This window comes from Ixodes scapularis, unplaced genomic scaffold, assembly GCF_016920785.2.
Source record: "Ixodes scapularis isolate PalLabHiFi unplaced genomic scaffold, ASM1692078v2 PGA_scaffold5__190_contigs__length_132052651, whole genome shotgun sequence".
Classification (NCBI taxonomy): Eukaryota; Metazoa; Arthropoda; class Arachnida; order Ixodida; family Ixodidae; genus Ixodes; species Ixodes scapularis.
In genome coordinates this window covers 63,536,319-63,662,944 of record NW_024609880.1, presented here as the reverse complement: position 1 = coordinate 63,662,944, position 126,626 = coordinate 63,536,319, and the positions used below count along the sequence as shown (strand labels likewise).

At 47.5% G+C, this 126,626-nt stretch overlaps 1 protein-coding gene and 1 long non-coding RNA gene across 2 annotated transcripts; one reads left to right on the top strand and one right to left on the bottom strand.

Moving 5' to 3' along the window:
• Positions 1-23,285: 23,285 nt before the first annotated feature.
• Positions 23,286-68,321, top strand: LOC120840909. The gene is made up of 5 exons (XM_040211682.3): positions 23,286-23,369; positions 33,042-33,370; positions 62,533-62,928; positions 65,957-66,323; positions 67,410-68,321. Exons 2-5 carry the CDS (start codon positions 33,048-33,050, stop codon positions 67,626-67,628), a joined length of 1,305 nt encoding a protein of 434 aa, XP_040067616.1. The 5' UTR covers positions 23,286-23,369; positions 33,042-33,047; the 3' UTR covers positions 67,629-68,321.
• A 35,598-nt stretch (positions 68,322-103,919) lies between these two features.
• Positions 103,920-104,460, bottom strand: LOC120840904. Its single transcript, XR_006078425.1, has 3 exons — positions 104,300-104,460; positions 104,133-104,207; positions 103,920-104,014 (listed from the first exon to the last, which is right to left on the bottom strand). It is a non-coding gene; the product is annotated as an uncharacterized LOC120840904 (long non-coding RNA).
• Between the last annotated feature and the right edge of the window lie 22,166 nt (positions 104,461-126,626).

The window sequence follows — 126,626 nt, the reverse complement described above, 5'->3', positions numbered from 1 at the left end:
AGTCGGGCCCCCCACACACGCTCAGACTGTCCTGCTCGGCAGTCTCTGTGCAATTATTGCAAGAAGAAGGGCCACTTCGCGGACGTCTGTTGCGCTCGGAAACGAAAGCAGAGCAAGGTGGCGTTCCTTACCGCTCCACGCAATCCTCGAGACTGAGAAGGCCAAGGCCAAGTACGTTGAGGTCAATGTCGACAACTACACGGCGATATTCAAGGTAGATTCCGGCGCGGAGGCGTCTGCTGTTTCGGAAGCCTTCCCGAACTTACCTCATCATCTGGACAAGGTCGACGACCTGCTGACAGCACCAGGAGACCAGTCGCTAAAAGTCATTGGGTACTTCATGGCTACCCTCCTGTGGCGAGGCAAGACCGGTCATCAGCGTCTGTACGTGATCAAGTCCCTCTCTATGCCCCTGCTCGGGTTCCCAGCCATCCAGGCTCTGGGTGTGGTAAAGTTCTTGGACGACATGAAAGTGCCGGCACCGCAGGGACTTTTCAGAGGTCTCGGCACGCTCAAGGAGGAGTACAAGATTCGGCTACGCCCGGATGCGGTTCCGTTTTCACTTAGTGTTCCATGCCGCATACCGATACCCCTGCGCGAGGTGGTGCAAACAGAACTGGCCAAACTGGAGCAAGACGGAGCCATTCGGCGTGTCACCAACCCCACACCTCGGGACGCTGGACTGTTCATGGTTCCAAAGTCGTCGGGAGGTTACCGTGTCTGTATCGACTTTACAAAATTAAATCAAGTTGTCCCGAGAGAACGTCATGTGCTCCCCACCGTCGATCAAGTCCTGGGACTTCTGGGCGATGCGGCAGTCTTCTCGAAGCTCAAAGTTACCTCAAGCTTCCATCAGGTCAAGCTTTCCAAGGACTCTCAAGAGCTTACGATGTTCATTACGCCGTATGGGCGTTATTGCTTTTGCCGACTCCCATTTGGCATCACGTCGGCCCCTGAGTTTTTCCAGCGACAGGTGGCGTGGATCTTGGAAGTCCTAGACGGATTGGTCAACATGGTCGACGACATCCTAGTCTTCGGCAGAACGAAAAAGGAACATGACCAACGCCTGCGGCAGGTGCTGTTGTGTCTCTCCGAGGCCGGCGTCACCCCTAGCTTCCGTCGACGGTTCGGCCTCAGGTGGACCTGTCTACTCGCGTCATCGTGATGTGCCTCGTCCAGCATCACCACCACGTGTTCGTGGTGATGGTACGGGCCGACACTACTCAACCCATTCTGGAAGACAAGTGGTCGCTCCCAAGAGACTCAATCTGTAAAACTTTGTTTTTTTTCACAGCCAAGGTGTCCGATACTCTCCTTGAACATTCTAAAGGGGGGATTTTGCGGGCGGTGCTAGTGCCAAGTTTGGACACTTTCGGTAATCGGGTTGCAAACACTGTGCCCACGTCTTGTGTAAAAAGCCATTGCCTCGTGTGATAAAGGTGCCTTTTGGTTCCTAGCTCTGGACGCTCAGTTGGTTGCTTGCCGTCGCTGGTGGGCTGTGCAGTTTCACCGCCGGCCACAGCCCGGCACGGCAGTGTCACAAAGGAATCAACCTCATTTTTAATGCCAAAGACTTGGAGAACATATAATAAACCAACTTTTGTGAACTGAAAGTGGCTGTCATGACAAGTAGTTGGAATGCCTCAGACTGCTCATGTCGGCACAAGAATTTGTTGCAAACTGTAGCGCGTACCTCTGTCCGATATAGTAGTCGCAATATTTGTGTACTGAAAATAGAGTTTGTGCACTGTGCATGCTAAATTTCATACACTTTTCCATTGTTTACAAACCCACGCCCCAGCGTGTAATCTTCACAGCCTAGCATGCGCGTGGTCGTCAGTTGTGAAACCGTCCAAAGCACGCGCCATACACACAAACACTAAAGATGGTATGGGAGCGTGTGACACCTAAAGAGGGCATGATCCTCTTCTGCATTATGCGCGAAAGTTCCAACAACGACCATGTGCTGTGGCTACCAACGCCGCTTCCGGCGGCCCACCTGGGAGCAAAATTGGTTTACGGTAGTGTCGTTACTGATTTCAGCGCTATTGATGGTGAAATTTTGGTTGCACGTCAAGGTCCCCACATGTTCTTCCTCTGGGGTGACAGACATCTTCCTTTGGTTTAATCTGTAAACCCTCTAATCTTCATTTGCTGGGGCATATTGACGGAGAATTTTAGTAATTCGCACAATTTACAATGCAACAGCTTGTTTTCAACATCTTGAATTTTTGCCTGTGGCACACGCAATGGCATCTCAGTTAAAGCCCCTTCATGTTTTAAAAGTAGCGCAAAGTGCGTCGATGCACGAGGCACGTGCAACATGCAGCCCTTGGGAAGATCATGGCGACACAGCGCAGCACTGAGCTAGATTTCAGACGCCATGTCCTTCCCAGAAGTGGCACACGGTACGTGTCTCGAGAATTTCCACAACAATGAATGGCGCCACTTTTCCCAGGATAGAGGGGCTTTAATCTCAGTCTGCCTGTTGCCCCACCAAACAGTTCTGCTAGGAGTCGACTGTGGCCCCACCATTACGTCTATTTTTCTTTATTAACCACTACATTTCCACCCTTTTTAGAGGATATGTGTGTATTAAAATAAAACATCCAAAAGTATTGAAATTAATTTAATCAGTCCTAGTTAAAAATTAAGAATAATCAAATGCTCGCTACTCTGTCGTGTAGTGTGCAACCAATCTAAAATTAAAACCTGGCAAGTTTGGACAACATTTTATTGCGTTGAGTACTTCTGACAGGAATCCTAACGTCCTTGATTTCTTTCATCATGACCATCTACCTTTGCTTTGAAACATTTATTTAACGACCAAAGAAGTGGCCACCATATCTGCCCTGCTGTTTGGGCATAAAAAGAGGAAAAGCTTTTAATCTTCTCGGGAGCTTCCAGGGCGAATGAGACAAGTGGCAGCGATCAGGGACTCCTGGGGCTTCAGTAGTCTGGAGTCACCTGGTTGATCTCGGCGAGTATGGTTTCCTTGAGTGCCGTAGGGAGGTTCTGAAGTTGCCCGACTGTGACGTTGTTGGGGGCCAGGTGCACTGCGAGTGGAGGGTGAACGGGCAATCCATCCCAAGAGCTTGGTGACAGGGTGAACACAAGTGTAGCATCCAGAGTCATGTTGCGCTGGTTGCGGAAAAAAGACGTCCGAGGCCCGTTCAGCTAGCTCCTCGGGAGAGACACCTTTGCGAAGGGCAACAGTGGCAGCAAATTGCCTAGGTTTGTGGTCCCCGAGGAGAGAACGGAGGAGCCTTCAAACTTTCGAAAGATGGCTATTGCCGGAGATGGATCTGCACAGGGAAGTCCAGCAGTTGGAAGCGAGTTCCGAAGTGTAGCACGAGATAGTCTTTTGGAGTTTATGTGAAGGTTTGAGGAGTCGTCGTGGTCTGCGAGAACGGCGGTAACAGGCCAACAGGTGAATGCGGCGGTCCAGTAAGTAAATGCTCGTCAAAGCGGCATCGTCCGGTACGGTTAGCCGCTTTGTGGCAGACTTGTGGGCGGACTGGATAGCTTGTATAATGTCGGAAAAGCCAGCAAGTTCCATGACAGAAGAAAGAGCTGCTCGGAAGTTGTCCCACTTAGTGAAGAATGTGTCGCAGCAGGCGCGACAGTGAGATAGGGTTGCGGATAGGAAGTCGTAGCGTAAAATAATGGGGAGGTGATCACCGCCGAGGCGGTCGCCGGCGACATGCCATCTCCAGCGTCGAGGGTAACGAGCACAGGTAAAGTCGGGGCAGGTGTCCTGCTGTTGGGAGGATTGTTTGATACGTGTGGGGGTGTCTGGGATGTTGAGGAACGAAAGTTTCAGCCCTGTGAGGTCTGCAAGAAGCCGCGTGCCGTGGGGAAGGTCAATGTCGTAGCCCCATGCGTGTGTTTGGCATTAAGATCACCGCAAACGGGAACGTCGTCTTTTGGATAAAGACGGGCGAAGTGCTTAAAAAAAGGGATGTTTAGCGGCTGCCTTGTCCAGCGGTTTAGCGATGTGTCTGGAGCCACATAGACAGAGAAGAGAAAAACGGGCCGTTGAGGAATTGGCGGCAACCCGTAACGCTGGTCATTGCAGAGCACCTCTGTGAGGTGTCGAGAAGAGTGAAGCACACTGATCGATGAACGTACAGGGCGGAACGAATCCAAGGCAAGGGGGCACTAGTCTCAATGTTCGGAGCAAGTCCATCGTACTGTGGCAAAGAAGGGAGGGGGCCGTTGATTTCTTGTAGAGCAAACGCAGCGGCCATGTCGGATGACGAGTGAAGATAAAATTTTTCGATGAAGTCTGCCTTCTTCTGTTTAAGCGAGCAACAGTTCCACTGAACAATCCTGGGGGCGCTAACCATGTTTGCGTGGTGATAGTGGGGGGCCGCCGAACGGAATGATGCCCTGCATCGCGAGGCGCCCGATTACTGCACGGGTGCAGGTATCCACGAGAGTAAACAGCGAGTTTTGCATCGTCGGAATTCGCTGCGTGGCTGCCAGCATTTGTTTTGTGAAAAGGGTGATTTGTTGTTGCAAGCCAGTAAAGTCTGACCCTGACGGAAGTAGGGCAGGCGTCTCACTAGTGCTGTTGACAGCTCTCGCTGATTCTGCGAAGGTGGTCCGAGGCGGTTCTGATGTTGGGACTTGTGTGAGGTCGGCGGTGATGTTGTGTGCCGGCGTTAGGAGTTTTGTGGCGAGCACCGGGCGGGAGTCAGTCTTCTGCTTCGCAGACCTCGGTGCTGCGATGAGGGCTTTGGGCGCAGATAACAGCACAGCTTGCTGAGCAGGAGCTAGTTTCAGGCGTCACTGGTGGTGACGCCGGCTTCTCTTTGGATGTTGATGAAGGCAACTGACGACGCTGTGTTGTGCCGTTGGCTTGGGTGCTGTTGGGGCACTGGGCAACGCGAGGCTGGTGCCGTCGAATGTAATGAGTGCCGACCCAGAGTTTGTGAGAGGACCGGCCTGGAGGATAGCAGATTTCCGGCAATGAAGGTTTTTTAGGACGCAGAATCCAGGTCGCCAGACTTTTTTTATGAATCCGCGAACCTGGCCACGGCGAATGGCCTCGTAGCCTTGCACGGAGACCTGCAGAGTGCCGATCGGGATGTATGTTACATTGAGGAATGCATCGCACACTTGAGACAAAGCAGCATCAACTGCAAGTTGATTACTGCAGTCGAGGTACCTCACTTGGTAGGGGGCTGCAATGGTGTAGGAGACCTGAGGTCTATCTGTGCAGCAACTGCAGAGTCAATGGCAAGAAAGACCCCGTCCATGATGCGGCATGGTTTGGCCGGCCGTAGAATGACAGTGTGGGAGAACTCACTGCAGAACGATGCTGCTGGAGGCGCCGCGGGCGGGGCCGCCTTACGTCGGCGAGAGACAGGATGCCATCCGTCCTCCAGGGGGAACGAGTCAGGGTTCGAGTCACGTTGGATGCACCGGGGTGAGGTGGTAAGCTTAGTCGCAGCGGCGCCGAAGAAAAAAATGCCACGAGCACGCTTCGTTTCATTGGCGGCAGTGCGGATGTGGCAACTGTTGTTGAGGGGCGACAACTTGCTTTCGGGATCATCGTCGCCGAGGATGGAGAATGGATTCTGAGTAAAGACCGCAGGTTGAATTCACGCGGCAACAAGTGGTGCATCAAGAAGCGACGTGACGGCAGGAGTGGTTGCACCGGCTGTGGGTGGTGCATTGAGCGGTAAGCTTCAGACAGCGGGAGAAGCCAGCGTGGCCTCGGTGGGTTGTGAGTCCATTTCGTTGGGTAGAGGAAAGTCCCGAGGGCCGTAGTCGGTGCTAATGGTCGTCATGGGTCATGAGGGCGTGTGGGCACAAAAAGTTGCCGGAGCTGAAGTGAGCTAGATAGAGAGATATGGCCTCTTTTTTCTCCACGACCATCTACGAAGCCACAAGACTGCAGCTCTAGCTTCGACTGAGCAGTGGCTCTCTCGTGAAATTGCACAGCAAAGCACAGACCTTCCAGATAGAGTCCAGGCTCTTGCTCATACTGTTTGGGAAAGTACCCCTCAAGATTCGAAAACACTTCATTTGTCCAATCACTCGTTCCACGTGGATCCGGACCTTCGCAATCGCCCTAGTTTTCGCTTCGTCCTCCAGGGAGAGCTGTAGCCTTCCCCCAAGGAAAGGTGGAATGTTCAGGTTAGCCCCTGCAGCTTCGACCTCTTCAGTGATCAAAAAGCCTCTGTCCGCCATGACAGAGTCTCCGGGCTCAAGAAGGTTGCATAGCCCGGAACATGCGGTCAGGGCTTTGTCAGAGACGCGGCCAGGGGCAAGGTCGCTCACGAACGACACGAACCCATTGGGGGTGATGCCCAGCAGTCCCTTGGCAGTGTTGTGGCACTTGTAGCTTGAGTAGGTATCACTCTGCACCCTGAAGTCGCTAGGTGTCTCGATGAAGATTTCCGTGCAATCCAGAATGACTCTCGTCGATGGATACGCCTCGATGAAGCACTCCGGCATGTGCTTGTTCACAACCTGTCGCGACGGCCAGTAGTTGAGTTGAGCAAGGTAGTCCGCTAGGTAACCAATCCAGAATGTCCACACCCGGCTGACTGTGCTGATGTGGATACGAAACCGGTATGCAAGGTCCTGCTCCAAAAGTCCCACCCTCAGGCGGGACAACACGAGCAGCAGCTGATCATCCATGGATAGATAAGGTGACCTTCTCTGCGGACCTTGACTTTCCTTGTGAGCTTCATAACCTGCCTGAACAAACTTGTAAAAGGCGAGAAATCTCTCCAGGGAGTCGAATCCCGTGTAGAAGGCCAGTTTCTTTGGGTCCTGTTGCACGGCTGTGAGCGTGAAGTTCTGAAAGGGGATTGTAGCATCGATGACCTCCTCTGCTTTGTCATACATCTCCTCAAGATGGGCTACTTTCTTCCGCAGAGCTTCATTTTCTTTCTGTAGACGGTCGTTGTCCTTGCGCAGTTTCTCGTTTGCAGAAGCGAGCTCCTCTAGCTGCCTGATGCGATCACGCAGGGCTTGATCGATACATCCTGTGATGCTGTACTGGTGGTCTGCCAGATGGGGAGATAGCAAAATAAATATCACATCATTTTTGCAGTCAAATATCAAAACAAAAAACTAGGCTTTCTCCTTGTAATTGCCTTGGCTCTGCCAAATAGCATATCATGTGCCATACAAAAAAAGCATCACATGTTAAAGGGGCCAAGAAACGATATGCATTTGGATGTTCTGCACCTCATACAAGCATACTGACGTCTGTAGCACAAATATAATCTATATAATAATCTATATACCACAAACCAGAGGCTCCCCTGCCAAGGTTATATTCTGAGGAATAGAAGGCTAATTTACAGTCAGAAATCACAATGTTGAGAAAGCCTAGGGTTCACACCAGGGTGACGACACTTGAATACAGACGGCTTATGAACTGGACCCAAGCACTGAGTGAGCACCTGACTATTTGGTTACAATCAATGCCATGGTAACTATTGGGGCTTGGGCTTGTGTCTAATCACTGCGCCAACAGTAGCAGCTAACCCCTAACAGTAATCATGTGATTATTTTACCTGGCTGTGAGGAAGAGCAGAATATTGCTTGTTCTCAAGCTTTATTGTGCGACAGCAGCATTTAGCAGAAGTAACTGAGTCGGTTTATGACCTCTTTAATGCTGCTCTGTTCCACACGAAGGAGCTATAATGGGAATGCTGGCTATTCGCCTTGAGATCCGATCGTCAGGGGTGCTGCGGGGAAATGCGGAACTAAGCTTTGTTCTACACTTACTTGGAGCACGGAGAATGCTGCGGACGCTAACTCGAAGCCCTGAGAGGCTCCGGTGCAGCGTTCGTGCGCATGCATTGGAGTCAACTGCGAATTCTAAGAGCATGCATAGCCTTGCCCGTGCTCCATAACAAAAGTGGGGATGGTTTTTTTGTGGACGCCAGAGAATCGCCGCTTGTCTTGTAGGAAACAATGGATAAACAAAAGCATGTGTCCCCACTTTTCAATCTGGATCTTGAGGCAAATAACATGCAAGCAGGGCTGTGGCAGCATCTCCTTTGTACCTGGCAGACAATGAAGTGAGGGTGTGACCGCAATCTGAAAGAACAACTCCGCGGGTACCTTGCATGTGCGGTATCTTAGAGTGCACCGTGCCATATGGTGCTGCGAGTATGGAACGGCCACAACTTGCGTGCTATAGCCAGCGGTGACTGAGTTAGTACAGTTTGTAAAGTTCGACGTACTGCATGTAAGTGTTCCATGCACCTATCGGGACTGCTGCACAGTTGACAGGGATGCCAAATAAACAGACGAGCAACACTGATGCTCAATGTTAGGAGCTTACCGCTAGCTATTACATCATCAGTGTCAGGGGCACCAGCGGAGGCCAAGGGGCTGCCGGGTTGTGCTGGCTCCTGGCTAGCAGGCAGGGTCACGGTCTGTGCCAGGTCAAGGTCCGACAGAAAGTAGGCCGGCAGCGGCTGCAGCGCATGGCGCTTCCTTGCGCAGATCATGTTTGGGACCTTTGGGCAGGCCGCAACATCTGCAGGCAAGGATAAGGCAATTGTTCACGCAATTATTTTATAAGCATTACATACCGGCTGGAATTCTGTCTAGCACAGGGCACAGCTTACACTGTACGGAGCACATAACATGTCAAACAACCAAGAGCTCAGCTGGATCAATAGCGGTCACTGTTTCTACCCTTTGGTAGCTGGTCTGGAATGTTGTAGCCAAATAGCGATTGTTGCAGTTCTTTCTGAGACGAAGTGCATTCAACAGCCACCGGCGTATAAAAGAAGGGAACAAAGTTTATATCCTTATTCAACATAGTTTGGCACACAACAAAAGGTTTGTCCCAAGCGAGCCAATCAGAGTACACTTCTCTAGTAAAGAGCTGTCACATACATTTGACTTCAACACTTCAATCAGTTCACAGGGGTTATAGAGTCTGCCACCTGCCATGTTACTGTGAAATCGACTATATTCGGTGCCATCTTAGGCTGTCCATACTTGCCTAAAGGGCCCTTTATTAAACATAATTATATTTCCGCATTCATATGTGTTTCCATTTGTGACACGAACGATATGCACAGCTGCAACTTCTTACAAAGCAGTTGGCTCAAGCATATTACGACCGCAAACTCCTGACAAGGCATGTCCAACTCTATCTGCTTGAATGGTCACTAGGAAGCTGCCTAGTCAAGCAAACACGGTGGACAGTAATTATAGAGTCCTTGCACCTGACGTCAGTTTTCGCTCAAAATATTTCTAGAATTCATGTTGGTACATTTTCTCCTATGTTTTTCTATGTGCTAAGAGAGTGTTTTCCAGCTCGCTGAAGTCCTCTTGCATTGTGACCGACTGTGTCAGATAGAGCAGTCGGAAATATAAAGAAGCATCGTCTGGTACCGTTCAAACACACTGCTGTTATTTAGAGTCGAGATGAGCTGGCACTTCAATGTACGACAGGAAACATGCAGAGCCTTCACTACTTTCCACAACGAGAGAGCTGGATTAAAAGCTGTCATTTGGGGCCATCAGAGATGAAGGCAGCAGAGCGACATCCCCTGGTGCCTTGAGCAGCAAGCTAGCTAAGCCAAGCCAAATCCTTGAAAAAGGCAGTCAGTAGGTTTATATGCCACCTATTCCCACTGCAAATTTAATGACGGACGAGAATGTTATACTTTTTCAGTTTCAGTGATATCCTTGATGCTACTTAACCGCACGTCGCAAGACCTCTTTTCGATTGCAGTCCATTTGCGTCGTCTAGCCGTTGAGAGATCTCATGTATTCAGACAAAACATTGTTATTATGTCTGCAGCTCTACAAAATCTGACATTACGATTGCTTGAAGCTCCGTCTTTTTCTATGAGAGCGATGATTGCTTCCGTAGGTCACGTATTTCGCCATGCTCACTGGGTAGCACCGCTGTCCACAAATCACCAGACGCCACCAGCAGTGACGTAGCTCACGTGAGAAACGACCCATGTATACAGTGATCACAAGCAAGAATATAAGCAGGGAAAAACAACTATTGCAGAAAGAAACAAAAATAGGCAAATAACATACACTTCGGAAATGTCCTGGTTGGAAAAAACCGGGGAGCTTTGTCCTCGTACTTCTTTCTCCCAGTTTCGTTAAAATGAGCGCCGCATATTCTGCTGTCAGAGGTTGGCGTCCACAGAGAGAACCGTCCAGTGGTACCTGCATGCAAAAGAAGCAGTTAGCACCATATTAAGATTCACCCATTCAACTTTGGAGCAAGTGCAACTCAATCTCAGTGGTAAGAATGGATGCAGCAGCCGTGGCGTCTGAACAGGGGCGTCAGTAAACTATCCGGGCAAGGGGGTAGAATTCAGTTCTCCTCCTCCCCCATCGTCACCCCACCGCCTTCTAAACACTTCCAGTACCATTGTGCAGCGGGCACTAAGAACAAGCACATAGTTTATGCCTAACAAACCTGGAGTGGATGCACGCTGAAAATGATAGAAGCACTGTGAGAGTATCTTTGCTTTAGCTGTAGGGTAGTGAGATGAAGCGACATTCCTGCGATGCAATCAAATATTGGTATGTCGGTGCAGGTGGAAGTGGCCAAGAGAGTGAAAAGGGCACATGCAACATCTGGGATTCTTTGAGATTGTCTTTTTTGTTTCAGTCGTATGTTGCACTTATAGGTCAAAAATAATGAATGCTATTTTTATTTTTAAAAAAAATGTGTTTCGCAGGTATGTTGTACATATGGGTAAAATGACTTGGGCCACGTCGGACAGTACACACACTGTACCTTCCTGATCATTGTCAGGAAAGTGTAGATAACAAGTAAAAAAATATGGTAAATACCTTTCCTGTTGATTCGCTGTACCCAAATGTTGCGTAGATGGCTGTTCTTCGGAAAGCGATTCCAGGACACATGCTTGGCAGTGAGAGTGGTGTGGGCACAGCCCGGTACACAGCAGGTTGTACCGCCCGTCATGTGGCTTCTGAGGGTGACCTAAGAAGATACTACATTCAGCTGACATCTCGAATAGTGAAATAAATAAGTGAAGTGACCATCAGTTTCAAAGTTGCAGTTGCTGACATAACTCGCTTGCTAAGGGCCCGCTCAACTCACAACCGCTGTTAAGAGCGATTGTGAAGCTATGCGATGTACTACATACGCATACCAGCCGCGACGATGAATCACCGGCGCTCGCGGACGGTCAGCGAACGCGAGAAAAGTGACGCCGCGCGGACGGTTGTTGACGAGCGCTGCCGAGGCACGCCGACCGCTGGTACAGCTTCGCAAGCGTCCGAAGGGCAAAAAGATCGCAACGACAAAGCACCGTCCCGAATGTTGAGCACGCAAGCAGTACTCGATATCCCACGCTCACATTTCACAGGGCGAGCGCATCACGAAGCGAAGGCATGTCGGCCTTCGCTTCGTGATGACTACTTTATTTCTCTGCTTACAGCGGTGACATTTGTAGTGATGTTCGAAACTGCTCTCTCGCGACCGCACACGAGTTAAATGAACGGCCTAGGAGCGGGATAGAGCGTAACGGCAACAGTCAGTACTCACCCCGGGAGCGGCGAACGAAGCGGCGTGGTGTCCGTCGACGGCCGCGTCGAAAACGATGGAATATGCACAAAAACACGTAATATACAGAAGAAATACAAAGCGCTGAACGAAATAGATACACTTATGAACAAGAAAAATACACTGGAGTAGATAAAAAAGAGGATTATTAAGTATAAACAACGAAGATGAAAAGTATGTCTAGAGCGAGGTGATGCGATTCCAACGGAGAGCAGCCAGACGACGGGGGCCGACAGAACACCGATCCCAAGATTCCTCGCGCGCGCGCCGGGGCGCTTGGGAGGACTGCAAATGGTCTATTTCTCTTTTCGTGTGGCGCCATCTATGTGGAGCACCGCGAACTCTCACTCCGGGTGGGCGACCGGTATTGACCGGCTAAACTGACGGAGATGGTTTCTCGTGGATTTTCAATGGCGGACTGTCACGATCTCGGTTTATTTTTCGCACTCTCCCGTAGAGTTCCATGCAAATCCGAATCCATTTTTTTTTTCTTCTCACCGCAGCGCCATCTGTCGCAAATCCGCGGTACCCGCAAGCAGACGAGTACACAATCCGGTCACGGCGCTGCGGTGGACTTCTATGGGCCGTTTCCCCACCTGTCTATCTTACACCCTGTTCGGGACCGATTTCTCCCAACCGCTTTGCTTTGACGAAACGCAAAGCGGCAACCAATCACAACACGACGCTGACGTGACGTCAGTGACTTTCGAAACAAGATGGCACCTGCCGCTGGTGAGGCGTCCAAGGCGCTGTAGTCCTAGCGCTGTAGTCTCAGCTTTCGACAAATCTTCGGAGAAACTTGATGTTCACGTCCGTCACTTGAATCCGCCGCGAAAAGAATTGACTCGGTAATTTTAGCGGACTTCGCACCGGTGATTTGGTTCGGGTAAGAGTTTGTTGATTATTCCGGGTGCCACAGCCCAAGCTCGCTGCCTTGTTAATCCCTGCCTGTAGAACGTCGGAGCCCGCCCCTGATCGACCGAATTATCAGCTTTTCTACCAACTAGGATAGTCGCGTGAACTATTGAAAGCTTTCGCCACCGTGCATGACCACCACGAAGGCCGACAGAGACGCCGTAAGCTTGATTGCGTAGCCAACGCACTACCGCGGAGGGGGCAGGGTACCGCTAGCTCGACCTGTAACGTTTACTACTAATAAAATAAATAAAGGGAAGCTACTCAAGGAATAAAGTGTACGTACCAGACAATGCAGAGGTAATCCATACGACGTTTATTTGAGCTTAATGTCAAACAAACAGTAGACTCGATCGACGAGCGAATGACGAGAGGAAAGTCCGCCACCAACGAAGCCACGACCGGCTAGCACCGAACACATTCCCCCGCACCACGGTCCGCCCCACCGCTCACAACTTTGAAAATGATAAGAGCGAACAACAACGAGGGGGAAAAACTAGCCCTCTATCCCGAAAACAAGGTCAGCTATTCATGCGGGAAGGGTCCACTTCGAAGAAAAGGTCGGGGGCATCCTGTTCTGAGTGAGCAAGGGGCGCCTATATAGCTGGGCTTTGCTTGTGGGCGAAGTCGAGGGAATCACAGGCGAGTTTGGCGGGTCCATGCTTCTTTTTTCGCTCCTTGAACCCGTGATGCGCGCGAACATCCCGAAGAAAAATATTCCGAGTGCCAAAATAGCAAAACTTTGGCTTTGGATCTTGAATTAAAGTGGATTTTGGATTGTAAAACAGGGTTGCCAAACGCAAGTCTCAAAAGATCACGCGTGATCGCCGAGAAACCGCCAACCGCCTCTCGGTGTGTCTGAACGGGGTCGCTCGCGAACCGCATTCGCGACCGCTTCGCGAACGCGGATCCCCTTCCAGTGTGAATGCGCCATTACGGTCGCCGCTATTCGCCAAATTTAGTCACGGGACGAGCAAAGCATCCAGGGCGTGCGGGAAAGCCGGCGCTTCGGTCACCCGCCGAGGCTGAATGCGCAGCTCTGCTGCCGTAGGTAGCTATATACAGGAACTTTAGCGTATTGTATTGTATTGTATTGTATTTATCTGGCGATTCCCTTTGAATCGGGCGTCTACTAAATAGACACGCCAAAAAATTAATAAAAAAGTAAAAAAAAGGTTAGAAAGCGGTGTGTATCCACTAGTTTCAACAATGTACTGCCCACCAGGCCTCGAGTCTCCGCTTCGAGCACTGCACATACGTGTTCTCCTCGGTAAACCCGAGGGCTTGCTCGATGCGAGCGCTGACGTCTGCTGCTGGTGCGAGTGCCGGACACTCAAGTACCAAGTGGTGTATAGTTTCTTCCACTTCCCCACAAGCACTGCATAGGGTGTCGGTCACGTTGCTGTCATATTTTCGTCGATAGAGGCGGGTACGCAAGACGCCCCCTCGGGCCTCAGCGAGGAGCCTGCTGCCCAGCGTATTACCACACCAGAGGACTGGAGCAATAGTGGTCTTGAAAGACGCGCAAAGGTGCATGCTTGAGTGTTCTTGCATGTCTGCTCTCCACCGGTTCACCTCGACGGTCTTAATTTTCTCTCTCACCTTGGCAACCCACTCTTTCTTTGTCGGAGGCTCGTCGGACATTGAGAAAGCCCCGTATTTCGTGTCCAGTCGGATGGTACGGCGTCTCCATGTTGTGTGCACGCCTCTTAGGTGAATGTACACGAAAATCCGCCGTGCCCAGCGATCTCCATTCATGTGTCGCAATCGGGCGTAGTATTCCAACTTGCTGCTGGCCTCCCGTGCCTCAAAGGAGGACCAGCCAAGGTCTCCTTGGACCAGTTCGTTTGCGACTCTTCCATGGCATCCGAGTGCCTGACGTCCGATGTCCCTTTGGCGCCGCTCAAGGTATCCTCGGATCTCGCTGGGGGCACATGTAACGGCATTGGCGAAAGTCAAGCCTGGCACAGCGACAGCTTTCCAAAGTTCACGGGTTAATACATACCGATCGCAGCACCAAAGGCTCTTTCGACGTAGCACATTTCTCTTCCTCAGCGCTGACGCCTTGAGAATTTCATGGTGCTCTGCTAGGTAGTCTTCTGCACTGGTCATGGGTCACTCCAAGATATCTGTAGCGGCTATACTAACAGGAAGCGCAGTGTTCTGGATGGTGAGAGATTCAAGGCCCTCGCCCTGCCCGGAGAAAAGCACCACGACCGACTTGTTGGTATTGAATTGCAGTCGAAGCCGAGCCGCTTCCGCTTCGCAGGCGATCAGCAGTTTCTTCATATCTGAGACGTTGTCGGCCATCAGTACTAGATCATCCGCAAAAGCGAGCCCGGAGAGCCGCCATTCAACCATGTCTCCGTGTTGCATGTGTCGCAAAGTAAAGCCAATACCTGTGAGTTCTAGCTCCCTCTCCATGCCGGATGTATAGAGCATGCATGTACAGAACGGGGGATAACGGACAACCCTGACGTCGTCCCCTACGCACCGGAGCGTCACCAGAAAAGGCTCCGTTGAACGTTGCCATAACTTGATTTCCATCATAAAGCCGCTCTATTAGCTCCACCCAAGGTTCCGGCATGTCGAGCTGCTGGAGCCGCTTGATCAGCAAAGAATGGGGAACACTGTCGTAAGCTTTAGCAACGTCCAAAAAGCAACAGATAAGGTTCCGCTTTTCCAACCGAGCGATCTCAATGCATTGGGTCAGGGTGAACAAGTTGTCATCCAGTCGACGATCTCTGCGGAATCCATTTTGTAGCTCAGTGAGAGCAGACTTGTATACGTTACTGAAAAATAGTAAAGGATTACATTTACAATTACCCAAGGCTAAATTGTAATGTATTACAATTACAATTACTCTGCCATAAAAGTAAGTGACCGTTACCCCAAAAAGTAATCCATTACTTTCGTGGCGTTACTTTTAACAATATTGTCTTCAGTTAGAGAACAAAGGGGAGCCGGTTATTCAAGTTCTTATTGTTGCAACCTGTTCCATTTAATGACCCCGAGTATTTTGAGCAACAGCTGACTCTCGAAAGTCTCGTCAGACATTTTGCGTTATTTCTAACTCAGTATGTAAACTGCTACGCTGAACACCTTTTGAACTGAGGCACTGGCAGGGAGTGCAATATTGTTCCTCACGAATGTTTTGTGCTCTGCATTGGGCTTCTGCAACGAAGCAATGGAAGTGCTATTTACCTCGAAGATAGAGCAAACCTTCCTCGTTGTAGCCAGCCCCGTATATTCGAAAGTTTAAGTAGATCGCTTCGATACTTCTGCTGCCCTTGATAACGATATGATGAGTGCGCAAAGACGGTGGCGGAGTATCGGGTATCGTTATCGGAGCCATCGGACCGATCTACTAAAATTGTCCATTGTCGAAATCGTGAAGCAGTAGAAGTCATCATACACCTAGCCGAAACTAGGATAAGGATTGATTTATGCCCATCTTATTGTACGGGCCCGGATTGCCAGACAATAGCAAAACATAGTTGTAACAGTAAGGTGATAATTGAATAATAAATAAGTTTGGCTCGATATTCTTCTTCCTTGGTTCTGAGCATGTCGAGCCTCGGTTGAGACGTTGTTGAATAAAAAAACGTTTCCAGTATATACACGTAAGTAATCGAAAAAAAGTACACTCATAACAACAATTAATCAGAACGTCGATTAAAACAAGAAAATATAAACGTACGTTTGCCGTGCGTACCTTTTTTGATGCCGTTCAAAAACGCACGGAGCACGAACCGACTGCAGTTTACTCCGGTGTTCTCCAGATGGACGTCCGTTGATGCCACATCTAGGCAGCGAAGGGCAGAGTACTGTGAACCGCGCTCACGAGTTTCCCTCTCTCCTCAAGCCCAGAATATCAAGTCTACGTGAGACATCAATATGTTTAATTTGTGAAAATATCTGCATCAGATAAGATGCGTCCTGCTGTGATAAAAACAGGAAGAAGAACGCTTACTCAAAAGAAGGGTGACTGATGCAGATAACCTGGCTGGAATTCACAAATAAAGTGGGCCAACGCTAGAAGTTGGACTACAAAAAAGTAAGTAGCTTTTAAAACAGGGTAAACTAAGGTGAAAAAAAACAAAAAAACAGAAAAAAAATGCATCCTCTTTTCTAAGAGATGATAAGTGTGCAGCAACGAACGAGGATCCTTGTGACAATAACACCTTCACATATTATCACATCTCTTTTAGCAGATTTTAGAGTAGACGGAGCGTTATCTCGTTTTGTGGCATTATGAAAATGGCCGTAGTCACTATAACCGAGAAGGACGTTGTTAGTTATTGTCTGTGCACTTAACTCCAAGGGACTAAAAAAACGGATAAAACTTGCGCCCCCCCCCCTTTTTTTTTTTTGTAGATATGCTTATTTGGATTTCTTGACATCGTTTTTAGGGTCTAAAAAAATTTATTCAGGGGCTTGGTGTTGCAAAAAAAAAAAGGCTTTGCGGAACTGAAGAGTGTCAAGCCTCCCTTTGCGTAAGTCTATTCGCGTGACAGTGTCACTGCGCCTCGACTTTACAAAAAAAAAAAAAATTCTTTAGAAAGGGGAGGGGGGGGGGGGGTTCGTCCTGTAAAAAAAATGTAACGGATTACAAGGAATCTGTTACTTAAACAATGTAAGGGAATTACTTTAAGATTACTCGAGAAAATATGTAATTATTCCGTTACTAAATTACCCATAAATGTAAGGGATTATAAGTAATTTCGTTACTTGTAACGGATTACGTACAAGTCTGAGTGAGAGCACTAGCACACTCGGCCCATGGTTGCAAACACCCTGTAGGCTACAGCTGTTACAGTGAGTGGGCGGTAGTCACGCAGATGTTGTTTGTTGCCACCTTTCTTAGGAATGAATGTGACTCGGCCACGCTTCCAGTCCCTTGGGATGGGTTCATCGCCGCAAACTATACGGCTAAACAGGTGCGCCATTTGGGTGCGGGAATCGGGTCTCAAATTCTTCAGCACCTTAGCCGAGATTCCGTCTAAGCCCTGAGAAGTGTTGCCATTCAACCGCGCGAGTGCACGGTCTACATGCACTCGCCCCACTTGTGATACAAATTCATCATTAGATGCTGACAATGGAACGTCCTCTATGATTCGGCTTTGAGTTTTCCAGTTTTCTGAGGAAATTTCTACATCCGCAACTCCGAACAGAGTGTAGAGCTGTGTCTCAAGAAGTTGTCCGATATTCTGAACTGGATACCCACTGTCGTAATCTAGCAGTTCTGGAGTACTGTCTTTGCCAGCCAAAGATCCCAAATATCTCCAGAACTTTTCGACGGCCTTTTTTCCTGCATCTTTGATGTCCGCCATGGACATCAAAGATGTCCATGGCGCTGATGGACACGCAGCGCCATAGGGTGAGCGGTCGTGGAAACTGACAAGCGCAGCTGCCAATGGGACAAGGAGGTTAGAAGTACTAGGAGGGGGCACGTTGCAGTATTGGTGAAGCCTAGTCATAAAATGTTTAAACGATTTTGTGCCCAGCGTGACCGCAGATCTCTCTGGCGATTGGTGCGCGTGACATGTCACGTGCGAGATGGATGGTTGATTGTAGAAGAACTCCTTGCAGGCTTGCGCGCGCTCCGTCCGGTAGGTTTTATCAGATCGAAGGCTAGGCTGTGGTGTATTCTAGAGGTGCAGGGGTGGCCAGGCTGACCCGGCCGAAGAGCCGCATACAAAACCACGAAAGTTTCCAGAGCCGCGGGAAGGGGGGGGGGGCAAACTTTTGTTTAGAGCAATAAACGAAACTCGAACTACTTTCGAACGATACGAGTCAAAAAAATGAAAGCCGTTTAAAACTCCCTGTAACGCCGAATTAGAGCGCAGCCCTTGAGAAGTAGGGAAGGGAACTGAGGTTCACGTGTTATCGGGGGGAGGGGTGGTCACGTGACATTGGAGGGGTCACACGACCCCCTCGCCAAGGTCACGTGGGGGTCACGTGACCTCGGTGAGTCACATGACCTCAAGAGAACATTTTTCGCTAGATTTAGCGGGGAAATTTTTCCGCTAGATTTCTCGGGGAAATTTTTCCGCTAAATATAGCGGGGAAATTTTTTCGCTAGATTTAGCGGGGAAATGTTTCCGCTAGATTTAGCGGGGAAATTTTGCCACTGGATTTAGCGGGGAAATTTTTCCGCAAGATTTAGCGGCGAAATTTTTCGGCTAGATTTGGCGGGGAAATTATTCCGCTAGATTTAGTGGGGAAATGTTTCCGCTAGATTTAGCGGGGAAATTTTGCCACTGGATTTAGCAGGGAAATTTTTTCGCTAGATTTAGCGGGGAAATTATTTTACTAGATTTAGCGGGGAAAATTTTCCGCTAGATTTAGCAGAGAAATCATTCCGCTAGATTTAGCGGGGAAATTTTTTCGCTAGATTTAGTGGGGAAATTATTCCGCTAGATTTAGCGGGGAAAATTAGCGGGGAAATTTAGCGGGGAAAAATCTTCGGCAAGACAAACGCAAACACATCGAGGGGCTTTAGGTACCGGCCATCCCGGTCACGAGACAACAACCGAGACCTTCAAAGCCCTCTGGAGCTTGCCGAAGTATTGGGCTTCACTGTTACTAGAGATGGGCACCAAACCGTTGAGGTTAGGCCAGGCGCACCAGCGGACAGGCCTGCCTCGAACGAGACTACGGCCTCAAGTGGCCCACACAGGCCGTCTGTCGAGGCAACAAAGAGACGGTTAGAGGACTGGTGGAAAAAGATCTGCCTTAGGGGGCAATAACACGCAAATGCCCCCAGGCTTGGGCATGAATATTGTTCGAGCCCGCCCGATCTAAAGGGAACAGCCGCCATCATCATCATCATCATCATCATCATCATCATCATCATCGGTAGGCATCGGTAAAGCCCGTCTATTCTTAAAATAAGTGGCGCCATTCATTGTTGCAAAAATGCTCGAGACACGTGCCGCGCGCCACTTCTGGGATTGATTGAACACGTTTATTGGCCATAAACTAAGGGATGAGGAATAAGGGCGGTGTCGGTGGTGACGGCGACCTGGACATCCTTGGCACTATGCTACATACTATATACACTACATGTGAACATCGAGTTTCGCCTCAAAGATAAAGTCCAAGAGACTCTTCAGGATGTTCACGTTGTCTGGTGGTCTTGGAGGTGGGCGCACCCATTCCTCCAGCGATGTGATGTTTGTGGGCTTGTGCTTTGTCCTCAAGTCCTTGTAGTATGGACAGTTCCATAGAAGGTGGACAGTGTCCGCCTTTGCTGTTCCGTTGCATTTTACGCATGTGCCTGATCGTCCTTTACCCCACCGGGCAATCCGGGCCGGAGTGGGATTGGCGTTGGCTAGTATGCGAGTGAGGATTACTCGTCCTCTTCGTCCTAAGCCCCCTGGAAGGGGATCCGGGTCTGGGGGCAGGCTTTCCCACAGGCGATGCTTGTATTGCTCTTTGATGCGAAGCTTTTCTTCACCGGGGTCGTAGTTGTTTTCGTCCGCGGACTCCTGTGCTTGATTACAAGCGATGGAGTAGCCGTGGTCCAGCTGGTGTGAGGGCATAGCGGATTGCTCGCGGAGGGAGATAACGGCGACGCGAGCAAGCTGATGTGCCTTTTCGTTGCCTTGGATTACGGCGTGACCCGGAACCCAGCTAATAATCGTCTTCGTCCCCTCCAAGAGGAGACGAGCAGCAATTTTCTTTATTTTCCTCACCCTTCGGCACGGGCTGTTGGCTTTTTTACATTCTGTGACTGCTTCCTTAGAATCGGAAAAGATGTGTAGTTCTTTTGGTCTGGTAGTGGAGTTCGCCAGGACAGATTCTAGGGCCACTTGAATGGCCGCTAGTTCCCCTCCTCGAACTGTCATGCTAGTTGGAAGCTGCGTGCTCGCATCGACCTGGATCTCCGGAAAGCAGGCTACTGCCGCCCCGGGGCCGTCGTTGCCGAGAGCAAAATCTGTGTATGCAGCGAGTATGGTACTTGGATTTGTCCAGGATCCGACCATTTTGTTGTGGGCTTTTACAAGTCTCTCTTGCTTCTGTGTGTCGCCCTTCCTGAGCTTCCCCAGGGGTTTGTGTTCCACGATGTCCAGCAAATCCTCCCAGGGGGGAAGCTGTTCCGGGAGTGCTGGCCAATCCTCTTGTTTACTGCCGAGTCGGCAGAGAATCTCTCTGCCTTGTCTAGAGTGTTTCAGTCGGTCCCAGTGGGCCCGACTTCGCGCATGCACCGTGTCGTAGAGTGAGTTGAGTTGAGCCTTCTCCTTGAGTCTTGGAAGTGCCGTGTAAGCCGGTAGACCGGTGATTACGCGCATCGCTTGGTGGTTTAGCGTTTCCAGTCTTTTCCATTGTGCTTTGGTGAGCCTGCAGTGAGTCGCGCCGTAGCAGACGCGTGACACCACGAGCGCCTTGACCATCCGCCTGGCCACTTCTTCTGTTGCTCCTCCTTGTGCCGAGCAGATGCGGCGAATAACGTTCAGGGCCGAGTTGCATTGCTTGATAGTTTGTCGAAGCCAGAGGTCTGCTCCACCGGTCTCATCTATTAGGAGCCCTAGGATCTTGACTGATGGCGCTGCGACGATCCTCTTCCCTGCCAGCACAAGGTTGAAGGCGTCTGAAATCTTGGCTTCGCGTAACCGTTTCGGGGCAAGAACGACGAAACTGGTCTTCTCTGGTGACGCTTGTAGCCCGACGCGACGAAGATGATTCTCTATCGTGTCAAGGCCGGCTTGCAGCGTGTCTTGTTGTTGGGATAGGCTCGATTCTCTCGTCCAGATTGATATATCATCTGCATATATCGTAAACCCAAGCTGTGGCACCTTGTCAAGTTCGTGTGGGAGTGCTGCCATGACTATGTTGAATAGCATAGGCGATAATACAGATCCTTGAGGTACCCCTACCCGGTTCGCCCTTGGTTCGCTGTGACTAGAGCCGCACTGAACCGAGTACGTTCTTCCCGCAAGGAAAGCCCGGATAAAGTTGAGCGGTCTCCCACCGAAACCGAGTTGTTGTGCCTCGCGAATGACTGCGGCGTGGGGAACCGAATCAAACGCCTTCTTGACGTCCACCGTAACAATGGCACGCACGGCTTGGCGTGTGGCTGTTGTGATGACTCCCGCCGATATGAGCGTTAGGCTCTCCTGCGTGCTTAGGCCGGGCCGGAACCCAGTCTGCACGGAGTGGAAAGCCCCGGTCGTCTCAAGGAGCCATTCGATACGCCGCAGAACCATTCTCTCCATGACCTTACACGTGCACGACGTGAGGGAGATGGGTCTATAGTTTGCAAGGTCACCTTTGTCTTTCCCTGGTTTAGGAATGGGAATCACTGCAGAGTGTTTCCAATCTTGCGGTAGTTGTCCCGTCTCCCAGATCTGAATGATCTGGCGCAGAAGCTCTTGTCCGATGTGGTCAGGTAAATTCCGTAGCATGTTCGTGGTGACTTGGTCGGGCCCTGGTGCGGTGTTGGCTTTCCCAGAGTGCAGGGCGCTCTCCAGCTCTCCCCTTGTGAATGGTCTGTCCAGATTTGAGTCTGGTGCAAGCACTTCTTGCGCGTAGGAGTCATAGTCAGAGGAGTCGGCCGCCGGTTGCGGAAAGAACAAGTCCCCCGCCATGACCGTCAGCTCCTCTTCCGTCTTTCCCATCTTGAGTGCAAGGGTGCCGGTAGCAGCCTTTGTCCTCTTTTTTCCAAGCATGGAGCGGCTGGTGGCCCAGAGTCGAGCCACTGACGTCTTCTCGGAAAGCGTCGAGCTGTAATCTAACCACCGCTGAAGCCCAAGCTTCTGGGCGTAGACTTTAGCCTCAACCGTCGCTCGCGTAATGTTGCGTCTTTTGATTGGAGTGCGTGGTCCCTTTCTGTAAGTCTGCACCGCTCGCAGGCGGTGAGCCCAGAGCTGCAGCAGGCCCAAATCGGGTGTAGGCGCGTCTTCATCCACTTTGGTCTTAATTGTGGCTTTTTCAATTGCGCACCGAAGTCTTAGATCTAGGGGGGCGGCCTCCATAGTCTGGGAGAATATGGCGTCTGAAATTTAGCCCAGTGCTGCGCTGTGCCGCCATGATCTTCCCAAGGGCTGCACGTGTCTCGTGCACCGACGCACCTTGCGCAACTTTTAAAACATGAAGGGGCTTTACGGGAGGCGGACTGAAGTGAGTGAAGGAGGGGAGGAAGGGGGGGGGGTACGCCCTTCCGGAGGAGTTCGACAACTGAGGTAATCTAGTAACGTTGACCCAGCCTACGTGTGGAATAAATGGGACCTATGAAACCTGCACACGAACACTTCACTTTTTCTAAGTCGAGCTGGTCGAGCCAGTTCAGGAGCGCGAGCTTGTGCACGTGCTCTCGTCTTACCACACGCTTTGCACGAGAAAGCCTGCGTATTTCGAATACAATCTCCGAAGAAAAGGAAGACGTTAGTTGTTTTTGTCTACACCATGATCTACCTCCGTCCTCACAGCAGCGACCTCGGCGGACCCGGGCCTTTGGGCCGTTCCCATGGGACGAGTCAGGAAGGAGACACTTCCGTAAGTACAGTGCGCAGTCGTGTAACATTTTGTGTCTTATGATCGACCCTCTGCTCGAACAGAAAGCTTCAGTTTTGACGTAAAACTGCGTCTTTCTCCGCGCGTGGAAGGGGGTGCAAAGTTGGAAGGTCGATATGACGGAAGTTCGGTCACGGAAGTGACGTGTGCGCCGCCTGCTGCCAAGTGACGTACGCGCTTCCTTTCTTTATCTGCTAGTTTTAACGCGACGCGCTCCTGACTGTTTGAAACGGCGACAGATACCGCTCCGGCAGCCGTGATTCCACAATCTTCGCTTATCGCTCTGGACAGCAGCCAAGTTCGCGTGCTCTGCGGTACGGGCAGTTTTTTGTTGGAGCCGACGCAGCTGTTGCTATAGCAACCCTCGACCTCGGTTGGACTCGACGTAAGTGTGTGAATCGCCTTTTACCACTCTCTCATTTCTTGGGCCACCTAAAGCTACTGGATAATGGGAAAGTAGCGCCAAACTCTCCGTACAGTCGCTGTTTTGGCATATCACATGAGCAATTTCTCTTTGACCTCTCTGTTCTCGGTGAGCCAATCTATATTCTCTGGTGGAGGTTAGCTTTATAGAAACGTTTCTTGTGTACCGTTATCTTGATATCCACATACCGGCGAAAAAAGCGTACATTCTCGTACCGTCACCACATGCGGTGTCGGTGCTTGGAGGCAGTTAAAAATAATTGTCTGGTTTTGCACTACGTAAGAAGAACAATATCATTTTAAGAGATCCGTGGAGATGGCCATGATTGAGAAGTTCATTGCATACGCCGTGCCAAAAAAGTTCATATTGGCGAGGAACACCTTCAGTACGATGATTCTCCATGGCGATTTTGGTGCGGCTGGTTTAGAACGACCCTCTCGAAGCTTTTGAAGATATAAAGGGGCCGAAATGGCGACTTCCATGGCAACGGACACCGATGGTGTGTGTCACGTCGTACACTGTACAATGTCAATAAATATTTCCTCATTAGCCAGTCACTTTGCGATGTTTGGTGTCTCCATGTGTTTGTGTCCGGCTAGCAAGCAGAGAAGGCAATGGCGCTACTTCTCCACGATTCAGTGACTTTAGTGTCACCCACTCGTAGTTCTACAGAAATATATGCAGCATAGAACAGCTATGCACCGGCAATTTTTTTTAAGCCCTTTTTTGTGCGCGTTACGTTGTGTAAAACTTGGGACTTGAGCTACGTGTGCTGCTTAGACACTGCTTCGTCATTGACACTAGAGATGCGTGACACAACGGCGGCAATAACAGTTTTATAAACTCGTTGAAGCGGAGAGATCTCTTTCGCAGTGTTCAAGCAATGGTGTCCGTCACGGTCAGCGCAGACACTCCGAGCAGAAAGAGTGCCTGCTCGTGTGCCATGGAAACAAGACACTTTCCCTTTACAGCTGTGAGTGGCCCGTCGCCCGGTTTCGCGACGGCGTGACCGTAAACGAAAAGTTTCCCCGCTAAATTTGGGGAGAAAATTGGTTGCACGTGACCTGACGTCGCGGGAGCTACAGACGGATTCAGGTTTCCCGCTAAATTTAGCAGAAAGGTTTACGTCACGTGACTTACGCACCAAAAACATTTGCAGACTCGATACGGAACGATCAAGGAGGATGTAAAAAAGTTAGCTGGGTGAAGCATGGGCTGAGTGGGCGGCGGCCATCGTGCCGTGGGCAAGAACCCGCATATCGCCGCAGCTGCGTTCGCGCTTTGCCGCGCGTTTTATGAAGGTAGTGGCGGTTACAAAACAGTGAAAACTACAAACATCGTGTGATAACAATTTATTTGTCGTTTCTTAGCACTCAGTTGGCCTATAATAAGCAGCAAGACAATTAAAAACATAAAAAAATCCCTTAAAAATATCAGATTGATGAGTTAAAGCCAAGCCTTGGTTAAAACTGTCACATTGATGAGTTTATTTTACTGATGGCTGAAGATAACCACCCTTGACAAAAGCACCTTGTTCTGGATCATTTCTCTGTTCTTTTCCTTTGTCATGTGGAGAAAATTCTGACCTTCAGATTCCCTTCAGCCAGCTTCTTACACAAGCTGTAAATATGATTGTCTAGAGGATCGCAGTCTAGGAAGTGTGGTTCCAGTTGCAAGAACCACTTCTTCTCTGGCAATGCACTCAACACTTCTAAGATCAGCTGTTTGGTCCTATGCTGCACCGCTTTGACGGTTTCCCACTCGGCCTGCAAGCGCCGCATGCTCTTCCTCGACAGCTTCCCGCAGCCCGGCGACGTCTTGTGATGGAGAAACAAGTCCACCCCGGTTTTTTTGCCTCACAAGAGGTACAAACTCTTGTGAATGCAGGGCTCCGATACACTCTTGGCATGTTGTAGTTGAAAGAACTTTGCGGACAACAAAGCCGGCAATGTATGGCACCACAGAAGTGACAAAAGGGGACAGGCTTTCAGGACGGTCAATGCGGTGCGTGCAATCGTGGGTTTTTTGCTGCGTGATTGGTGCCCTTCTGGTGTCGGTAAGAGTACTGGTTTGCATCTTCTTCAGGCACAATATTAGATCAAGTCAGGATTGATACCATGTGTTGAGAGCAATTTCCTAAGTTGGAAGACTTCACTTGTGTCTGAATCAACGGTCGTCTGTACGAAGCCATGAACTGCGCAGCCGCAGGGTTCTTGTTAAACCCTCCCCGTCCTCGAATGCACCTGAAGAAATTCTCAGCGTGGTTCTGGGTCAGCTTGAAGAAATACTTTAGGCACTCCTGACCGACAAACTCAGTGGACAGCTTTTCGGTACTTGCAATGCAGATCAGGAAACCGACTTTCTTTAACCCTTCCAAAATAGGACGTCCTGATAGGTCTTTAAGTCCCTTGATGTACGCTCGAGCCCCAGAAAAGAATGCCCTCCTGCATGCTTCATTCTGCTTCCGTGAGGCCGCCTTGTAGGATCTTGCCAACGGGGAGAAGTGTTCGAAAACTTCGATGAATTTTGCTGTTGCTTGTGCACCTTTGAACGGTGGCAGCTTGAGCACTTGCTTGCAGAAGTCTAAAGCGTCAGCCACTGATGTACTCAGTGCTTGAACGGCATACCGCGCTCCTTCATTTCTTGTTTTTCCCATTCAATCTGGACCTTGGTAAGATTGTTTCCAAGCCTCAGATCCTTTTCCCGTTCCAAGGCCTCTAAGACCCCTATATGGGCCCGCTTCACATGTCTTCCTTCAATGTGAACAAGGTGAATGACGGATGCTAAAGAGTTACGGGTTAGCTTTATAATGTCGCAAGCATCCAAAATAATGTGAACGTTCTTGGAGCAGTCAGCCGGGTTCACAAAGCTTGAAGCAAACTGCTCAGAGTTAGGGCAAAGGTCAGTATCCACACATCTTGCCATCGTGAAATTGGACGAGGCCCGTCAGATGTAACAGAGACAACCTCAACCCCTAAAGCAAATTTTTTAATGCACTGTTTGGTCAGCTCAGCTTTCTTCACGCCCGTGAGTGCATCAATTAAGAAGTACCCCCATTGGCATCGCGTTTATACCAACAATCATGTAGACAGACATTTCTGGCTTCAGGTAGACTTTCATCTTCGAATCCAGTTCCACATACCCAACTACCTTGTCACCAAAAATTTCCACGTGTTTTTTTAGACGTAGAAGGTTGACTCAAGTTGGCGAAAGCAGAGGGCGATGGGGAATGCCTTTTTAGCTTGTCCTGCGCAGCGCCTTGGAAACAGCCCATAGACGCTGCTTCCCTTCCCCCCCCCCCCCCCCCCCCCCCCCCCCCCCCCCCCCCCCCCCCCCCCCCGGCTCGCCTCCCGTCGTCCGACGCGCCATCGTTTTGAGGGAAAAACGGCTGCTATTGTGACTGCAGTGTATTCTGTGAAATACATACGTTTCGAAGCACAGCGTCTAGTTGGCGTTTCACCGTACTCTATACGAAGTATCCACTGGCGGCCATAGTTGTGTGCGCGGCTGCTGAGCGCGTGCTGATGGCGAGCTTCCACGGTTCTTTTGCAACGTGCATTCCACACCATCAGTATTGCCGGTCTAGTAGCCTATTAATATGGGCTCGTTCTGAGCGTGCGCTCTAGACAGCACCCACAAATATGGCGCCCAGTGAATACTCCTTATAGAACACACAGTTTTGAAACAAAAATCTAGATTGCGCGGGAGGCGGACTGAAGGGAGTGAACAAGGGTACCCCGCTCAGCGGAAGTTCTACAACCTGCGTAATCTTAGAACCTTGGCCATGTGTAAGTGTGAGCCCGTTCAGAGCATGCGCTGTGAACAGCGCACTGAAATAAGCCCACCCCTACAATTCCCTTCCTCTACAATTAGGGCTGGGTTCTCAGAAAAAAGAAACTAGGCTATTTACGTTTGAAATAGTGTATCCGGCGTGCAAGTTCGTCCGCTCCTTGCGCACCTCATGCGCTTGTTTACACCCCAAACCCGTCCACGTGCGTTTTGTTTACCCCCGACCTCAGCCAATTGCGGCGCGAGCTTTTCTGCTTCGTCATCGCGCGTTCTACGCGTTCTTTCCTTTTGATTGGCGTGCCCATCTTTGCGTTTTGACGCGCCAAATACGCATTTGAGGACACTGCTCACCGTATACGTTCTGATAAAATAGCAAATGACTAAGAGATACTACTTTGAATCGAATAGCGCACAGTCATTCCTATGCGGAGCGGAAGTTTGTCTGCTTCTTGTGCAGGGTATGTGGTGACGTCAGAACGCCGAGCTTTGATTGGCTCGATTGGAAAGATTGTGGGTAGACCTGAAGGCAGAGAACATTGAGGTCTACCCACAATCTTTCCAATCAGAGCCAACCAGAGCTCGGTGTTTTTACGTCACCGCAACCCCTGCGCAAGACGGAGACGAACTTGCGCTCCGTACAGCCTCAGCGCTGCAAAGGGGCGGTATTTGGAGTGTTGATTTCGTGTTAGGGCCATGAATGACGCGACGCTATTTGATTCCAGCCAGGGTTGAGAATAAAACTTGAGACGATTTAAATCGTGATGTAGATCGTACTGCGGTGTGATGATGCATGAATAAGCATTTATTTCAGGAGGGCGGGCTTTCAGACCTAATTGGGGAAAGGGAGACGAGGGAGCGGGAAGGTGCTCAAACTCGGGTCGTCTTCAGGCTGTAGGCTTCAGACGCGATGAATGATGCCGGTCTGTCTGGCGGAGTCTAGAAGACCAAGCAAAGTTGGCCTCGCCTGGTTCGTGTGCGTTGGGGTAACACAGCTCGCGACGGAATCGCTGTCGGTGCGGCTCGTGTGCAACACATTCTTATATCAAGTGCGTAATTTGGGAATGGTGGTTGCGTCATTTTACAATCCGGGCAAGGGATGTGTCTCCCCGGTTCATTCGTTACTGCGTTCATGTGGTTGGGTGTCCGATACTGTGGGGTGACCTCCGTGCGGCCTGTAGTTTCTCTATCGGGATAACACGTTGGGAGTCGGTACAAGTCCGCAATTTATGGATGAGAACTTGGCACGCCAGTGGAAGGTGGTGTTCCAACGATGGTATCTGGGCTCTAGTGAGGGACTTGGATTGGGCTCTACCCACTCCTCGAGTGGGTCGAGTAGCACCCGGGTGCTTCGTGGGGTTGAGTCTGGCATCCCAGGTGCAAGCTCACCCAAGTTTCGCGGAGGCGTGGGCGCGCTCGTTACCCGCGTTGCCATCCATCTGTCCCAAAGTCCATGCAATCGTGGCGTGAACGTCATTTTCGGTCAGGAGCCGTTGGCGCGTGTGCTTGATGGCCGACGACAAGGAGGGAGCCGTTGAGGGTGTCTATGACTTCTTGGCTGTCTGTGTAAAGCCGCACCTTTTTGCTGCGCCCATTAACTAGCTATTGAACCGCTGGACGCATGACTTCGAGTTCCAGCGCGTGTGTATCCCACATCGTTGCATCTATACTTTCCACAAAGGTGGTTCCCGTGTCCGTACGATGGAACGCAACGGCGGCGAGAGCAATCATACCTGTGGGTGCTGTTTGTCTCGTTGCGTTGGTGTATTTCGTTACCGCGACTGCGACCTCACAATGTTAGGATCGTACCAGGTGTCGTCTTCTGTGTCGGCGTCTTCGTTTGCGCGAATTGGGGGCGGTTTCAGTTCCGTGACGATGAATTCGTGCTATGGTGCGTTTAGTGGAATCAAAACGCCCTGGTAATCGATATTAATTTCCGCGTACTGGATTAGTTTGCGTCCGGTTTGTGTGTATTGGCGGCGAAGACGGTGGCTTTTCTCTTGTTGAGCTATGGTTTGCTCGTGGTAGGCAGGCAGGCCTGCGGAGTTCTTCTATTTTGGTGTGTGTCGGGAGTCCAGTAATGACTCAAAGGGTTTCATTATAAAGTATCCAATAGTTTATTCTAACGCTCTCTGAGATGGTGATTAATGGGGCTGATATGTTATCCGGGAGACGAGAACTGTTTGCACGATTCGCCCGGCGAGAAGGTGCCCGCGTCTCCCATACGGTGGCTGATGCGGGGATCTTCCGCCAAGGGTTTGAGAGCTGACCACCAGCTCTCTGCATTCCGTTTACCCCTGATAGGGATGCCCAGGGTGCGAAGTTACTTAGTCTCCTGTCGATGCAGTGGTTGGCCGGCAAACGTTAGGCTGACGTGCTCCTCCGTCTCCGCACTACCGTGCAAAATAAGGAATTGAGTTTTCTTCGGTGAGGCTTGCATGCTCGTGCTGGGAGGAAGTCCGCTATGGCGTCAAATGTGGCTTGGGGGATGCTATACGCTGGGGGTAGACGTCGTGGGTATAGTGTGTGGTCCACAGCGTGATGTCAACCGCGTAGAGCACCACAGGCCCTCGATCGTGTCCAGCTGTCTGGCCAACCGGGACACAAATATGTATGTTGAAAAGTAGCGGGGACAGCGTCGCTATCCCTGTAAAACGTGCCAAGCGTGTTGTTGAAGATTTTGTCTTCGCGGTTTGTCCTGGACCACGGAGCATGTTCCAGCAGGGACCATGGTCCAGCAGGGACCATGGTCCGTACGAAACAGCACCTTTGAATTTCGAAGGTGCGGTTCTCGAGAAAACCCTTTACGAAGTTAACGGCCCGCGTCCCAACTTCGCTCTCCTCTTTCCTCAGGTCGACTCACTGCCAACAGAAAGTCCGGGTTTGTACGCCTCCCTCCTCCGTTGCCGGTTGAGATGTTCTCTTCATGGAGGGAGAGACTATCGTGGGTCCCGATTTGTGATCGAAAACCCGTTTGGGACGGGTGAAAGTAGTCGTCATTCTCTAGATCGTAGCAATGCGCGTGGTGGCCATACGCTCCTCCAGTTTGCACACAGTCGACGTGAGGGAGACCGGACGACGGTGAGAGAGGCGATCTGCTTTCTTGCCAGGTTTGGGATAGGAATATCCACCGAGCCGAAATAAAAAAATTAAAAAAATACCGAAATAATAATATATTTTGGGATAAAAATGAAAGACGTTTACAATCCCCGGTAACGCCGAATTAGAGCGCAGCTCTTGAGGAGGAGGAGGGGTAGGTACGGAGAGGAGGCTATGCCCCTCCTTCTCTCCTGCTCGCCTCCCATTTAGGGGAAAATTTTCCGCTAAATTTAACGGGGAATTTTTTCCGCTAATTTTAGAGGGGAAAATTTTCCGCTAAGTTTAACGGGGAAATTTTTGCCGCTAAATTTAGCGGGGAAATTTTTCCGCTAAATTTAGCGGGGAATATTTTCCGCAAAATTTAGCGGGAAAATATTTCCGCTAAAATTAGTGGGGAAAGATTTCCGCTAAATTTAGCGGGGAATATTTTCCGCTAAATTTAGTGGGGAAATTTTCCCATAATGCACCGCGCGGTTACGCCGACGGCGATGCCGCTCAAGCCGGAAAAGGGCGCCTAAGAGCTGCGCTCTAAAATACTTACCCCATGATTAATACCTTTACGATTTCTATCCAACAGCTGGCATATCGGTTCTTCGCCCACTAGTCATGCTAGTGTAATCGGCCATATCGAGGTCATAATGCTGGCCAGTAGTGCACTTACGTTCCGATGCTCGGACGAACGGGAACTGAGAAGATTCCAGTGATTTATCAGGAGATATTATTTTACATTTTTGCCTATTGAAGTTTGAATTTCCTCAGTTGTACGTTCGTGTTTGCATCCTAGCGCAAGCACACTACTGGTCGGTATTATGGCTTCGACATGGTTAATTACGCCGATACGAACTGACATGCCGGCTAGTGAATAAGAAAAAGAAAAGCTATAGGTTATCATTCTTAGCAGGGTGACGTTTTACAAGAGACCTATAATACCGACACGAGCATAAAAAATTATTTTCTAGTAGTGGCGATGCATAAAAAATTTTAAACTATCTGGAAGTGGTTTGTGATAAGCCACTGCAACACCTTGCAGAATCTAAAAATGAGCCAAATAAAACTGTGCTGTTTGAAACAATCGATCCCGAATTCGCTAGATTTGTTTTAAACAGTTGTTTATTCAAGTGTTTGCAAAGGCCCGTTCACACTTTCGCAACCGAGTACGACCGACAGAGACGAAACCTGTTGAAACCTTTTAAATTTTCTTAGGACGAGGGAACACACTGGCATTCTGACCCAGGAACTCCATTTCACAAGAGCGAAGGTTTAGCGGGATTTCCGAAATCAAATGTGCGTTATACCTATAAGGAAGGCTCGTTTATAACGTTGAGAAAAGTTTTTCGAGCCAAGAAAGAAAGGATAACGCGCGAGAGAAATAGAAAATGTGCCGGACCCCAAGTTTACACTGCTACCCAATAGATGGCGCCAGTATGTCCTCTCGTTGTAAGAGGTTTCAAGGCATCCATTTCTAAGAGGTCGCAAGACAGTGAACGGGCCTTAGTGCTCTCTGTCTCTTATACATATAATATTAAATTTAGACTCAGCAAAAACATAAAATTCTTAGCTTGTTGGAGATGATATCGGGAATAAAAATAATGGAAATTTTTTATTTTTTTCCTTGATAGTGCCTTTCAAAATATCCTACAATTGCGTGGTTGTTACGTAATTTGAGTGTGTCCATTGTTGCTTCTCTTTATTCTGTTTATCTTGCTTTTTCTGTTAATGCTGTAATCTGTATGGTATGTTGATAATTTTCTTTTTATAATGCTGCAAATGCCAATGTGGGGGCCTGTGGCTTTGTCAAGCTGGTCTTGTGACCGCTTTTTCCGCAAGCCTCCAGTATCATGTACTCTGTATTTGATGCAAATAAAATATCAACAACAACAACAACAACAACAATAGGTGCGTACGTAAGAGCTCAAACTTTGATCGAAATAGTAAAAAACGTATTAATATATAACAAATATTTAAACTAATTGACGTTAAAAATATCCACCTTAATAATTTTACAACACACAAAATCAGTGAAGAAATGGCGAGCAATGAAATACATGCGACCACCGGCAAGCGAGAGAAATTCTTGAAAACATAAAATTCTCCAAAGTTGCCCTGCTCATAGGCGTACACGAGCTGAGATAAAAACATTCAGCTGTTTCCTCTACGATTTTGTTTTCGATCACGAACAATCCCATCTCTAACGCCTGAAAAAATAAGTGCTCCTAATAAAATTATGCCCGGCAAACTATGGTCGCGAGACCGAATTACTCGAACTGCGAAAAAACAACCGTTGCACCTCTCGTAAGTGCGACGGTTTTTGTGTGATGTACACATACGTCGGCTTTATTGCCGAAGCCACAGTTGGCGCCCAGCACGCGAGCTAGATTCTATGAAAAGCGTGCTGAATAAAGCTTCGGATGCGTTGGCGTCTGGCCTATTCGTTCTTTTTTTTTAATTTTTTTAGTGGCAAACACGCATCAGATAGAAGGGCGGGTTTACTGCACGCTCGTGTTCTCCTACAGCGGGAACACGTCAGAAAGGTAGGAGCTCATCCGTGTGAAGCCTAGCCTCCACCTCAGCTGGAGAGAGGGATGAATCGGACAAGGTTACAAGAAAGGAATACCGTGGTCTTCTACACATGTGTGCCAAGTCGAAAAGACTCACTGGCTCTGTACGAAGAGTCTGAGTGACAGCTACTGCTGGAGGAAGTCCACAACGCGGAAGTCATCGTGGGTAACGTGCCGGTGATCTCCGCAGCTTCTGATGCACCCGACGCTGGTGGGGATCCTGCTGGTGCTCGGGTACTACTGCCTCCAGGAGTACGTTGCCAGCGATGCCTCGGAAGAGTTTAAGCATGGGCGGCTGTCTTCGGGAGAACTCAAGATGGCCGGTGACATCCGGTCCAGGCTGGGCAACGGGTCTGCCTGGAAGAGGACCCACCAGGACCTGTACGTGTGCACGGCATACCTGGACGACAGGACCAGGCCGGCGCTGGTTCGCTTTGTGGGCGTCGCCAACGCATCGGGTCACGGCTACAGTGCCCGGCGGAGGTTCTTCCCGTCTTTCGAGTGCGTTTTCGCTTACAGGTGAGGCTCCGCGTACCACGTGCAGGTCAACGTTGAGAATAGGAGGTGATGGCACTTTTCTGACGTCGCGTCCCATGTGGTGCCGCTGACTGCGACGCATGGTACCGCCTCAGAGATAGCGCTGGCGGCTGATGAGCGTCTGCTACACATTCCGAAACTGGAGATACCGCCCGCGGCGTTGCGCCGCATTTCGCCGTGTGAGCGCACCTTGCTTTATAACCAGTTCAGCTTATCGCTCAGTTGAGCTGCCGTGACTTCTTGCTTTATAGGTGCCATGTCAGTAAGCGCTATCTCCGAGGCGGTACCACGTGCCCGATTCCGAGTTAGGCGCTGCGCCACCGAAGAGCGTGAAAGCGCACACGTTGGCAGGCACAGAAGGATGCGCATGCGCTTTTCTGTTATCTCGAAACCAGGCGACCCGCTGGCAGATGGCAGAGCAATGTGTTTCAGTCGCAGCTCGCACGTCCTGGGGACTTTTGTCCCCGACTGTACAGGGTGTCACGAAAGAAAATTTACACAGTCTTTTTTACCGCAAAAATAAACTAGGCATCGTCGAACGCTCATACTCCGCCCAAAGGTAGCTCTAGAGGTCACAACCAGATGCCAAAGTTTCAACCCGATCCGATAGCTTAATCAAAAGTTATAAGTGATTATCTGAAAATTTCAATGGGAAAATGGCGGCCGACGGAGTTTTCGAACACATGGGGCTCTATGGCACCAGAAACCGAAAACAGGCAAAAATGGGCTCCATTTTCCCATTGAACTTTTCAGAAAATCACTTATAACTTTTGATTAAGTTATCGGATCGGGCTGAAACTTTGGCACCTGGTTGTGACCTCTAGCTCTACCTTTGGGCGGAGAATGAGCGTTCGGCGATGCCTAGTTTCTTTTTGCCGTAAAAAAGACCGTGTAAATTTTCTTTTGTGACACCCTGTACATGCACCTCGTGTCGGTATATTCCGATACAAGAAGGACAACGGGCGAAAAGGCGATGCGGACAGAGACTCGAAGGCGGTCGACGCTTTCGTTTTGACCTTTGCATCGCTTATCATCCCGGGTGAAAAATGCTGAGTCACTGAGCTGTGGACGCATGCGTAGCGTCTCACATACCGCACAGCGGAGCAACAGGACAGGCTCAGAAGGTGTTTCACAGCCCAGCAGACAAAGATGATAGCGCGCAGAAGGCGATTTTTTTTTTTTTTTAAAGGCCCGATGGAGCCGACCAGGCAGCGTCAAAAAGGACATCGTCACCGAGCCCGTTGTTTTGCAAAGGTCGCTATCACCGACTTAAACCAGTCACCCACAGTGAATGCAACGCAATCCTGCTCATATCTTTTTTTTGCGGGATTGGTTTATTATGGTGTTTGCTAAACGCACAAAGGCCACGAGTGGTCGTGGCGATGCGTTTTTTGCGCTGCTTGGTTTAGACCAACGTTACTAAAACACTCAGTTGGGAAACTGTCATAGAGACTGCTCTGATAAAGTGGCCCCGATCTGTCCTCAACAACCGAGCTAATGGCGAACACAACGCCGCCATTTCTCCCGCAGCGGCCACTCGAGGAACTGCACATGACTCATATTATGGCTTTAATCGGCCATTGTGGCGCCGAAACAGATACAACGGAAGAGGTTACAGGGGTGCCACCCCCGTCTCCCGAGCAAACGCGCCGCGATTACTACCGAAGTTAAAATGCACCTAGGTCGGGACGCGCTACCTGAAAGCACCGCTGAGGCGTGGTTGTATAAAAACAATATTAATTGTGCCGCAGAACCCTGGAAACTAAAGATTTTAAAAACATCACGTGCCCATCATTTTGTACTAAACTCCAGTAAATTCCATACAAAAAGAGTCTTTTCCGTTTGTTTTTACGCAAAAACATGCTTTCTAAAATCGCAAGGTGACCTGCAGAGTACAGACAGATGATAAAGAGTGGCGCTGTTGTCGTATTTAGCTCGGTTTTGGTGGACGCCAGCGGCCCAGGTTTCGACGGCGAGTTTCCCAACTGAGCGTTTTAGTAACGTTGTTTTAGACCATTCCATTTAGTGCTCTAAGGGCGGGGCCATTTTGTGCCACCGCAGCGTCCTCTCCACACAATCGGGAAGTTCAGCAGGTTTGGCTGGGTAAAACGAGAGACAGGGCACCCGCCCGACTTCGCTAGCTGCATACGACAAACCGGGAGGTATCCGTTCTTTATCTTTGGGCTATACCCGAACATCGAAGGCTCGCTCGTAGCTGCCGCTGTGAAGTGGTTCGCGTATTTAGAGCTCTGTTGCTTTATTTCAGTAAATGGACAACTAGCGAATCTTTGTTCCGTTACTTTAATGACAGTGGAGTCAGCCGGCAGTACTACCCCCAGCCACTGCGCCTATTGCGTCAGGAGAGCACGTTTTTATTTATTATTCCAGGCTTCCACTCACTGTCGCTAGAGCCACTCTATATGGCAGCGTAGCTGCCAGAGTAGCCACACGACGCAAAATTATCTAGATACACGACGTCAGAAGCGCCTATAGTGATCTCCATTTTGGGCCTGGGAGGTTTCTATGGTAACCACTGATCTCAATGACAATTGCTGGATCGCGCTTGCCGCTCCCGCAAGTGAAGCCCGGTGGCTTCAGTTGCGCTGCAGCGAACAAGCGGGGAAGCGCGATCCAGCAATTGTCATAGAGATCAGTGATGGTAACCGTACTGCTAGCGACGCCCAACGGCAACCTTTATCTAGTTGATATCTCCATTCGTTAATTGAAAAGTGGTAAAAGACCTAAAATAGGCTTTGCATGGCGGTACGGCACGGGTCTCTGGAGGAGCGCTGTCTGTTTCTTTTGTGAAATGAGACGATTTGCAGCGTTCACGGACAAGGCAAGTGGTTTTCCGCGCCGCCGGGATGGCGGCGGCTTCGTGGGGCGAACGTACCGTCCTTGCACTTTCGGACTTCGCTCCTATGGAACAAAATCCGATTACGCCGCTCACGACAGGACGATTCCCTTGGGACATGACTGCTGCTCGACTGCCCCACAGTAAGAGAATGTATGCTTAGCACCATAGCTCTTCAAGACCCAATCATTCATTCAAGATGAGATTATCTCACCGACTGGCGGAAGCGACGTCGACGACGGTATCACCCTCGTTTTGGGCGATGAACAGTCGACGGGGTTAAACCAAGAAGGACAGCACGGTGGTCTACAGAGGATTGATTGTTAACGCCATCAAAAGAGACCGACGCCGGATATGAGGTGTTCTTGCCGACAGGCCAAGTGGTCGTCCGGAAGTTTACCGGCATGCAAAATGTCAATATTTTTATCTGGTGTAGCACGTATACCAGTGTTAAAGGGGCCATGAAATGATTCTTTAACTTTTTCTTCCTTAGCTTTAATCCTCAACTCAAAAGACAACACTGGAATCACGCGGTCGTGACATGCTAGGGCACCGGTGGGATGACCCCAAGCTTCCACTGTGCTTTTTAAGCACACCATAAAACTTGTCATTCGCAAGTGCACTCATGTGCACTCATTGGCCACGAAAGCGAATTCAAATATTCATCGACGAATTGATTGCTGGCGAGCGCATACGGCCGAGTGACGCAGTTTTCGTGTCAAATGCGTGAGCTGGGGTTGACTGACGTCATTTTGGCTTTTGTAGGCATTGCAAAGAGGATATTTAGAACCATACACACATGATGATAGCATCATGGCACACGGACATTAATGAGTACAAAACGGGCCCAGCTACAGAAAATAAATAAAACACTCGTGAAAAATAATTGTCTCTAACTTGTTAATTACAAAGACGAACACACCTCTGAGCATATAAATTTAATAGTGTGTGTTGATGCATTCTTATAGAGCAGGTCATTTCATATACGTCATTTGAGCAAACGCCTGCTTGCCACTTGAAAAAAAAAAAAAAAAAAAAAAACCACTGCGACCAAATGCAAGCTATTGCAACAAAAGGACGTTTATCAAAGTCTTCAGAACTGTCAATTCGTGAAATCATCGATTAGTACAAAAGGTTAAAGGTCGCAGGCGCTTCCTCGCTTAAAGTTGCTGCGATTATTCGGTGATTCAGGGCTGAAACAACTTCCCCTAGGCCCTACACACGACGTATACCTTTCGTTTCGATTCTCAGAAATTCCAACATTCAAAGGAAGCTAGAAAATGCAAAAATGTTATCCTAAAAGTTATATCGTAAGATCGTTGATTAGTACAAGACGTAAAGATCGCAGGAGCTTCCTCGCTAAAAGTTTGTGATTACGCGGTTACCCGGGGCTGAAACAACTTTCCCAAGGCCCGACATGTGACGCATACAATTCGCATTGATTCTCAGACATTCCAACGTTCAAACAAGGCTAGGAGTATGCGAAAATTGCATGCAAAATGTCTTATCGATCCTCGAATACATCCAGGAATACGAGCACCGCTACGGCGATATGACAGATGCTGTTGCACAGGTGCTAATATCCAGGGCGATCTTGCACAGAAAAGGTATAAAGTCACATTCTTTCAGATCTTCACGTTATACCTGCGTCCGAGAGCACGAAGAAGTCCGAAATCGTCGGCATGCAGCGGCACATTACGAGTACCGCGCACCGAACAAACTCGTATCCACCAGCTCTGGGCGCTGCCATCTTACCGGTGACATCACGGCTCTTGCGAGGTCACGTGACGAGTAGTCACTCGGTTGCTAAGGAAACCGAGCCAGCTCAGCTCGTTGCTATGGTACCGCGTGTGACCAATCACGGTGAGAGGCGGCACAGGGAAAAGCGGGGCGCTACTCTGGCAGCTACGCTGCCATATCGAGTGGCTCTAACTGTCGCTAAAGGGCTACACTAGTGCGAACTTTGTATAGGAAAAAAAGAACTACAGCAACCGGATTTACTTTTCGCCGGAAAAACCGGCCACTCTAACTTTTTCTTTTTTTTTTTTTTTTGCACGCAGGTAACAGCGCAATTTGACCCGGTTAGTCTTTTTATCGTGGATAGAATTACACGATAACGTGCATATCGAAATACGCTCACCTGCGGTTGAAATTTCCAAAATGGTGTGATTTTAAACCGAGTTTGCACGCCAGCCGGATGTTAGGTACAGCCCACTCGGTGGAGCAGAGTGAGAGGGGGAGGGCATTTTTTCTCTCCCCACTCTTCCCAGTAGAACGGTTTTCACCTCAATAACCGAAGTAAAACAAGTCCGGCTCCTCGTGGAGCATTACTAGTTTACCCCTTTATGTAAATAAGACATATGTAAGTCAATTTTAGGTTAGATATATGTTATCTTATCAAGACGTACACGGTTGCAAACGCTAAAAGCATCTCTGTTTCCTTAGACACCCGAATCTCGGAAGAACTACTTCGCGCCGCGTAGGAACAATGCGCAAAACTTACTTTTTTCTTGAGGTACGGGGCTCCCGCGATCACGTGTGTCTACGTCACAGCTACTTGGCGTACGGTGCGGCCGCGGTGTAGTTCCGTTTCGGCTCGGCAGATGGAGCCGACTTGCTTCGGCGTGTATCCATAACGTTTCACGGTGAAGAGCTGATGAAAGCAGCTTGCTTCGGCGTGTTCAGACACGCTTAGTTTTGTTTCGGTTGTTTTCTTTTTCAAACGTCACACAACTTGTGAGTGTTGTCAGTATTGTGCTCGATGATCAAGTGCTGTTTCCGTCATGCCTGACAAACGCTATGCCCCGGCCTCAGTGTAACGATAATTACAAAACGGGGCCCAAAGTGCAGGCGTTCGGCCTTCCTAAAGATAAAGCGCCGCGGAATGCCTGGATAAACGCCATCTCCGAGGAAACCATCGTTTCTCAGAGAACGAAGGTGAAGAATTCCCAAAATTTCCTGGCTGTCCAGATTATTTATCAAAACACCATGTGAGAAGAGAAGACCCGGACAGCAGGCGATTGCGTCAAGAGGCTTCTGCAATGAAAAGATCGCTTGCAGAGTCGATCGATTCATTTCGCAGTGAGGAAGAAGCGGACCGAATACTGAGCATAAAAGACTTGTCCGGCCACTTGAAAAACGTGAAATCGGCATTCTGGCATGCTATTGAGGGCAATGGACACCTCACCCTGGTGCACATTGTTGAGACTGAGGCCCATTGAATAAAATACTCGATCGTCGTTAAGCCCGACCTTACATGAACTCTACATTTTGCGAAGACTCAGGTCAGAAGGTTGGGCCCCAACTTGCTCATACCAATCATCGCTGACAGCAAAAGGGGAGTTTGTAGAACTCCTCGAAAATGTCGAAAGTTGAGACAACGGTCTCGACTCAAGCTCGGAAAGCTCGCACAACGATATCTGTGCCACTATTTGTTGTCTGCTTGACAAGCTGCGCATAACACAAAGTGAAGATCAAACAGCGGTAATCCAACTGCTCGCCGAGCCACTGAAGCTGATTTCTTCCAAGAAAGAGTGAAGTCGTTATTAAGTGGATTTTATAGTGTTTGTATGCATTCTTTTCACAATATAACCTCATGCATACCAGTACATTTGTGGCTGTGGAAGCATTATTAGGCGGGTCCATATCACATGAGCGAATGACATTTTAGCGAACAGCGACATTTGAGCAAATCGACGTTTTAGCGAATAACGGGGGCGCGCGTTAACCCATCCGCCGCGCTGCGCTTTACGCCGCTTCGCGGCGACAGTCTGCGGCGGCTCATTACAAAATTGTGAACCCATTTGGCCCACCCGAAAACGCCGCTTCGTGGCGTCCGACTGTTCGCTAAAGTGTCATTCGGTGAAACGTGGGCGTTCGCTAAAACGTCATTCGATCAAGTGAGTGCCTCCCTTGTTAGGCCACACCCTAGGACCATCCGATCGGTATGCTCCTCGTTTGGAATGAACCCTCGATAAGAGCAGCAAATCTCACGTCTTTTTCAGCTACATGGCAAAAAAGATCTCTGACTTGAACGATGACCAACCTTATGTGACTTTGACGGTGGGCGAGGCCCACATCAAACTGTTTTTCGATCATAAAGGACGCAACATTGTCGGTATCGCATTTAATTCCACAGAAGTACCGAATAGTGCGTTCGTGTTTAGGGTGCCAAACATCAAGTGCCAATTTAAGGAAGTCGCTCACATCGTACCCCTGGGAGCCAACGCAGAGTTTCTGCACAAGTTGCTTAGTGACGTGATTTGCGGGCTCGAGAAAATCGGCTACCGGACCGGGTGGTGTGCGTCGTAACGGATAACAATGCAGTGAATCGGAAGGCTATGGCTCTTTTTAAAGGAGCGATGCAACAATTGTTGTACTTTGCGCAAATACCTCTTAGAACGGATCCCTGACATTAATGACCTATGAAACACGCGTTCGTTTTTCACCCCACGCAATAGAAGTCCCAGAAAAAAAATTAAAGAAAAACGAGCAGCGTTCACCCCCTCAACTCGCAGCCAGAACAAGCGGCCACGTGATCTGGAGCCGATTATATGCCGCCAATGTTGATCATAGCCACGCGCTGGGGTTGGCAAAGCGCAGGACACGCGCTGAGTTCCAGACATTGTTATGGCTCGCGGCTATTGTCGTCGTTGCAGTGATGCTTCTCGAGCTAGTAATTATCAGGAGCCCAAATCGAGCGCCCACGCAATGATCGGGTTCAATTTATGAACAGCATTCAAATATCGTCATATGGGTGTACTGCGATCCCCACGTTACGTCATGAAATTTTGCAAAGGAGAGATTGAATGAAAATGATCGCTTTTGTCCTTGAAATTACACCGCGACAAACGAGTTTCTTGGCCAGCGGGGTTGCGTGCGAGCATCCTTGACTCCCACTACTGCCAGTAAGCTCGTGTAAAATGAAAAACATTCCAACTGAATATCGTTGCACAGCTCCTTTAAGAGCTCAATGGACAGCAACGACACGCCTGGTACAACAACACGTCGTTCAAAAGAGTTTTCCTACCCAAAACGGCCTGATACCAACAGGTCGCTGTTTTTGTGATCGACACTGTACACATAATAAAATGCATACGCAATAACTGGCAGAAGCAAGACGATTAGTGCTTCTGGTTCCCCGAGCTTCAGGGTGACACGGAAGGCTAGCGGCGCATGCTGTGTGCGTCATTCAAAACCATCAAAGCCGCCTAAGACTTGGAATACGACCAACTGCTGCGCTATGAATACAAAGCGTCAAGAAAGCCCTTTGCCCGTCGAGCATTGAGAAGCAGAACGTGAAACTTGTTCTCCAGATATTTGGCAGCTCTCTTCTCAGTGCCCTTCGTGCCATTAAAGAGAAACACAACCTGAAGTTTTTAAGGAGATCGCCACTTTCATTGAGATTATAGTAACATGGTGGAAAATCGTGAATGTCAAGTCACCCGACAAAGGAAGCAGGCTGAAAGATCGGTTCCAAGAACCTGTGCGCCCGGCTCCAGACGACGAGAAGATGGATTTTCTCTACAACATTTCAGACTGGTTAGATGAACTAATGTGGCGATGCAGGCGAACTGGTTAGATGAATGGCGAAAAAATACGAAAAAATATCGATTCACCGAGAAAACTCATACCGCACTACACCAGTCAACTTACACGCTTCTCGAAATGTGCAGGTATACTGCTTCGAGGAACTCAACCTGTCCTACGTCCTCCTCGAAAAATTTCAGACATACTGTTTAGATGACCGCTTTGGAAGGTACCGGCGGCTGGCAGGTACCCAAGACCATATGCCAATACGAAAGCTTTATGAAGGGGAAAACAAGCTGCGGTTGCAAAACACACTTGGACCGATTGGCAAAGCTTCTGGAACACAGAGAAATGAAAAATGGGAGGAAATGCAAAAACGACGAGACGCGCCGCGTTCTAGCTACAACATAGTAGTAGCATAAGATGCTTTTTCAAAAATAAAAGACATCATCCCCGTTATAGCCTATGTGGCCGGATGTGCGGTGTACGCGACGGTGAAGAAGCTAAAGTGCGAGAACTGGGAAAATTCCCTGACAATAGACCGCACGATCGCAGCTGCCACCGGCCATGAGTACCATCGGCCATGAGTACCATCTCGTCAAAGTCATTGACAGAGGAGGTTTTCTGTGCCCAGCAATGACCGCAGTCAATGCCGTCGCACACATTTGCGTTGTTGTGGAGGAAATGTCGAAGCGGGTGGACTTCTTAACGATGAGTAACCAACGCCAGCTGGTCACGGACCTCACACTCGACTTGCTGGTCGACGAGGATTGCTTCGGCTTCGATGTGTGTGAACAAGGACACGCGAGTGAGGTTGTGCTGAGCATGTGTTGTGGGGCTCTACAAACGTTATACTAAAAAACTTTTGCCGCAAGCTTAACGACAATGTTTTAGAAACAAACAACAAATCTAAAAAATGAAAACTGGCCACGTTAACAAAAAATTGATGTGGATATTCTAGCATGCGCAGTGACTATCGTTTTGCTCGAAATATCTAAAGCGCGAGTCAATAAACACGTGTTTGTGCTGAAAAACTGGAGTAATTGCTACCCTTGAGCGCTGCTCCGCGGCGCCTTTAGGCTTCGCCTAGGCCGACTAGCGTGACGTCACGCGCGGAGATCCCCGGCCTTCCGCTCTAGGTAGCTGCGGTCGGAGTTAGTGAAACTATGGTGCCTGGAACGCGTCTCCGACTGCTGTGTTTACAGTGTGCAAAAAAGTGGTCCCTCGATTTCCGCCTGATGACGTCATAGTGTCATGCTGTCACCGGTCGCGACCCTTGCGGCGTCCCAGCAGTTGTGGTGTATGTGGCAGACGCCTGTTCTGCTGCAGGTCGCTCTTTACTTCGACAGTCCACGGAAGCTACGGCAGTAAACAGTTGGGACGCCGTGACGACAGCGACACTCGCGTTCAGAGTGTCGAACCGATATTTTTATTGGTTCGGTTCGGGTTCGGGTTCACGGCTTTCGGTTCAGTTCCGGTTCAGTTCCGGGGCGCAAAAAATAACGGTTCAAACCTGTTCGAACCGGTTCGAACCGGTTTGAACCGCTAAATTGAGAATATATTTTCCGCGTTGTTCTGTCAATAGGCGCTATTTAGGCCGTGAAACTAACTGCTGTAAACGATCTGATTTTTGCGAGGACCTATTTTTGAGAATTTCGCGAATCGCCTACAATTCGCGAAAAATGGGTCCAGCGAACAATTTCGGTAAAATGTAAACAGATTGAAATTTATATTGAGATTCCACCGCGTCGAGAAAATTACAACCCGCGAATTATTCCAAAGCTTCAGCTTTGACCTAAATCGCGAAATATTGAGCCCACGAGAAATAGTCGTTTACAGTATATAGTCTTTTTTTTTTATTTGTTCAATTCAGTTTTATTCTCAGGTACCAAAATTATAAAATTCTGTTATTTATTCCTACACAACAAGAAAGGAAAATCTACATTAACATACAAAACGTCGTGTTTATACGACTCAACATCCCTTCGTTTACCAGAGTCACCTATATTGTACCTGAATCGAAATGTTTTCGCGAAGTGAAGTAGGTTGCCTAAAATACCCGTGATTGGTACAACTTTGTATCGCAGTATTAGATGTTGAATCGTGGTTTTGCCCTTGAACTAAGGAATTAATTACAGTGAATACAATCATGAAATGGGCACCTCGTCGCCATATATGCCATAAAATGTGTTTTACGGAATACGTTTCACAATATATATAGATGATGACGAGACGACTGAGCTTAAGGGAATATAATTTTCTAAATGTCACGAAAGTCACGGGACAAGTCCTTCCAGTCTATATTTTATAGGAACACTAAGCGACAATCGCAATGCTTGTTTTTCTAACTAGCATATTGTTTGCTCTCAGCACCATGATGCGGGCGACGAATCATACGAAAAGGAGTGGCTGAAATTGTTCACTCTAACCTATGAGCACCTTAGTACTGAGATCGAATCTGACCTAAAAGAGTGCTTACCCATGTGAACATTTTCTTATATTGGATAAACTGGCATAGCCTGGATGTTGAGGTTTGCTCTTGACAAAATGCAGGTCAATTTAATTTGCAAATAAGCATCACCCTCGCTAATTGATGATTTTTGTTAAATAGAACAAAGTGGTATTTCATGCTCTACTCAATTCGGAAGCTACCTAATTGGACACTTTCTGAGAGTTTAAGTGTGCAATCGTCATAGTTCCACCATTCGTTCCAGTTAAAAAGGCGATAGTAAAAACACATAAAAAACGCGGTAATAAACTTCTCTATATTTGAGAAGTTATATATGCGTGAGGAACACATATAGTTATTTAAATTAGCCTCAAAATAATAAAAAAAAAGCATTATTTAAATCTTTTCAAAATCACCTATAACGTGTCTATAGAGGATAAAAGCGCCGAAAAATATTTGCCGAACATCTTTCAGATAATTTAAAGGCGCATTTACTTATATATCTTGGAGGTGAGAATCTTCTATTTATGCTGCCAAATCTTCAGACAGGAATTAAGTACATTTTTATTATCATCGATAAATTTGACTTTATGAAGTTCACATAACCGCCTGAGACCGACACGGAAGGACGATACTCGAAAATACGCCAGCTGTTGTGTCTTCGGCAACGTGCTTTTGTTAGCTGTTTTGCAGTGTAAAATAGTGGGTTGCAGGGCATGCCAAAAAACACTGTGGTCACATGATATATCGGAAGGCAAATACACGAAATGTGCAGAAATAAGGAGATGACACGCAATTTTTTCTAAATAATCCCTTACACAACGCTTTACTGCAAAAAGAAATGAATAGAAATGCATAAAATGATATTCCTAATTAAACATAGATTCCGCGCAGGGCAAACAAAGATTTTTTAGAATCCTAATATAAATCACTTTTGGGCATCAGCTTGCCTCAGCTCGACACGTCGCGGGATACTACCTCGGGAGGCTAATGTTATCTTAGGTTTTACGTGCACTTGTTTTGAGACCTTACTTCATGACTCTGTTCTTTATCAGTCATGTGCTCCAACATTTCATTAGGCTGCCGTATATCATCGCGAGACTACTATAAATACTACACAACTTTACACATTGGACGTCCACTGCTGGTGTTGCGAACGTCGCACTTCACCAGAAAGCTGAAGTATTTAACATGGTTTGCACGTGACGTAATCGCACTAGATACTGGTCGTCATTGCGAGTTGTTCTTGCTGAGAAAATCAAATCCGGTTTGGCAAAATGCACGCTGCAAAAGTTTCGCGCTCAGTGCAAGCTATGTATTTGAGAGGCACACATTTTTCTTGTTGGTACATCGTCGTTAGGCACGGCGCGAGTATCTGGCACGACGAAAACGTGCTTTCTGGCAAGAGTGTTTTTACAAATAAAAGTTGTACCAACTACCCATCTGTCACTATCGTTTCCAGGCCACGCTTTCTAGTCTGCGCCGAAAATGTGGGGCAGAGGAATCTTTACGACACAGTATGCTTTAAAACTACCCCCCTCCCCACTCCCTTTCTTTTTAGTTGCTCCTCAAGATACTTTTTATTCCTCAGGGATTTCCTGCTACGTATTGAGTGGTGTTCACTCGACAATTATATTTGTGTCACTTGTTAACAGTAATTCTTCCTTGCTTTAACTTTGCACCAAACTGTGAAGGTTAAACAAAATACAGGGCGGTCGAAACTTGGGGAACTTGAGAGCGACGCTCCTGTGAGACTTAGAGCGGCTGCCAACGTTCGGCTATCCCCGTGAGGCCACTAGGATGTTTCTTTTCAGGTATCCCTCCCGTACACACTAATAGTTCCATGTAACGTCCGACTAATACGTCACATTTAGACCCTTTAACACTTCTATTCTCGGGACAACTTTCCGAGGCAGTTCAGCAATAACGAAAACATGTTTGGGAGCCTCAATGGTGTGCATACATGTAAAATGGGTCGTGCAGCATCTTTTTTTTTTTTTTACCTTAAGTTCAATAAATACCGCTAAGTTGTAATCCTTGACGTTGATAACTTGCAAAAGCATCCATTAGTTTGCCCCTCCGCGAAATGGCAGACAGTCGAAAGAAAGAAATGAAACAGCTTTCCCCTCCTCAACTCACAATTAGAACTATCAGCCACGTGATCTGATCCTAATATATACACCGTCAGTGTTTATCATAGTCATACGCAGGGTTGGCAAAGCAGAGAGCATGGGCTGATCTTCAGATATAATTTTAGTTGGGCTATAATGCCCGAGCCCCACTAAAGCGACAAACAGAAACAAACGACAGCCTTAAACCAGAGTATTTCGCGATTTGACAGGCTTTGTAGAATAAAGAAGGCTATGCTCAAACACGAGTATCATGCACACGATGGTACCATTTGCAGGCTTGTAAACACTCGTGCTAACTTCGCGAGCACCGAACAACTCAAAGCCGTATAAAGGTACCATCGCGAACATGCTGCATGTGTCTGAGGCTTGTCGCTTTCGTTTGTTTCTGTTTCTAGCTCTAGTGGGACTCGGGCCCATCATAATCTTTGAGTTGAACACGAGCGTTACCCGAATGTTTGGCGATACTGGTTGTCATGAACCAGAGCATTTGACTCGGGATCATGACAATCGGGTACATCATGGTGTCACGTGACTCTCAGTGCGAAGTTCTGATGTCATGTGACGTCACGGTATCAACAACGTTAATAGATCTAGCGACGTCCTCAATTCGAATCGACTTAACGCGGTGAGTCACGTGACGTCACGGGGTCACGTGATGTGACATTACTTGACAGCATGTCTTGACATCATGACGTCACGTGACATTGTGACACATGGCTAATCATAGTGCCAATAAGAAAGCGCCGCAAAAAAACAGGATTTATTATACATTGCAATTCTGTATATGACGATTTGATCAATACGTAGAGGAATACACGTGCCAATAATAATAAATTTGTAATACTAACAAAAAAAAATACCGTGAACCGTTTTGAACCGGTTACCGTTATATTTTTTTCCGGTTCAGTTCCGGTTCAGTTCCAAGATGGCGGCGAAGATTTCGGTTCGGTTCAGTTCCGGTTCGGCTAAAAATAACGGTTCTGTTCCGGTTTTCGGTTCGGTTCGGTTCCGGTTCGACACCCTGCTCGCGTTTGCTCGGGCTATTCGCCAGCATTTCTGCGGCCAACCGCCAGGATCGCGAGTGGCTACGGCATGACACTTCGGCTTCTGTGACGTCATTTGTTGCCACTTCGGGACCACTTTTGATGTATGGACAGCATAGGACGCTAAACACACCAGTCGGAGACGCGATCCAGGCACCATAGTGAAACGGAGCTGCATTCGATTTACTTTCACCTCCTGCTCCAGTGCAGAATAGTCTATGGCAGTGTACTTCCGGTACGTGTATTTAGACACGACCGGAAGTACACCGCCCTACACTTTTCTGCGCGGAGGCAGGAGGTGTAGGTAAATCGAACGCAGCTAGTGTTGTGTTTGCAAACGCGGCCCATAAACCACATCACCCCGATCGAGCGCTTGGAAACTCTCTTAAATCCAGGCACTCTACGGTGAGCATGCGCAGATGTTCGCACTTCTAAAAAACGGGGTTTCAGCACATGCGCAATGCCCGCAATTTCTGCTTCCGAACGCGCATTGCTTTATAAACTATTAGTTGGCGCGTTAAAGAGGAACTGGAAGTTACCGGCGCGTTTTCACTTGTTCTTTGTGATCCACTTTGAAGATGTGCCAGCATAACCTCCTGATTGGCCGGGATAAATATATGCAGGGTGTTTCAGAAAACGCAGGCCCAATCACTCCTGCAAAAACTACGCATCGTACAGAAAAAATGTTAATGCCGTATTAGTGTCTGCCCAAAAGCCTATTTAAAAAAAAAAAAAAAGAAGCTTTAGAAGAAGGTGGATTACCAGCGAAGCTGTTTAGGACACGGCACAGGCGTGACACAGAATTTTGAACAAAGGTACAAACACATTTATTGTCTTGATGGGGAGAGCGGAACGAAAGGAAACTAGGCACGCAAGCGCTTGGAACGACGACAAAGAGAGGGCGGTGCGAGCGTAAACATAGCCGACGCGGGTTGCATCGCGGCTATTCTTTGAGGGACCTTTATTATCTGTATACCTGCGAGTCTACTGATCTTGAAAATGGTGCCTTCTGATAACTAATCTACTGAAAATACATATTTATGTGATGAGACGTATAAGCTTTTGCATAGAATGAAGCGATTTTGCCTCAACTTTGGGACCTGAGTTTTTGTTCACGCACATCAAAAATCCACGGGACCCTAGCTATAAACAGCTTTGCTGTAAACATAATTTTTTTTTAGAAAATAACTTTTATTTGTTTATTTTAAGGCCATAGTTCCAATTAGAAACTTTCTGTGCATCATCAATAACCTCTATGCGGAGGGCAAGTTCGTCTGCTTCTTGCGCAGGGGGTAGCGGTGACGTCAGAACGCTGAGCCCTGATTGGCTGATCGCGACCACCTATCTGAGCGTCGTCTGCTCCTTTGCAACGTCGTCTGCTCGCAACGTCGTCTGCGTCTGTCTTACCTTTCCTGCGACTTTCGGAAGCGCAGAGGCCAGATTCACGAAACGATCTTACGGCAAAAATGTGCGTAAGACATAACTTAAAGGGGCACTGACACCCCAAAGGTCGTATTCTTTTTTATTGTCTAAAACGATGCAAGTTGTAGTCATAAACACGCAAAAAAAAACCGCATCGCGAAAAAAAATTTCCCCGCGCGCGCGCGCGCGCTTTTTTATTTTTGGCGTTTATATTTCCCGCGCTCACCTCCTTGCTTCTTTTGATCGGTGACGTCAAAAATCAGAAAATTTAGAAGCTTTGTAGGCGACCTTTCTATAACATTTAATAACGGCAATCGTAAAACATGTTTTTTAACGCAATTGCGAACGCACTACGGCCTTTCTTTCTGAAATACCGAAAATAAGATTTCGGTGTGATGTCGCTTCCTGGATTTGTATGCTCCCTCGGAAAACTTGGCGGCGCTCGAGCAGAGGATTATCGGCGAGTCGGGGACGAAACCGGTTTTTTTCCCGCGCCGGCACCCTTCTATCCCGCCTGCTCGCCTCCTCCTCGCTTCGGGCCGCGGTAGCAACGGCGCTTAGCTTCACAGCGTGGAGCGGAGGTCCGAAAGAAAGTCAAGTCGCAGGAAACCGCAAAATTTGACTCACTGCACTGGCGCGGATCGCGCGGGAACTTCAAATTCGGCATTTGGAAATTGTTTTTTTTTTTAAATTCAGAAATACTGAATTCCCAAGTTTCAAATTTTGAGGGTAATGTCCAGGCATCGCTTTCAATCGTTTCGGATAGTAAAATAAAATATGATTTTGATGTGTCAGTGCCCCTTTAAGAACAAATTCCTATTCACGAATTCGTAAGTTTTGCGCAGGTTACGACGGAATCCTACGACAGCTTCGAAGCTGTCTTACGCACTTCTTACGATCAAATCAGCATGGCCTACAGCGTCGCGGTCGCGACGACCCACGGACGTTTATTTTTCTACGTGCGCTTCTCACACGTCCCGACTTCAAGCAGCAAGAAAAAAAGTAAAAAGTACTTGAAACAGACCACGACGAACAAGAACGCTGGATCCACAAACACCCGGGAAAAGTTCCAACGGCCACGATTCCACCGAACGCGACCAAGCGAGTTCGGCAGTTAGGCCTAGCAGGCACTCCGCGACTCGGCGACCGTCTACCCACGACCGGTTGGCGTACTGAATGGAATATGCCCGCGCGACCCTTGTGAACCCTTCCCATATTATACTTTGATCGCTGACCTCAATTTTAGATTAAGAGGTCAATTTCTTCCTCTTGTTATCTCCTTGTTTCCCGAGGCAACAGTGACTCTCGCCGGTGAAAATGAAACGCCGGTGAATCTCCGACAGACGCAGGAAAGATAAAGCAGCCATCGCTTTGACTAGCAGACGTAAAGCAGACGACGTTAACTGTGCCAACCCGCCGACGCCGTTAAAAAATGAGGGGTCTGGCCGCACACGAAAGGAGGGAAAAGTATTTGGGAGGGAACTTGCGGACACTAACCACCTCGGCGCCTCGGGGCACCTCGCCAGTGAGTCCTTTGACTTCCCTCCTTGATGCGCGTCTGCTTGTTGTTAGACAAAAACAACGTACCGCTCGAGTTATCTCGCCTGCCCTCTCTAAAAGGCGAAGTCGAGCTCGCCCGACTTCCGAAAGTCGCAGGAAATGTAAGACAGACGCAGACCAGGGTGTAAAATAGACAGGTGGGGAAACGGCCCATAGAAGCCTACCGCAGCGCCGTGACCGGATTGTGTACTCGTCTGCTTGCGGGTACTCCCGATTTGCGACAGATGGCGCTGCGGCGAGAGGAAAAAAATTGGAATCGAATTTGCATGGAACTTTATAGGAGAGTGCGCAAAATAAACCGAGAGCACGACATTCTTTCATTGAAAATCCACGAGAAATCTCCGTCGGTTTAGCCGGTCGCCACCGGTCGCCCGCTCGGAGTGAGAGTTCGCGGTGCTCCACGTAGATGGCGCCACTGAAAAAGAGAAAACCGAGGGGGACACAATCCGGTCGCTCATTTGGCTCTGGTTTCCCCACCTGTCTATCTTACACCCTGACGCAGACGAAGTTGCAAACGAGCAGACGACGCTGAGATAGGGGGTCGCGATCAGCCAATCAGGGCTCGGCGTTCAGACGTCACCGCTACTTCCTTTCTCATGCGCAGAAGACGAAAATGAGCCCACTTGCGAGGCGTATATCAACCCTTTTTAGGCAAGTATAAAGCATCCCAAGAATTTTATCATGTTTTTTTTTTTTTTTTAATTATTTAGTCTTGACGTGAACTCTGGTTTCGGCTTCTTATCCAAGCGCATCTTGGCGGCAACTGTCCTGCCGTCCGACGGCCAAAGCGCGGAACCAAGGCCGGATAATTCGCCAGTCTCGCCCGCCCGCCCGGCTCCCTTCCGTATTTCATAAAAACAACAAAGTGTAGCGCGCGCGCGCGGTCAGTCGATAAGGAACGCCTCGCTGTTCGAAAGGGCATGACACTGCAAGATAGGGAGGCGGGCGGCCGCAATCTGATTTGCTGGGGAGCGATGATTGGGTCAAATTTTGGTTGGGTTCTCGATCTGTCGGTTACATCCATAGTTGCAATGCGAAGCCAAAGGCCGTGCCGCTAGTCACGGGCAGGCTGACCCAACTAAGTATCTGTCACATGCAACACATCTTAAGTTTTTCCTTTGCGTCTTCTGGGAAGCAAGGTATTTTATACTCGTTCGAAGCCCGGCCCTGACTCGAAAATAAATGTGTGAAATAAAGGAGCCGCTCGCCGTTATTTCGTTATCTGTTTTGCGGGACTATCTAAACTAATGCACTCCGAGCTCCGAAAGGCTCCAGTTGAAAGGGTAGAGGGTATACCTTGATGCTCTGCCTCGAGGTCAACCCACTTTCTTTCTAATCGGAGCCAACCAGAGCTCCACGTTCTGACGTCACTATAACCTCCGCGCAAGAAGCGGACGAACTTGCGCTCTGCACTGGTAAGTAGCACGCCCCTTTAGGTCTTCGGTAAAGCATTTTTAGGAGTCGATGGGTGCATACTGCACCCCGATGCGCTCGGAGCACCAACCGTTGGTTTTCCTTCGAGCAGATAAAACAATCAGGAAGGTGCAGCTAGGCCCACGGTATAGCGGCCATGCCATCTCAGTGACGAAAAGAGTTTGCGCCTTTTGTCTTTGCATGACCATTAAAGGGGCGGTGCAGCGATATTTAATTGGAATGTTTTTCACTTTACACGAGCTTACTGGCACTGGTGGGACTCACGGATACTCGCACGTAACGCCACTGGCCAAGAAATTCGTGACGGCTTGAAGCTGAGCTAGTTGGTTCATAATTGTCAAAGTGCCAGCTGAACGTTTTAAGGACACACACACAGAGACGAATAAAAAAGGCAGACACACCGCTGGACTATCAACTATTTTAAGGCCATGGTCCCACTGAATGTGGCAGTTTAGGTACTTTTTGGCAGGTCTTTACTCATCTCCTTTTAAATACTGTTTTGTGGGACTGATGTCATTGGAAAGGCAATGCAATCCTCTTTCATTTGATATTATGTGTGTGTTGATTTTTCCTGTTCATGCGCATTTATAACGATGCGAATATGATGGCGCGGACCCTCACTTGCTCCGCTAGTTCATGTTTCATGAACGATCCATTAAAGATAACACGGTTCCAATATAGCAGTTTTGTTAAGATGATGTCGGAGCAGAATTTGACGATACACTTTTTTGGTATCTGCACTACTTTGTTTTCTTTCATCCATCCAAACATTGCCCTAAAATTGACATTTCTCATCACAAATATGTCTTTACTGACAAGCGCTAGGGCAATGAAATTAGCTACAGATGTAGTGCTTATAATTGGTAATATGCAGAAAAAAACTTAATGTTGTGTAAAATATTTTTGTTTAGATATTTTATATCAAACGTAGCACTTTTTTGTGCTTCGAGTCGTGGTACTTCAAATGCCGCTGAGGAAATAATTAAACTATGATAAAATCTTCTATAACATTTAGAGCTACAATGGTTGCCCAAGAGGTGGACGATGGCTTTTTTTCATTTTGAAAGTCATAACGCTCCAGGAGCCGTTCAAACTTACCCGTTTTTGACACATTTCTTTTTTGGACATCAAACAGATTTATTGGCATCTAATAACATTTATTGTTTGGAATAGATATACATTGCGATGTATTAAATCTTCACAGTTATCTTGCTTTGGTTTTTGAATAGGTGTGGAGCTTAGCTAATTTTAAAAACAATTAAAAACTGTTTGGGTGTTTTATTGCGCAACCTGGCGGATGGCAGACAAACTGCTGATTTCTAATGTTCAAAAAATTTCCGAGGGCGGCGTTGGCGTCTGTATCATCATCAATCTCCGTGTCTTTTTACCTTCACATTTAAAAGAATATATTGGAAGATTTACTATCGATAAATGAATGGTTTAAGTACTGGGTCAGGTTAATAAATCTAAGACAAATAATTACACAAGCGTAGCGTGATATAATGTGTTCATTATTCGATATGATTGAAATCAATAAACAATGAAGACGAAGAGAAAATAATACACCCGAGTTCACTTCGTGCTTAGAGTCACTAAATGAGCTTTAAAGTATCGGCACTCCGTCCCCCAAAATTGTTTTGGGTGCCGCCATTTTGGGTCTTATTCAGAGCAAACGCAACTGCCTATCATCATGATCCAAAAGTACGACTTCCTCAGCATTTGATGCGGTGCTAGGAAGCTGATGCAATATTGCAGTGCTCTGTCGCGGGTTGTTTCAACATTTGTGGAAGACGGAAAAGCGTTTCCTGTGATTTTAGATAAAGCTTCAGGTAACTGGCAACCATGATTTTAAGCCACAATATGGCCAAGTGTCGTTACTCTGAACCGTAGCTAATTTACTGGCACAAGCGGGAACAATGAGGAAGAGGCAGGTGTCGAAAGGTAGTGGATTGTGGAATCCACGGGGCTTACGTCATGGCCCCTCCAGGTATTACAAGCCTCTTGAACAAGAGCATGAATAGTGTCATTAAATAAGCTACACTTCAGAGTAGCGACACTTGGTCATATTGTGGCTTAAAATCATGGTTGCGACTTATTTGAAGCTTTATTTGAAATCACAAGAAACACTTTTCCGTCCTCCACTTTTAACAGTGTGCGACAAAGCAAAGCAACCTTACATGAGCTTCCTAGCACCGAATCTAATGCTGAGGATGTCGCACTTTTGAATCATGATGATCGGCAGTTGCGCCTGCTCTGCACAAGCACCACACCAAAATGGCGGCGTTCAGAACACTGTCGGGGAAGAGTGCCGATACTCTAAGCGCAGCTCATTTATTGGCTCTAGTTCCCTCGAAACTCCTTTTCCCTAACTGAAACTGAAAGTAAATATGAATAATGCACCATTATTATAGCTTATTTAGTTATAACCAACAACACATAATGAGAGGAGGAAGTGACCGGGTAGGAGAAACGCGGGTTTTATGTGCGACCTTTCTAACCGTCTCAAAAGACAGAACGCACGAGCTTTTGCTGGTTTAAAAAAGGCATCCAAAGAAAAGAGGCGGCACGCTGTGTTCTTTGTTATTATGCGTCTAATTGCAAATTGTTGTGTGTATGTTTATAGAGCCGGAAGTTAGTCCGCCTTAGTGGGCGTCTGGTGTCTCAGCTGTAGATGAGAAATTTAGCCAGTGTGGTACAACCGCAAACCTGGGGTTTTAACGTGCACCACGCAGTAGGGATACGCGATCGCATGCCGGTACGATGCTCTTCCAGATCGAAACGGGCAGGGGCGGGGTGGGTTCTGCAGCGCGAGCTTTCGCTCCAAGTGCTCCGAGCTGGTGTGCTCTAGACCATGCGCTCGGCCACGGACCCCCCCCCCCCCCCCCCCTTGTGCGTCTAATTTACATACAGATATAAGTATTTGAAGATCAACGATGGACGTTGATTGTCTCGAGGTAATGTAACGTAATAACATTATATAAATAATAAATTTGTTGAAGGACTGAACGACTCAATTTTTCAATTCTTGGATTGTAATATGGCGGTAGCCTATTGTACTTACTGTTGATGAAGAGCAATATGAGGTGACGAGGTAATGATTAAATGATGAGGCTCTATAAGGACAATGACATTAGTGGGTGTCGAACCACAGCGTACGTTGCTAAAGTTGTTTCAAGTATCGTGCACCCAAAGACTTTCTTCACCCGGAACAGAATATGGTAGAATCAATGAGGATTCTGCTTTACAACTGTACGTGGAACAGGAAAACTGCACTGTGCAGAACTGTGGCTTATTTGTTAATATGAGGGACGGATTTCTAGCAGAATTCCCTGATTGACTACTTGGAACAAATGGCCTCGTTGACGTAAAGTGTCCCCGTTCCAAAAGATTCTTGAAGCATACTTAAACCGCAAAGGAGTATGAGGCGGAAAAAAGAAAAAGGAGCCTGGTGTGAAAGATCCAAATCACCACCATAGCTTCTACTATCAAATACAAGGGCAGTTACACAATACTCAAAGAGAGTTTTGTGATTTAGTTATATCTACACTCAAAGGCATTCGTATTCAGTTGGATGACACCTTCTGGTCAACCAACATAGAGCTTATTCTACTCAAGTTTTACATGGAAGACCGGTTTCCACTGAAATTCCTCACGTAGAAGAGTTGTCCGACCGAATAAACTGCCATTACTTCCGATCTGGGAATCTCTCGATCTTCGTTCGTATTCCATAGTATCATGAGATCGAGGGGTGTGGGTCTTCGCCTGCCGAATATTGCTTCGGCGGGTGCTTTTACCGTCTAATATGAGACAGTCACGTGCTGCTGGAACAAGAGCCTGGCAATTCTTCACTGAAATGCTTCTTCCGTAAGCTTCAATACGGCATTTTCTTGTTTCGCACACCATCTGTTCTGCTTGCCCGTTAGTTGCAGGATGGTATGGTGCACTAATGTGATGCCTGATGCCGGTTCTTTTTTTCTTCAAAAACTTGTTTATTTTATTTTAAGCAAGATTTGGCGCGTTATCAGAGAAAAGTATTTTCGGTAGGGCAAAAGTAGATCAAAGAAACCGCAGAACGTCAATGGCGTGTTCGGACGTCGTGGCAGGCATCGTGTAAACTTCCAGCCACTTAGAGTACGCATCGATCATGACTCCGCAGATGCGGATACGTTTCGCCACCCACCGACTGAATAGTGGATTGTTTTCAGTTACTGTTCATGATGGCGTTGGACTCAAGGAAGACTTCGAGCCTGTCCAGAAAGTTTCTGGGAACCCCCCCTATAATGCAACAACCTTTACAACATCTTCCGGACCCCGTGAAACACAATATTTCGTGACGTTATTTTTGTCGTAATTAAAATGGTGAGCTAAGTACCGTAAATCGCGCAGCAGTTTACTTAACGTCCGCTTCCACTGGTGTCTTGGAAGATTGAGTCTACTGAGCGTGCATTCCTGCAGAAGAAATTTTCATTGATAGAATATTAACACGTCAATCAACATTTGATTCCTTCTTGGTAAGATTTATTGCGAAAGCCCGTTACAACCGCCGAACCGAATCTCCCTACATCGGAGAACAATTTATACCCAGCCTGACATTCTCGCATACATCCGTTTGCTGGGCCACGCTACTTGAGCTAGCTGAGCACAGCTGGCAGCGGCGCGAGCAAGGCCACGAGGGGAACGTGATGGTGCTCGAGCCATCCCACTGTGAACCAATGTGTCGGCCACCCCACGGGTGCGTGTCGCCATCTATTGGTTGAACTAACGCCTTGTTCAAGATGGCTGCCGTGGGACCGCGGCCTTAATGAAATCTTCTTTCTCTTGCTGCAGAACCCAGGGATCCTGGGTTCGAGCCCCACCCCTGCCCGTTTCGATCTGGATGAGCATCGTACCGGCGTGCGGTCGTGTATCACTACTGCGTGATGCACGTTAAAGACCCCAGGCTAGCGGCTGTACCGCACTGGCTAAATTTCTCATCTACAGCTGGGAGACTCGTCGCCCCTGTGAGGCAGACCAAGTTCTAGGCTGTATAAAACACACACACAACCCAATTTTTTCTTTCTCTTTAGTGTACAGCTAAACGGATTCTTCCTCTTCTTCTATACCTGAACCTTCGTCTTCCACTCTTCCTCTTCTTTCATGCGCCTGTCAAGTGTGCGGCTCTTCGCAGGTATAGCATCCCCTTCTGGTGCAGCGAGATTGATGGTGCACTCACGCAATGATCCCCCTTCGCGTCAATAGCAAGGGCCTCGAGAATTTCTCGAGCAACCCTTGTGCGATTTTTTGCCAGGATGTCAATGTTGGCAAGGTTTGGCGCACATGTGCACACCCGACAATGGGTCGCTAGGTGCCCTGCTGCTGTGGTGGCCTTCACTGACGCTGCGTGCTCTCTTGTTCTCTCATTAATGCACCTTCCCTTTTGACCAATGTAGCATTTTCCACATGAAAAAGGAATCGGGTGCACTACTTTTTTGTGCATTCGGTGTATCTGGTCTTGTGAGATGTGCTGCAACCCGTCTCTTCGTTGTTGTCCTCCCTGTTCACCTTCCGGCACATAGAGTATTCCTTATTAGGCGCAGAGCACATGACCTGTACGCCCTGTTGGCCAGCAATCTTTTTTAGTCGATGGGTGAGCCCGTGGATATAAGGGGCGACCACATAGGGTGTTCGAGGCTTCTTTGTTGTAATTGTTCCATCTCCTTCAGGTTGGCGCTCGATCTTTGCACATGTGTTTTCACAAATCGAAACAAGAAGTGTTCTAGGGTAGCCTGCATCTTGGAGCCTAGAGATTTGTGTCGCGAAACTGCTCTTTTCACATTTTTGGTATGTTCGGAGCTAAAAGGAAGAAAGCCTTTGCAGGATCGTGCCTGATATCTCCAGCATACATGTCTATTCCTAAACTCTAAGGAGAGATCCAGGAATTTTATGCAGTTGTTAACGGGGAGCTCGTGGGGTGAAGGTAAGATCGGCGCAGCTTTGATGGAAACACGTCATGAGTGCTTTTTTACGGGAAGTAGGGCGCGCGCAACACACGCGCGCCCTACTTCCCTCCATTCTACGAGGGAGGCGAGGGGGTGGCTTCGCGCCGCGACCATAGAGTAATATACACAAGGTAAAGAGCGGACACTGCCATAGGCCCCAGCGGCCCAGATAGACCAGTGACAGGTAGCGCTCCTAGCGGGCGGTATTAAGTGTAATCTGATTCCGTTTCCGGTCAAGTTAGTTTCGGTTTCGGTTTGGGCGTTTTTGCTCCGGTTCTTCAATACCCTTCTCTCTCTCTTTCCTCCCCGCCTCGCTCACCTCTCGGGAGCACCTTGACTCCCGAAGCCGCTGTTTTTTTTGTTTGTTTTTTTAAATACTGACACAGTTTTGCTTTATTTTTTACGATAGAGTCCGTGCAAACTGTGTCAAACAATATTTCAACTTGCTTCACAAAGCAGAAGTATATATATTTCTTGTTCTTTTTATATTGTAAAGCATTGAAGTTACACAATCACCGCATTGACTCCTGGCTGGTGGAGCATTTTGGGGTCCACAACAGTAAGTGGTTCGAACACATTTTATTGGACCACATTCATGAACACATGATTGACTTCAGAAGCTCTGTATGTTTTATACGAAAGAGATCGATACTCACTAAAATAAATGAATATGAAGGGCTTCGGCATTCGTACACTTCGTAATAGATTCTTAGCGGAACCAAGTTAACAAAACCCTTCCACGGAGAACATGCTGTATGATACATTCACTTTCACGCCGACTCGGGTACGGGAAGTAAGTGAAAAAATAAATAAGACATCGCTATCATTACCAGTCATAAGAGTATAATAACAGTGCGAAGCATACGCCGGATAGTACAAATTCCCGATTTCCGGCAAATATAAAAAAAAAAACACCAATTTGCATAGCCTCAAACTCACTGCGGGCGAGCCATTACCAAACAATGAGAACTCTATTCGAAATCTGACAAGATTCAACGTCTCTAAATATTCCCCGAAATTGCTCAGAAAAGAAACATGGCTTCAGAAAAAAGCGGCTAAAAAACTATGGACAGTGGATACAAAAGTGAATACGTTTTCTTTCAGATATTGTTAGCCTCTATACGCTATTCTCTATCGAATTTTCTTAGAAAGTGGACACATATTTTTGTTAGGGAGCCGCGATACACATTCGCTGGAAAAAGGGGAAAAATATTTGGAGAGCAAGCTGCACCGCCCACTTAATCACTTTTTGTTTTTGGTTTGGCAACCGCCTCTGTTAATACGCTATTAACAGTTAAACCTGTCTCGTTCTTACTAGCCACTGAAGAGTGCAACCGAACTTTGTCCGAATTCCGGTTAAGAAATCAAACATGTCAACACAAGCGTATTCTGCAAAACAATTTTAAAAACCCTTTGTGGTACTCCTCTGGGCAAAGGCGAAAACCACCCAGACCTCAAAGTGTGCTATACAAGGCGGCACACACTCCTCGAACATGTGTCACACTCTCTATTATGGGAAGAAAGTGATTTTCTAGTTGCTGAATGAAATGAAAGGCAGCCTGTGATGGTACTACTAAGTTCCCGAAGAATTTTCAAGGCACGTGGTATGCTTTAGGAACAAGACAGTACTGGTGAGGCCTGGTCAAGTTATTAGACTCATCCGATAGCAGCTGAGAACAGCCACAGCTGTAAGTTGTCTATTCAAGCAAAAGCTTGATCAAATAGCCCCAAACGTAATAAAAACGTGGACGAGTCATCAATTAGACCTGGTGTCTGATGCCAGCTCAGAAATATCCTCTAGTGGCTGGAAGTTATCAATTGGAAGACATTCCACAATGTCTGAAATTAAACTTTCATGGTGCGAAGATATTTGCAACTCCTTTAGGAGGTCAGCCATGTCATCTTCTACGTTTTCATTGTCCGACAGTTTGAACAGTTTCTTTATCCAGAGGTGTTTTAGTCCTGAGGTGAACTGATGCACATTTGGGTTTGTGTTGCAGCCCAGCATTTGTCGTATATAGCTCCAGAAACATTCTCAAGTGTGTCTTGCTGCAGGCGTCGTGTAAGTAAGAACTTAAAGTCATGGCTGCTTGAAAGCTCATCCCAGTGCATGAGGACACTTTTTATAGTAACTTGCCACCCAATGATGTCTTATGGCTGCCTCCTACTTTGGAACTGCCATGCTGAAATCCATCCGAGTTACTGGTGGAGAAAATCAAGTATTTGAGGTTCTCCCTTCAGAATGGCATGACGCAACTTCTGCCCTGTCTTCTTGAATTTTTTAGCTATTTAGACAATCAAAAAGTATGCACATCCTATCACAGAAATAGGCTGTAGCCATGGCTGCCTCAGGAAGTTCCTTTGCATAAACAAGAGATGTGATTACAAGAAAGATTGAGGCACTCAGTACCTGTGGGGCACAATTTTCTTCCATGTTACAGAAAGGTTTTTGAATAAATGTGTCTCTCAGTAAGTTTCGGAGTCAATTGAAGCTAATCTCATGGATATAATAATGAAGTTCAACAATAGAAGACCGCTCAATGACCTCATTTCCAATACAAGGTTTGTGGGCTTGGAGATGGCTCTTGGTTGTTTTGGGAAGGTGCGGAACGTTAAAGACAAAGTAAACGTGTTCGTTGTCAACTTCAAAAAATGGCTTATCACCACACACACCAAGCTTACGTTTGAAGCCCCCTAACCACAGACCACAGCCTTTACTGTGAAGCCAACAGTCTTAAAGGGGCGATGCACTGATATTTGTATTTTGCGCAAATACCGCTTAGAACGAATCCCTGACGTTAATGATCCGTAAAATACACCCGTTCCTTTTCACCACACGCAATCGAAGTCGCAGAAAAAAATAAAGGAAAACGAGCAGAGTTCACCCCCTCAATTCGCAGCCAGAACAAGCGGCTCCGTGATCTGGAGCCGATTATATGCCGCCAATGTTGATCATAGTCATGCGCTAGGGTTGGCAAGGCACAGGACACGCGCTGAGTTCCAGACATTGTCGTCATTGCAGCGATTTGACACAGGACACTACCCGAATGTTTCTCGAGCTATCGATTATCACGAGCCCAAATCGAGTGTCCACGCCAAGCTTGGGTCCAATCTATGAGCCGTATTCAAATATCGTCACTGGGCGGTACTGCTACCGTCCAGCTATGTCATCAGGTTTTTCGAAGGAGAGATTGAATAAAAACACTGGGTTTTGTTTTCAAAATTACAACGGAACAGAGGAGTTTCTTGGTCAGTGGCGTTGCGTGCGAGTATCCTTGAGTCCCACTAGTGCCAGTAAGCTCGTGTAAAGTGAAAAACATTCCAATTTAATATCATTGCACCGCCCCTTTAAGCTCCCGAATGAGAGAAATGAGGAGACTGCGTTAAACAGAAGGCGTTGTTGGAGTGTGCTCAACAGTGTGTGCAAACGCACCTCCTGGAAATTTCAGACTGCAGCATAACAACCAAGGCTCTATCTGCAATGTTAGAAGTTCGTTCAACACCGTCATCTGTAAACCCATGGACAATGTCGTGTGCAAGGTCGTAAGTTAAATTCTTTTTTTAAAACAATCTCATCGAAAATCAACATGCACACACCTTCAAGTGCAGCCAGACAGCCCGGCAGAAACAACAGCACAAGAAGCTCAAACCGATCGGCTCCACGACTTCACGCCGAGCATGCGAGCACGCGGGCGGTCACGCGTCACCTTGATTGATGCAAAGTCGACCGAACATGATGCAGCAGAAAGCACAGATGGACGGCACGCACGGCACAGACGAACGACGCAGGGACGAGCAGAGGCCATGCAGAATGTTGCAGAGGCGACGGCGTGCATGCAGGCAGGCCATGGAAGGCGCCATTCATCACGTGGTTTTTGTGACGTATTTGATTTAGTCTATTAAGTACTTTAAACAATTTTAAAGCATTGCCATTTAAAAAATAAATACTTTTCACAGAAAGAGTTTCAATTACTTTTAACCAAATTGTAGAAAAGCGCCACGTAGCGGAGGGTATGAAAGGCACTATCTGGGCCGCGAATCGGCTCCTGTGTCCTCTCTTTACGTTTACTATATTACTCTATGCCGCGACCACCGGGGAGCAGGACAGCGGGCGCAAAGATGTGCTCCGATAAGAAACCGAAATCTAGAAACGCGTCCAAATGGGGCGTTTATACAGAACGCCGTAAAATCCTGCCCCGGCGTTATATCCATCTAAAAAAAGTTGATTTGGTAGTTTTCGATAATGCTCTACAAGTTTCTAATTGGAACCATAAGTATTTTTTCACTAATTAAAAGTTAATGAACGAATTTTAATTAATTAGCCGACTGATCGCAAAGATTAGCCGCCCACATAATGTCCACCTGGCCGTGTGACCCACCTGCACAAACCGCAAAAGGGTAGCTCTCACGGCTTTTTTTAAACAAATCTGAAAGAATAATAATAAAAAAAGACACCCTGTATATTTAGTGTGCAAACAAAAATTGACTCAGAACGTTATAGCGAGCTATGACGTTCATGAAAATTCCGACTTCTACGCATGATGTTACTTCACTTACATCTGCTCTGGATCCAGAGTTGCCTGGAAACAGTCACTCAACTCTGGCTTTTGTTCCGTGTCGACTTTTTAGTGTGAAGTTACGCAGGAAACAACGCCTCCGCGCCTGGAGATCAAGATCCAAACCATACGTCTGACATGTATGACATTTTGATTGGTGATTTGCACATTACCGAATGCTGCGCAGGAACAAGACTTCACTGGAGACCTCTCAAGCCTCCTGGAACGTTCTGGGCGAACTCGGCAACGAGAACATGGAGTCCGTCCTGGTGACCTGTCCCTTACAAGGCATCGAGCCGCTGCCCGACCTGACGTCGCTCGTCTACTACAACAGCGACCCGGTCGTCTATTTCACCCTGCGTCGCCTGCGCTGGAACGTGCGCAAGGTGCCTTTCTCTGTTGGACTCTGCGTGTCGCCCTCAGGCGCGACCTGGAGCGACGTCCGAGCCGTCGCCGAGTTTGTGGCTTACTACGGCGTCCTGGGAGTCCGACAGTTCTACTTCTACGTGTACGCGGCCACGCCCGAAGTGCTCGACTTCTTGCTGGACTTGAAGAACCGTCTCCACCTCAACATCTCCTTTAGGTAGGTGGTCGGTCACTTACCCTCCGGGTGCAACTTTCCGCGACAATAGAGTTAAAATTTTTCGTATTGATTCGGTAAGTTTTCTGTTCCGGCCGCTTTCGAGTGTATCTACTCGTGTGTATCAGCACGTTCGATTGTAACCTTTCGTTAAAGTTACCGTGGGCTGCATGCGTGATGGGCTTGCACAGATGGGACGCTAGTCAGAGGATCGTAAGACTGGTTTAGACAATGTAGTTTGGTGCTTCAATAAACCGATCTCACTTAAAGTCACTGAATCCTAGGAAAGTAACGCCATTGCCTTCCCTGCCGGTTAGCTAGCCGGGCAAAAACGTATACTAACATACAGACGACCAAAACCTCGCAAGGTGATTCGCTGATCGGTGTCCGTTGCCATGGCAATCGCCATTTCAGCCCCTTCATATCTCCGAAGCTTCGAGAAGGTCGTTCTAAACCAGTCGCACCAAGATCGCAATCGAGCATCGATGTACTGAAGGCGTTCCTCGCCACAATAAGCGTATTTGACACTGCGTATGCAATCAACCCAACAAGCATGCCCATCTCCACGAATGTCTTACAATGATATTGTTTTCCTTGCGTATTTCAAGAGAAGAAAATTATTTTTCAATGCTTCCAAGCAACGGCACGGCATGTGGTGGCGGTGCGAAGATGTACGCTTTTTTCGCCGGTGTGTGTATAGCAAAATGTCCGTTGCAATAAACGTCTCTATTCGCGACTCCAACTGTTTATAGGTGGCGCCATTCGTTTTTCAAAATGGCGGGTGTAGTGAGGGCCGGAGATGTGTGCTGGTATATGCCAGTTGCTGAGCCCTGTCTTGTGTGCTGGCTTCACTGAGAGACACAAATTGTTCCCGCTTATACCAGGACGCTAGGGTGTTATGCGCGAAGGTCACCTTTGTACTCTGAAAGCAAAAATGGTCTTTACCGTAATGTTTACGCCGGGAGGCACTTTTTAATTCAGGAAAAAAAAAACGAAACTAACTTCTATTTTGGATTTAATTTCTCGATGCGGGTGTTAATTTCGGTTTCTCCCCTAACTCAATATGTGCCTCGCAGCGTAATTATTGCCCTAACAAAATTGTTCGCGGAAACTTTATTTCGTGAAAATCCAGGAACATAAATATATGTTGGAGAGTTCAGTGTATCTTTAACTTCCATACACCTCAGAGATAACAGAATATGGTATTTTTTGAAAAATCAGCGCTGATATTTGTGTGTTCTTGCTGCCTTTTCTCACTTGCTGCCCTTTAATCGGTTTTGGGGCATTTAAATGATTAATCGCTTTAACATTATTCCCCAGCACAAGAATAACAAAATAAATACAAATTTTGTAAAATATTGCCACGGGTGATGAGCTTGTAGACAAAACATATAAATAAAAAAAAAAACCGCCGAAAACCTTAAAATTGAATTCGAGTTCGACAACAGGAGTGTGTCTTTATAGCAACACGTGACGCATAGGACTTCATACATATATTACATCCAGCGTTTCTGGAGATGTCAGTTTTTCATATGCTAAAAAGAAAACGAAATGACACCTTTCTGTAAAGATTATGGTTAAGTGGCATATTTTTGTGATTGTGGTGTTTATTGGGCTTTATGTTACGGCAATTTGTAATAATAATAATGCGATTAAGATATTTACTAATAGTTTTTCAAAACTCTAATATAATTTGTTGCTTATCATCTAATTTCAAACGCGCGAAGAACCATGGCAATCCGAGGTTGGAAAACTATCATCACTGGTGCTAAATGCAGCATTTTACAGTGGAGCTGTTAAGAGCTAGTTTCCCCCAGGATCGTGTCCGCCAGCAAACAAATGGTGACACGAACTCTGGACAGCTGCCGCCATCTATGAGCGGCGGCGGTAACCAGACAACCGTCTTGCCGGTTGTCTGGTTGCCGCAGTCGATCATAGATAGCGGCAACTTTTCCAGCCTTTCCACGCTGGCTTGCTGACTTGCGGTCGGCCATTACTTCATTCCCACCATAGTACAGCTTCGCTGGTCTTCCTTCTTCACCAGAGTGGAAAGGCTGAAAGTTTTATTTAAATAAAAATAGTTTAAAACCAACTAAAACATTACAGCTAGTTTGAGAAATCCACGTAAAATTATATTACTTATGGGGAAAGCATATAGTGCTATCAAAGTCGTGACTTTAGACAATCAGCAAAACCTCAAAATTCGCCGCCAGTCTTTCCGGACCAAATGCATCCCCCAAAATAAAAAAAAAAATAAAAATAATAATAATAATTCTGTGTTTTCTTTTTTTTTTTAGCTACAAAATTACTGAGAACATTTATTTTCTTTAATTTTACTGGCCGCCGTTTTATGAATCTGAACCGGTCCAGTTCGAAGGAGCGCACACTCGCTTGCACGTCTCCTCATTGCAGTATACGTTTCATTGTCGTTGGAAAACCGGGGAAACAGTAATGAGTTTTAGCAATGGTTATAGACCATTCCATTTAGCGCTCTCTGGGCGGCAGCATTTTGTTCTACAGCAGCGCCCTCTCCATACATCGGGGAAATTCAGCGGGTTCGGCGGGGTAAAGCGAGAGACAGGGCACGCGCCCGACTCCGCTAGCAGACGACAAACCGGGAGGTTCCCGTTAGCGTTGCCTGCGTTAGCGTTGCCTGCGTTTGCGTTAGCGTTGCCTGGTCCGCAGTGCGAGTGCACGGAGCCTGAAATTGCCGTCTTTAATTGGCGCATGGCAACGCACCTGTGCAGTAGGAACACGCAATTCTAACGCAAAGGAACATCACTCTCTAGTAAGGTACGATCACATACCGCTCCAGCACTAAGTTGGGACAGTGAAGAGTGTTGTTTGTATTCAGCAATGATTGTTGGCGAGCCATTTTCGCGAGGAGCTCCGCCGTGCCCGCTGAGCCGGAGAACAGGGGGACCCTCACTAGAGCGCTTTCTGTTTCCGGGAAGCGCTCCAGTGAGGCTTTCACGGCAAAACACGCTTGTTAAAAAAAAAAAAAAAAAAAAGTTTGTTTTGTTTTTTTCAGAATCTGGAGAGGCCTGCCCACGTCCAGGATTTCAGAGGTGGCAGACGGTGCGTTCATCAACGACTGCATCTTGCGCTACGTGCCGACGTCGACCGAGTACGTGCTGACGGCCTCCCTGAACGAGTTCGTGTCCCTTCGCCGAGTGGCCACCCTTCAGGATTTGCTGGCCTCGGCGCCCAAAGCGACCGCCCTGACGTTCCTCAGCTACCCGTTCTACGGCCAGCGTCCGTCGGCGACCGAGTTAATCACGCAGACCAACGTGCTGCGGAGCTCCCTGGTCGAGCCTCCAGGACTTACGTCCAGAGTCCTGGTCAAGGCGCGTCTGGTCATGGAAGCCGGCTCCCGAGTCGCCTTCAGCCTGCACGATGTGAGTCGCTAAATCCGTATGGCCCTAGGGCAGTGGACAGGGGGCGCCTCGTCGGCTAAAGTAACTAAATAAGGCGGAGCCGTGAGTATCGCCTTTTTTTTCTTTTCGCCACCAACTACTCATGGGCGGAGAAGGGGTGACATGCGTCAAAAGTCCGAAGTAATATTCTGCAAGTATACTACTTCTAACTTTTACAATGAATACATACACATAGACTTTTAACCACACCAAGAGACAGCCTGTGTGCATGCCCGATTAAAAAGCCAAGGCGAAGGAGAGCGGCCACAAGAACCGACTGTGGCTGACAAACGTCAACTTTTCAATCAACTGAAACTGTAAATAGAACGAATTCGAACATTGAATTTAGTAAAATGTTTTCTAGTCTTAAAAATGATTGCAGAGGGTTCCTGGTTAGTAGCAAAATCGCATTTTTATGTTGACCGATGTACTGCACCAAGAACATAATCACTATACATGGCCAATTTCAAAGACATATGTTTCCTTTGTAATTTTATCTGAAGGTGTTGCTGTTGATCACATGCATAGTGTCGGAGGTATATTATATGATTCTATCCTAGATCTTGGCTTTTGTTTTGCTTTTAGTTGCAACACGGCTACAAATAGCCGACGTTTATTTGTACTATCTCTTATCGTGTGAATGTGCTGTTGTTTACTTTTGCTTTTGCTTTGTTGAAGTGTCGTGTGGCATTTTGTTGAATTGAAGATGGTTTGTTATCATGCAAATAATGCTTTATCTCTGCCTCCTACCAAACCCCCCCCCCCCCCCCCCCCAAAAAAAAAAAAAAAAAAAAAAGCAGTTTAACGCGTTTGCGGGGAAGCGACCTTGCGGAGCGCCGGGTTGGGGGAGCGACATATATTTCGTTCTGCGTTCATTACACCGATGTAGGATAATCAGAAACCTTCTCGAACCTTCGGACGATATGTTTGCCAGATAGATATGTGTAATGGCGTTCTTTTTTAACGCCAGCGCAGTTTCGAAGTGCCCGTAAAGGAGCACATGTATTAGAAAGTGTCGGGAATTAATGTGGCTTCACTCTAATAATTCCTTCTGAACTCCCGTTTTAGGCGCAGCGCCACTTGTTCGACCCCGAAGAGGCGTGCCTACATCGTTACGACCTGGTCGTGAACACAAGGGCCACATCGACGGAAGTCGAGAACACCGAGTTGGACAGTCACATGCGCAAGTTGGGGCCGAAGCTGTACAGTTCGCCCGTCTGGCAATTTTGGCTGAATAGGCAGCAACCGAGGCCGACTCCCCTGAGTCTGCTGGGCGGCCGGCGATGACCAAACCGCTTTGAAGACCCCGTCTATCTTTCCAGATTAGAACCAACGCCCGATGTAGATAGCAAAGCCCCTGTGCTGAACCATAGCCTCCTATATACTGACAAAGCCTGGCAGATCGCCGCGACAAGAGGCCGCCGAAATGGAAAAGGTGGAGCGGCAGACGACGGATAAGAGGAAAGCCGGGTCAAGGGCGCCCCGCTGCGGCGAGACGCCGAAACACACTTCTCCTGAGAGAACAAGTGTGTTTCGGGTCTTCGCCGCTGCAAAAGCTGTGCGCTGACGATTAGGTTCCCCGAGAAATTGGTTTTTGATGCTCTGTGCTACCAGCTCCTCGCGCTCCAAATCTGCGACCGTGTACCCTATAGCGCCGCCGTCGAACTGCCAGGCTTTGTGAGTATAGAGGAGGCCATGGAATTCAAACTTTCCGCGTCATCTAAAGACAGGTTGGACACGAGTACTGCGTCAGCGTACAAACACGAGTCCCAGCCGAACGCTGACGAAGCACTCGTGCGCAGCCTCTGTCCCGCGCTAGCTTTCTTTATAGCGACGCCAAAAAAAATTCAGTACTGTGGTCCTCTTATTCAGGGGCGCTAAAATCATTAAACACAAGGTCGCGGCCGAAGTTTACGAAACACGCCAATTATACCTTTTTTTTTTTTTTTTTTTTTTTTTTGTCGAAGTCCGATTAACGTTTTTCGCGAACTTTCGGCTCCAAATTTCTATTTGGCGAGTCTAGCAGAGCCGGTGCTTCTCAAACGCACTTAGATTATGGTGCCTGGAACGCGTCTCCATATTGCGTTTTTGGCGTTTTATCCCGCTCACGCATCAAAAGTTGTCCCGAAAGGGGGACAAATGACGTCAAAAAAAAAACAAAGTGTCACGTTGTCGGTTGTCGCGAACCTGGCGGTTGGTCGCAGAAGTGCTGTCGAAGAGCACAACCGGACGCGAGTTTCGCTGTCGTCGCGGGGTTCCAACTCCTGACTGCCGAAGCTTCCGTGGGCTGTCAACCTGGAAAGCGACCTGCAGCAGAACAGGCGTCTGCCACATCCACCATCGCTTGCTGTGACGCCGCCAGGATCGCGGCCGGCGACACCGTGACACTTCTATGACGTCATCAGATGGAAGTCGAGGGACCATCGTTTTTGGACGCGGTAAACACACCAGTCGGATACGCGTTCCAGGCACCGTACCTGTACCAGGGGCCTCCTAGATGACAAGGTCATAGTGCTGAATTTTCGACGCCACCTACGATGAAAACTGGCGATGAAAAGAATTCATCGCTACTGCCTTGTTGCCTCGTGAGGTGTTGCTTGCATGCAGTCTGTGTTGGAAGGATTTAGACCGGAGGATACCTCTTGATTTGAAGCTCACGGGGGTTTTGGACAGTCGTGACAAAAGAAATTCAGTACTTGGCGGGAAGCAAGGACTTTTGGGATTTATTAGAGCTTCCACGAAACGCAAGTTTTTTGTTTCCAGCATTTACTATTGTTTGTAAAATGCCCGCGTTTTAACATAAACTATTATGCTTTATCGTATATTGTCTTGTTTGTTGATGATGTAATATTTTATTCGACCACTTTTCTTAATTGAGCAAGTGAACAAATTGCGAGCAGATCTGCCACAGCTGTGTGTAACTGGGCTCCTGGATTCCGGTGTTTATGACGAACAATTCTACGATGAAGATTGTCATCTAAATCACTGGGATAACCTCTGCGTATATTGGCATTTCCGGCTAAATGTTCCTATAGCGAACAGTGACGAGAGAAAAAAAAAATCAATAATTCAGCTGAGCACAAAGGCAAGATTAAATTGCGCGTGTGATTTTCAACGACGCGCACTCCTTCGTTTGGTGTATCCCCGAGTTTTCCGGATTACGTGTCTTCAGAACTTATATAGAAGTCACCTGGAAATATGCAGTTGTTTGTAAATCAAACCGTCATAGGCAGAATCGGGTTTATAAGGAACGCAGCGGACGGCGATCTCATTATACTCCGTGTTACCAGTTGCGTACAGTATATACGAAGGCAACAGGCGAGGGGAGAAAGGGCAAGCACTATACTTCGTTTCACCTTATGTTGTACCGCAGCGAAGGCTAGAAGCGCGAGCTCATAGCGTTGGCAGCTGCCCTTGGTGCACGTGAGCTTGTGCCGCCGAGATGCGCCCTAGAGCAAGGAGCTCGTGCTTGTAGCCTTTCCTGCGGTACAAGGTGATACGGAGTATAGGAATGCTGCAGTGCAGGCGAAGGCAACATCGTAGGGTTATTTTATGCCGTCCAACTACTTTCCAAAAAACACTCCTAAGCCGCCGTCATGTTGCTGATGCTGATGCGGCTGGTGCGACTCTCGCGCCCCATATCAGCCTGAAATTGTCTGCCACTCTCTTGTACTGGAAGCCTGCTCAGCGCGGCTCTCCGCCTATGTTCTTCGATGGTGTAGTAAAACGTACATGGTATTCAGTTTCATAAAAATGCCATATTTTGCAAACATGTTAACTACTTGGAGGACTTGGAAGGCGCGCAGGCAACACTGACATAAAGTCGTTTCGCCTTAGCCCAACGTTACTGAAACCACTCAGTTGGGAAACTGCCATAGAGCCTGCTCTGAAAAAGTGGCACCGATCCGTACTCGAGAACCGAGCTAATGGCGATCCCAACTCCGCCATTTCTTCCGCAGTGGTCACTCGAGGAACTGCACGCGATTTCTATTTTGGCTTTAATCGGCCATTTTGGCGCCGAAACAGACACGGTGGATGGGGTTTCACGGGCGCCACCCCCGTCTCGCAAGCAGACGCGTCGCGAATTACTACCGAAGTTAGGATGCGCCTAGGTCGGGACGCGCTACCTGAAATCACTGTTGAGACATGGTCGTATAAAAACAATATTAATTGTGCCGCCAAGCCTTGCAATCTAAAGAATTCAGAAAACATCACGCGCCCTTTATTTTGTTCTAAAATCTGATAAAAGTTACCACAAAAAGAGTTTTCTCTGTTGTTCTTACGCAAAAACATGCTTTCTCAGAGCTCAAAGTGACCACAGTGAAGACAAAAGATAAAGAGTGGCGCTGTTGTCGTATTTAGCTTAGAGTTCCTGTATAGCTACCTCCGTAGGGAGCCTATACAGGAACTCTAATTTAGCATAAAGTCCCTGTATCTGGGAAAAGTGGCGCATTCTCTTTCCTTCTCCTTTAAAAACCCTTCTTACCCCACCTCTAACTTCCGGTTTGCGACGGAGGCGCCCTCTGGAATTTCCCCAGCGTCTCGACGTCTCCGTCAGCGGAAGCGGGCGAGGTGCCGATCGTGTGAACTTGTCATACAAGTGTGGCAATGACCTCATTTAGAGCCCGCATTCGTATCTGACCGTCCTGAAGCCACTCTATAGATCTGTTCGTCCAACCTTGCATCCCGAAAGTACTTTGGATAATCGTCCCTACCGAGTTGCATTAGGTCAATGCCTTGCTAGTGTTCGGCTTCACAGGAATTGCAAGTCGTTTTGAATCATCATATAAAACCGCCAAATTGCAATTTTATTCTCCACGATTTCAAATGATTGACTACTCTTTAATACGTGTCCTTGGCGAGCTTTCGGGAGGTCTTGGCCTACGGGTGTTAAAAACAATTTGGCGGCCTAGAAAACAGCATACTATTTTCTTTCTAGTCGGGGAAGTGTTGATGTGGTTGACGCTAAGCTGGCACTTTTAAGCTGCCTGCAGTACTAGTAATGATAAAAATCGCTACGTATTTCTGTGCATGCTGTAAAAATTTGCGACACCGCGGGCCTTTCGCTACGGGGCTACGCAGTGCCGCTACTTTTCCGAGGGTATAATTTTCGTTATTTTATTTGATGAAACCGTTTTTAGAAATGAAAACTCCGTTTTCGTTTAGTTTTGTTACTTTGTAATTTTATCAGAGTGTCTGTATCTTTTCTGTTATTCGTTTGTACTAAAAAAAATTCAGGTTTAATTGCGATTTACGCTGCTTTTAGACTCCTGGGCCAGCGTCCTGGTGCAGACTTGGAAACTAGCGCTCGGTTGCAGCACCTAGTTCTCGAGTCAAGCAATTGCTGGTTATTTCAGTAAAAGGGAATGAGGCAAAAATAATTCAAATCACACCCAAAGAACAATGCAAAATAAGCGAATGCGAGATCAAAATCTCCATGAATATACACAAGCACAGAAATTATGTTAAAAAAGAACAAAATCAAGGTCACAATTTTATTTATTTCACAAAACTGCCAGCCAAGTAAAAGGCCGCGGCAGGAGCATTCACTACAAGTAGAACACAGGATGAGTACATAACAAAAAAGATATCACAAAATGAAAAAAAAGATAAATGACACGCAGACACACCATACACAATCAAAATGCTTTCTTGACACTTCACAAATGTGCGGGTAGCTTTACTGACAGGTGCAGTCATTTTTAAATATCATAAAATACTTATGAAGCCCTTACACCTTCTAATGATGTTACTGGTACGGTACATCTGTAGACAATAAATTGTACAAACCAAAAGGAATTAAATATTGAGCTGCTTGACGAGACGGGTCTGCAGGTATCCGACTTCAGATGCATACTTAAGATAAGGATGCACGAGTGTGTTACATGCTGCAAGTTTGGCTCACCTTGTATGCTAAAGAATCCATCAGCTTGTGCATTATGTCTGACACCAACTTGAAGTCCTGTAGATGCCAATGAAGTGTGCATTCTACAAGCAAGAGCTACCCCAATTCCCCAGTACCACATTGAAATCATGGGAAACACAAGAAAGATGATCCTTAAAGGAGCTGTGCAACAATTTTTGTACTGTGCACAAATACCGCTCAAAACGGATCCCTAACGTTAATGACCCATGAAACACGCGTTCGTTTTTCACCCCACGCAAAAGAAGTCCCAGAAAAAAATTTGAGAAAAACGAGCAGCGTTCACCCTCTCAACTCGCAGCCAGAACAAGCGGCCACGTGATCTGGAGCCGATTATATGCCGCCAGTGTTGATCATAGCCACGCGCTGGGGTTGGCCAAGCGCAGGACACGCGCTGAGTTCCAGACATTGTTATGGCTCGGCTGTTGTCGTCGTTGCAGCGATTGGACACGGGCCACTACCCGAATGCTTCTCGAGCTAGCAATTGTCACGAGCCCAAGTCGAGTGCCCACGCAATGCTCGGGTCCAATCTATGAACCGCCTTCAAATATCGTCACTTGGGTGTACTGCGATCCCCGAGTTACGTCATCAAAGTTTGCAAAGGAGAGATTGAATGAAAATGATGGCTTTTGTCCTTGAAATTACCCCGCAACAAAGGAGTTTCTTGGCCAATGGCGTTGCGTGTGAGTATCCTTGAGTCCCAGGTGTGCCAGTAAGCTCGTGTAGAGAGAAAAACATTCCAATTGAATATCGTTGCACAGCTCCTTTAAAAACGTTATCGAGTGAAAGTCATGTAATGTTGACATTTGTTGTTCAGGAGGTCGCGGCCCTCTTGGTGTGCCTAAGTAGTTGTTGCGTTGTGGTCCTTTCTTTGTAGCCTTTTTTTCTTTTAAATGCAGTTTTTTTTTGTTTTTTTTTTTATATAGCCTCGCTTCCGGCAGTAGTGGCCCGTTGCTGTCGCGAACTTCCATGAGCTGGGGCTGTGTACTTCGTTACAGGGCCAACAGCGTTGTCCTTGCCCAGCCTGCGTCTTGTGAGAACTCCTTAATCCTGCGCTGGTTGTGGTCAGATGTAAGACATGAGTGCCGGGTCTTGGGAAGGAGTAGACCGATCTCACCAAGCGTTCAACGCGTGCGTGACGCCGCCATAACTTTAGTTCACAGGGGGCAAACGGCATTGCACAAGAGGGCTCGTGCCGTCTCGTGCTTAACACGCGCAGAGCTCCAGCGAGGTTGTCGCACGTGCAGAAAACTAAAGTTCCCTCGATGCATTGCGGCAGCGGTGGCGTAGTCAAACTGGCTGGTGAGACGCCGGTCTATTGGACAAGTATAGGGAGTATTCACTGGACGCCATATTTGTGGGTGCTGTTTAGAGCGTATGCTCAGAACGAGCTCACATCAATAGGCTGCTAAGACTGGCACTCTTGATGGTGCGGAATGCACGTTGCAAAAGAACTGTGGAAGCTCGCCATCAGCACGCGCTCAGCAGTAGCGCACACAGCTATGGCCGCCAGTGAATACTCCCTATATTTACATTAAAGACGTTCAGTAATAAAGGTAAGAGCGAGTTAGTCGTGGCTGGCTTGACTGGCTCAAGGCTCGACCGGCTCGAGACTGGCACCAGACCGGAACGCACGTGCAGTCCGGGCCGGGCACGAGGGCGGCTTCTTTGTCTATCGTCACCAGGCACGCTCAGTTGGGACCCGTCAAAGGTAATAGAAAGAAGAAAAGGAGCCGGAGGATACCACGCGCTCGCATCCTACCATAACCTTGAAAGACCAAGTCTCTTGGTTTAGAGTACTAGTTTAGAGCAAAATAAACAAACAGCCTGCTTACAAAAAAAAAAAAAATAATAAAAACGAGAGCAGTTTAGACGGCAATGGCTATCAGCTAATATTAAAAAAATACGCAAAAGTTTACCACTAGAAGCACAAGACTATAGCTAACATCAAAAGTAGGCAAAACAAAGCCTAACATTAGAAGCGCACAGTCCCTCACCCACAGCTAACCTGAAATATAGGGGTGATTTCAGATAAGATCGACCAAAGGATGGCTAGTCGACATTTTCAAATCAACTGATGCTTTTATATGTTATTGTCTAGTGTCTGGTATGAACGAATCCAAACTTAGTTTTGACTAGAAAAAATACTTGGGGACAGGAAAAATCGTAATGCATGAGCTGGTGGACAGTTGCGTTAACGCGCACTGATGGAGGGGGCCCGTTTGAGAGTGAATAACTAAAGCGATAACATTAGGAGAACTCTAATACGTTTTAGGCGCAAACTATGGGTATAGCTTGCTTGTAAAATAAAGTAATCATATTTATTTAAAATTTATTTATTTTTCTAAAAATTGACAAACATGCCTGCTCGAACGACAAATGGCAAACTTTGGAGGTCTGTATCTCATGAAATAATTTAATCATTATGATATAATTTGCAGATATTATTCTACTAATATATAGCTAATATTTAAAAAATAACTAAGGTATCTGTGTGATACAATAGTTAGGATATATTTAGTCAAACATGGGAAAAAAATCAAACAAAGAAAAATTCCGATGCGAATAAAAAAAAACAAAAAAACACCACCCTCGATTTTTTTTAAATTTAGGTAACCTGTTATACTCTATTTTGGCATTCATTTCCATTAAAACATGTTGCATCATTTTATTGAGAAAGAAGATACAACTCCCCAAAGTAGGGTCCTTTTTTAAAGCCTACACTTAGCAGTGTTTTATACAAGAACTGACTCTGAGTTCCAGTTTCATGAAACCAACACACATCTTTTATATATTTTTATTCAGATGAGGCCAATGATAACTAAAGAAATCGTTCACACACTTAAATTAAGGAGAAACTACTGTGTACAAAGAGGTATCATATTACGGACTAGTGATCCGAGAAAAGATCATGCAGCCATCGGCCACTAGGAACTTTGTTTACTTTATTCTCCTGCGACACTATATGCTATTTCCTCTTCCGCTCTACCTTCATCTCTCTCTCTCTCTCTCTCTCTATCTCTCATATATATCCCTGATATATATCCAGAACAAAAACATGTTCAAGCATTCCCTTTCTGCGTGGTAGTGTTCTGTGGCTAGCAAAAATCATTTCCTCGCTAAGCTCACGATTATGGCATAAAGCGCGAGACACATGCGCGAAAAAACCATCCGATCCGACGTCCGATCCGGCAGTACGACTGCCTGATCCGAAAAATTAGGTCGCTTCAGACGTCGGATCGGCGATCCGACACGCGTCCAACGCGCCAGATAGTTTCGCACGGCGGACGGATTGTCGGATGCGTCTAGCCAATGGCAGCACAGCTAGCGCGAATGTCATGATGCCGTACTGGGTATGGCGGGACGAATAAGAACACGGGACGGGCGCGGGAAGCCGGACGCGAGGATCTCGCTCACCCATTCGAGAAAGATGGCCCCGGCAAAGAATGCACGCGCTAACTAACTAGAACGAGCTTCTAACTTCGCTCGTGTGAGCTAAACCGTCAATCTGGGACCAGAGATCTATGAACGCGGACCTCCGCTGGAGTGCTTGGATCTCCTGGGCGGAGCCGAACGGATCGTCGTGTCGTACGCAAGGTCGGAAGCGTGTGTCTCAAACTGTCGCGTGCGGCGATTCGGAGCGGCGTTCGGACTGTCGGATCGGACGTCGGATCGGACGATTCTGCCGTCCATGTGTCTCGCGCTTAATAGTTGCCGGAAACCGCAGACGACACTCGTCGCTAGTTCTGGCAAAACGGCCGATACAATCTTTTTTTCGCATTTCCCCGCTCGCTGTCAAGGACAAGGGGGTTCGCTTCAACCAGCAAAACATGGCCGCCGACGCCTGTTTACTGAGCAGTCATGCCTGTCGCCATCTCACTCGCTGGCGTCACGGGCGATAATATCAGGCACAAAGGGGCACACCAACCGGCAGCATTATCCCCAAATACTCGAGCCTCGCGTAAATACATAAAGTGTAAACGCTGTCGCCATGTTATCGTAGTAAGACCGCCCCCCCCCCCCTCCCCCAACGGGGGACTGTAGTACGCGACGGCGTACTAACACAACGGCGACGATATCGACATCGCGGGCTCCGAATTTTCCCATAGTTCTACTCCACGGGCATTTCTCGAAACGCTTGATATTGTATACGCCCGCCTAAAAGGATTTCAGGCGCGTAGTTAAGATAAGGCGGTTCTCCGCGGCAAAAGAAAGCAATTTCACAAAAGCTTAAAAGCGGCGGCGACGCGTGTGCGGTGAACGCTTGTAGTTTTGGTGTAGACAGGGTGTGTGTGTTCTCGTTGTTGACACCAGCCGGCGATAAGGCACTGCAGGCGGTAGCTCAGTACAGCAAGGGCTAATCCGAGTGACCATCAACGTAACCCCACCGCCAACCCCTCGCGAACCGGTCGCCGACATGGCTCAGGCTGTGTCATGAACCACGTGGTAGAAGCTCGGGTGCTTTCATATCAGCGCGTGGAGGGACGACAGTGCGATTCCGGAAAGTCTTTTTCGAAGGCCGCTGACCACAATTTTTTGTCTGGAGACTTTCCCTCTTTCTTCCTTTGACGTTGATCAAGCTTTGCCGACAGCCTCAGTTGTGACCTCTCTTTTCAAATGTACGTTTGCAGTGAGTGAGCTCCTCAGCCTCGGACTTGTCACTTGTGCACCCAGTAGTTCTTTCACTTGGCAATTATATGCCATCAGTTGGGGTTTAATTTCTATTATTTATGTATACATTATGAAGACGTCCTGGAGCTCCGAACGAGTGTTTTGTGCAGATTACTTTTGCAAACACAAAAAGACTATTCGCGACTCCAGCGACCTATAGGGGGCGCCCCCGCCAAACAAATATGGCGGCTGAGTCCAGGTCGCGGCGGCTCGGCTGGGCCGCCTGAACAGGCGGCGCGTTCAATTTAACAGATTTTCTTTTGTTTAATGCCCAATTTTATAGGTATTTGAACTGAGACGGTTAAGTGTAGCCGGTGCAGATAAACTTGCAAAGCATAGTTTTGTTTTGCCGGTGTTTTTTTGTTCTTTTCGTGTCAAACTTTCGTTTCGGAGATTTCGTTCAAAACCGAAACTATGGGCTCCGGAGAGACGGTAATATACTAATCAGTTTTGATCACCTAAGGAAAGCGGCGATGACTATAGAATTGTTCCACAGAGAGTAACTTTTCAGCTAACTCGCATGCCTCGACCACGCTACTTATCTGTCCGCGAAATCGAGCTTTTGTGCGTATCCGCGTTAACGAAACAGCTTCAGTCGTCTGCTCGGCCAACAACACATGCTGCAGGAAAATTACGAAAATTAAGCAACTGCTTCTTGAGCCAAGGACCATGTTAACCCGCCGGCGCCCCACTAAGCAGCTGATACTCGTATTTCAATTCAGGTTTTAGTAGTAATCGAGAAGTCATTTTGACGAGCGGGTTATGTATTATATTACGTACGATGGGGGGGCGGGGGGGGGGGGGGGGGGTCCCACTAAAGCGATATTAGTATATCGTTCGGGTTGAAATATGAGCTTAGTTGACTAGCTATTAGGTGAGCTGCTGAATAAAAGTATATTTGACAAACGGAGACATACTACTTAAACTTAGCCAAATGGTTCTATAGCCGGCAGCACGGGGACAAACTGAAGAGAGTCTTCATTGAAGATCCGCGCAGAACCTCTCTGCATGGAACGGAGAAAATTAGTATTTTTTTGTGGCCGGTCAACCTGACCAATGTAGATGTATATTGCCCTTGGCTTCGACGTCCTCGTAATTAGTGGTGGGACGAATCTTTATCCGAATCGAGATTCGGAGCCGAATCTGAAGATTCGGAAAGATTCGGAAAAGTAGCCGAATCTCGAGAGATTCGGAAAAGTTCGGAAAAATTCGGAGCGTTGCCATGGTGTCCAGATCACGTTGATGAGTGTTTCAACTTTTCGTGATATTAAATTCACTAAATTCTACAAAGTGCACAAAATATTGTTGTAATATAATATCATAGTAATAAATAAAATGTTCCGTTTTGTTTATAACATTCCGGATGTTTGTCGAGAACGGTAACCAGACATCGCGGGAAAATTGGTTTCGGTTCCGGATTACGACCCAAATAGGCATGCTTGGTGCTCGTGGAAATACAAGCGCATGTTTTCATCGCGCCGGCCCCGGCGGTTCGGCCAGTTCGAACTTCAGTCCTTCAGTGACAGTCGATTGTGGGGCAGGCGGTTTGACGAGAGTTTGTTGGGCACCAGGAACCTCCGGCGTTGTCTGCAGGGTCATGGCAGTGACCACCGCGGCTGCCCTTGCGGCGAAACGCAAGCGCGATAAGTTCCTCGTGGATTTCGTCAGGCTTGGCGTGGTCGTCCCAGTCCGGCGGGATTCGGCGGACGTGCAGCCGGTGCAGCGGCGGGTCGACGGAGCGCGAGGTGAAGTTTACGCGAAGATCACGTTCTCGTACTCCGGGGTACCCGGAGACCGAAGACGTCCACCGTGCTCGTCCGAGGTTCGCAGCAGTCCCCCCCCGGAAAAGATCGATGCCGTACGTGCGTGGTTCAAACCACGACCAGGTTCAAACACATTTCGTGCCCACCCCACACAAGTATGTTCGATTCGATTATCTTCAACGTGTGTCCACTCCGGTATTGTTATCGGAACACGGGAAACAATCTAAAACTCCTTGCGCTGTACTATTCTCCTGTACTGCATTTGTACCTTTCTGTTTAATGATACGATATCTGAATTAGTTGGTGTTTGTTTCTGAACAATAAAGTTGCGGTGGACACCCCTGTGTTGTTTCTTTTTCATCAAATAAAGTTTACGTATACAAAACTTGCTGCCGAGGACGGAGAAACGACAGTGCGACGTTTTTCTTCGTCGGTGTCGGTACGCGGTCGAAAGTTGGGATGAGCAACACTTTTCATCGCTCTCGCGTCTTACGCAGCTCTAGAGGAGACGAATCATTTCCTTGCATAAACATATTTATTGCGCGTTGCGCCACATTATGTATAACACACAGCATTTTGCTACATTTTACTTTAGCGATCACCGCGAAACTTTGCATTGGTTAGGCCTCCGCAACCACACCGATCAGCTCAGCTGGACCTGGGCGCCTGCCAGGGTTTAGAGTAAGAGTACAGTACATACCATACGTTGAAGTAAATAAGAGAAATCTGGTGATATGCAGTAACAGTACCTAAAAAAAAAAACACAGCTGATCGCGTTCGCGAGGATTACGAAAGTGTTCACGCCGCCGTCTGCAACCAGCGACGAACCTGACGAATCTCCGAATCTGCCGAATATTCGTCGCGGGAAGTTCGGAAATTTCCGAATCTGTCCGAATCCGAATCTCTGGTGATTCGTCCCATCACTACTCGTAATATACATATTGGAGGCGCGATAGGTCGAGATGCCGTGACAGCATCTAACGTTGCGAGACTTGTCTTCCACCTTTTGAAAACAGATAATTTCCGTCATTCATCATTTGCAGTGAGCAAGCTTTCCTGAATCAAGTAATTGCGAAATCAGCCCAACTCCTTCAGTGTGGTCCAGAGGCTTTTTCGGCGAAAAGCAGCCAAGACGAATAGCCAACGCACCGACCGGCGTGGGTGGCTCAAACTTGAAGCTAACCGAACACGACCAAACTCAAGAAAAGCAGCTATCGAACCTTCCCATTCACTTGACTGCAACATTGATGTTCCCTCCAGTATCAGTTACCAAGCAGTCGTCACTTTGAATGTGTTTCGAGACAGACAAGAAATCAAAAAGTTTTCCGTGATTCCTCCCCATCCAAAAAATCGAAAGCACGCGACCGTGTGCTGTGGAGTAAACGGGCTTTCAAACACGTAATAGAAGAAAACAATCTACTGAGGTTTCACCACACTAATGATCGCTCAGGCAAACTTAAGAAATATTCGGACCTTCGTCAAATTACATTGTTCGCCACCGCGCCGACAACACGTCTCCGCGAAAGCCACCAGAGACGCGGAGGGGCGCGGAGCGACCTGGACCGGCTGGTTCCCGGTTTTCCCGCTTGGCGGCGTCCGTTTTGCTGGAGTCGCGAATACCAAAGCAGCGGAATTTTCGAAGTGTTGGCGAGTTGGACCTAAACTCGTTGAAGCAAATTCTTCCGCCTGACTGTTCCACCAAAGTGAGTGCGACGGACTACCTGTGCTACCATTGCTTCATGCAAATCACTAAGGAGATCTCGATGCGAAGCTCAGAGCAGTGCCCTGACATATTTGTGCCAGCTGAAGAAGCAATTGAAGATCTAAATCGCAGCATACTACCTACAGATGTGTCGCCGCTGAGACAACCAAGCGTCGTAAGAAGTCGGGACAGGCCTGCCTATGTCAAGAGAAAGCAGACAGAACTGGAGCAGGTTGCTGTCAAGAATATACGCTCAAGGCTACGTATTGCGTACGACAGGGACGCACCATCGGGGTCGTCCGAACCAACATGCTCCACATGCACTGAGTGGGTGGACAACTTTCGGCAGGCCTTTGAAACCGCCACCTCTCTCTGGGAACGTTGTCAACTGCTTACACTCCTACCGTCAACACTGACGAAGAATGAGGTTCAAAAGATGATTCCACAGGCCTCAATGTACCTCATCAGTAAATCCCGAAAACTCAAGGAAAAGCATGGCGTGTGGTATGAGCCGGATCCTTACACGAGGTCCAAGGTGAGCCCTGAGAACCTGTCTGCTGCCCTAGAGTACTTCACGAAAGACGAGCTACAATGTTCGCGCCAAAGTCCCAACCAGAAGGACGTCATCTCTGTCATGCTCAACGGAGAGAAAACGTTCGTGCCAAAGCGCTTCATGACACGCTCAATACGAGAGGCCTTCCGTATATACAAAGACAAGCATCCCGATTCCGGCGTTGGGCTAACGAAATTTTATTCGTTGCGCCCTAGATGGGTCCAATGTATTCCACACCAGGAAGTGTGCGTTTGTGTGCGCTGCGCCAATTATTATCTTTGTATTGCCGCTCTAGAGAACGTTACAGGCTCAACATTCAACACTGGTGAAATGAACTCGGCATTTCTGTGCGACCCAGCAACAGAACTGTGCCTTCAAGGAAACTGTGATCACTGCCCAAAAGGCCAGTTTCTTACACTCCAGGAACTTGATATCCCGGAGGATGAAGAGATTGTGCTTGCAACATGGGAGTCCGGCGACCTTGTGAAAAAAACTTTGGAACCTGAGACTTTCCTAAAAGTCATCCAAGTGACGGTTGGAAGTTGGGTACTTCACAACCATATCCGGCAAACGCAAGGTAAAGCGATCTACGATGAAAAACAGGGCATGCAACGCGGGAGCATTGTCTTTCATTTTGACTTTGCTGAAAACTGGACCATCGTGCTTCCTGACGAAGTGCAAGCATATCACTGAAAAAAAAAAAAACAAGTTTCGATATTTACATGTGTAGTGACGACAAGAAAATCTACAAACAGCTTTGCCATCATCAGTGAGGACCTGTGTCACGACGCCGCTCACGCTTGCTTGGCTCTAGAAAAAGTGAAGGAGTGGGTTGAAGACAACGTTGCGGTATACTCGTACGTGACGTACGTAAGTGACGGCGCCGCCAGTCATTTCAAGAATTGCTACCAGCTTCACCAATTTGCAAAGGACGATTGCCCACAAGTCCAGTGGTTATTTTCTGCATCTGGACATGGGAAAAATGCATGTGACGGAGTTGACGGACTCGTGAAGCACCAGGCCACGCTGAACAACCTGAGAGAACGTTCAGTAAGCGCAATTCAGACGGCCAGGACAATGGTGAGCGTTCTATCAAAGAAAATGAAAGGCGTGCATCTTGTATATCTGGACGAAAATGAGGTTGTTCGGTATCGTGAACAAAAAAAAGAAGAGTGGCTGACGGTGCGCGCCTTCCCTGGCATTCAGTCTTGGCACGCGTGGCGGCTCAGCAAGTCATCAACAGAAGGGACCTGTGACGTATATGTAGCACGGACAGTCGGATCTGCTTGGAAGCAACTTCATTAAATGGGTACAGCGAGGAAAACCTTAGCGTAAAGTGCCGAATTTGATTTCCCAAGGACTGCTCATTTTGAATGCAGGGACATCTTATTTATCACATTTTTCTTCACGGGGTATTTAACCTACTGTTTTTGTTGGTGGTTACTAATAATTTTTATCTGATCACTATAAAAAAAATCCCAAAATGTTATCCTCGAGCAGGATAAAATATATCGGCTTGCCACGATTCATTCATACACCGAGAGCATCGAAGCTGCTCCAGTTAGGCACTATGGCATCCGTCACCTGAAATTGTTTGTAATCGTAAATACACAGCCAACCTAAATATCTTACTATTATATCTTTGTTTTTGTGTGTGGAAGTAAAGTTATTTATTTTACTCTAGATGTAAAATATACCGGAAGGTACAACTTCACACTGCATCATCTTTTCTCAAATCATTAGTCTCTAATATGATACCACTTTGTACGCTTATGTAAAATGCTGTATATAGTTTCTCCTCCTTTTTACTGTGTGACCGATCGCTCTTTTTATCAATGACCTCATCTGAATAAATGTATATAAAAGATTTGTGCAAGTTTCATGAAACTGGAACTGAGAGTCACTTCTTGTATAGGACACTGCTAAGTGTAGGCTTTGAAAAAGGACCCTACTTTGGGGAGTTGTTTCTTCTTTCACAGTGCAATGATGCAACATGTTTTTAATAGAAATGCATGCCAAAATAGAGTATAACAGGGTACCCAAATTTAAAAAAAAATCGAAGGTGGTGTTTTTTTTTATTCGCATTGGAATTTTTCTTTGTTTGATTTTTTTCCCATGTTTGCCGAAATATATTGTAACTATTGTGTCACTCAGATACCTTATTTATTTTTCAATAATAGCCATATATTAGTAAAATAATGTTTGCAAGTTATGTAATAATGATTAAATTATTTCATGAGATACAGATTTCCAAAGTTTGAAAATTTGTCGTTCGAACTAAATAAATGTTTAATAAATATTATTACTTTATATTACAAGCAAGTTGTACCCATAGTTTGTTTGTAAAAAGTTTTAAAATTCTCCTAATTTTATTGTTTTAATTATTCACTTTCAAACTTGCCCCCTCCATCAGTGCGCGTTATTGCAACTGTCCACCTCTCCCTCCCTGCCTTACGATTTTTCTTGTCTCCAAATTTTTTTTCTGGTCAAAACTAAGTGTGGATTCGTTTATACCAGACACTAGACAATGTCATATAAAAACATCAGTTTATTTAAAAATGTCGACCAGCCACCCTTTAGTCGATCTTATCTGAAATCACCCAAAGATAAATGGTTTGACGCCTAAATGCAAGGGCTTCAAAAATACGCAAAAGAAGAAAAGGAAAGAGACAAACACACTGACTCCCCGCCGTATCTATAAAACCGAATCCCTTAGTTCGCGCTAAGCCAAATTCACAGTTACTACAACAAGAATAAGAACGGCTAGGGCAAACGTTCAGTCCAACCCATCCTCGTCGCCAGTCTTTACTTAATAATTCCGTTTATTGTCGGAACAAGGTGCGCAACGCCAACATGGCGACAAACGCCCTGCTCGAACAACGTCTTCACTTCGTCGTCTTTTGTCCTCTGCTCCCAACTGCCGTTGGGCTGGCTCCTTGGACATAACACTACCCGCTGCCTCCCTCCTATCAGATCGAACAAGAGCGTCGTCTGCTCCTCGCGCAGTGTCTTGCGTTCAAACGCTGGATGCGGTCGTTCGGCAAATAAAGAGAAAAACGGCTAACCTTTGCGTCTACCCACTAATCCTTCCAATCAGAGCTCGGCGCTCTGACGTCCCCACGCGCTCGCTTATCGCCTTCTTTCTCTCTCTCAGTTTCTCCCCGTATATGGCAGCAAAGAGTAAGAGGGGGAAAAGAGAGAATGAAAGGTTAAAACGCCAGTCACATGTAGCGATCCAGCGTGGCGGCCAGCAGGCGAACTCGAAACGGCCGTTAAGATGACAAAAGAAAAGAAACATAACCAGGGAAGAGCGGCCTACGTTGAAGCAGGTGTATGTGCATTCGCGCAGCTGTCTGCCACCGAGGCCAATTGCAGCTAGTCGTTAGAAGCCACGTCGCCGATCTCCGGTTCTGGCTGCGCCTCTTTAACTTGTTTTCATCGCCGTCGCGTTTAATTTCGAGCACACTCACTTCAGAGTAAACAGAAAGGGTGAGTGATATTTGACAGTAACTAAGATTACATATGTTGCTTTTTTTGTCACTTTTTGTTTTTTTAAGCACAGTGTTTGGCAAGATGCCATTCCGCGGTGCCGTCTCAGACGACGCGCATTGGTAACCGTCTGCTTCGCACACGTTATATTCGTCTGCCAGGACTCCAATGGACTCAAAAATTCAATGGCCCTAAGTGTCTTCCAATTTGGTATTTCGGATTGACTTACAGAGCTGCAGACGAGTTTAGTAGCTTCTGTAGCGGCATACGTACATGAAAACGACCTAACGATGCGCGTTGGTATCGTAACTCTCTGCTTTGCGCGCTTTAGTCTTCTGCAATCGAGCCGATAGTCCATCGGTCTCGAAAATTTAATGGCTTTGACTCTCGCGCTAGTTCTAATATCGGGTCAGTGTACAGAACGGAAAATGATTTTGGGTGAGCTTCCTTGGTGATATATGGGTATACGAATGCAGGAACTGACATTAAATGGTAACGAATTAAGGACGAAGAAAATAGCCGTTTTGCGTTTCTATTGAGCCAACAGCTGGGGTTCGAAGTACAAGCTACAACCGACTACATGTCACTCTTCCCAAACTTTTAGCTCGTAATAGTGCCCTGAGTTTTACGAAATGTTTCACCGAACATTGTTTTAAATGTTTTCGTGAACGGCTAATGGCATAGAAGTATTGGTGCCATATGCTTGTCTTGCACGTAACGTCGTCACAACATGCGAGTGGTTATTCCTCTATGTTCTCGCCAAGAAAAACCAAATCGGTAGTTCGAGATGTTTGCTTCGGAAGGTACGCGATCGGCAGCATGGCCACCACTATGGCAACTGGTGTGACGTCGATGCAAGTCAGTGTGAAGGCGCTTGTTTTCTCGAGGCTAGTCTTCGAGATAATTAAGCTTTGAATACGTTGTTCGTAATGACTTTTCATAAATTCTAAAAAATAAACGTACTTCCACTTGCTGCGCATAACCGGAAACCATTAAATCGGTCAATTTTAGAAAGATTCGGATCATCCAACTTCCACGTGTCAGGGCAGTTTTGCTGTTTCGTTATCAGCCGCAGTTTCAGCCTGCCATATTTGCGACTGTAATTTGTCATATCCCAGGGCCTCTCAATCGGCCCTGAAATACGTTTTTCTTTCTAAAATTTCGCAAACATGGTAGTTCCATTTAGCGACCACATATGACGGTCTTGCAACATGTGTACATGTAGTGAAATATGTCTTAATGTACGTATGTGATATAATGCTAAATGCCAAATGGCGAAGTTCGTTTAACGTAACACGGATATATCAGACCTGCTACGGCAGCTGTCTGAGTGCATTGTAAAATAAGCTGTCGGCCTCTTTTTGACGTATGTGTTAAAAATAAATACAATTTGTTTTGTATGTTCTCTATGGTCGTTTTTCTCTCCGAACGGGCTTCCCTAACATTCCTGACATATCCGTCAAACTTGTTTTTTAACCTTCATGCTTGACCTTTCTGTTTTCGTTGGGGCTAACAAATATGTTGAGGAAATGAGTCATGCGAAGTGACGCCATCAATTCACAGCGTTGGGAAAACAATTCGTATTTAGACAAATTGTTTGACACGCAATTTGTACATACGTCTCTTCAGATACGGAACTCAATGAGGTATACAGCCGTATGCGCGACCTGTTCTCCCTCTTGAGTCGCAAGATTTGAAAAAATAAAAATAGCGTCTGCTCAGAAAAAAAAAGAAAAAAAAAAGAGAGGGACAGGGAGAGTAAGTGACGTTTCAGTCGCCGTGGGTGATGGATTGACATATCCGGTTTTAGAAATACCTCCGTATTCCGAATACCTCTGTATTTCATTCTCTTTAGTGTTTCTTTCCTCTGCAAATTGTCAAGGAAAATGCATCAATGTTTTGAACAAAATTGGGCGCCATATTGAGTGTCAGTTCTGCTTCGACATTTTTAATAAAATAAATTCAACGGAAGCTCACAATGTTCTGTCTTTGCTTTACGAATATTAGTCCTTAGATTCATGTAACGCCATGTTCTCAAAATTTCGAAATTTATCATCACCGCTTGCGTCACATTCACACGGAATTTCAGCGTTTGGCGATGCGTAGCGTATTCAGGCAGGTGAAAAAATAGACTTTCATTTTCTCTTTTGTATTAAGGAAAGAGGTGCGTCTTCCACTGATTATCTGCAAGCACGTATGAAGCGACGTTAAAACGAAGTCCATGCAGTCGTGTTTCGGTGTTTAGTGCGAGAGAAATGGGCAGTGGATTTTTGTATGAGGGTCTAGGAACCTGGTTGAACTACACATTGGACGACATACTTTAGTATCTCCCGAATGTCTTCGGGCGAAAGGAGAGCACCTTTGCGATGGGCTGCAGCGCCGCGCTGCGACTGACCAGTGTCCAGGTCAAGCGCGGCGTTGCCCAATCGCGGCGATCGGCGATCTCGCCGACTTTCTCGCCGAGTGTCCAACTTAGGGCCGCTGGTGTGTGTGTCTGCAGGCGAGCCATGTATGTGTCAGAATTATCCACCTAGTCATTCAGCCATACAGTCCACTGAACACTCGCCGTCATTTCAATCAAAGCTTTGTAAACGTACATATATGGTAATGGTGTTGTTACCTCTATACAGTTTGTTAGAAAATTTTTATGGACCGTTTTGATACTTCCGATTCCCCCGATAACAATACAATACATGCGCAAAGGCGGCGGCAGAGTTTCGGGTATGGTGACTGGAGTCATCGGAACGATCTACTAAGACTCTGTATTGATTGAATAGACGAAAAAGCCCCTTGAGAATCGTTGCATATATGGCCCATTTGTTTTATCGTTCCTCTTTGCCTAACAAATTACGGTGCTGAGGGTATATCATTCTGAAGGATGATTGATTGGATAATCGGAAGGAACGTTTTTGTGTAAGATGAAAAAACGAATACTGAAGCTGATTCTTGGTCAGAGGGCAGGTGTCCGCGGTCCTCTCTTTTGGTGGTTAGCTCGGTCCCTTACTGGCCGCACACACCAGGTCCTCATCCAAGGATCCCGTTCCGAGAGGTTTGCCGTCTCAGCAGGTGTACCTCAGGGGTCCGTCCTTGGACGCTGTTTTCTATTTACACCAACGATCTACCCCAACCTATCCTCACGCAGGTAATCCAATATGCATGCTAACTTCACCACTCTGCTTGCACGGACTATATTTCACGCAAGCTGTCCGAACGTTCAGCGGCACCTGTGTTTAGTGCAGCAGTGGTCCGACTCAAACTGCCTTCTCAACCCATCCAAGTGCGCAGTCATGCGGATCAGTCGCAGCCGCAGCTCAGGAGCCCCCACGTACACCGTGTCTGCGGTTCTTCTTACATTGGTTACATTATCACCAATTCCTGGTGTGCCGTTCATTCCTGACTTGACTCTCACACTGCGTGTTTCCAATGCTGTTGCCAAAGCCATATGACTTTTGGGATTTGACACGGGTTTTCAAAGCGTGTGGCCCTACCACCTTCCATGCTCTATACACCGCGTTCGTGCTTCGACACCTCGAGTACTGTACTGCTGTGTGGTGCCCACGTCAAGCTAATTTAATTGAATCCTCGACGGCTCGCTCGAAGGGACGCACCCTAAAAAGAGATCGGGGCAATTGTGGATGTGGATCAGTGACATGTGGATCAGTGACATCATCAGTGATGTCACCCCCCCCGGGGTGACATCACTGATGATGTCACTGATGACGTCACAGGCATCCGCATCGTCGTCGTCATCATCACTGATGACGTCATCAGTGACATCACTGATGACGTCAACGACATCCGCATCGTCATCGTCATCATCACTGATGACGTCATCAGTGGCGTCACTGATGACGTTACCGGTATCCGCATCGTCATCGTCACTGATGACGTCATCAGTGACGTTACTGATGACATCATCGGCATTCTCATCGTCACGGGACCCCCCAAGGTCACGCGACACCCCCCAGTACCCTTCCCTCCTCCTCCTCAAGAGCTGCGCTCTAACTCGGCGTTACAAGGAGTTGTAAACGGCTTTCGTTTTTTTTTATTTAACAAAACAAATCTTGAAGAATTGTAGACCGCTTAATTAGGCCTGCATGACCGCGCCCTCCCCTTCGTCAAATATCACTTGAATATCCGAATTAAGCTATCAGTAGTTAGAAGTAAAGTAATTTAAATATCGAATGTAAATAAAAATTGCGCTTACACCTGTGGGCCGTTTATTCGTCCAAATTGGGGAACACATATTAAAATTTACAATTAATTTAAAATTAATAAATTAATTTAATAGAAAACGCAACTTTGTACATGTAGTTTGTAAATATTTGTATTTGTATTTGTCCTGTAAGTAGCGTCAAATGCGCCAGTGCACAAGGCCCGAGTCTCGAGCGGCCCTTGGAAGCAAATAGACGCTTTCAGCGCGCGCCAGATTAAGCCGCCATAGCCGACCTTCTCTTGTCTTACCGAGATGCCGAGCCACTGAAGCGGATGTTGACGAGCCTCTACAAGAAGGACACAGTAACACTTAAAATGACAATAACCTGTCCTGTTGTGGTAATGATGAAGTGGAGCGAACGGAATGAGAGGGAACAAAAACTGAAGGTCGGTTATGGCGGCGTCCTTGAACACCTGCCCGAAAGCGCAGCACTGAAATGAGCGGCCCTTAACAGTGGCGGCGGAGCACCCGCTCGTGGCACGTGTCTCTCGCGTTTCCACAACAATGGTTGACGGTACCTGTAAGAAAACACCTTTATCAAGGGGCTTCATTTGGCGGTACTTGTAAGAAACGTGAAGCGTGAATTTCGTCAAGGGACTTGACATTCAACTAAAGCCCCTTGATAAAGGCGTTTTTTCACAAGTACCGCCAACCATTGTCGTGGAAACGCGCAAGACACGTGCTACGATCGTGTGCACCGCCGCCATTCGCTTCCAAAGGCCGCTCATTTTAGTGCAGCGACGCCGTATGCTTCCAAGGACCGCTGGAGACACGGGCCTCGTGCACTTATGCATTTGACGCTGCTTGAAAGACAAACGCAAACACATCGAGGTGCTTTAGTTGAACCGGAAGTTGCCAAACGTCGCTCACCTATCAAATGAGCGGCGTTTGGCACTTCCAGTTCCTCAAAAAAATTTGTTCTACCGTTGACAAACGACGACATTGAGCTGCATGCCCGTGCAAGCATAATTCTGAAACCTCCAGACTCTGGTTTTTCGAACCATGGTTAGACAGGCTTGCAAATCATCGTCATCGATTGTCAACAACTAAACAAAATTGCCTAAGGAACCGGAAGTTGCCAAACGCCGCTCACATAAGCGTCACTAGAGCCACTGTATGAGCTGCGCTTAGGGTATCGGCACTCCGTTTTCCGACATTGTTGTGGGCGCCGCCATTTTGGCTCGTATGCAGAGCAGACGCAACTGCCGATCGTCATGATTCAAAAGTGCGACTTCCTCAGAATTAGATTCGGTGTTAGGAAGGTCATGTACTATTGCTTTGCTCTGTCGCAAACTGTTTACACAGTTGTGGAGGGCAGAAAAGTGGTTCCTGTGATTTCAGATAAAGCTTCAAATAACTAACAACCCTTATTTTAAGACACAATATGGCCAAGTGTCGTTACTCTGAAGCGTAGCTTATTTAGTGGCACTAAGCATCACAAGCGAGCAGAAAGCGCAGAATTCCATCTCTGACGTGACAGTATAGTTTATTAAAGTCAACACATTGCTTTAATTTTTTTTTTCAATTCAATGTTGAAATTATTTTTGTATGCTTTATGCATCCCCCCAACCCCCTCCCCTCCCCCCTCTTTTATTTTACCTATTTTGAAAGAATTTTAGGGGCATTCTGAATAAATATTCTAAACAAACCTATGAATTTTTATTTTGCATCGTTAAGCGGCCGTCGAATTTCGCACTGCGATCACCGTCAACAGTCATTAATCGAGGAAAAAGAGCGGCATGCACTCTCGTGAAGCGCGCTAAATTTCGCTTTCCGCTATGCCCTTTTCCTTTGTCAACCTGTGAGCCCCACGGCAGCGTTTAGAACGCTTTGCTGGTGATCTGGATTCATGCAGGACGGTCTTTTGCGGGTCTGCTACCGTGAGTATCGTGCTAGAGTTTTACATGCGAGAGGCGTGTTTAGAATTTGAACGAACCAGAGACCCTCTGGGAGGAACATTCAACCGCGTGAGGGCCTAGGCATACACATTTGTAAGCATGACGTTATGAGGCGTTTTCATTGACGTCATCATGTCCTCCATTTCGCTGTTGGGAGCTGCCTGGATTGTGTGCCAAAAGTAAGCGTCTGAAAGGGTCCCTTACCACCATCAAATGCGTCCTGGGGCCAATAGGTTTCATCGCCAGACCACTCACAACAAAATGGCAGATTGACGTCGCGTGAATGCCCTCAGGTCATTGCACCGTACCAATGGTCATTCCTACTCGTTCTTGCTGAGAAAAACAAATCCAGTGGTGGGAAATATATTTTGTAGGAGGTACGCGCGCAGCCGCAAGGTCCTTTTACAATGTTCGCTGGCTTGGAACATTGTCAAAGACCTTGCGTCAGTCAAGCAGTGTATACGTGGCTCCCACGGAGGTCACATTAGCAGCCATTGTGAAGAACCTTGTTGTTGCGCGCATAACTTGTGCCCCACATTGAGGGTGCTCACCAGACGCCATATTTGAGGGCGCTGTTCACAGTGCATGCTCAGAAAGTGCTCACACTTATAGGCCGCTGAGACCGACAATCTTCATGGTGCAGAGTGCACATTTCAAAAACACAGTGCATGGAAGGTCGACCTCAGCGCGCGCTCAGCAGCCGCGGACTCGTGTATGGCCGCCAGCAAATCCCCTTTTATTAGGCGCTTACAAATTGCTTTCTTCTCGGCAAGAACAATGTGAAATGACCACTGGTACGATGCGGTGACGTCAAGGGCAAGCCAGCGAGAACACGCAGTCTGGATAATCGCACGTCCTACGTCACACTTGCCGAGACACGGCAGTGATCAGGACGCCTGTCTGAAATTCATTGAAGTCTTGCAGCCGTATTTGAGTGCGTTGTTCACAGCGCACGCTCAAAGCGAACTATCACGTATTGTTTGCCAAAAACAGCTAGCTTGATGGTATGGAATATTGCGGCAATTGAGGGTGACCTAGCTTCTGAGAGCGTACCTCTCCTGCAAGATACATTTCGCACCGCAGTGTACTTTCCCAGCAAGAACAAGTATATCAATGACCGCCAGCATGATATGATGACGTCACGTACAAGCCATGCACGCAGTCTATGGGACAACAGTTTTTGGACGTGTTGTGTTGTCCCATTTCTTGTCCCTAATCTCAAGATTTTTTTTTTTATTTTGTACTATGATTGTCGATTAGCTTGCCTGCTCAGTAACCCTTATTTCAGTAATCCTTGCGGGTGCCGCGTCCTCGAAATAATTGCGGGCTTCAGATAATGCAGCACAGTCCCTCTGCTGTAATAATGTTTTTGAAAGATGTTAGGTATTGATGCGATAAATAAGATATTCTCCTTTTGCCGATACGTTATATATATATAAACTGATTTTCTTTTCTGCCATGTATTTTTCCTGTCAGCCGATCTGCTAGTAGAGAGCAAGGGGCATCGTCAAGCTGCACTTCTGCAGCTTTTTTCTTGCCTCCATCGCCCGGTTGTAATATGGAAATAAACAAAATGAATTGAATTGAAAAAAAAAAAAATATTGCGCGCGCCAAACAAGTTGTACGACCACAGCGTGTCCCGAGTGGCGGAACCTACTTTTCACCATCAAAAATTTATTAACAATGATCATTTCAAGTTTTTCTACACCGTAGTACATGATCACTGCCGATTCTGTGGAATGGTCCTTTTCACCTCATTGGCAAAACCAACAAATGATCGATGACGCCCGGAAGTAACGCCTCGCTGTAAGGAAGAGAAAGGCCATATAGGATGTAGTTACGCGTTCCACCACTCTTTGTTCCTGCTATATAAATTGCTAGCCTTCTCAAATATCTTTTAAATTAAATGCTGTTAAACTTGAAATCCTAGCAGATACTTGCCGTTTTAATTCTGTAGTCATTAACATTTTTTTTTTGCAATGAGTATTCAAAGTCAACTAAAATCTATTTAATGGGCTATTAGAGAAAAGTAAGTTTGTATATATTTAAAAGTGTTTACGGATGCCCTCTGCTCCACCAAGAAGCATCTTTAAAAATGTTCTATTTCACTCTTGATCATCATCGTATTCTAAACTTCTGCATCGTGCAGGTGAACGACCATGGCAGGCCGCAACAAGAACAAGCCGCGCCTGTCCAGGAAGGACAAGGAGGAGCGACGGAAGGACATCAACGAAGTCCAGGAGAAAATGTTCTCCGTGGTCATCCCCGTGGTGATCACGTTCGCCATCGTCATTGTGGTCATTGTGTTGCTGAAGACCAGGCCGAGAACTGACTTCTGAATCACTTGCAGGCGGTGTGGAAGTGAGACATCCATACCGTCCGCAAGGACACTGCCTTTGTAGATCGATGATGGGAAGGACATCATCAAAATCCAGGACAAGATGTTTTTCGTGGTCATCTCCGTGGTCATCACGTTCCCTATCGTCACTATGGTGGTCACGTCGCTGAAGGCCATTCCAAGAATTGCGTCTGCAAGACACTGTCCTTACAGACGGTGGGAAGGATATCAACCAAGTTCAAAATATCTTCTCTGTGATCATCCCCGTAGTCTTTAAGTTTGTCATTGTCATTGTGTTCATCGTGTTGCTGAAGACAAGGCCAAGAACTGGCTTTTGAGCCATTTCCAGGCGATATGAAAGCGTATGCAAGGACACTGTTCTTGCAGACGCGGTGCACGTCCTTGAAAAGGTGGGGAACTTTCGCTGCTCGCAGCAGTGTGAATCATTCTGCCATATCCCCGTGATGTCCGCGTTTCGTGATACATTCCAGATACAATCAACAAATAGTCCGTGCCTGCCCTGGAACCGATGTTGTATCGTGAATAAATTTCTAAACAAATCATCTAAGTTTTTGGGGGGGTTAAGAAAAGCGTTGACGGAAGCGCGGAGTGTCGGTGGAGGATAAATAAACGTACGAGGATTCTGTGTGATTTAATCTATTGTTTAGATTTTGTTTTACAGCAATAGCGCTTAATGCCCCTTCTCGGCAAAAAAAAAAAAATAAAATAAAATATCTACGAACGCGAACCCCCACTGTACAGCAGAGGCGCTGCTCTCCCTCTCCCCGTCCTTCCCCACACATGCCACGGCAACTGCGGCACACGATGTTTATACTGTGCGACTAGAGCAGGGGTCTCAACCACCCGGCCCGCGGGCCGCATGCGGCCCGCAGGCAACCCGTTACGTGTCCCGGTTCCCTCGTCTCGAGCACTGGAAATGGCATGCGCTATAGACGCTTTGCAGCAGCTGTGCATGGACGCCGCCATAACTGACCTTCAGTTTTTGTTTCCTCTTATTCCGTTTATTTCACTTCATCATTACCATAGCAGGCCAGGTTATTGCCATATTAGATTCAACTGTGTCCTTTTCTAAAGCATCGGCCTTTGTAGAGGATCGTCAACTGCCGTTTCAGTTGCTCGGCATCTCGGTAAGACAAGAGAAGGTCAGCAATGGCGGCTGTAATTTGGCGCGTGTGCAAAGCGTCTATAGTGATCTTATCTCGTCGATTCATTTTTACTCGAAACGTAGCCCTTCTTTTTTAACGTATTCACATAGTTTACAGTTTTCTGTGTTTTGTTGCCCTTTGTTTCGCTTTATTTGTTTACTTCCCAACTTTTTGTAATGTTCAACGATTCCGCTGCTAGGCTGCAAGCGCGAGCTATTCGCTGAAGGATGCATTTCGGCTGCGCAAACTCTCGATCAGCGGGAGCAACTGCCAAAGATAAAGCGACAAGCTCGGAATTCTAGCCTTTAAAAAGTATCACCGTTAAAAAACAACCATTGGTTCAGGGTATTGGAATAAAATCGTCGGTAAAGCAAGAACTGTCAAATTAAATGACTGTCTTTTTAGAGACATGTTGAGCTTCGTTACTCCCTGAGTGAATTGAGCAACGAGAACGACAGTGTACTTCTTCTCTTGTTCTATTAAAAATGCCAGCACGTTCGCGGGGCGGTACCATTTCAATTCTTGTTATCACTTCATGGCAGGTCCCAACATAGTCATATAGCAAACAAATCAAATCAAAAGATTTCGCAGGCAAAACTGCGAGTTTCCAAAAACGTAGAGCACGAGGTCTCTTCTTTTTAAAATATTTTTAAAACCCCCCCCCCCCCCCTCCCCGGTCTTACGTTGGCCCTTGACGTTTTTGGCGTGGGCTATCTGGCCCCCACACTCAAATGAGTTTGAGACCACTGAACTAGAGGGACGCGCGCTCATGTTGATGCCCGTTTGGTTATATTTCTTTTTCTTTAATGTTTGGTGCCGATAATAGAAACTTTATGAAAGTCCTTCGCCAAAATCATAGCTTTCCCGCCGACATACAAATATCGTGAGAACTACTTCGCGCTGCGTGTGAACAATGCTCAGAACTTGCGTTTTCTTGAAGGGTACCTCCGGTCAAAAGTCAAACCAAAATAAATGACTGGTATCGCTTTAAAGGCACAAAATATGTTCATAGCCGAAATATTTCTTCAAAAAGAAGCCGCGCACTCCCCTAAAAGTTAAAACCGATAATAAAAAAACACTGACACCCCCCGCCCCCCCCCCCCCCCCCCCAAAATATATTTTATTTTTTGTAAGGCAATTTAATATGGTGCTAGGAGGCTACCTAATCAATATTTTGCTAGACGTATAATTTTAATAAAGAAAAAAAAACTCAATTTCTCAAAATTTAAATTGAAACATGAGCACAGAAACTCATGACAGTGACGTGTGGACGATGTGTACCGAGGAGGAGGGAGAAATGTAGAAGATGAGAGAGTTGTTGGAAGTCACGTCGCTACACCCAACTGCGTTGTTTTTTTTTATTTTTTGTTTTTCTTTTGTATCGTTTCTCCGGTGTGTGAACCCGACGACGATGATGACGAAATTGCATGCACCGTTTGTCGTGCGATTGTTTCGTAGTTACACTTTTCACTAACTACGAAGGCTGCGCAAGCGCGAGCGGCCAGCCTCGACTGCCTTGACTGGAGCACTCGCTGCACACGCGCTCGTGCAGCCGCCGTGGCTTCATCCACAGCAACTATCTCGCGTTTTTAGCATACGCGGCTAGCAATGGTCCGTGCTAAGGTGAGAAGAAGTATAGCGCACACCAGCTCGGAGCGCGTGGAGCAAAAGCTCGCGCTGCAGAACCCAGGATCCTGGTTTCAATCCACGCCCCTGCCCGTTTCGATCTGGATGAGCATCGTACCGGCGAGCGGTTGTGTATACTGCGTGGTCCACGTTAAAAACCCCAGGTTAGCGGTTGTACCGTACAGGCTAAATCGCTCATCTACAGCTGGGACGGCTGAGACACCAGACGTCCACTGAGGCAGACGGACTTCCGGCTGTATAGACATACACACAACAATTATTATTATATTTTACAAGGGCGCAGCCATCTTGAACGTCGTCACTTCTGGTATGCAGTAAAACATCGTTTTGATCTCTCCACGCCGCTGGAAGGTGTACATGGAACATACGTGATTGTCACAGATTCTTGTTTTGCCTCACCTACTTTCTCGCATATTTCAGGTTGAAATGCTTTAATATTATTTCGTCCCGCATACCAGATACGGAACCCCCCCCCCCCCCCCCCCCCCCCCCTGTGACTGAGAACGAAAGGAAACAGAAGACATCTACAGGGATTATTCACTGGCGGCCATAGCTGCGTGCGCGACTGCTAAAGGTGTATCCACACGACGGACCAAATTACTGTTTTGGTCCGCGGGCCGCGCATCACGTGATCTTACGTCACCGCTTTTCGAGGTCCGCTGGCGGTCCGCGGCCCGCGCTTGTGAGAAATGCCAAGCGCTTTTCTCGCCCGGACCTTGGCGGCGGACCGCGGCGTTTTTAGTATAATTGAAGTGCTAAGTCTGGCAACAAGCTGACTTTTGTTGTTTAGATTGGAATCCAAATCCAAAGTCGTGTTCTTTTGGCCAACTGTTGAAGACGAAGCAGACGAACCTTTTGTTGTGCGACGATGGCGGCATGGTGCGACGATGCAACTTTTTACTTCATCGCGCTCGTGGCGCAATTCCCCGCTCTTTGGGACAATAGATGCATGCCCTTTTCGGTTCACTTAAGTCCTCCTCGTCGTCAATAGCCAACGCCAGGGCCACCGCGGCCAAAAGTCTCTTTCGTTCAACCTCCATCTTGGCTCCTTACAAATAGCCTCAAAGCAGCTCGTTGCATGCTTTTGGCGGAGCTGTAAGGTCGAGGGTTTGACCGGCCCGTTCGCTCTGTCGTCTGCTCTTTTGGTCCGCCGTGTGGATGCTCATTGCAGCCGGGCGGCCCGCGGGCCGCGCATCACGTGATCAATCGGTCCGCGGCCCGGTCCGTCGTGTGGATACACCTTAAGCGATTGCTGGTGGCGAGCTTTCACTGTCCTTTGCAACGTGCATTCCGTACCATCAAGATTGTTGGGCTTAGCAGGAAGGAGGGAACATACTTTATTTACAGCAGCTCATTGTCCGAGCCGCGTTTTTTGGTTTTACCGCTTCTATATGGTGTTTGTAGTCAGGTTACGAGAAGTGTCGGTCCTAGCTTGCATGTTCGTTGTTGTTGCATGATGTTAATCCGACGACATGTTCGACATGGTTCTGCAGTTGTTTCCATAAGGTAGCTTGCAGGTCCTGTGGCGGTGCTGCCCAGCTCTCCCACGTGTGGGGGATGTGGAGTGGTAGCTGAGTTTCTTCAAGAATGTATGGCGAGTTCTGTGCCCTCGGGCACTCCCAGTATGTATGCCTGTTATCGGGAGGTTTTGCTCCGCACACTTGACATCTCGGCAGTCCTCCGAGGTTGTATATGTAGTGTAGCGTCATGTCACACGGGAGTGAGTTTGTTTGTGCCTGCCGTATGAACGTGGCTTGTCTGCGCGGTGTACTGTGTAGTGGAATGGAGAATTTGCGTTGCTCTTCTCTCATCTCCTTGAGGAAGGTCCTTCGTTTTTTTCTCTGCTCCGCTCTGTCTTCTCTGGGGTCGTAGGCCTGCGGCCAACCGATTGGTACGCTCGGTTCAGTGTTATCTCGAGACAGGGCGTGCGCCCTTTCGTTCCCTTCCTGGTACCCACTCGAGGTAGATGCGCAAGTCGGGGGTAATTGGTCATGTATTGGGTGAGGAGTCCTAATATGTGTTCAGGTAAGTCGTTTTAGCGTAAGCCCTGAGCGCGTCCTGGCTGTCCGTTTTAATCGTGAGCTCATTCGTTGTGTGTGAGTGGAGGGTTGCGGCTTCGGCGATCGCCTGTATTTCGGCTGCTGTCACCGATGGGACGTTGGCATGACGTCTGACGACGTGGCCTTTGGGACCCACCGATGCGGTGGTGGCAGGGCTTAGCAGCCTATGAATGTGAACTCAATCTGAGCATGCGCTCTGGACATCGCCCTCAGAAATGTCGTCCTATACTTCGTCTCACCTTAGCATGGACTAACTGCGAAGGCTGTACAAGCGCGGGCGGGTAGCCTCGACTGACTTGACTGGAGCACCCGCTGCAGGAGCACTTGTGCAGCAGCCCAAGCGTGATCCAAAGGAAATAGCTCGCGCTTTTAGCATGCGCGGCTAACAATAGTTTATGCTAAGGTGAGACGAAGTATATATGCTCTGTTTGGGACACGCGTATCAAAAAATAAATTATAGGCGAGAAAAAAATTAGAGCAATATTGCCGGCGAGAGATTTCTTTGAAATTCTGCGTGCAAATTCCATGACGCCACGGGTCATTCCGCAATGACCACAAATATTTGCTCGGGCATTCGCCCTTTCCACCTCAACGTGAAGGCGAAGCCGATCCACCTCTCCTCCACGCGCCCGAAATGCCGAGAGGGAAAACAAGGGAAAGGAGGTGACTGCCGACTAAATCGTGATTCGCGCCGTCAATATTGCTCTAGCAAATTTTTTTTTTCGCCTAAAATAATTTTTTTTTACGTGCGTGCCCAACCAGATTGTTAAAAAAAAACTTTTTTTTTTTTTTAGCTGCCCTTTAAGTTGAGACTATAGAAGCTCCGCATTCAGCGCGAGCTTTCTGCCTTGTTAAGGCCACGGTCCCACTGAATGTGGCAGTTTAGGTACTTTTTGGCAGGTCATTACTCATCTCCTTTTAAGTACTGTTTTGTGCGATTGATGTCATTCGAAAGGCAATGCAATTCTCTTTTATTTGATATTATGTATGCGTTGGTTTTTAGTGTTATTGCGCATTTGTAACGTTGCGAATATGATGGCGCAAACCCTCACTTGCTCCGCTAGTTCATGTTTTATGAACGATCCCTTAAAGATAACACGGTTCCAATATAGCAGTTTTGTTAAGATGATGTCGGAGCAGAATGTAACGATACACTTTTTTGGTATTTGCACTACTTTGTTTTTTTCATCCCTCCAAATATTTCCCTAAAATTGACATTTTTCATCACAAATATGTTTTTAATGACAAGCGCTAGGACAATGAAAAGTGCTTAGCTTATAATTGGTAATATGCAAAAAAAAATTTAATGTTGTGTAACATTTTTTTGTTTAGATATTTTATATCAAACGTAGCACTTTTTTTTGTGCTTCGAGTCATGGTACTTCAAATACCGCTGAGGAAATAATTAAACTATGATAAAATCTTTTATAACATTTAGAGCTACAATGGTTGCCCAAGAGGTAGACGATGTTATTTTTTTTTTTTTTTTTTTCATTTTCGATGTCGTAACGCTCCAGGAGCCCTTCAAACTTACGTGTTTTTGACGCATACCTTTTTTGGATATCAAACAGATTTATTGGCATCTAAAAATATTTATTGTTTGGAATAGATATACGTTGCGATGCATTAAATTTTCACAATGATCTTGCTTTGGTTTCTAAATAAATAGGTGTAGAGCTTAGCTAATTTTAAAACAATTAAAAACTGCTTGGGTGTTTTCTTGCGCTAGCTGGCGGATGGCAGACAAACTGTTGATTTGTAATGTTCAAAAAATTTCCGAGGGCGGCGTTGGCGTCTGTATCATCATCAATCTCCGTGTCTTTTTACCCTCACATTTAAAAAATATATTGGAAGATTTACTATCGATAACTGAATGGTTTAAGTACTGGGTCAGGCTAATAAATCTAAGACAAATAATTACACAAGAGTAGTGTGATTTAATGTGTTCATTATTCGATATGATTGAAATCAATAAACAATGAAGACGAAGAGGAAAAGAATACACAAGGTATATGTATGTACATATGGTAGCGAAGCTTCCATAGAACCCGACGTGTCGAAAAAATGGCGGCTCATGGGGCTTCGCTAGCGCCATCTATGTGTCGTGATAGCATTTCCGGCGGAACAAAAAATAAACAGGAAGTTACGTCACTTCCGAAAAAAAAACCAAAAACGTGACGTCACTTTGATGTATTGTTTGGCGCGAAAATTAAATATAACAAGAAACCGAGACTGCAGGCAAAAAGGACGATCGTCCTTTTTGCCTGCAATCCCGATTTCTATAAAAAGCCTCAAAGCTTTCTGGTACTAAAAAATCTCAAACAAAGCTGTGCCAAGCTATGTTTGACTTCTTTTAGTGTGTTGTCCTTCTTGCCTGCAGTCTCGGTTTTTTTACGTTGAATTTACCCCACCCCGTTTGGACTCTTAAATCTGCGCGAAAATAATTTAATTTTTGTATGCGGCCGCCTTTTTTAGGCAGCTCACTTCGAGAATATTTTTTTTTTCATCCCACAGAACTACTTTTGCTTTTTTCTTCAGCTTTTCAGAAATGTGGGAGCGGCTTTAAGGTGATTGACCTCACAAAGTGAATAACAATAACGTTTCTCGAGTGTGTTAGCGTTGAAGATACGCAACAGTAACTCAAATGCAGTCCAATGTTGCACTAACATTTTATTCACTTAAAACTGCTTACAATCACTCAACCAGAACGCTCGTCAGAAGCATATAATCATACCTAGTTTTAAGGTAGAAGAAAACTAGATCAATACACAAGGCACATTATGACAGGATAGCACGTAACACACTGTACAATTGGTTGCCTGTTGTGTGGACATTGTCAATTTATAGACAGCCGTCAATATAAAAAAATTCAAAGTGTTTGGAGGAAAGCTGTGTTCAACGAAAATAACAGCCGATTTTGCCGTTCTTTGGCAAGGTACCATAATCCAGAAAACTTTCTAACTTGAGTATGATGGTGCTGTGTACTCTGTAACCTCCCTTGTACGCGTAAATAATTTTGGTGCCCTCCAGTACGCTGCAGGTAATAGGCCAGTGTTTCGTCGGACCCTAAAACCATAGGTTTAATTCAGTGACAAAACGACATGAGCAGTCAGTAACCCAAAGCACAGTAAGCACCTTGACTTTCGCGATGACCTAAAATTTAATAATTTCACAAGTTGAAAAACCTCGCGAAAAATGACTCAATCCAAGGATATGAAAGCAATAAATATTGTTCTAGATCGCGAAATTGTGCGCCCGCCAGATTTTTTCGAGACACGTTGCAAAATATCGAGCAAACGAAAATAGTCTTTTATACCATACGAAAGGCTAGGAAAGCACATATACTACTTTTAAAATGTACGCTGTGTAGTCTCAAGAGCTTAGCCTTTGCACGTGCTGCCTAGTTTTACACCTTGCTGATGCATCAACAAGTTCAGTGTTTTTTTTTTCGTGCAAACCAGTGTAGCCTGACTCTTGCAAACAGAGAAAACAAGTCGTCATACACATTGTTGTCACACACAACAAGAGACTTTTGGACCTCCTGATGAAAAAGTACACAAAGAGTGCGCCCTATGCCCTCCTTTGAAATAAGGTTGTTGATCCTCGCCTCGAAAACACGCTCACATGCCTCAACGAATGATGTGAAGGAAGGGGAGGGAACTGACAGGTTTCCAAAGTCCGAGTCAGCAGTGCCTTTCACACTCAAGTACAGTAAAACTTGGTTTCCTTCAGAAAAACATGCATTTTCTTTCTTCAGCTCACATCGCTGAGATGTCCCGACACAAGAATGACCCTTCAAAAATCTTGTCGCAAGCCACCCAGAAAAATAAACCATGTTGTTCGCTACCATGGCCGAAGGGTAGTTTAAGGGCGACTCGTCTGCTGCGCTAAGGAAAACTGAGCTTCCTAAGGGTAGAGAAGCAGAGGGTACCGATAGGCCTACCGGAAGAGTAGCAAGGAGGGACATCATGTCCTCAGCACAGTTTGATTTTTCAGTCAGCTTGAACAAGTTGCTTACCAAAAGATGTCTGAACGCTGCCTGAAACTGACGAGAAGTAGAGTTTGCGTTTGCTTCAGACCTCGAACGTATAATAGCAAAGGTGTTTTCAAGCGTATCCTGGTTTAAGTGGCGGGTTAAAATGTAGGTGAAACCAAAATTAACTGTGAGGTGATTGCAGAGCATCATCAGAGACCTCATTGTTAAGCAAAAGCCACGAATGCAGTTTGGCTGCCGTCTACATCCGAGTACTTGCAGGGTTTCAAAAACTTCAATGCACTCTTTGAAAAACTCTTCATGGACAGAGCCATTATGCGTCGCAGAGGCGAAGGGCGTTTTTGCCGATTTGTGGGAGCTATTTAGGCTGTCAAAGAGACGGTCGATTCTTTCAACGAATCTCGCTGTGTGAATAGCTGCAGCTGGCAATTGCTGGAACGTTACAAAGGCATACATTGCAGCAGCACAATGGTTGCTAAAAACTTGGGCCGCTAGTTTCACAGACATCTTTGAGCAGAACGTCAAATCAAAGTGCTTTGCGTTCAGCTTGGGCATCGAACGGATCTCAAGTTTCCGGTCCTTTTCATAAGCTTCCTTTATGTACGAGCTTTTTACTACTTGATCACAAACCTTGAAGTCATACTTAAATAGCATGTTTCTGAGGCACTTCAGGAGGTGCGGAGCATCAAAAAGGAAAAAAAAGAGGTTTGCCGTTGACATCTATGTAAGGCTTCTCGGGGGTTATAAGGCTTGAAAAAAGGGAGATGTTTTGGCTCCCCTGATCACATACCACAGCTACTGGCTCCAGGCCAGCATCCACAAGGAGGCTGTAGCACTGGAAAAGAAGATCTTGTAGGACATTCGTAGGTGTGCCTTTATGAGCGAAAAAGTAGCCAAGTGGCTGCTTCCATGGTGTTCGAATTCCTTTTGCCATAAACACAAGAGCCTTGTTTGATAGGTTCGCACCTTGCACACCATTACTATACTCTTCAAGTCCTTCAAACCTGTCAGATGAGGGGTTGTATGAGAGCTCTTTTTTAATATGCATCTCATCAAACACTATGCTGCAGGCTCGATCGGCTCGTGAAAAAGAAGTCGCTCGCCTCTTTACCAGCTCGAAAATTTCGGGGTAAAATCCAACTCTCAGTGGAACACGCTGAAGCCACAGCTGCAGTGATCGGACTGATGGCAACCGAAGCAGTCGTCTACAATACTTATAGCCTTTTGGGCTATGAAAGTAGAGGCCCAAAGCCAAAGACTTGTTCTGGCTGCACCACCGTCGACCAAACCGGCTCACATCCCTCATCCTAAGCTGGGCCTCAACGAGTGCAGCGACAGCTGGAGAAACATGAATGCGGACACTCTCAACAACTTCAGCAACAGTCCTCATCTGACGCTGTCGTTGCAGCCTTCTTTGCAGCCTCTTGTTTTGTTCTCGGACCTGTCGTACCTTGGCCCTCAGTGCGTCCATCTTTCTCTTGTCAGTGCTGCGGGCCTTGCTTGATGCTGCAAGGTGACAAATCACCCAGATCAGTAAACTGTAAAAATGTTTATATATATGTAAATGGTGGCCAATAAGAACTTGCATTCCTTGTCAAGTTGCACAATTTTTTTTTTTTTAAACCAGGTACAGTGAAAAGTTTGATAACGTACTACATACGTGCAAATCAAATTTAAATAAGGTTAGCATCATGCACTTATGGCCCAGGCAGTTTTTAGCTAGCTATAAAAAATGCTGCCTTACACGAGGCTTTGCGAAAAGATTATTGCATTACCATTCAGTGAAACCCATTCAGGTGTTTTGGTGGTTCGTCTGTGAAACTTTATGAACATTTTGTATACATTACTTTAAATATAATAATGTGAAGCACAAATAAATGGTGGATTTTCAACTGACTCCAGTTTGTAGCTGGCTGCCATCCGGCCTTGTGTTCTGTGACATAGTGCTATATGTACCCTTGTATGTACCGCCAACTTTCAGAATAAATTTTAGTATCTTCAAGTCATCTGATACCTATAACTAGCCTTGGTTGTTTATGTTCGGCGACTAATTTGTGCACTTTAACAATACAAAACAAAAAGGTGCAAGAGGTAAAATGAAAGAGCACTTACCTCTGTGAGAAAGTACACCGGCACTGCTAGAGAAAGAGTCCTCAGGTGACGGTCCATAAATCGACGGCGCCATGTCAGCCATGTCTCCGCTGGACTCGTGAGCAGGAACAGCATTTTGAGGAAGGGCGTAGCTATGATCAGCTTCAAAATAAATAGAAAAAATAGAAAGTGCTGTTACAATAACTGTAGTAAGAGCAAAAAACACAAAAAAGTCAGAGCAACAAGGCGCGCAGAAACGCCCTGCTCTCCCATCACTTACCATGAGCCTCCAGTGGACTGTTCTCTAGTGGGAGACAGGAATATGTGTGGTCCCATGAAGCTGACGAACATCCCTCTGCGAAGGTAATGTGAAAACAGTGAATTAGTGGTTGAATTTCAGATTCATTCTACTTTTTTAACATCTGAAAATGAAAAAAAAAAAATTACCTTCTTCCAGGGACAGCCCGATTTCGGAAGACTGGTCGTCAGGAATGCCACAGGAACTCTGCGAGTCTGGGCGGCTGGAGTATGTGCAGGTCGATGAAGTTGGAGAACTCCTCCCTGCAAATTTAACATGAAGTTATTGAAGGCATAGCGGTTAAATTCCTAGTTGATTCTCGTATTAAAAAAAAAAAATCACCTTCTTCCAGTGACAGCTCGATTTCGGAAGACCGTACGTCAGGAACATAGGCCGGCATTTTAAGCTGTCCTCACTCAAACTCAGGATCACTATTTGTTCCTCAATCAGGACTCACGCCCACTCACGATCACGATTTATTCAAAATAGGGTCATCACCCGGACTCACCCTCACGGTTCAACACAAAACCAAAACCCACTCGGCGCCATCATCGCGGTCGTCACGATCGCATATCATCCCGGTCATCACGCTCACAGGTCATCACAAATCATCAGACTCACAGGCCATCAGACTCACAGGTCATCACACTCACAGGTCCTCACGGTCCTCACACTCACAGGTCATCACGGTCCTCGCACTCACAGGTCCTCACACTCACAGCTCTACACGGTCCTCACACTCACAGGTCCTCACGGATCTCACACTCACACAGGCCCTCACGGCCCTCACACTCACAGGCCATCACGGTCCTCGCACTCACAGGTCCTCACACTCACAGCTCCTCACGGTCCTCACACTCACAAGTCCTCACGGTCCTCGCACTCGCACAGGTCCTCACGGTCCTCACACTCACAGGTCATCAAGGTCCTCGCACTCACAGGCCCTCACACTCACAGCTCCTCATGGTCCTCACAGGTCCTCACGGTCCTCACACTCACACAGGTCTTCACGCTCATCTTACCCACAGGTCCTCACACTTACAGGTCATCACGCTTACAAGTTGTTTTCTTTGTTTTTCTTTTGTTCCTCGCAAGCCGTTGGTCTGTCTCCGCGTGAGTCGTGCGACGGGGAAACTACCCTAAAATACCGAACTTCTGAACCGCTTATCCAATTTGAAAGAAATGTACTATGTTTATGCTCCGCACATTTCTAGCAAATCTCGTTCACCCTGATTAGTTACGAAAATAACTAAATGCAAGCTGACGAAATTGGTTGTGTTGAACTTTCGCCTGCTGACAAGGGGCAGCAAAAAAACACAAACGCGCCTTCCGACAGCTTACACAGACAACGTCGCAGTGATTAGAGCATCGCCTCGCTGTGCATACCTCGCTCATTTGTACACAAATGAACGATTAATACATATACCATCCCCGTTTCTTTTTTCGTGTGCCACCCACACGTAATTCTACGGAAGTTTATGCAGCATATATATAATAAACATATGCACTGACCAAATTTTTTTTCTCTTTTTTTTTGGGGGGGGGGGGTATTGTTAGGTAGGGTGACTTCCGTCTGGTTTGAAATCTCACCATAATTCCTGTTGGATGTGTTGGGTGGGGGGTTCCGCAGTTCTGTGGTGTCCGTCAGTCGTATGCTGCTCTATGAGCAGAGACCGTTGGAGGCCGAGTTTTCCTTTTCACTCGAGCTACTTCTGCTTTTGTTGATCGACCGTGCTTGCCGCACTAGGCTGCGATTTAAGGGATCATCAGCCGACATTGTTTTTCAGTCATCTCGGCCTTTATAAAATACTGGCAGCATTTATTATCATGATACGTGCAGCCGTCCTTGGATTGGTTTCATTTGGATTGGTTTGGCATGGCTTTGCTTAATTTGGTTTAGAGTGGGTCGGGGGTTTGGGGTCGTCTCCGTGTGTCTCTTTGTCGCGCTCTCGATCACGTAAGGTGCACCACTTTTTATGTGGCAAGCCGCGCCATTCTTGGCGCGCAGTTCATCGAACAAGTTTTTATAGACAGATCGTTTCATTGACGCTGCGATGTTTCATCGGCAAACCGTTTCTTCGACATTCGATGCATGACAGAGTTTGCTACATTTCGTCGACACTTCTTTTTTTTTTTTTTTTTTTTTTTTTTTTTTTTTTTTTTTTTTTTTTACTCGGACGTTTAGACGACATTTCTCTTTCTCTCTCCTTCATCGACGCGGCTTCTTGGCGTCTCGCGTTCTTCGCTTGTTCGCAGCGCACTACGGTGGTGTCCGCTACGGGCAGGGCGCAGGTGGCGCAAGCGCAAATGCTCCTCACTCTTTGTACGCAGTGCGCTGTGCGCTTACGTTGCTGGAATGGTGCGTGCGGCGAGGCGTTCTTTTGGACACGTTTGGCTGTACGGGCGCGTGCTCGGCCTGTCTAGCGGCTATTTGTTTACGTAAGAAGCGTGCCCTATGAAGCTGAGGCTCGGCACTCGACAGCCAGACGGCCGGACGTAATTGTTGCTTTCTGTCGTGCTCTTGGCTGCGTGCACACTCGAAGCTCGCGAGATGCATAATCGTTCCGAACTTTTTCTAAAGGAGTGTTTCTCGACGCGGTGGTGGCCTCGTACACCGCTCTTTTTTTCTTTTTTTTTTTTTTTGTAGAATTATGTAAGGCTTATTTTGTGCCCAGCAATACACGCAAAATACCAAAACTGATGTTTTGCATTCTCGTCTTGCAAGTTTTCCGAAAAAGGTAGTGATGTAGAGGTTAACCTGTCGATTTCGGTAGTCTTTAAGAGTCGATGAACAAGGTATTTACATTGTTGTAGTGTGTAGAGTTGGAGCTGGCGGAGATCTATCGCCTATGTCGTCTTCTTTGCCATTGGGCAGCTGACCGATTCTACGTGCTGGAGCTCTCGCTTGAAGCGTGATCCTATTTATATAGTATTCAATAGTGCTCATCCATGTGTACTGTAGTGAACATTTCAGGCCGACATATCAATAGGTTCTTGTTATCAACCAGGAAAACGGAATATCTGTAAACACCTCCCGACAAAAAATGAAAACCAGAGCTCGCCGTTCGCTTTGACCAATAGACCGATCTCCCGCACTCTACGGCTACCACAATGACAATTGTGGTAGCCGTGAAACGCGAACTTAATCGCGCCGCCGCTTCGCGGCGACGCGACAGACCTGTGTGACTCATATGAGTCCTGAAAGAGACACAACTACCAGCTAGATTGCGCGCGTCGCTGTTTTCCATGAGCTATGACTTGCCCAACGCTTTACATTTTCTCTCCAACTTTTTCCTCACATACGTTGATTGATTGGCACCCTTCCGCATATTTGCGGCCAACTATTTTTACCAAACCCCTCTCTCATCTTTCTTTCCCCCTTCCTGGAGGATAACAATCTGCATAGGCATTAAACCCCTTTTCCCGTTTTATACAACCCCCTCCCCCCTCACCAACCGTCTGGAGCGTGGGTGACGCAGCCATATATATAGTTGTACTTCACAGGAGGCAGTGGTAGTGCACGAGACGGCTCGTGATCGACACTCGCAAGCCTACAGCGGCGTTGACCCTCGTGCGGGAAGGCTACTCTTCCCGCAATGCATTGCGCCGGAGGAGGCGTAGGGAAACTGGTGGTGGGTCGGTCTATTACCTCAAGCCCGGTTCACACATCTGCGTTCCGAGCGACAGAAACAACACGAACGACATCACACCGGGACGATTCTGTTCGTATAACAGAACGTGACAGATATGGCAAAGAGCAGCCTTATCAAGCGATCATGTGTCACGGTGGTCCCGGTGTCATGCCGTTCGTATCGTTTCTGTCGTTCCTCTAGATCGGTAACGCAGTAGGGTGCCTCAATGTCCTTCTGTTTAGGGTGATGCCACCCTTTGTAGTACCAGATGCCGACTGCACGCGCTCACGGGAAAAATACAAAGAAATCGACGAAAACAAAATGTCGCCATAGCACAGTCAGCGCCACAAGCGCGTGCAGGTACACGCTCTTTCACACGTTTCTGAACAAAAAATAAAAATAAACGTGTGTGACAAAATGGCGAGATGCCACCACCCTAAGTAACGCGCACATGAAGGCACCCTAGAACGCAGATGTGTGAACCGGCCTTTACGAGCCTACTCTGATGTTACGCTTGAACGTCACGGAAAATAGGTCTTCCCGCCTTTTCGAGGCGTCGCCACGGGTACGAATACTAGCGGGGTGGCACACAAGCGTCAGTACAGGTTATGAGTTATGACTAGGGATGCCGCGAACTTCTTTCGAACCGAAGGTTTGATGATCGATTCAAGCGGTTCGAAATATTTCAAACTTTTGAACTTTACATATCGAGAAATTCGACGGAAATCGAATTTTCGAACTTGTTAAACTAAGAAGTTCGACGCTTTTAGAAATTTCGAACTTTACACGTTCAGAAACGCAATGTTTTTCGAACCTTCGAACTTTTTACGCTAAAAAGTTATATCCTTCTCGAACTTATTACGCTGTGAAATTGGATGCTTGTCAAACTTTCGAACTTGATAGACTAAAAAATCGATGATTTTCGAACTTTTGAATTTCTTCCACTAAAATGGTTGAAGCTTTTGGAACTTTTGAACTCGCTACTCTAAGAAATTCGATCATTTTCGAACTTTCGAACTTGACGGTGACAGCGCAGGGAAAACCAATATCAAACCAGACACTCAGAAAGACAAGCATACGTGCTTGTCTTCCTGAGTGTCTGGTGTGAGGTTGGTTTTCCCTGCGCTGTCACCGTCAAGTATGGTTCACCAACTCGCCCAAGCATCCATCCTATCAAAGAACTTTCAAATTTATTTATCTAAAGAATTCGAAAATTTTCGAACTTTCGATTCCTGAAAAGTCAAAAGTTCAAAGAACTTCGAACTTTTAGGGTAAAAGTTTCAAGTTCGTCGAACTTCGAAAGACGGGCGGGCGGTTTCATTTGGATTCAAGCCGTACGATGTACATTCGTAATTTCTCTTCTCAAATTTCGACATGCGGTGCCGCATTCCTTGCGAAAGACAATGCCGTTTATTTCAATTATCTGGCATGCTTGGTTTTAAAGAAATAGATTCCCGAAGGAGCAAGCAAGGACGACGGGTTTTTGGACAATTGTCGTTCGTTCCATATTTGAAGCACGTTATAGCCCAAGCTCTGTATGGTACAGAGGTTAAACTTTTTAAGACTTATCTATGTATAGCCTAGGTAAGTGTCGTCTTTAGGTAAGAATATTGCTGTTCAAGATGAGTTTCGAAGTAATGTCCAAACATGTATCTACGGGCGATTATGCCCTAAACTCGGTAATTGTTTTCGTCTCGCATTTAAATTAACACCACAGACAGTACATATTATTGCCATCTGCAGAATACAAAATGATGTATTTATTGTTTTTTCACGCTGAGGAATAAATTAACTCATGGGGGAAGGTTTGTAACACTGTTCAAGTTCAGCACGTCATTAAAAAAAAATTTTTTTTTTTTGTCGTTTTACGTTTTTGGAACGTGTTTCTTTTAGCCTGTACATATTTTGGTAGGAGAAACTTGTTTCGTAGTTCTGGGCCTCTGAATCTGCAAGAATACAACACTTCCGACGGATTCTTGATAGTTTCTTTTTTCTCGCCAGCTTTTTATTCCCGCATTTATTGTTATGTTTAATTTTTTTTATTATTATTATTATTGACATAGTTATATAGGTTGCAAAGACATAGCTTTGAACTTCCGAACCACTGAGCATGTTACGAGTAGTGACGAGTTTCTAACAACGACCATCTACGCGTTCTTTACTGCTGTGTAGGACGACAGTAGCTATACATATGCATAAATAATTTCAGATTAAAATAAGCTCGAACACGCCGTCTTTCCCCGTATTGTTTTCTTTAACAATCCAAAATCCCCCCCCTCTTTTTTTTTTTTCTTTGTCCCCGGTTTTTACTTTACTGACGTCACTGGTATGGTAGAACGCTCCTCGACCTCGAGTTGTGTCGGCTTCTGTGCGTTTTGCTCGGCGTTTCTTCCGTCCCGGAAAATAAGCATCTAGAGCAATTACAAACTGAAAAATTGCCAAGGTGCAGGCGAGCTGGTGTATGTTGATCGTGATGCAAAATCCTGAAACTGGATATGAAATTTGAAAGAAAAAGTGTAAGAAGACGGAAAAAGGGGACAGAACAACGTCTCAAACTCGACGTTGTCCTGAGCTAGCTGAGTTTGAGACGTTCTCCTCTCGTTTTTCTTTCTTTGTACAATTTTTCTTTCAAAGTTCATTCCATCACGGTTTTGCATCACGTACAAACTAAACTTACTATATGCCAGCGTCACTCGGGCGGCGTTCGATCGGATTACTATCAGCGTGCAAGGGGGTAGGGAGGCAGTTTGCCAGATCGCTTCAAGCTGTTCTGAGCCTCAATCTTTTGCCTTCCCCTGGCCGTTTCATAATGGATGAGTATCGACTGTATCGTTAAGCATTGCGTTCATGTGATCACTACTGCGTGATGCACGTTAATTACACCCCCCCCCCCCCCCCGGGCTGGCGGTCACAATCACTGTTCTATGGTCACACGTCGCTCTGCACTGCAAATATTCCAGTACATCCGGGACACTCGACGTCTCATGTAATTGCCTGACCAACTTCGCACAGTCTAAATATCACACCCGAACTTTTCTAAACCTGATTTCATGAAAACCACTGAGGCGTGAAAACAATATTTGAAACTGAAACTGTGGAGGAACATGAAAACCCGACTTCGAACTTTGCGCACTTGGACTTTAAAGAAATTCGAAACCTTCCAAGTTCTTTTCGAGTTTAGCCTTAAAAGAAAATTGGAACCTTCGAACTTTAGAACTTTGTACAGAAATAAATTCGAAATCTTCAAATTTATCGAACTTTATGTCTATAAAAATTTGAAACGTTCGAATTTTTCGAAATTCAGATCCAACGAAATTCGAAATCTTCAAATTTTCGAAATTCAGATTCAAAGAAGTTCGAAATGTTCGCAGTTTACTAACTTTAGATCCTAAGAAGTTTTAAATTTTCGAATCTCTCGAATTTCAAGTTAGGAAAGTTGGAAATCTTCGAATTTCTCAAATAACAAGTAAAGAAATATTCAAAACAATCGAATCCGAATTTGAAGAAACCGTAAAAGCTTCGAACTTTTTGATTGCGAAACTCCACGGTGTTTGAAAGTTCCGAACTTTTCGAATTCGAAACTCGGTACTGTTAAAAATATCGAAATATTTCGATTTCGAACCTGAATTCGGTTCGAAAATATCGAAACCTTTCGATTTCGAACCTAGGGTGGTTCGCGGCATACCTAGTTATGACTTTGTCAAGATTGCCGGAAGCCTATTCCAATGGTAAAATAAAATATCGAAGGTGCACGTGTCTTCATGGTCCTTTTAAGTGTGCGTGCTTGCACGACATGAAGTGTCACAGCTTTGCGACCACAACAGCTTACGCGGGCACAATCAAAATTGAACTGGTCGGTGTTCTTAAACACAATATTCAACATTATTTCGCGCATTTAGTTCCCGGAAATTAGCAGCACATTCGGGAAGTTGAAGTTGAGTGGCATTCTTTTTTTCATAACTGGCAGAAATTATGACAAACAGTTTTTCTAGTCATTTGGTGGCACATTCACAAGAAATATTATAATTTATGTTACATAATTGTCAAACCTGCGTCGTTTCTATAGCCATCGGTTCAAGATAGGTTTTCTGTCGCTCGGTTGACAAGTATTCATTCAACGCAGTAGCGTACTTCAAGTCTTCAACGACCCGCTGATCAATCTTGCCCTGTGCTACACCATTGTAAAATTTTATTACGGGCTTGAATCATCGCGATATGTGTCATAGGCCTTCAAGCGATAAGAAGTGTTTTAGAATTTAATCAATTTAATTGTAAAAAGTTGATTCTCACATATATTATTTTTGTTTTACAAGAAGTTCTTACCACCCTCTGAGTACCCATACATTCAACCATAATAACGTAAAAACGCAGCATGAGTAAACAACGGGCAAGGGGAGCACAGCGTCATGCACGAAGCCCGAGAAGCCCGGGCAATTGGCGCCTCGCAGTCGCGCCCAGCCGGAGCACCGGCAACCCGGCTGACCCGGCCGTGGCCGTGGGGCAGGCGCCGCGACGTTGCGGCGCCGCGCGCCGCCGTCCTCTACTTCTCAGTGTAAGCACGGCACACGGCGAATTCTACGCATCCCATGGAGCCAGTGAATTCATTGAAGTGAGACAGGTGGGCGACCCGGGTAGCACGGGGACTGTTCAGGAACCGCGTGTGAACGTGGCATTTCGGATCGGCGTGAGCCTTTTTGGAACCGTTTTTCGTAAAAGTAAGTCTCAACTTCACGTCTCCATGACCTCACCGGGTTCCTGTGACATTTCGCCTACTCGTAGAGTTTCCCCCAAAAATAAAGGTCGTTATTGCTGCGTGAAAGACTGCCACAGCCGCGAAGGTGACTCAAGCGTCAAACTTTACCGCTTCCCTTCAAGATTTTGGGAAGCGACACGGCGACAGTAGTGGATTACTGCAGTGCGACGCATCAAGTAAGTGAATTTTACATTAATTGTTGAATTGAACGAAAATAGATGTGCAGGTTTGGAAAGTGGTCTGGCAAACTCGTTTTGCAGACTACTCGGCAAAATAACATATTGAACAAGTTGTTTCACGAGTCTCTGAGACAGCCACATAGAGAAATACGGTGGGAAAAATCGGGCCGATTGTTCGCTGTGTCATCGAGGATCAGGCGATCAGGTCTTCAGGTGAGATGCCCGTTGCCCCGTTCCGGTACTCGTAGTTCTAAGCGTGCATTTGGTGGCGACCGCGCGAGCCGTTCGGCACGCGCGGTCGCAACCAAAACCTTCCAAACCTGCAAGTTTTCAAATAGTGGATTTTCGTAGAAAAAATGCTTTGTTTGTTTCGGCTACAAAATTTAATCCCGAGTCTGGTAAAAAATGTGACGGCGTGCAAAAAATAGGACGCAAAAGGTTTTCTTTTGAAAAAGCTCATGCGAAGCGTAAATTTCCTTCTCACGGGCACTTTGTTGCCTGTGGCCTTTTTACACCAGGCTTGTGTACTGTTCTCTAGCATGCAGAGTTCGTTTCTAATTATCCACATTTTATTCTAGTGCCATGGGGGCGTCGGGAGAAGAAGAGGACGGCCGAGCGAGGCGCGAGCGGGGGCCAGCCGGCGAGGAAAGAGGAAGAGCGTGCTGCACGAGGCTGGGGCCGAGCAGGAACGATAGGGCCGTTCTGGCTGGTCCGGGCCATGTCGATCCCCGGAGCATTCCACCAGCGAGGTTCGGATCAGGACTGGCGGAAATGGCGAGCCCTTCGTCCTATAGGCCATGACGGTCCAGGAGTGGTTCTGCAGCGAGACTCTGACTGTGATAGCCCAGAACAGCTAGCCAACGCAGCGCTGGCGTGGGAAGGACGATCCGCAGGCCTGGACACGGACGCCGACTGCGAGCTATGAACGACGGGCAACAACTATGGTCGGCGGGTCCGACTGCCGGCTCTCGAAGACGGGCAACCGGGAAGTGCAGTAAACCCATTCGCTGCCTTCTCGCTGCCTTCTCAGACCGATCGGGCGGCGATTATTATGGAGCGACCCCACAAGGTGATGAAGACAACTCAAACTGGTGTTCAAATGACAACTCTAGAATATGCTCCAAACATAAAATAAACAGGGACATGGCGCGGACGTGCACGCAGGAACTGCTGAAATTAGGGTCGCCGCCGCTCGCCACGGCCTGACGGGCAGGTTGGCTGCCCCATTAACAGAGGCACCTCCGCTTGTGGAGCTGAATGCAGCACTCTCGTGGCTCCGCCTGGCCATTGCTGGCTGGATATAATGCGCTTGTGCTATCTTGCCCCGAACGACACATAAAAGCACGATATCGCACAATGTAAAACATCTCACTCGAAGCTTTGATGTATCATGACACCGCCTTTGTTGCACTTTTTGGGTGTTAACTCATATGCGAAAAGTACGGTGAGGTGTGCGGAAAGATAAAATTGTTTGTTCGATTGGGTGATGATGAGGATCATGCGAGTCACTTAATTTTGTCGCAGCCGTGCGAACGGTAAAATTGTTTGTTCGATTGGGTGATGATGAGGATCATGCGAGTCACTTAATTTTGTCGCAGCCGTGCGAACGGTATAGTTGACGCAATTATAAAATTCTATGCGCACCGGCACCAACTTGGCAACAGGAGCCGAAATCCACACGAGCCTTTCTATGCCACAGAGAGAGAGAGGAGCGCTATCCTTTGGAGCGCTTTCCCAAATCCGGCGTTACCGCATCGGCACGAGGCGCCGTCAGTCCGTTGGCGTCTCGCCGTCTGCCGAGGAGCGGAGAGCGAACGCCGAGGAGAGACGAAAGCGACCCCCCCCCCCCCCCCCCCCCCCCTCCCCCATACTCCCTCTGCCCTCCACAGCTCGTTGAGACATTGCAGAGGGCGCTGGCAAGGAGGAGCCTGCAAGAGCAAGCACCCCCTCCTTTCCTCCACCCTCCACAGGACCCAGCGCGCTTACATGGCGGAGGAGCAGGCGAACGACACCCAAACCAACCCTGAGCCCCACACAGTAGTTGCGAAGCGGGAGTCTTCGCAACTACTGTGTGGTTGCGAAGCGGGAGATGTGAAAATAAAAATCACCTTCTTCTAAGGACAGTTCCATTTCGGAAGACTGGTCGTCAGGAATGCCACAGGAACTCTGGGAGTCCGAGCGGCCCGGGTATCGGTAGGTCGGTGGGGCTGGAGAACTCCTTCCTGCAAATTTAATATGAAATTAGTGAAAGAGTAGCGGTTGAATTTCTCCCCAATTCGCTTATATTTAACATCGGAAAAGGGAAATAACCTTATTTCAAGGACAGCTTCATTTCCGAAAGCTGCTTGTCAACGTGGACAATGCAGGTCTGTGGGCCCATATTGGAGTCGCTTACTCACCTGAGGTTAAAAATGTAGTAAATGGGGCCTGGAATGAGACTCAATCAATGACTCCTATCTGATTCCCCACATTTGTCCAAGCACACTTTATTCTATAGCAAAATGCTCAAGTGATGAAGAACATGAACTAACACAGTGGTGACGGCATTTGCTGCCTCTTTATGGTAGGTACAGCGAAAAAGCTCACCATTTGCCACTGCAGAAACCGTACAGCTCTCGCTTGAAACTTCGCCACGTGTAGTTTCTGTGAAATTGCATTAATGTTATAAGTCCACAAAAGCAATTTTTCGGGCCCATGTGCTAACTATTTCCCTAATCAGTAGGCCTTGACATGGTTATTCTCAAAGCGCGTCGGAAGGTCTAGTGGTCTGGTCACCTTCAGGGGCAAGCACAGTCGGCACTGCATTGTGGCGTAGGTATCCAGGCCGCAGGAAAGCTGACGCCTTGAAATGTAAAGAGCAAACAACCATGTTTCGTAGCTGCCATGGAGTCTTCCCCTGTAGGCCCCGGTTGTTGGAGAACCGAACCCATGCTTCACGCCTGCGGATAAAGCGCGGTGCTATCTGTCTTGCGTACTTGCAAAGAGCAAATGTAGCCAATATGTGCACACACCAAAGCAAATCGGAGCGAGGACATTCACAGATTAGTGAGCAAAACTCTCTGTATGAACCACAAAAAGATAAACATGAGCCTTTAGTGCAGAGGCTTTTAAATGTATCTATGTCGTGTTGCATCCTTGATTAGAGCGTCGATGAGTATGACCCCATACTCCTGAGGGGCAAATCGGTTCAGGTAAATTCAAATATCCTGGGCGCTTTCGTAATGAGCGCGAACAACGCTGCAAAGTCAGCGAAAACTAACAACAGTTAAGAGAACATTTTACAAGGGGGCATGGCCACAACACAGCAGGCACCTCACTGACAGGAACAAAATCTCACCTACGAGTGTCGACAGGAAACCGGTGCAGCGAGACGCCAGCCGTGCGGTTGTCACTTCGGCATTCTTCCACGGAGCAACGCCTCGTTGCATAACGTGTTGAGCTCATTGTCACGAAGGACGTTGAGCCCGTCGGACGCAGTAGCGTCCAACCGCACGAAGGTGACTGTTCCTATATCACGCTGATATTACGCTCCTGCGCACGTAACTTGCGTAATCAGGCTGAGCGAACGAAACTTTTCAAACTATTTGAAGTGACGGTAGAACGATTCAAAAAGCACGTGGAGACCTAAAAGAAGCAAGCAGACGGACAACAAGAACCTGCCTCTTCGTGCAGCACGATGCCTCTGCAATTTATCGCTATCAAAAGCCAGCCTTGTTGCTTGTGCAGTACAGAGGGCGCTAAGGGCAAGTTAGAATATCAGTAGTAATAAAAGCTATTTCAGCTTTCTCGAGCGCGATAAACCTTATTTAAGACCACTAATAACAACATACAAAATTTAAAAATACAATTTAGTATAATTTAAATTAAAGTTATTTTATTTGTATATAGTTTGCCATAACGTCTCCTAGTCGCGCTTCAAACGCACCGTAACCACGTGACCCTCCTGGTTGATGTCGCTGGCAATTTGTTTTGTACCGTGTTTTGGCCCAAGTTTCGCTACCATCTGTACATATACCTTGGAATACACCCGAGTTCACTTTATGCCTAGAGTCACTAAATGAGCTTTGAAGTATCGGCACTCCGTTCCCCAAAATTGTTTTGGGCGCCGCCATTTTGGGTCTTGCTCAGAGCAAACGCAACTGCCGATCATCATGATCCAAAAGTACGACTTCCTCAGCATTAGATGTGGTGCTAGGAAGCTGATGCAATATTGCAATGCTCTGTCGCGGGTTGTTTAAACATTTGTGAGGGACGGAAAAGCGTTTCCTGGGATTTTAGATAAAGCTTCATATAACTGGCAACCAGAGAAAGAGTGCGGTCTTAGCCTGGGGAGACCGAGATGGACCGAATCGGGAACCAGAGGGACAACGGTGGCACCTGCAGGGAGGGAAGTTGACTAGACAAAACACGGTCAAATACTTGGGAGTGACCCTGACTGCGGAGCCCGATTACCTGAAGGTCCATGAACGGGAGAAGAGATTGGGAGCGATAAGGGGGAAAGGAGTCCTGGCGAAGAAGATCACCTGGACGTTCAACAGGTTCAAGGTGGTGAGGGGTCTATGGAAGATGGCCATCGTTCCGGGACTCACGTACGCAAATGGCGTACTCGTCCTCTCATCGCAAACAAGAGACTTCCCGGAGAGAAGACAGAGGGATGCGGGAAGAATGGCCTTGGCAGTTTCAAGAACAGCACCCAACGAGGGTGTCCAGGGGGACTTGGGCTGGTCGTCCTTCGAGGCCAGAGAAGCCAGCGCCAATGCACTGTACGAGAGGGGAGTGCACAGACTCCCGGATGGGAATTGGGCCTTCCGCACCCTGCGCTACATGATATACCAGGGAAGAGGCACCAGATGGATGCACCGCCTCCGAAGGCTGCGGGACCGCTATGGTTTCAAACCGATCTGGCTGGAGTCAGCGGGCGAGAACCGGGAGGGCCCAGCGGCAATCAGAAAGGGCATCCGAGCAGTGGAGACGGAGAGATGGAGAGTGGGAGCGGCGACGAAGCCGTCCCTCGCGATGTACTACGCGGAGAAGGAGGCCATGGGGAAAGAGCCCTGGTACGACAACTCGACAGGCAGTGGACTCCTCGCAGAGGCCCGCATGGGCACATTACGGACCCGGGTGTGGAGAGCCAGGTTCACGGAGGGACAGGAGAGGACGTGCACACTCTGCGGGCAGACCGACGAGACGACGGAGCACCTGGTGCTGCAGTGCCGGCACATTGTACCGGTCCCAAGTACAAAGGTGCTACCAGTAGCACTGGGTTTCCGAATCGGTGCAGAACAGGGAGAGGAAGAACAAAAGAGCGTTCGATAGGTGGTAGACGTGGCGAAGAGGCGGCTGGAGGTCTGGTGGAGGGAGACGCATCGGCGGAAGGAGTGCAACCGATCAGCGGAACACCAAGCGGAAGCGGAAGTCGTGGGAGGCGCGACTGACTAGGCTAGATCCAGTATCCGTTACTGTTGATCACCCGATACAAAGGGGAGAGCCGCAGACTCCAATCCAATCCAATCCAATCAATGGCGAAGTGTCGTTACTCTGAACCGTAGCTAATTTACTGGCACAAGCGGGAACTGTGAAGAAAAGGCAGGTGTCAAAAGGTAGTGGCTTGTGGAATCCACGGGGCTTACGTCATGGCCCCTCCAGGTATTACAAGCCTCTTGAACAAGAGCATGAATAATGTCATTAAATAAGCTACGCTTCACAGTAGCGACACTTGGCCTTATTGTGGCTTAAAATCATGGTTGCCAGTTATTTGAAGCTTTATCTGAAATCAGAAGAAACGCTTTTCCGTCCTCCACTTTAAGCAGTTTGCGACAAAGCAAAGCAACATTACATGAGCTTCCTAACACCGAATCTAATGCTGAGGACTTTTGAATCGTAACGATCCGCAGTTGCGCCTGCTCTGCACAAGCACCAAAATGGCGGCTTTCACAACACTGTCGGGGAAGAGAGCGCCGATACTCTAAGCGCAGCTCATTTATTGGCTCTAGTTCCCGCGAAACTCCATTTCCCTGACTGAAACTGAAAGTAAATATGATGAATCCACCATTATTATAAATTATTTAGTTATAACCAAATACACATAATGAGAGGAGGAAGCGGGCGGGTAGGAGAAACGCGGATTTTATGTGCGACCGTTCTAACCGTCTCAAAAGAGAGAACACACGAGCTTGCGCTGGTTTAAAAAAAAAAAGGCATCCAAAGAAAAGAGGCGGCACGCTGTGTTCTTTGTTATTATGCGTCTAATTGTAAATTGTTGTGTGTATGTTTATACAGCCGGAACTTAGTCTGCCTTAGTGGGCGTCTGGTGTCTCAGCTGTAGATGAGCAATTTAGCCAGTGCGGTACAACCGCAAACCTGGGGTCTTTAACGTGCACCACGCAGTAGTGATACACAACCGCACGCCGGTACGATGCTCTTCCAGGTCGAAACGGGCAGGGGCGGGGTGGGTCCTTCAGCGCTAGCTTTCGCTCCAAGTGCTCCGAGCTGGTGTGCGCTAGACCATGCACTTGGCCACCGACACCCCCCCCCCCCCCCCCCCCCACCCCCTTGTGCGTCTAATTTATATACAGGTATAAGTATTTGAAGATCGACGATGGACGTCGATCGTCTCGAGGTAAAGGAACGTAATAACATTATATAAATAATGAACTTGTTGAAGGATTGAACGACTCAATTTTTCAATTCTTGGATTGTAATATGGCGGTAGCCTACAGTACTTACTGTTGATGAAGAGCAATATGAGGCGACGAGGTAATGATTAAATGATGAGGCTCTATGAGGACGACGACATCAGTGGGTGTCGAACCACAACGTACAGTGCCAGACTTGTTTCAAGTATCGTGTACCCAAAGACTTTCTTCACCCGCAACAGAATATGGTAGAATCAATGAGGGTGCTGCTTTACAACTGTACGTGGAACAGGAAAACTGCACTGTGCAGAAGTGCGGCTTATTCGTTAATAGGAGGGACGGATTTCTAGCAGCATTCTCTGATTGACTACTTGGAACAAATGGCCTCGTTGACGTAAAGTGTCCCCTTTCCAAAAGATTCTTGAAGCATACTTCAACCACAAAGGAGTATGAGGCGAAAAATAAGAAAAAGGAGCCGGGTGTGAAAGGTCCAAATCACCAACATAGCTTCTACTATCAAATACAAGGGCAGTTACGCAATAGACAAAGAGAGTTTTGTGATTTAGTTATGTTTACACTCAAGGGCATTGATATTCAACGTATTCAGAGAGATGACATCTTCTGGTCAACCAACATAGAGACTTTCCTACTCAAGTTCTACATGGAAGGCCCGACTTCCGCTGAAATTCCTCACGTAGACGAGTTGTCCGACCGAATAAACTGCGTTCTCGGAATCTCTCGATCTTTGTTCGTAGGCCATAGTATCATGAGATCGAGGGGTGTGGCTCTTCGTCCGCCGAAGATTGCTTCGGCGGGTTTTTTTCTGTGTAAGATGAGACCGTCGCGTGCTGCCGGGACAAGAACCTGGCGATTCTTCACTGAACTGCTTCTTCCGTAAATTTCGAGATGGCTTTCTTCGTTTCGCACACCATCTGTTCTGCTTGCCCGTTAGTTGCAGGATGGTATGGTGCACTAATGTGATGCCTGATGCCGGTTTTTTTTTTTTTTTTTTCTTGAAAAACTTGTTTATTTTATTTGAAGCAAGATTTGGCGCGTTATCAGAGAAAAGTATTTTCGGTGGGGTAAAAGTAGGTAAAATAAACCGTAGAACGTTAATGACGTGTTTGGACGTCGTCGCAGGCAACGTGTAAACTTCCAGCCACTTAGAGTACTCATCGCCCATGACTCCGCAGATGTGGATACGTTTCGCCACCCACCGACTGAATAGTGGATCGTTTTCAGTTACTGTTCATGATGGCGTTGGACTCAAGGAAGGCTTCGAGTCTTTCCACAAAGTTAGCCCAGGTGCCAGGACTTTTTTCGAAAGCGGTAAGTGTTCGAAACGTCGACAACGTCGGTAGCCACGTGTTGTGCTTGACACTGGACACTTACCATTCGCTGAGAAGAAACTTGGAAGACGAAGACGACGAGGATTTGAGCTGACGTTACTGCGTTGTGCTCTGCGATTTCTCCTTCGTTTCTTCGAGTTCAGCGCCCCACCGGGGCCACGACCTCCGCTATTCGATTGCCGTCACCTCCCGGTTCATCATGCGGTCGTAGGACCATTCATTGGAAACACCGTCGGCATCTACAGGTCCACCGAAAATTCGGTGGCCAGGTTAGGCTTAGCTTGGCCCCGCCAAGCGAGGCCACGCCGAACAAAGGCGCCATGGACTCTCTGCCCTCAGCGGCCGAGGCTACCTGTAGTGCCACTTCATCGACCTTCACCACGTCGGGGGCGTTCACAACAGCCACCGTCGCCACCACCGACATTTCGTCGTCAGCTGAAATGGACTGCTCAGGCCTGCCGGCCAAGTCGATCACTCTTCCGGTCGACCCATCAGCTTTGCTACCGCAACCGATACCACACGAGAGTGTCCATCAGCCCATCCCGCTTTCCACGCATCAGCCTAAAGCCTACACCGCTCCTCCGCGCTCCGAATCCTTTCGGGTCAAGATCAAGCCTACTCTGCGCTTCGACATCACCTCGGTTCCCTCAAGGAACGTCCAATCTGCCATCGATTCGGCTCTAGGAACATCTGGCTACCGAGGTTTCGTGCTACACAAGCCCTCGAACAGTATAACTGTTCACTTGGCTTCTCTTCATGATGCAAAGAAACTCTGTGTGATCGACAAGATACCGCTCAGTGCGACGCATCATGTCCCTGTGCAAGCGTACTTCGCATCCGGCCCAAATATTCTTCGATGTGTGGTCTACCGTCTCGACAAGAATGAGGGCCCTGAGGAGGTCCTCGACAACCTCTACACTGCATCTCACAAGGTGCTGCAGGCCAGGTGCTTGGGCACCAACGGTACCTTTCTGCTAACTCTTGAAGGCCCGGGCTCACTTCCCACGCACTTTTATTACCACGGGTCCGTCGTCACCCCTAAGCCTTTCCAGCCGCGACGTATGTATTGCTACAACTGTCTTCGTGAAGGCCACATCCAGAAGGCGTGCCCTAATCCTACTGCAGTTCAGACCTCCCCTGAAGGAGCAGCCGCCCCCAAGTGCGCCCTATGCAAGTCTGATGACCACGAAATTACGTCACCCCTCTGTCCACGTAAACGTCGTGTACCGCGTCGTCAGCCGCCTCCTGGCACCATGGCTAACCGATTTGCCCTCCTCGCTACAGAAGACGACGAAGAATTCCCACCGCTAACATCCGATTCATCGGTCCCATGTACGTACGCACAGAAGGCTCGTGCACTGACGTCACGGAAAGCATCTCGCCAAACCGTCTCGCCGTCGCTACCGAAGATAGCCGACTCCGACGAGTTCGCTTCACTTGATCAGGCGATAGAAAAAACGAAACAACACCTCGCAGAGCTGACGCGCCTCAGGCGTCAGCGGCAACCCCATACGGCGGCCTCCGCTCCGCTGACTGTTCCAGCATCACAGCTCTCGACAACCGCTAACCCCCAGCCCGCGGCCGCCCCGGTGGCTGCGATAATGACTCTCCTTCATCAGCTGATGGCCATGATCGCATCAGCTTTCAACCTTCCCAATGGCCATTAATACATCATCCATCGTGGTGCAATGGAACTGCCGAGGTTTGACCTCTAAAGTAACTGAAATTAACCTTCGCATAAAAGAAGGCAAGCTGTTTCCCTGGGCCTTTCTCCTCCAGGAGCATAATGCCTTATGTCGCATATCTGGTTTCTGTGGCTACCATACTCCTTCGATTCCGGACCGCCGTCACATAGATTATAGCCTCTACCCTGGCAAAGCTGCGGTTTATGTAAACTCCTCAGTACCCCACACGTCTCTGAATCTACAGAAATGGTGCAACACTCGCCAAGAGGTCGTCGCTGCCCTCACCCAACCTGCCCGCACCCCTGTGATTCTCGTGTCATATTACGGCCGGCCCTCCTCCTCATCCCCCAACCTAGGCTGGCTTCGTCATCTCCGAGCTGCACACCCCAGCGTTCCTATCCTTGTGGGCGGTGATTTCAATGGCGCCCACTCCGCCTGGGGTTACTCTGCAGACAGCCCACGGGGTACTCATATAAACGACACGTTTTCGGACCGTAACTTCCTCCTCCTCAACCTGCCAGGCACCCATACCCGACCACGCGCTGGCTTGTCGTCACCCGACCTCACATGGTGGCTTGGACCAAGCAATCCAAGCTGGCACGTTGAACCCGATACCTGGGGCAGTGATCACGCTCCGATTTTTATCCACCTCGCTGAAACGCAACTTCGCAAGTTACGGCGCTTCGTTCGCACCACGTCGTGGGATGCCGTACGCGCCGATGATCGCACAACGACGCTCACCCCAGCGACGGCGTTACAAACGCTGTCTACGGTACTGTCGGCACACACAACCAAAACAACGGTTGACGAAGACCAACCAAATCCAGATACCTACCTCCTCAATCTATGGGCGCACCGTAGGCAAGCGGACCTTTACGTATCACGGAACCCGGATGACAGCTCAGCCCTGGTCGCGTTACACAAGGTTACAGCCAAAGCTCGCCAATATGGAAAACAACTTTGCCGTTCCCGTTGGTTGGATTGGTGTGACTGCCTCTCTTCAACCCGGGGGAACAGACATCTGTGGCGAGTATTCCACGCCATGGAAAAGTCCCCCACAGTTAAAGATCGACTATGCCGAGAGCATCCGCCTAGCCATGGCACTGGACGAGGACGCGTTTGCCCAGCAAGCGGCAGCTCACTTCTTCCCGTATCACGACCGTCCTGCCATTCCGCCACCTCCCAATCCGGTTGAAGATTCGGAGGACCCCGCTGCATCTGATTTCACTTTGGCCGAACTTATCTCTGCCATAGAGAAGGTCAAAGCCAACACCGCTCCGGGACACGACGGTCTGCCGTATGCAGTTTTTCGGAATCTGGAAGGTGCTGCCTTAGAATCACTCCTCGAAACTTTTAATGAAGTGTGGCGCACAGGCTTCATCCCACCTGACTGGAAGCACTCGATCGTCGTACCCATTCCGAAAACCGGTCAACCACCCACTAGCCTCTCTGCTTTACGCCCAATTTCTCTCACACCCACAATCTGCAAACTGTACGAACGCCTCGTTGCAGCCCGTTTATCGTGGTGGCTCGAGGAACGTCAATGCTACCCCGACGCCCAGATTGGATTCCGTCCGCACTTTGGTACCGAAGACGGCCTCGACATCTTTGCTAGCGACGTCATCCAGTGCTCGCCACACAGCCACGTTGTACGCACGGTTCTGGCAACGGACATCTCGAAGGCCTACGACAACGTTATGCACCATGCTATTTTAGACTCTATGGCAACGCTCGGTGTCCCACACCGCATCTGCCTTACCATTTACTCCCTTCTCTCGAATCGCACCTTTGGCATACGCATTAGGGGGCACTCTGTGGGCCATTTTGTCTCCAATCGCGGTGTTCCCCAAGGCTCGGTCTTGGCACCGACTCTTTTCAACATTGCTTTCATCCCAATGGTGAAAGCATTATCCTCACTTTCAGATATTGGCGTCATGGCCTATGCGGATGACATCACCTTGTGGTCTCGACAGCCGTCCTTAACAAGGCAACAGACTGCCCTTCAAGTGGCCCTTGACACCATGGCCCACCACCTTCAACCACTCGGGCTTACACTGTCGCCTACCAAGACATGCTACGTGCATATAGGCAACAAAGCAGGCCGACGCAGACTCACCACTACACCCATGACTTTTAGTATTGACTCCCAACCTATCCCAGAAGTGGACCGCGTCCGTATACTCGGCCTTTTGCTCCATGCTTCTGGCTCGGGCACCCCCTGGCTTGCTGACATCCGTAAGTCGTCCCGTACCACTCTCGGACTCATCCGCCGCATCGCGCGCCGAGCTGGCGGTGCCCGCTCACATACAGCGCGTCAACTTGTTCGTGCTATTTTTCAGCCCCGAATATTGTACCAAGCTCAGTTTCACAGACTTACTCAAAAGCAGTGGTCATCGCTTGAGGCCCTTAACCGCGAGGCCATGAGAGTTATTACTGGACTACCTCGCATCACGCCCATTCCCGTGCTGCAGGAACACGCACAACTTAACACACTAACAGAGCTCATTGAACAGCGGGAGACGAACCGGGCACGCAAGCGTAGCCTCGCTCTTCATCGACGTCCCTCACTGCCACCCTGGGCCTACTGCCAGGTCACCACTAACAGACCCACCACGAACAAGACTCCTCCTCTTCCTGACATTTACCCCGGCGTGTGCACTGTTTACTCCGACGCATCACTTGAGGGGTTCTGTGGGACCACGGCGTTCCACAGCCCTTCCCACCCTTCCATTACTGATCAACATAGGTATTCGATGGATCACCCATCCTCACTTGCACTGGAGCTGCAAGCAATCCTCGATGCCTTACGCTGCCTGCCCTCTGCCCCCAGTTTCTGCTCAGTCAACATTTACACGGACTCCCTCGCCGCCATTAAACATTTAAAGCTTACCCGCGGCACCCTGAAGGTAGCTCAGGAAATTCATACCTTCTGCTCGTCTTATCCCACCTCAGTCCGCATTCATTGGGTGCGCGGCCACAACGGCGATTCAAACAACGAGCTAGCAGATTCCCTTGCACGCGCTCCAACCGCTACTTCCTCTTCTACCCCTTTCTCTCCTGACCCACTCCTGGCTCACATCTCCAGCTCTCACCTCCTCCGCATGCGAACACGTGCTCTCATTCCCCCGTGTTCACATCCCCTCCCTCGTAACCTCACCCGAGAGGAGGAGACTTCCCTGCGGAGGATCCGAGCAGGCGTGGCGCTCACCCCCGCGGTCCGTCACCGCTGGAGAGATCGGACGTTACCAGCGACGGGTCATTGTCCACACTGCAGTGCTCCCGCTGATGCATGTGACATAAAACATCTCTTGTGGTCGTGCCCCGAAACAGCCCCTGTGCGCGATCGCCTGCTCAGAGAAGTGGGCCTTCGCAGCAATCGTCCCTCGGACTATGATGAATGGACTACAAACAATTCATACACTGACTCATTGTGCGCGTACCTGCGCGAAACCGGGTTGCATGCCTACCTATAATCTTTACTTCCCTAACCCTATCCCCCTTTCCTGATGCCCCGTGGCAAAACTGACGCAATAAAAAAAAAAAAAGAAGAAACTTGCTTGTTCTTCTGCCATGAGTCGTTCGATATCAGGTCATCACCGCAACATTATCTCCCGACAAAACTGGTCTTCATTGTCCGCATGTCCATAGTTAGCATCACGTCAACTTATAAATTCCCGAACGCTCATAACTTGCCGTCGCTAAACGCCGTTTATTCATAGCGTCTTCATTGCAAATAAACGTCTTCCTATTTCTTCTGATGGTTTTCATCATATTCCTCCTAAGTTGTACTTACAACATTATGTGTGTCGGTACTTCCGAAAATATTGCAGCGGCGTTTGTTTTCTGGGAACTATAATGCAACAACCTTTACAACATCTTCCGGACCCCGTGAAACATAATATTTCGTGACCTTTTTTTAGTCGTCATTAAAATGGTGAGGTAAGTACCGTAAATCGCGAAGCAGTTTACTTGACGTCCGCTTCTACTGGTGTCTTGGAAGATTGAGTCTACTGAGCGTGCATTCCTGCAGAGGAAATTTTCATTGATAGAATATTGACTCGTCAATCAACATTTGATTCCTTCTTGGTAAGATTTATTGCAAAAGCCCGTTACAACCGCCGAACCGCATGTCCCTATATCAGAGAACAATTTATACCCAGCCTGACATTCTCGCATACATCCGTTTGATGGGCCACGCTACTTGAGCTAGCTGAGCACAGCAGGCAGCGGCGCGAGCAAGGCC

What these genes read in the sequence shown, in the direction of transcription:
- LOC120840909 (XM_040211682.3), top strand. Translation starts at nt 33,048, where the DNA reads ATGCACCCGACGCTGGTGGGGATCCTGCTGGTGCTCGGGTACTACTGC. An exon ending in CACCTCAACATCTCCTTTAG is followed by an intron (nt 62,929 to 65,956) that starts GTAGGTGGTCGG and finishes TGTTTTTTTCAG; the next exon opens with AATCTGGAGAGGCCTGCCCA. An exon ending in TCGCCTTCAGCCTGCACGAT is followed by an intron (nt 66,324 to 67,409) that starts GTGAGTCGCTAA and finishes CTCCCGTTTTAG; the next exon opens with GCGCAGCGCCACTTGTTCGA.